General features: G+C 38.7%; 1 protein-coding gene and 1 pseudogene across 2 annotated transcripts; both read left to right on the plus strand.

Moving 5' to 3' along the window:
• Positions 1–1,431: 1,431 nt before the first annotated feature.
• On the plus strand, positions 1,432–2,627 carry LOC117064412 (annotated as a pseudogene).
• Positions 2,628–43,978: 41,351 nt separating this feature from the next.
• On the plus strand, positions 43,979–118,621 carry PJA2 (praja ring finger ubiquitin ligase 2). 2 transcript variants are annotated; one of them, XM_033178961.1, is made up of 10 exons: positions 44,097–44,276; positions 72,417–72,534; positions 74,213–74,413; positions 76,597–77,647; positions 86,413–86,598; positions 92,171–92,353; positions 98,662–98,773; positions 112,144–112,258; positions 112,651–112,772; positions 115,968–118,621. In XM_033178961.1, the coding sequence occupies exons 2-10, from the start codon at positions 72,504–72,506 to the stop codon at positions 116,091–116,093; spliced, it is 2,127 nt and encodes a 708-aa protein (XP_033034852.1). In that variant the 5' UTR covers positions 44,097–44,276; positions 72,417–72,503; the 3' UTR covers positions 116,094–118,621. The 2 variants fall into 2 exon arrangements, with proteins under 2 accessions (XP_033034851.1, XP_033034852.1); XM_033178960.1 differs by lacking the exon at positions 72,417–72,534 and having other exon boundaries at positions 43,979–44,276.
• The last annotated feature ends 25,558 nt before the right edge of the window (positions 118,622–144,179 follow it).

Below are 144,179 nucleotides of genomic sequence, written 5' to 3' on the forward strand. Positions count from 1 at the left end.
AGACAGAACAGCAGCGTTACGCAAATCATACCTATTCTGACAGCTGGGTTCTGGCACCCAGAGGTAAGAAGGTAGAAGAGAGGTAGGAAGGTAGGAAGAGAGAAGAGAATTCCTTTGGAGGAACTACTGTGGGGGCAAACGAGAACTGAAGGGGCAAAAAAGAGAAAGAATGAAAAGTTTGTTTCTTAAAGGCAGAGCTTTTGCTTTCCCTTCCATAAGTAGCAAAGGTTTAGGCTGTCTGCTTTCTTGTTCTGCTCTAGATTTACCCACGTATTTAGGACCCTTCACAAAAGAGGAAGAAAGAAAAGCAGAAAGAGGTGAAAGAACAGAATGTTGATGGCTCTACTAAGAGGCATTTCTGAGAAGGATGTGGCACCACCTCACACTGCTTCATATGCCTGTGAGTGTGTATATATATGTATAATATAATATATATATACATCATGATGTTCAATCTTATTTCTTCTTACACACTAAAATGTAAGTGAGATAGCAAGTGATAGCAGATGAACTGTTTTTAAGCTCACATTATAATAAACATTTAAAAAATTGCACATTGAAAAACCCAGCTAAAAATATGAGAAAGAAAAAAACACAATCAGCATTATTTACATGTTAGAATACTTCTAACATATACCAACAATTTAAAACTGAGGAATTGGCTTCTCTTGCTTAACTTCAAGAAGTGTTCCCATGTTATTATTCTGCAATTTTAGTTTATTTTTCCTTTGAAAAATCTGCAATTTTTTCTTTTGACCCAATAGTTGTTTAATGAAGTATAATTATTACAAATTTGAATGTTGAAGAGCCTTTTAAAAGTTTGTTGTTGGTTGGGCATGGCCGCTCAGCCTGTAATCCCAACACTTTGGGAGGCCAAGGCAGGAGGATCACTTGAGCCCAGGAGTTCAAGACCAGCCTGGGCAACATAGGGAGACCCTGTCTCTACAAAAATTAAAAATAGCCAGGCGGCAGCTAGCATCTGTGGTCTCAGCACCTTGGGAGGTGGAGGTGGGAAGACCACTTGTCCCTGCGAGGTCAAGGCTGCAGTGAGCCATGGCACCACTGTTCTCCAGCCTAGCTTAGGCTGGCCATGTAATCCTAACACTTTGGTAAGCCAAGGCAGGCAGATTGTTTGAGCCCAGGAGTTTGAGACCAGCCTGGGCCACATGATGAATCCCCATTTCTACCAAAAAAATCCAAACATTTGCCAGGCATGGTGGGGCACACCTGAAATCCCAGCTACTCAGGAGGCTGAGGTGGGAAGATGGCTTGAGCCTGGAAGGTGGAAGCTGCAGTGAAATCATGCCACTGCACTCCAGCCTGGGTGACAGAGTAAAAAAAAAAAGTTTATTGTCTTGAAAAAAAAAAGTTTATTATTAATTTCTAATTTTATTGCCTTATGTTCAGAAAGTGCTATTGATATTATTTCAATTCTTTGGACTTTACTGAGATGTATGTGTGTGTGCGTACATTTGTGTGGCCTAAGATATGGTAAATTTTCATGAATGTTCCCTGCATACCTGAAAATAAGACACCATTTGATATAAGTTCTGTCTTATTTGTAATTTTGGACCTGATCCAGCAATCTGTTAAAGCATGATGTGTCACTATGAAGTTCTAGGCATGCAGAGACAGGCCTCACCCAAGGATATTAAAAAGGCATATTGGGCTGGGTGCGGTGGCTCACACCTATAATCCCAGAACTTTGGGAGGCCTAGACAGGTAGATCATTTGAGGTCAGGAGTTCAAGATTAGCCTGGCCAACATGGTGAAACCCCATGTCTACTAAAAAAAATAAAATACAAAAATTTAGCCAGGCATGGTGCTGTGCACCTGTAATCCCAGCTACTCGGGAGGCTGAGGCAGGAGAATCGCTTGAACCTGGGAGGCAGAGGTTGCAGTGAGCCAAGATCATGCCATTGCACTCCAGCCTGGGCAACAGAGACTCCATCTCAAAAAAAAAAAAAAAAAGCACATTGGAAACTGGCACTGAAGTGGCACTCAGATAAAAATATTGAGAATAAAGAAGAAGCAGAGAGAAAATGCAAACAAGTAGCTGAGGTATATGAAGTGCTGTCAGATGCTAAAAAACTGGACGTCTATGAAAAATATGGCAAAGAAGGATTAAATGGTGGAGGAGAAGGCAGAAGTCATTTTGACAGTACATTTGAGTTTGGCTTCACATGCCAACGCAAATGATGTCTTCAGGGAATTTTTTGGTGGAAGGGACTCATTTTCATCTTCTTTGACAACCCATTTGAAGACTTTTTTGGGAATCCAAGGGGTCCCTAAGGAAGCAAAAGCCAAAGAATGGGGACATTTTTCTCTGCTTTCAGTGGATTTCCAACTTTTGAAAGTTAATTTTCTTCTTTTGGTACAGGATTTACTTCATTCGAGTCAGCAGGTCAAAGGGCCTCAATTTATTCTGTTTCACATCATTTGGTGGTAATGGTATGGACAACTTCAAATCTATATCAACTTCTACTAAAATAGTTAATGGCAGAAAGATCACTGTGAAGAGAGTTGTCAAGAATGGTCAAGAAGGAGTAGAAGCTGAAAAAAGATGGCCAGTTAATGTCCTCACAAAAGATAGTAAGGAACAACTGCTGTGCTTGAATAACAAGTAATTCAATGCTCTCATTTAATGTTAAACTATAACAAGCACTATTTGAGGATTAACAGAAACAGTTTTTGAAGATTTCAAATGAACTCAGCTTTCAGTATAATCGCACCTAAAGTGCTTATAAACAGCTATCAGAGCCCCTATTTGTCGTAGACTTTTGAATTTATTGTTTGGACCACATATTAGGTTGGTGCAAAAGTAATTGCAGCTTTTGCCATTACTTGTAATAATAGGACCATTTATTCGATCTTTAAAATTGCTGTGAATCTCTGCATGCGCTTTGCTTTAAAAACAAATACTCAAAAGTGAGCCATGATCTTTAGTAGTGGTTGGACAAGACTGTACACTAACACCAGCATGGATCTGTTTTTCCATTGTGTCTGAAACCTGAGCCAAGTAATGTCAGCCTACTGTGAAGTTAACATTGCTAGGACACATCTTCTACAGAAATAATTTCAAATTTTTTCAGTATTTAGTAGTGAAAAATACTAATGCATTAGTGGTAATATATTTCTGGTTTAATATAAATTAAGGATGTTTTCCAGTTGTGCATGAATGTTGGCAAATTAGTAAGTTCTGACAATTGTTTAATTATGTAATGTTAAGCTTAGATTTAAAAAAACAAGGCTGGTAAATTGGGTCTTTGTCATTTTCTTAAAAAAAAGAAATGTAAATATGTTTGGTACATTAAAAAAATAACATGACAATGAGTTGATGATATTTCATACATTTAAACTTCACCTAATTAAAAAATAATTGAGATTCATCACTACCTCTTACATGGGAAGTTCAAGGAAAGAAAAATAATGTGCAGACACCAGCATATGAACAGTTCTTAGTTGATAATATAATTTCTTTGGTATTGTTAACATTATGTTTATATCTTTCACTCCAATATAGGCTGCAGTCTTCCCAAAAAAGTTTTAGAACATTAGTTATGCATTCTAAAAGCAAATTTATCCTTATCTGATGCTGATCACTGTAATTATTAAGATTAAAATTGATCAAATGTTAAAAATTAATTAAGTCACAGAAAACACAATGAGTGATCCTAAAGTATTGCTCCCCATATAGGCTAAGAACAACTTTCTCATTTGATTATTTTATAGATATGTCTTTTATAGTTAATTTAATTTGGCATCTCAACATTTTTTACCTGTCTATTACATTTTATAATATAAAGAAAAATTTCTGAGGCTATCATCTATCCGTTTCTTACAAGTTTTTCTCCATATAGCAACAAACTGAAAATGTTGTGCTTGTGAGAAGCTAGATGTGGTGTGTACTGAGAATTGTATATAACAGTGGCCCTCAAGAACTCAAAAATGATGACGATAGAGTTCTTTATTAGACTTCAACTGCAAAATGAGCACAATTACTAGATATTTTGTGTCCACAATCTCCTACAAAAATATCTAGTAATTGTGGACACAATCTCCTACAAAAGGGACAACTTCCTAAACTTTCAGAATCACAATATAAAGGTGATACCTGTCAGGCACATACCTGTCATATCAGCCAAAGAAATCCAGAAAGGAAAAGTCATGGAAAACAGTTTGGTACCCTTCCCAGCACACAAAAATGAGAGATGTAGAGAAAAATGTTGGCACCATCCATCTCAGTGGATTCTTGAGTAAAGGGAATCTTGGGTATCATATTTTGAGTACCCTGATCCCTATAGCAAGACCATGTCCATGAAGATATGGACCTATCAGTCTTGACAGTAACAAACATTTAATTTATCTAATGCCTGTTGTTAAGATTTCTACATCTACCACATTACCTTCTAATCACATGTACCTTAAAGGCGAGAATAAGCTCTTCACTGCAATTATGAGTTTTCTTATTCCCATGATATTTTTCATTTTAAGTTAATAAATTCACATTCCAATGTTTCTTGCCGTCTCCTGGGTAGTTCAGGTTTAATCAGTGACACAGCACTCCTAGAAATTGACAATTGTTAGCAGACTCTGCCTAAGCCCACTTATAAATCCTGGGGATTTATATACTGAGATCAGAAACTAAGCAACCAGGGCTACAATATTAGAAATCAGAAAAGATCTGTAAACAAAGTGAGAATCTACAGTTTAGTAAGAGTAAAGTAATCAGGAAATGGCTGGTATCACAAGCTGGATTTCACCATCCACCACTGTACAGAGGACCCAATCATCTAAAATCTACACATGAACATCTTCTCAGAGCCGGGGACAGAGGTGAATGTGGCCCAAATAGACTCTGATGTAAGATATTCTTCCCCACACACTTTCAATTTTATGATGAACAAGTAGTGTGTGTCAGACAGAGGGACTCTCTTAATGGTTTTTCTTGATGATTAGCTTAGAAATCAAACTAATAGCAGCCCAAACATGTCACTGCAGTAGCTGATATGATAGATATTGACCATGCAAGTAGGAAAGAGGGAGTAGAGTCAGGAGAACTTTCAATCTAACTACATAGCATATATCTTGGGCCTGAGCCAGTAAAGAACTTGTATGTCCTAATTCACATATAAATTCTTCTAGCAGCATGGCTGTTTCCACTGTGCCTACCATACTGACTATTAACCTCTTTTCAATCTTCCAGACCTATAAGGGGACTATGTTTCAATTTCTGGATAAACTATGGACTTAGTTAATAATGATGTGTCAATATTGGCTCATTAACTGTAAACTATGTACCATACTAATGTAAGAGATGCATGAATAGAAATTTTCTCAAGTGTAGATTTTGCCACAGCCAGATAACAAGTTACTAGCTAACAATAACTGAGTGATTAGTATGTGTCAAATGGTTATGACTGATAGTTTCATTTAATTTTTTAGAGACAGAGTCTCACTCTGTCGCCCAGGCTGGAGCACATGGCTCACTGTAGCCTCAGACTCCTGGCCCCAAGTGATCCTCCCACCTCAGACTGCCAAAGTGGTAGGATTACAGGCATGAGCCACTGTGTCTGGTGCAACTGATAGTTCTAGCTAGAACCAGAGGGATAAAGTGGGGTGAAAGAGCACCTTTTCAACAAAAGAGGGTGCTGTTTCCAAAATAGAAAAGGTTTTGCAAAGAGAAAATAAATGTTTTAATTTGCATTTCTCTAATTGTGAGTGAAATTGAACATCTTTTCAGATATTTAAGGGCAATCTTTATATCCTCTTTCTGAGTTGTCTATTTCTGTCTTTTTCACATTTTTCTAATGATTAGTTATCCTCTTCCCCCTATTTTTTATTTTATTTAATTTTCAAAATAGAATTAGAAATAGATGTTTTGGAACAATTTTAGGTTTGTGGAAATCTTGAGAAGATAGTACAGAGAGTTACCATATACCCTACATCTAGTTTTCCCTATTATTAACATTTTACATTAGCATGGCACATAGTTTACAATTAAGGAGCCAATATTGATACATTATTATTAATATGATATATTAATGTTATAAAGTCCATAGTTTATCCCAATTTCCTTAGTTTTTACCTAATTTTTTTCTGTTCTAGGATCACATCTAGAATATAATATAGCATTTAGTTGTGTATCTACTTAAGCCCCTCTTGGCTGTGCAGTTTCTCAGACTTTGCTTCTTTTTGATTATCTTGACAGTTTGGAGGAACTGGTCAGGTATTTTGTAGGATGCTGCACTATTAGAATTTGTCTGTTGTTTTTCTTATTATAAGACTGAGGTTATTGGTTCTGTTGGGGAAGACCTCACAGGTAGAGTGCCACTCTCATCACATCATAGGGTACACTCTACCAAGAAGTGATTTATGAATATTGATGTTGACCTCAATAACCTGGCTTAGGTAATGTTTGTCAGTAGAGAACTACTGTAAAATTTCTTCTTCCCACTTCTTTTATACTGTACTCTTTGAAATGAGGTCACTAGGCACAGCCCACACTTTCAGGATGGGGAATTATGTTCCATCTCCTTGAGGGTGAAGTAGCTACATAAATTGTTTGAAATTCTTCTGCACAGATTTGTTCCTTCTCATCCATTTATTACTTTATTCAATCATTTATTTATATCTCTATTGACTCATGAATATGTATTTTGTACTAGACTATACTGCAAATCCAATACCCTTTTATTTATTTTGTTGCTCAAATTGATTCAGCTTCAGCCAGTAAGAACTCTCTCAGGTTGGCTCCTATGCACCTTTGACACACCCTCGTCAATATGGTTTTCAGATTTTTTGCTTGGGGTGTGTGTGTGTGTGTGTGTGTGTGTGTGTGTGTAGCATTTCCTTACTTTCTGGTATTACAAGATGCTCCCGGCTCATCTTGTATAGTACTTGCCCAAGTGGTAGAGTCAGCCGTTTCTCCAAGGAGCCCTGGTTTCTTTCATTGGAGAATGGTATTAGAAACCCTGATCTGGGTATTAAGTGTGCTTTTTGAAACTGGTGTGTTTTCCCTTCTATTTTAAATAGTTATTTTTATATTTGAGAGATAAGTCCTTTATCTCTGCTATACGTTTTATCTAGTGTGTCAGTTGTCTTTTAAAGTTATTTGTGATGTTTCTGATATGTAAACATTTTATATTCACATAATAAAATATATCAATATTTCCTGTTACTGCATTTTGACTCACAGAAGCCTTTTGTAAATACTGATGCTAAAAAGTAATTCACACATGTTTTCTTCCAGTATTTGTATAGTTTCATTTCTTATGTATAAATCCATATGAGTTTTTTAATCGACTTTTCATTTTCTTCAAAAATAAAAAGCCAGTTAGAATTATGATTGGGATGAAACTGAAGATATAGATCACCTGGGGAAGGTTATCATCTTAACAATATTGGGGCTTACACTCTGTAAACATAGTTAGAGTTCTCCGTTTATTTAGGTCTTTTTAAGTTCCCTTTGCAATGTTCTATAGTTTTCAATGTACAAGTCTTACATGGCTTTCATTAACTTTATTCCACAGTATTTTAAATTCTATTGTAAATGGAGTTTAAAAATTTTTTGTTCATTGCTTATTGTTTGCTATTATATATAAATCCAATTTACAAATATTGATTTTGTATTCTGCAAATCTTAAATTCCTGTAATAATTCTAGTACCTTGTTTGTTAACTCCTAAGGGTTTTTTACATATACAATCAGGTCATCTGCAAATGAGGACAGTTTAACTTCTTCCATTTCAATTTCTACAGTTTTTTTTTTTTTTTTTTTGAGACGGAGTCTTGCTCTGTCGCCGGGCTGGAGTGCAGTGGCCGGATCTCAGCTCACTGCAAGCTCCACCTCCCGGGTTCACGCCATTCTCCTGCCTCAGCCTCCCGAGTAGCTGGGACTACAGACGCCCGCCACCTCGCCCGGCTAGTTTTTTGTATTTTTTAGTAGAGACGGGGTTTCACAGTGTTCGCCAGGATGGTCTCGATCTCCTGACCTCGTGATCCGCCCGTCTCGGCCTCCCAAAGTGCTGGGATTACAGGCTTGAGCCACCGCGCCCGGCCAATTTCTACAGTTTTTAACCCTGTTTTTATTTTTGTATTATATCAGCTAGGCCCTACAGTGCAATGTTAAAGTAGTAAGAATGGACATAACTTAGTTTGTTCCTAATCATAGATACAAAGAATTGGCCTGTTTTCCACTGATAACAATGTTAACTGTAGGGTTTTTTAATAAGTGACCTTAGTTAATGTGAGGAAAGCCTCCTCTATTCTTAGTTTTCTGCAAGTTTTTAATCATAAAGTAGTCTTGAATTTTAAAAAATGTTTTGGTGTCTGTTGAGATGATCATGTGGCTTTTTCCTTTTATTTTAATAACACAGTGAATTACATTGATTGATTTTCAGATGTTTAACCAACCATGCATTTTCCAAATAAACCTACTTGGTCATAATGCATTGTTCTTTTTATATGTTGTTAGATTTGATTTGATAATATTTTGCTGAGGATGTTTATTTCTGTTTACAAGATATTTTTCTCCATAGTTCTATTCTTTGTCTGGTTTTGGCATCAAAGTAATTTTGGCTTTATAAAATGGGTTGATAATTGTTCCTTCCTCTTTTCCTTTTAAAAGGAATTCGTGTGGAATTGGGATGAATTCTTCCCTAACTGTTTGATACAATTTACCAGTGAATAATCTGACATGAAGTTTTCTTTGGGGCAAAGTTTTAAATTATGAATTCAATTTATTTTACTGATATAGAGCTGTTTAAGTTTTCTATTCCTTTTTGGGAAAGTTTTATGTTTTAAGTAATTTGAATTTAATGACAGTGCTTCTTTTAAGATATTTGTACATTCCATCTAGATTGCCAAGTTTATTAAAGTATTATAACATTCTCCATAAGATCACCATAATATATATTAAATGTCTATGGGATCTATGATCTACAATAATAACTCTCTCTCATTGCTGTCAATAATTTATGTCTTTCTTTTTATCTTGATAATTCTGGCAAGAGCATTATCAATTGTATTTATTTTCTAAAGAAATCGTTTTTTATTTCATTGGGTTTCTCGTTTTACCATTTTCTTTGATTGATTTCAGTTCCCTTATTATTTCCTTTGTACTACTTGCTTTTTGTTCAATTTCCTCTTCCACTTTTTTTTGCTTTCTGAAGGTGGAAGTTTTTTCTTGATAATTGATTTGAGATGTTTCTTCTTTTTGAATATAAATATTTAATGGTATACATTTCCCTCTAAAAAACAGCTTTGGCTGAATATCACACTTTTTAATATATTCTATTTTTCTTATTAAGTTTAGAATACATCTCTAACTTTTTTGTACTTTAGAAGTATGGTGTTCAACTTCCAAAAGTTGGGATTTTCTTTGTCAACTTATTTTATTTTATTTTATTTTATTTTATATTATTTTATTTTTTGAGACAGAGTCTTGCTCTGTCACCCAGTCTGGAGTGCAGTGGTGCAATCTCTGCTCACTGCAACCTCCACCTCCTGGGTCAAGTGATTCTCTGGCTTCAGCCTCCCAAGTAGCTGTGATTACAGGCATGTACCACCATGCCTGGCTAATTTTTGTGTTTTTAGTAGAGATGGGGTTTCACCATGTTGACCAGGCTGGTCTCGAACTCCTGACCTCAGGTGATCCTCACACCTCGGCCTCCCAAAGTGCTGGGATTAAGGTGTGAGTCACTGTGCCTGGCCTGTCAACTTATTTTAAATTTAATCTAATTCCACTTTAATCAGAAAACATACTCTGTATGTGTGTAATGTTTTTAAATTCATTGAGACTACTTTTATAGCACAAAATATGATCTATTCCGGGAAACTTGCCACGTACACTTGAAAAGAGTGTATATTCTACTTTTAGTGGGTATAGAGTTCTCAAAATATCAAATAAGTTAGGATGGTTGATAGTGCTCAGGTGTTCTATGTCTCTGTTGATTTTTGTCAAGTTCTACAAATTTGAGAAGGGGGTGTTATAATTCATTAATTATCATTGTGGAATTATCTATTTCTCCTTTTAATTTTTGTATCTCTCACCTCATATATTTGAATTTCTATTATTGGGCCCTAATGCTTATGCTTTTTATACCTTCCTGATAAATTGACATTTTTGACTTTATGAAATATCCTTCCTTTTCTCCAATAATATATTCTGTTATCAAATCTGTGTAATCTGTCATCAACATAACCACTCCATTCTTATGCTTACTCTTTACGTGGTATATCTTTTCCACTCATTTACTTTCAACTTCTCTGTATCTTTCTGTTTAAAGTGCTTTTTTTTTTTTTTTTTTTTTTGAGGCAGAGTGTCACTCTTTTGCCCAGGCTTGAGAGCACTGGCACGATCTTGGCTCACTGTAACCTCCATCTCCCAGGTTCAAGCAATTCTCTTGCCTCAGCCTCCCAAGTAGCTAGGATTACAGGCACCTGCCACTATGCCTTGCTAATTTTTGTATTTTTAGTAGAGATGGGGTTTCACCATGTTGGCCAGGCTGGTCTCAAACTCCTGACCTTAGGTGATCCACCCTCCTCGGCCTTCCAAAGTGCTGAGATTACAGGCGTGAGCCACCGTGCCTGGCCTAAAGTGCATCTCTTGCAGACAGTTTATATTTGGAATCTGTTATTTTATTCATTATGACAAGTTCTGCCTTTTAAATAATGGGTTAGTCCATTAATGATTAATGTAATTATTAATATACATGGGTTTGGGTCTACTATTTTATTTTTTATTTTCTACTTATCTCTGTTGCTTTTTTCTTCTATTTTTCCTTTATTAATTTTAATATATTAGTTTTCTTTAGAATTCTGCTTTAATTTTTCAATTGACTTTTAAGATATACTTTTTTGAATTATTTCATAATTGATATTTTGTGGATTATAATATATACTCTTAACCTCTCACAGTTCACCCATAGTTAAAGAATGTATGATTTCCTGTAAAATCTTATTTTCTTGCAACTCTATTGATCTACCTTCACTCTCCATTTAGTAAGCTAGAGTTGTTATATACTAGATCTACATATATGATAAACCCTGAAATTATCTCTTTAAAGTTTAATAAAAACTTAAGGGAACAAAAGGCAAATGTGGTCTTCAGGTTTTATCCAAGCCTTTATCATTGCCAATTCTATTCATTCTTTTTCTGAAAATCTGAGTTTTCTGCATCTATTGAAAGGATCATGTGATTTCTGTGCTTTATTCTATTGACATGATATATTACCTTAATTAATTTTTAGGCTGGGCTTGGTGGTTCATGCCTGTAATCCCAGCACTTTGGGAGACCCAAGCTGGGTGGATCACCTGATATCAGGAGTTTGAGACCAGCCTGGCCAGCATGGCGAAAATCCATCTCCACTACAAATACAAAAATTAGCTGGGCATGGTGGTGCACACCTGTAATCCCAGCCATTCAGGAGGCTGAGGCAGGAGAATTCCTTGCACCTGGGAGGCAAAGGTTGCAGTAAGCTGAGATTGTGCCACTGCACTCCAGCCTGGGTGACAGAGTGAGACTCCATCTCAAAAAAGAAAAAACAAATTAATTAACGTTTGTTTTGTTTTGTTTTTTTGAAATGGAGCCTCGCTCTGTCACCCAGTCTGGAGTGCAGTGGTGTGATCGCAGCTTACTGCAAATTCTGCCTCCCGGGTCCAAGAGATTCTCATGCCTCAGCCTCCCGAATAGCTGGGATACAGGCATGCACCACCACGCCCTACTAATTTTTGTATTTTTAGTAGCAAGGGGGGTTTCACCCTATTGGGCAGGCTGGTCTCGAACTCCTGACCTCAAGTGATCCACCCACCTCAGCCTCCCAAAGTGCTGGGGTTACAGGCGTGAGCCACCACGCCAGTCTAATTAACTTTTAGGTGTTAAACCAACCCTGCATGCCTTTGATAAACCCCCCTTGGCTATGGTATACAGCCAAATATGCCATTTGTTATATGTTGCTGAATGTGGTTTGCTAGTATTTTGTTGACAATGTTTATGTCTACACCCATAGATAAAATTGACATGCAGTCTTCTTTTTTGTGATGTATTTGTCCGGTTCTGATATCTGAGTAATATTGGCTTCTTGAAATAAGTTGGGAAGTGTTCCCTACTATTCTATTTTTCTGGAAGAGATCATGTAGAATTAGTGTTGTTTCTTCTTTATGTGTTTGGGAGATTTTGCCTGTGAAAACATCTAAGCATAACGATTTTTGGAAGGTCTTTAACTATAAATTCAATTTATTTAGTAGTTATGGGACTACTCAGATTATATACTTCATCTTATGGTTTTCTAGGAATTTTTCCATTTTATCTAAGTTGTTGAATTTATGTATGTAGAGTTTTTTGTAGTGGATCTTTATTATCCTTTTAATTTCTACAGGGTCTGTAGTTATATTCCTTCTTGTATTCTTGAAATTGGTAATTGTTGCCTCCTCTGTTTTCTTTCTCAATCTTGCTAGAAGTTTATCAATTTAAAAAATCTTCTCAAACAACAGCTTTTATTTTAATTGATTTTATTTATTCTTTTTATGCTTTCAGTCTCATAATTACTGGCCTTAAATTTATTATTTACTTCCTCCTGATTGTCTTGGGTTACTTTGTTCTTTTGTTTCTTGAGGTGAGAGCTTGGATTATTTACTTGAAACTTTTCTTATGTAAGTATTTAATACTATAAATTTCCCTCTAGGCACTACTTTAGCTACATCTCACAGATTTTACTAGGTTGTGTTTTCATTTTTATTTATTTCAATATTTTTTATTCCCCTTGAGAATTATTTTTTGACTGATGGATTATTTAGCAGTGTTTGAAGATTTTTCTGTTTTTAAAATTAATTTCTAGTTTAATTCCATTATAATCAGAGAATACATTTTGCATGACTTCAATTATTTACATTTGTTAAAGTTATTTTATGACCCAGAATCAAGTCGATCTTAGTAAATGTTTGTGTATTTCAAAAGAATGTGTATTCTGTGGTTGTTGGGTGAAATGCATTATACATGTCAACCAGATTCAGTCGGTTGATAATATTCAGGTTTTCTCTGTTCTTGACGACTTTTTGACTACTAGGCCTATCTTACTGAAAAAGGAGTGTCAAAATTTTCCCTGCTTTCTTTAATAATAGAAATTTCAAATTATTTTTGGGCATTTTGCTGCCTTGCCAAAAGTCACATTCCATGCTCTAGCTTCCATACAGCTGGGTGTAATTTTGTGATTAAGTTCTGGCAATAAGATGTGACCTAAAGAGAGATATGTCACTTCCTCATCATGCTAAAAAAGAAAGAGACTCTTATTCTTATCCTTTCCCTCTTCATGCCAGGAAATGGGAAGAGCTAGAGCACCATCTTCATCCCTCAGGTGGAAACCATGTGTTGAGGATGGCAGAATGCACTGCGCTATCCACTGCCGCACTATTACATAAGAAAGAAAACTCTTATCTAGTTTAAACACTCTATTTTGAGGGATTTGGTTACTACTACTTAGCTTACACACCACTAGATACCAAAATTAGTGGAAATAAATTAGATTTACATATTTTATATGCATAAAATTTTAAAACAATTTTCAGTGAAAAGTTGCTGAATGATTTATATGAAACTATCATTTATATAAATTTGAAAATGTGAAAAATATAAATTCTTTATGTATGAATAACTAAATTATAAAATTATCATTGTAATTATAATAAATGTAAAATAAATTATAAAACTATGCACAGGAATGACAATTCAGGTTAGGAGTTAAATCTGGGGAAATTAGAAGGGAAATAAGATCAAGAAAACTGTACTCAAGAAACTATATTTGTTATGTTGTATTTACTTTTTAAAATACTAATATTACAAATTTCATAATTTGACAAAACTGGGTGGCAAACATATATTAATGATAAATTTATCTACATTTTCATAAGTTTCAGAATATTTCATAATTAAAAACAATAAAAAATAAAAGCCTTCATGGAGAAAGTGGTATTTGCTTTGAAGGAAATGTAGGATTTAAGCAGTCATATTTTGTGGATCTGTAGTAATTTCCTATTGCTGCTTTAACAAACTACCACAAACTTAGTGACTTAAAATAACACAAATTATTATCTTACAGTTTTGGAGTTCAGAAATGTAAAATAGATCTCACTGGATTAAAATCGAAGTGTTAGCAGGGATGCATTCTTTGCTTTTTTTTGTTCCTGAAACAGGGTCTTTCTCTGTCACCCAGACTGGAGTGCAGCGGCACGATCATGGCTTACTGCAGCCTTGAACTCACAGGTTCAATCAATCGTCCCACCTCAGCCTCCCCAGTAGCTAGGACTACAGGTACGCAAGACCACACCCGGATTTTTTTTTTTTTTTTTTTGTAGAAAGGGTTTTGTCCTGGTGCCCAGGCTGGCCTCAAATTCCTGGGCTCAAGCGATCTGTCCACCTCAGCCTCCCAAAGTGTTGGGATTACAGGCATGAGCCACCATGCCGGGCACCTTTTGCATTTCTAGTGGCTGCCCACATTCCTTGGTTCATTGTACCCCTTTCATCTTCGAAGTCAGCAATGGTTGGTAATGTCTTTATCACATGTCGTTCTCTACTTTTTACTCTTCTACTTCTCTCTTTCCTGTTTAAGTGCTGTGTGATTACATTGGGCCACCTAGATAATCCAGGATACATTATCGTAAAGTCATTTGATTAGCAAACTTAATTTTTGTTTTGTTTTATGTTTTTTGAGACGGAGTTTCGCTCTTGTTGCCCAGGCTGGAGTGCAATGGTGCAATCTCGGCTCACTGCAACCTCCGCCTCCCAGGTTCAAGCGATTCTCCTTCCTCAGCCTCCTGAGTAGCTGGGATTTCAGGAGCACACCACTAAGCCCAGCTAATTTTTGTGTTTTAGTAGAGACAGGATTTCACCATGATAGCCAGGCTGGTCTCAAACTCCTGACCTCAGGTGACCTGCCCACCTCAGCCTCCCAAAGTGCTGGGATTACAGGCGTGAGCCACCGCACCCTGCGGCAAACTAATTTTATCTGCAACTTTAATTCTCCCTTGCCATGTAGCATAACATATTCACAGGTTCTGGGGATTAGGACGTGTACTCTTTAGGGAGCTGTTATTCTCCCTACCATAGGGTCCATCAGTATTCTTTGTTTACAAGCAATAGAAAGTGTCTCTAACTGAAGCAGATGGGGAACTTATTAGATGTATAAAGGCTTAGCTCATTGAATTACAGAAAAGCTGAATAATTTTGTGTTGGAAAGGATGCGAAATCTGGATATCTAGAAAGTAGAAGATAGTTGGCAATCTCTTTTAATAAACACTACTATCTTGATGAATCAGCTGAAACCATTTGTATTATTATGCTGCTCAAGATTCAAATTCTAGGGAGAGAGAGAATTGGACTGGCTTATCTTGTGTAATGGATCCACTTTATATACCAGGCAGAGGTGGAATGAGCACCTTGACTGAGATACCAACCAAGATTGTTTGCAATGGGAGGAGGTTCATCCTCAGTGGAAAATCTAGACATTGTTACCAGAAGAAGAGAAAATTTATGTTAGGCAGGTACAAAACAGAAATTTCCACTATACTGCAGAAAGTCATTTTGGGTGACAGGAGCAGTGTCAGCAAGTTTGTAGTGGAATCCTGATAAATTATATATTCTATAGACAAGTTTAGTTTGGCTAGCATAGTACACATAAACAGCCCTCACAGGATAACAACAGGAAAGTAGGTCCTGCAGTGTAGAACTGTCCCAGAACACCCAGGGGAAAGATTTTTCCCAATGTTAGAGGGAATGGGCAGTTATAAAATATTTTAGGATAGAGGAATAATATGGTTGGAACTGTCATTTAGGAAATTCAGGCTGATGGCTTTATTAACAAATGGAATCAGAAGTTAGATTCAGAGGTACAGCTATGCCACTAATAGCTACAAACAAATCTTACCTGTTTGTTAATATTTCAAACTCTTTCTTGTATTAGAAACTGAACTTCTGGCTAGTGACAAACTCTAGTACTTTCCTAGAAATCAATGACTTCTTCAACGACTACATAGAACCAGCCCAAATGCCCATCAGTGATAGACTGGATAAAGAAAATGTGGCACATATACACCATGGAATACTATGCAGCCATAAAAAAGGAATGAGATCAGTTCCTTTGCAGGGTCATGGATGAAGGTGGAAGCCATCATCCTCAGCAAACTAATACAGGAACAGAAAACCAAAGACCACGTGTTCTCACTTATAAGTGGGAGCTGAACAATGAGAACACATGGACACAGGAAGGGAACAACACACATTGGGGCCTGTTCGGGGAGGGTAGTTGGGAGTGGAGAGCCTCAGGAAAAATAGCTAATGCATGCTAGGCTTAATACCTAGGTGATGGGTTGATAGGTGCAGCAAATCACCATGGCACACGTTTACCTATGTAACAAACCTGCACGTCCTGCACATGTACCCCAGATAAAATAAAACAAAATAATTTTTTTAGAAAAGAAAGAAGTACAAAACTATCTGTGACGGGAGGCCGAGACGGGTGGATCACGAGGTCAGGAGATCGAGACCATCCTGGCTAACACGGTGAAACCCCGTCTCTACTAAAAATACAAAAACTAGCCGGGCGAGGTGGCGGGCGCCTGTAGTCCCAGCTACTCAGGAGGCTGAGGCAGGAGAATGGCGTAAACCCGGGAGGCGGAGCTTGCAGTGAGCCGAGATCCAGCCACTGCACTCCAGTCCGGGCGACAGAGTGAGACTCCGCCTCAAAAAAAAAAAAAAAAAAAAAAAAACTATCTGTGACTACATACCTAAAAGCCCCTACACACAGACTTACCACAACCATAACCTCACCTAATGACAACCACCGAAAGAGACATACACAAAACTCTTCCTCCTACTGTTTATTTTTGTCTATCAGACCCCATAATTTTATATCTCATTGTTCTTTCTATCCAGTAGGCATTTTTCCGGTTATTCAGTGAAGGAACTATACATTAATCCTAGCCACATTTGTAAATAAGAATGTACTTCATATAAAATTGCTAGGTGATTTTCAAGGAAAGTAACAAACAAAGTCACATGTTTGAAGGGTAATCTTTCATCTTCACAAAGCGAAATTACCAAAACAAATCATTTGAAGGTCAAAAATGTTTACAGCTTACATACACGAGAAGGATAAAAAGAATTCTTGCTCAGAACTACTCTTGGGAATCTGGAAGCAATGTGAAACTCAAGCTGTGAACCTGGAAAGGAATATAAAGTATTAACAAGCACTATCAATGTACTACCATCATTGCCTAGAAATATTTTCCCCCTGCCTCTGAAACATCATCCATTTTTATCTGGATTATAACAGCTCCTCTTCTGTCTCCCTTGTTTTGCTAGCCAGTGGAAGAGATGAGTCATTTCACCATCTGGGCTAAAGGAAAGAGAGATGTATGGCTGAATAAAGCTGAATATTATCTGCATAATAATGGCCATACAGTCCAAAATATCTCTCATTCTCAGTGTCCTCATCTACACTTAGTCTCTTTCCAAAACATAATTAGGGGGTATTCTACAAAAGCAATTTCTGGCTACTTATTCCCATCTCTAAGTCAACATTTCCAAACGTTTGGCAATAGAAACATTAACTTTTTTTTTTTTTTTTTTTTTTTTAACAGAGTTTCAGTCTGTTGCCCAGACTGGAGTGCAGTGGCACAATCATAGCTCACTGCAGCCTCACACTCCTGGGCTCAAACAATCCTCCTGACTCAGTGTCCTGAGTAGTTGGGACCACAAGCATGCACCACCATGCTCAGTTACTTTTTTTTTTTTTTTAGAGACAGGGTGGCCCTATGTTGCCCAGGCAGGCCTTGAACTTCTGGCCTCAAGCAATCCTCCAGGCCTGGCCTCCCAAAGTGCTGGGATTGCAGGCATAAGCCACCATGCCTGGTCAGTGTTAATTTTCTGAGGTTTGGTAATGGCTGAGAAACCTGGATTAGATTAATTTAATAAAATATATAACACCATGTGGTTGGTTTGTTTGTTTTAAAGTCCCATTCAGAATTCTAAATAACACCACTTCCCAAAAGCAAGGTCAACATTTGAAATGGTAAAGCCAGTTTTTGCTTGTAGGTAAAAACTAAGGTTACCCAAATAATGCATTTTCCAAACTGTGTGTGTGTGTGTGTGTGTGTGTGTGTGTGCGCGCGCGCGCGCGCGCACACACGCATATGCACGTGTGTGCACGCAAGTAGACTCTACTACACAGCAAAATACAATTGTGAAGAAACAGACATATATCTTACCCTCATAGAGTTTATAGATGATTGGGATAAAAATATGAACTACATGTAAAAGGTACAGATATTTCTAGGAATGAGGCTTGTATTTAACATGTTATAATCAAGTCTTTCTTATCTAGGATTACTTTCTTTCGTAAAGAACTAGTGCAAGCTATATAGTTCATTGCTTTATATTGCTGTATTTTGTATTATAGCTTTATATTCTATTTTTAATTTTAAAAACATGGATAAGAATTTCAGTTATTTGAAGAAGCAAACCTAATAATGCAATGATAACCTGAATACTACATTCTAAAAGTGATACAAACATTGCTGAGGAAAGGTGACAAAGGTTATAATGAATCTGTAATCAAATTAGGTGATATTGTAATATAAATAGTATTTGTCTCAGTTTTTGTCACACAGGTCCTAAAACTTTTCTAATTTCCCAAGTGATAGGGGTTCTAGGAACTTCTTTTTTTCTAATATTTGGTCTTTTAATCCTGATTTCTGACACAGAACTCTTAAATCCCTTAAAATTTCCTCAGTGATAGGAACATCTTTTGTTCTAATGAGGCAACTCTTGGTGAGCTCCTGAGTAGCTTCAGGATAGGGAATGGTCACCAGAAAGACTAAGCCATGATTAGAAGCTTGGAACTTTTAGCCCCAGCCATTATTTAGGAAAGGGAGAGGAGAGAAGGGCAGGGTATTGAGTTGAGAATTAATTATGCCTGCTGAGCACAGTGGCTCATGCCTGTAATCCCAGCACTTTGGGAGGCTGACGTGGGTGGATCACCAGGTCAGGAGTTCGAGACCAGCCTGAACAACATGGTGAAACCTCATCACTAAAAAGAATATAAAAATTAGCTGGGAGCAGTGGTGCGCGCCTGTAGTCTCAGCTACTCAGGAGACTGAGGAAGGAGAGTTGCTTGAACCTGGGAAGCAGAGGTTGCAGTGAGCCAAGATTGCGCCATTGCACTCCAGCCTGAGTGACAGAGTGAGACTCCATCTCAAAAAAAGAATTATGCCTACATGATGAAGCCTCCATAAAAATCCTTACAGTACAGGGTTTGAAAGTTTCCAGGGTGGTGAATGCATTCATATGCCAGGAAAGTGATGCAGCCCAGCTCCAGAGGGATGGAAGTTCCTTAGCTCAGGACCCCTCTGAACCTTGCCCTATGCACTTCCTCATCTGACTGTTCATTTATGTTCCTCATCAAATCCTTTATATTTAACCTGCAAACATACTTCCCTGAGTTCTGTGAGCTATCGTAGCAAATTAATGAACATGAGGAGAGAGTTTCTGGAACCCTGATTTGCATCCAAATCTTGCATTCTGTAAGACAGAAGTGTGGGTGTCCTAGGGACCCACTAGTTGCAGTTGTCATCTGAATGTGGGAGCAGTCTTGTGGGATTGAACTCTTAACCCTGTGGGATCTGACATAACTCCAGGTAGATAGTGTCAAAATTGAAATGATGTGTAGGATACCAGCTGGTGCCTGAGAATTGATCAGTGTGGGAAAACCCCTGATACATCTGGTCACAGAAATGTTGGAAATGTTAATTGTATAGAAGAAACAGTTTCTTTCCCTTTTCAGTTTCCTATACAAGTTAGATAAGGTATACAGTAGGCCCTGTGATCCATGGTTTCACTTTCCACCATTTCAGTTACCTACAGTGAAAGGAGGTCTGAAAATATTAAATGTAAAATTCCAGATTTAAACAATTGATAAATTTTAAATTTTGCACTGTTCTGACTAGTGTGATTAAAATCTCATGCCCTCCTGCTCCGTCCATCCCAGGACATGAATCATCCTCTGTCCAGCAGACCCACACTGTATACACTGCCTGCTCTTCAGTATGCACAGCTTACCTCCGGGCCATTGAAGATTTCATTCCAGACCATGGCAATGAAGTGAATATTGCAATAAATTGAATGACACAATTTTTTTGGCTTTCCAGTGCATATAAAAATTAGGTTTACATTACACTGTAGTTTATTAAGTGTGCAATATCATTATGTCTAAAAAAATCCATGTACATATCTTAATTAAAAATACTTTAGTGCTTTAAAATGCCAACAATCATCTGGGCCTTCAGCTAGTCCTAATCTTTTTGCTGGTGGAGGGTGTTGCCTCAATGTTGATGGCTTCTGACCAAGGTGGTGATTGCTAAAGGTTGGAGTGGCTGTGGCAATTTCTTAAAATAAGACAAAAATGAAGCTTGCCACATCGATTGACTCTTCCTTACACAAAATATTTGTCCATAGCATGCCATGCCATTTGATAGCACTTTACCCAAAGTAGAACTTCTTTCAAAGTTTGAGTCAATCCTCTCAAACTCTGCCACTGCTTTTATTTTTTTTTAAGAAAAGATAGTCTTTAATATTACATTGGCTAAGGAAAAAGAAAAAAAGAATGTATTCAGTGCCTTTCAACTGCAAGGTTAAGTTCACAACATGGTTTTGAATACTTTATGTGCCAGTCTTTGTTTAGTTTTCTAATTTGTTTATTTTTAATTTTGTGGGTAGATAGTAGGTATATATATTTACGGGGTACATGAGATGTTTTGATACAGTCATGCAATGTGTAATAATCACATCATAAGAAATGTGGTATTCATCACCTCAAGTGTTTAGCCTTTGTATTACAATCTAATTATACTCTTAGTTATTTGAAAATGTACAGTTATATTATTATTGGCTATAGTCACCCTGTTGTGCTATCAAATACTAGGTCTTATTCATTCTTCCTAACTTTTTTTGGTAACATCCCCTCCCATTCCTCCTCCCCCAAGACCCTCCCCAGCCTCTGATAACCATCTTTCTACTTCCTATGCCCATAAGTTCAATTGTCTTGATTTTCAGATCACACAAATAAGCGAGAACAAGTGATGTTCTGTGCCTGGCTTATTTCACATAATATAATGATCTCCAGTCCAAACACGTTGTTGCAAATGACAAGAGCTCATTTCTTTTTATGGCTGAATAGTACTTTATTGTGCATACGTACCACATTTTCTTTATCTGTTCATCTGCTGATGGACACTTAGGTTGCTTCCAAATCTTGGCTATTGTGAATAGTACTGTAACAAACATGGGAGTGCAGATATCTCTTCAATATATTGATTTCCTTTCTTTGGGGTATATACCCAGCAGTAGGATTGCTGGGTCACATAATAGCTCTATTTTTAGCATTTTGAGGAACTTCCAAACTGTTCTCCATAGTAGTAGTGCAAATTTACATTCCCACCAACAGTGTACAAGGGTTCTCTTTTCTCCACATCCTCACCAGCATTTGTCATTGCCTGTCTTTTGGATAGAAACTATTTTAACTGAGGTGAGATAGTATCTAACTGTAGTTTTGATTTGCAATTCTCTGATGATCAATGATGTGGAGCACCTTTTTATATGCCTGTTTGCCATTTGTATGTCTTCTTTTGAGAAATGTCAATTCGAATATTTTGCCCTTTTTTGATTGGATTTTATTTATTTTATTTATTTATTTATTGAGACAGAGCCTTGCTGTGTCACTCAGGCTGGAGTGCAATGGCAGGATCTTGGATCACTGCAACCTCCACCTCCCAGGTTCAAGCGATTCTCCTGTCTCAGCCTCCCGAGTAGATGGGATTACAGGCATGCGCCACCAGGCCTAGCCACTTTTTGTATTTTTAGCAGAGACAGAGTTTCGTGATGTTGACCAGGCTGGACTCAAACTCCTGATCTCAGGTGATCCGCTCACCTCAGTCTCCCAAAGTGCTGAGATTACAGGCATGAGCCACTGTGCCCAGCCTGATTGGATTATTAGATTTTTTTCTATAGAGTTCTTTGAGCTCCTTCTATATTCTGGTTATTAACCAGTTCCTTGTCATATGGGTAGTTGGCAAATATTTTCTCCCATTCTGTGAGTTGTCTCTTCACTTTGTTGTTTGTTTCCTTGGCTGTGCAGAAGCTTTTTAACTTGATATGGTCCCATTTGTCCGTTTGGCTTTGGTTGCCTGTGTTTGTGGAGTATTACTCAAGAAATGTTTGCCCAAACCAATGTCCTGGAGAGTTTCCCCAATGTTGTCTTGTAGTAGTTGCATAGTTTGAGGTCTTAGGTTTAACTCTTTTATCCATTTTGATTTGATTTTTGATTTGATATATGGTGAAAGATAGGGGTTTAGTTTCATCCTTCTCCACACGGATATCCAGTTTTCCCAACACCATTTATTAAAGAGACTGTCTTTACCGCAATGTATGTTCTTGGCACCTTTGTCACAAACGAGTTCACTTTAGGTGTGTGGTTTTGTTTCTGGGTTCTCTATTCTATTCCATTGGTCTGTTTTTAAGCCAGGACCATGCTGTTTTGGTTTACGTTAGCACTGTAGTATAATGTACTACAGGTACATTATCAGGTAATTTGATTCCTCCAGTCTTGTTCTTTTTGGTTAGGATAGTTTTGGCTATTCTGGGTCTTTTGTGGGTCCATATAAATTGTCGGATTGTTACTTCTATTTATGTGAAGAATGTCATTTGATATTTTGAAAGGAATTACATTGAATCTGTAGATTGCTTTGAGCAGTATGGACATTTTAACAACATTGATTCTTCCAGTCCATGAACATAGAGTATTTTTCCATTTTTTGGTGTCCTCTCAATTTTTTGTCAGTGTTTCAGAGTATTCATAATAGAGATTTTTTACTCCTTTGGTTAATTCCTAGGTATTTAATTTTATTTGTGACTATTAAATAAGATTATTTATTTTTCACATTGTTCACTGTTGACATATAGAAATGTTACTGATTTTTGTACGTTGATTTTGTATCCTGCCACTTGACTGTGTTTTGCTTATCAGTTCTAGTATTTTTTAGTGAAGTCTTTAGGTTTTTCTGAATATAAGACTATCATCTGCAAACAAGGATAATTTGATTTATTTCATTCCAATTTATATCTTCCTCTTGTCTGATGGCTCTAGCTAGGACTTCCAGTACCACATTGAACAACAGTATTGAAAGTGGGCATCCTTGCTGTATTCCAGATCTTAGAGGAAAGGCTTTCTGCATTTCTCCATTCAGTATCATACTAGCTGTGGTCTGCCATATATGACCATTATGTTGAGATAAATTCCTTCTGTACTCAGTTTTTTGAGGGTGTTTTTTTTATCATGAAGGGATGTTGAATTTTATCAAATGTTTTCTCAGCAACAATTGAAATAATCATATGTTTTTTTCCTGTATTCTGTTGATATGATGTATCACATTGATTGATTTGCATATGTTGAACCATCCTTGCATCCCAGGGATAAATCCCACTAGGTCATGGTGAACGACTTCTTCAGGAGTTTGAGACCAGCCTGGTCAGCATGGTGAAACCGTCTCTACTAATAATACAAAAATTAGCTGGGTGTGGTGGCAGGCACCTATAATCCCAGCTACTTGGGAGGCTGAGGCAGGAGAATCACTTGAACCTGGGAGGGGAAGGTTGCAGTGAGTGGAGATCACGCCCCTGTACTCCAGCCTGGGCAACAAGAGTGAAACTCCTTCTCCAAAAAAAAAAAAAAGTGAGTCTAAGACTTTTCTAGCATCAATAAGACTTTGCACCGGTTTTTGCTAAGGCTCTTTCAAGGGAGGCAGGAAGTCCCCACAGTGTGATTTCATGGTAAGTAAAACCCTCTCCAGGGGCAAGAGTTGTGATAGTTTCCACAACTCCAACCATAGTAAGTCCTAGGGCTTTTTTTTTCTTCTAGAATGAAATTCTGGATTGGAAATTATGTTCAAGACAGTGATTTGGGTGGGAGGTGTTGTTCCCAGAGTACAATCACAATAATGAAGAGAATTGTCAAGAATGGGATAGGGCCAAAGCTTGAAAAGGGTTTAAATAATTATTATGAATAGCAATGCCAAAAAACTATAAGAGCCCAAGAGGGGAAGACAATATATTTTTGAGGCTTCCTGGACTAAGATAGTCACTGCTGCTAAGGCTTTTAAGTAGGGAGGGGGGCATCCCTGGGATACTAGGTTTAAAGTTTTGGAAAATATGGTGTAAGGCAAATTAGAGGACCCCCAGATCTTGAACGAAGACTCCAAAAGCTATTCCCTTTTATTTGTGTACAAACAAAAAGAAAGGCTTAGTCAGATCTGGTAGGGCTAAGGCTAGGGCTGAGATTAAAGCCTGTTTTAAAGTGTTTAGACATGTTCGGGTGCAGTGGTTCATGCCTATAATCCCAGCACTTTGGGAGGCCAAGGCAAGCAGATCACTTCAGGTCAGGGATTTGAGACCAGACTGGCTAACGTGGCAACACCCCATCTCTACTAAAAATACAAAAAATTAGCAAGGCACGGTGGCATGCACCTGTACTCCCAGATACTTGGGAGGCTGAGGTATGAGAATAGCTTAGACCTGGGAGGCAGAGGCTGCAGTGAGCCAAAATTGCACCACTGCACTCCAGCCTAGGTGACAAAGCAAGACTCAGTCTCAAAAAAACAAAAAGTGTTAGGCTTCCAGGGGTATCCAATCTTTTGGCTTCCCTGGGCCAAATTGGAAGAAGAATTATCTTGGGCCACACATAAAATACACTAAACCTAACAATAGCTGATGAGCTAAAAAAAAAAAAAAAAAAAAAGAAGAAGAAGAAGAAAAGTGAAAAAAATCTCATAATACTTTAAGAAAGTTTATGAATTTGCATTGGGCTGCATTTAAAGCCATCCTGGGCCGCATGCAGCCTGTGGACCACAGGTTAGACTAGCTGGGTTTAGAGCATGCTTCATATCATTAGTCCAGGATAGAGGTTGTTCCTCAGTTCTCTTGAGGGTTTCATATAAAGGGGTTTTGCTATTAATCCAAAGGAAGGAGTCCCATATTCTGCAACACCTGGCCATACTCAAAAAGGACAGCAGCTGTTGTTTAGTTACTGGTGTTGTTATGTTTACAATAAGATCTTTAAGAGTACTAGAGAGGCTTTTTGTACCAGAGGTTAAAATAGGAACCCAAAAATTGAACTATTTGTGTGGATATTTGTGTCTTCGAAGGAGATACTTTGCACCCATAATCAGCAAGTTTATTTGGTGCTAATACTGTATCTTGGTCTGAAATAGCCTTGTTAGGACTACAGATAGTAGGTCATCCACATACTGGAACAGATGGCTATCTGGAAAAAGCTCCCACGTGTACAGGTACTTAGCTAGGGCCTGTCCAAAACAGTGGAGACTATCTCTGAATCCCTGGGGCAGAACTGGTCAAGTTAACTATTGAGTCATTTGAGTATCTCAGTCTTGTCATTCAAATGCAAACAAAGATTGGCTATCTGGGTGTATAGGAATGCAGAAAAAGGCATCCTTAAGATCGAGCACAGTAAACTAATCTGTGGTGGAGGGAATCTGTCCAAAAATAATATACAGACTTGGGACAATAGAATAAATACATATAACAGCTTCATTAGTAATTCTAAGGTCCTGTACTAGTTAGTAAGAGTCATCTGGTTTCTTTATAGCTAAAATGGGAGTGTTGTAAGGTGAGTTGCATGGGTACAATAATCCATGGGTTAAAATTTTTGTTATTAGGGGATTTAACTCTTTTCATGCTTCTGGTTTCAAGGGTTTAGAGCATGCTTCATATCATTAGTCCAGGATAGAGGTTGTATTCAGGGGTTTATTGGGAATTCCTGTGATTTTTAAACTGAATAACCTCAGGAGTAGCTGATATTGAATGTCCAGGTAGAGAAATATTCCAGACCTCAAATGGCACTTGTTCTAGAATGTGAGGTTCTATAGACTGTAGTGACTCTTTTGGTGAAGTGTGTTAATACAGCTAGAAGGTGGGGGCCTCAGCTGTAAATTACCTTGTAATTTTGTGAGTAAGTCATGATCTAATGATAGGACAGTTTTGCAGGACTAAAAAGGAGTGAGTAAAGGAATAACTTTCCATTTTACAAGGGAGTGGAGGTGTGAAACAGCCTCATTGGGGTTTTCCATTGATACCCATGAGGAAAATGGAGCACTGGCACATTGGGCCATATTAAACGTTTAAAGCTGTATAACTGGCCCCTGTATCTAAGAGGAACATTATCTCTCATTCAGCCACAGTCAGGTTTACCTGAGGCTCATCCATAGAGATGGAAAAGATGGGGCCTGGATGGCCTCAAGACCCCATCAGTCATCTAGAGGATGACTTTCAGAGGCTTGATCATAATCCAGGAATAGAGTTAGAGGTGCTTCTCCTTGCCCTTGCCCTTGCCCTAGTCTTCATTCTGCAGGACCCCCTTTGTTGGGTAGGTTGCAAGGTTGTGGTTGTGACAGCCCAGAAGTAAGAGGTGCCCCCCCCCATGAGGGAGAGAGGAACACTCGCTCTTCAGATGATCCTCTTGTTTGCAATGAGGACAGGGTCCCAGAGGCAGCTTGTAACCCGAAGGTTTTGGACGTTCTCTACTTCACTGTTCTGGATTTATGGAGTGATGACAGGCCTCCATTCTGTTAGTATTATAGGGCCTAGCCTTGGGGTTATTAGCTAACAAAAAACAATGTGCCAATGCTGTTGCCATGTAATTAGCTGGTGACAGTATTTTTCCTCCTCCAATTGAGCCTTTTTTATTTTTGATGTTTCCTCCCAGTTATTGAAAACCTTAAAGGCTGTAATTCAATTAAGTAGGAAAGGGAGTTTGTGGGCCTTGCTCTAATGTTTTGGGTTTTGCTAATGTCTGAGGAGGCCTGACTTATAAAATGTATGGCCAGAGTGTATTGGCCCTCAGGGCTTTCAGGTTCTAAATTTGTATATTTATGCATGGCCTCCACCAGTCTAACTTAGAAAGGGGCAGGGTTCTCAGATGGCTCCTGAGTGATTTCTTGTAGTTTAGAAAAATTAACAGGTTTTATTACAGCCTTTTTTGTTCCTTCCAACAAGCAAGTTATCATATAATCTCGTCTGCCCCTGCCTCTGTTTGGGCCGGCATTGGCAGCCTGATATTGCCAGTTGGTTTCTGTGTCAGGAACAGCTTTTGCCCCAGTTCTATTTTCATTAGGATTACAAGCATGAACTTCATCTCCCTAAACTCTAGCTAAAGACCGTATGCATGACTTTTCTTCATGAGAACAGCAAGTAGTCAATACCATGAATATGTTTTGCCAGGTTAAATCAAAGGCAATAGTTAAAGCCTGAAATTATTGAATGAACTTAGAGGAATCCTGGCTAAATGAACCAGGATTGAATTTGTGAAAGATCAGACATTGGGAAGGGGACACGAACTCAAATTGTTCCTAAATCTCCATTTGCCACCTCGAAGACAGGCAAAACATTTCAGGGATTTTCTGAGGACTCCATACCAGTGGCATTCGTGACTCCCATGCCAGTGTGTAAGGGGGATAAAGTATCTGGATATGGGATAGGGGGTTTACTGGGGGATGGAGCAGATGGAGAAGGGGTAGGTGAAGTGGGAACAGGCTGAAAAGAGTGTGACAGTCAAAAGGAAGGATCATCTAAGACATCAAAAAATCAGGGACAGAGGAAGTTCCTTGGAAGCAGGCATGACAATTTTCACATAATTTTGGGTTTTGGAATAAAGCCAAAAAGACCTGAACATATGGAACCTCTGAATACAAAAGAAAATTATATGCTTCTTTCTGAGAGTTTGTGAGTCAAAATGGGATGAATTTTTAAGAATACGATCTAAGGGTAAGTAGGAATGAAAAAGGGAGTTCAAGAGCCCTAGGGCATCCTTTTGTCTCACTCTATTCAGAGATATCCCACCATGGATAGAGGGCCTGCCCCTGCCTAGGTGACCAGACCAGGCATGTCCTTGTTTCAGTGGTCAGCTCAAACCCAATGTGAAGGAGAACTCACCATAACTTATGATGTAGTGTCTGTGATGAAGTTGAATCCAAAATTGGGTGCACCACCAGTGGCACGTGTCTGCGCAGAGTTGAGATCGCTGCTGCTCATTTCCAAGGTCCCGGTTTACAGAACGTTAAAGTGAAAGTGGCCGGCGCGATGACTCAAGCCTGTAATCCCAGCACTTTGGGAGGCTGAGGTGGGCAGATCATGAGGTCAAGAGATCGAGACCATCCTAGCCAACACGGTGAAACCCTGTCTTTACTAAAAATACAAAAAAAAATAGCTGGGCGTGGTGGTGGATGCCTGTAATCCCAGCTACTAAGGAGGCTGAGGCAGGAGAATCGCTTGAACCCAGGAGGCGGAGATTGTGGTGAGTGGAGATCACGCCATTGCACTCCAGCCTGGGCAACAAGAGCAAAACTCATTCTCAAATAAATAAATAAAATACAAAAATAAAGTGAAAGTGGACTTGTTACCCTGACAGGGAATAGCGAATTCGTCCTTTTGTCATGGCCTTTGGGTAACACCAGGGAGTGACTTGGGGCAGAAACCCTCAATTCCCAAAGAGTACTCAAGCTGGCTCACTGGCCAGAAAAGAACCCTGGCCAGTCTCTCACCTCCAAGAACAGCAACAAACAGGTATCCCTTCTCTAGGCTTCAGGATCCCACCAAAGAGTGGCCTCAGCCAGGGACCATCAATTCCCATGAGTAAAGAACCAGGGCACCAAGGGAAGCAGGGAGGAAAAAGAGAAATCTCAGTAAAATCCCCTTACAGACCACCAAAACACTGGGCAAAGTGTCAGAGTCCCAGCATTGGAAAGTCATGAGTTGGTAAGAGTTTACCAACAACAGTATAGGTTTGAAAAGGAAAGTTTTATTAGCATAACCACCTGATGGGTTGACCTTGCCCGCTGCCTAGACAGAGCTAATTTATCAGGACAGGGGAACTGCAATAGAGAAAGAGTAATTCACACAGAGCTGGCTGTGCAGGAGATCGGAGTTTTATTATTACTCAAATCAGTCTCCCTGGGCATTTGGGGATCAGAGTTTTTAAGGATAATTTGGTGGGGGAAGGCCAGTGAGTCAAAAGTGCTGGTTGGTTGGGTCAAAGATGAAATCATAGGGAGTTGAAGCTGTCTTCTTGTGCTGAGTCAGTTCCTGGGTGGAGGTCATAAGATCAGATGAGCCATTTATGGATTTGGGTGGTGACAGCTCATCCATTAAGTGCAAGGTCTGCAAAATATCTCAAGCACTGATCTTAGGAATAGTCTTGGGAGGGTCAGAATCTTACTTATAGCCTCCAGCTGCATGACTCCTAAGCCATAATTTCTAATCTTGTGCTTAATTTGATAGTCCTACAAAGGCAGTCTCATCCCAGGCAAGAAGGAGGTTTGTTTTGGGAAAGAGCTGTGATCATCTTTGTTTTAAACTATAAAGTATAAACCAAGTTCTCCCAAAGTTAGTTCAGTTTACGCCCAGGAACGAACAAAGACGGCTTAGTGATTAGAAGCAAGATGGAGTTGGTTAGGTCAGATCTCTTTCACTGTCTCAGTTACAATTTTCCAATGGTGGTTTCATGACACAGAAAGAATGCTGCAGGAAAGTGCAGCAGGATACCTCAGCAAGGGAGGACTGAGCACACCACAGTGGATTTTTCCTTAGGGGTATTTATGGACATTAAAGTGGGAGCTTAAAAGTAATTTGAATCATTTATTAGCCATGTAGGTCATGACAAATGATTACATTTGTAGTCATTTTGGTGTTAGCAAGGGTTGCACAAGTCTCGACATGCATGCATTCTGGAGGTATATAGAAATTCTAGTAACTTAAAAATTTTTGGAAAAGAAGTCTGGAACCACATCCCTGCTTTAGGTAACAGGGAAGTCTAATTACTTCTTAATTCCTCAGTTAAGGAGTTTTGCCTCTGGATGGTCTGCTTGATGGCCACCAGGTGATCTTTGCTCTCCTCAGTTATCATCATCATAATTTAATTAGTGATCGTTGTCACTAATTATTGAACACTCACTATGTGCTGGATACTGACCTAACTGCTAATTATTGCACTATTCCTCATGTTAACTCTTTTTTTTTTTTTTTGAGAGGGAGTCTCGCTCTGTTGCCCAGGCTGGAGTGCAGTGGCCGGATCTCAGCTCACTGCAAGCTCCGCCTCCCGGGTTCACGCCATTCTCCTGCCTCAGCCTCCGGAGTAGCTGGGACTACAGGCGCCCACCACCTCGCCCGGCTAGTTTTTTTGTGTGTATTTTTTAGTAGAGACGGGGTTTCACGGTCTTAGCCAGGATTGTCTCGATCTCCTGACCTCGCGATCCGCCCGTCTGGGCCTCCCAAAGTGCTGGGATTACAGGCTTGAGCCACCGCGCCCGGCCCCTCATGTTTACTCTTTAGGGGTAGGTGCTGTTATACTCCTCATTTTCCATATGTAAAAAGCAAGAATTGCGTCATCTAGTTAGTAAGAAACAAATACGGACTGCAAACAAAACTGTTTTTTTTTTTTTTAGACAGATTCTCACTTTGTCTCCCAGGCTGGAGTGTAGTGGCACTACCTTGGCTCACTGCAACCTCCGCCTCCTGGGTTCAAGCGATTCTCCTGACTCAGCCTCCCCATTAGCTGGGACTACAGGCGTGTGCCATCATGCTTGGCTAGTTTTTGTATTTTTAGTAGAGACAGGTTTCACTATGTTGGCTAGGCTGGTCTCAAACTCCTGACCTCAGGTAATCCACCCACCTCGGCCTCCCAAAGTGCTGGGATTACAGGTGTGAGCCACTGTGTTCAGCCAGACAATATTTTAACTACTATATTCTATTCTGAATAACTAGAGCCATCAGATCTAAAACTCATGAGTGAATGTTATAAAGGAGGAAGATTGTGGCTGGGTGTGGTGGTGCACGCCTGTAATCCCAGGTGCTTGGGAGGCTGAGGCAGGAGAATCACTTGAACCTGGGAGGCAGAGGTTGCAGCGAACTGAGATTGCACCACTGTACTCCAGCCTGGGCGACAAGAGTGAAACTCCGTCTCAAAAAAATAAATAAATAAATAAACGAGGAAGATTTTATCTTACCTAAGTAAGAAATTTCTAACATTCTACTTCTAACAGTTCAGAGATGGAATAAAACCTTATCTCAATAAGCTCCCCAAATATTGTTGTGTTGAATAGACCTTGGGAAAGGATTTCTGTATTGACTAAAAAGCTGGACCAATCAATATCGATTCTTCCTTCAAATTCTTCAGAATTTGTCTTTTCACTAACAGCTGATATCATACTATGAATCTCCTAGCCTATTCGTCTTGGCATTTTGCAATTACTACAATTTTTAAAAAGCATATATATATGGTTTGTTTTTGGTTTTGTGTTTTTGTTTTTGTTTTTGTTTTTGTTTTGAGATGGAGTCTCGCTCTGTCGCCAGGCTGGAGGGCAGTGGCACGATCTGGGCTCACTGCAAGCTCCACCTCCCGGGTTCAATCCTTTCTCCCACCTCAGCCCCCCAATAGCTGGGACTACTGGCGCATGCCACCACACCCAGCTAATTTTTGTATTTTTAGGAGAGACGGGGTTTCACCATGTTGTCCAGGATGGTCTCCATCTCTTTACCTCATGATCCAACCACCTCAGCCTCCCAAAGTGCTGGGATTACAGGCGTGTACCGCCACGCCCGGCCTAGAATATATATTTTAAAAGTACTAAACACTCATATTTTTAAGAGTTATGATGATTGTTTGTTCCGATATTGGCTACATGCCCTGCCATGGACATTTGTCATTCCTGTTGCTTCCTGGAATCTGAACTTCTTTCCTGTTTGAGGAATTCCCTACCATACAAACTTAAGGGGAAGCAGAACTTCCCATTACTGTATAGTAGCAGAAAACGTCAACTACATGCTCTCCTACCCTCTACTGGCACATGATTAGGCTCGAGTAATCAGATACCCCTTTGGGGACTTTTACTCAGAAGCTAGTGCTGTAAGGAAGCATGGTCAGGGAAAACTGTTTTGGCAGAAGCAACAGCCAGTTTTGAGTGGCAGAGTTGTCAGCGGAAGCAGCATCCTGCATTGGTGCAGGCTGTGTCAGCCGTGCTCAGTGGAATGGCAGCAGTGTCCTCACCAGCCTCATTAGGCAGCTTGCCTCAAGCTAGGAGTCTATGTATCTAGCCTCCCTCTGTTCCTGTAAGTCTCCCAAATCTGATTTTTCAGTCTTCTGGAAGCTACCTAATATTTTTTCAATAATTTCCTTTTCTTATTTAATCAGTTGGTTTTGTTTAATTACAACCCTAAAGGATACTGTTCCCATCATAAGCAAATAGAATTCATCACTGTCAATTTGATTTTACAGTCTCTTTCTCATACAAGTGTGAGATTCATAAGAAGTTAAATGAATCTGTTCTGTTCACACAGTCCTCTGTGCTAGGTAGTACTAATGACATACCTGGACATACAGCCTAGAGAAAGTCCTCTAGGCTTAAATAATCTACAAATCAAAGAGTATGTTCAAGACAGCATGTTATCTCTTCTTCCTCCTGAATCTACATTAAAATAATGTTTCAAAAATTTAAAAGCATAAACCCTAAATAACAAACATAATGGGAAGGAGAATATCAGCACATGAGAGACTTCAAGAAATTTTAAGAAAACAACTCAAATGGAGGACTATAATTGATAGGGCCAGGCAGAAAATCTTAAAAACTCAAGGATTCTTAGTAAAACTTATAGCTGAGATGGGAAACTGGCAAACGTAAAGAAGCACTAGAGATAGTCAGGATTTCAGAATGCTAGGTATTAGCACTACAAAAGGCAGAAGCAAGACACAGAACTCTACACAGAGATCATTGAAAGATTTAATCAAACTGAGCAACAGATACTGTAAGTCACATATATAAGTTTAAATTTTCTAGTAGCCCAGTTTTAAAAAGTAAAAAGAAACAGGTGAAATAATTTTAATATATTTTATTTAACTAACATATAAGACACAAATATTTCAATATGTAATCAATATAAAATTGTCAATGAGATATTATACATACATATATATATAGAGAGAGAGCACACTAAATCTTCAAAATATGGTGTGTATTTTATTTAATTGCAATTAAGATTAGCCATGTTTCAAGTGCTCAGTAGCCATATGTGGCTAGTGGCTACTATATTGGAAAATAGCTCTATATGAAATTCCACATAGAAAAATACAACAGCCAAGTGTCTGTTCTCCCATACAGAGAAGTTAAAGGTGTTTTTCTTCTCTAAAGAAATGTAACAGTCCTAGGCCAGGCGCAGTGACTCACGCCTATAATCCCAGCACTTTGGGAGGCTGAGGCGGGCAGATCACCTGAGGTCAGGAGTTCAAGACCAGCCTGGCCAACATGGTGAAACCCCGCCTCTATTAAAAATACAAAAGTTAGCCAGGCATGGTGGTGTGTGCCTGTAATCCCAGCTAATCGGGAGGCTGAGGCAGGAGAATCGCTTGAACCCAGGAGGTGGAGGTTGCAGTGAGTCGAGACTGTGCCACCACACTCCAGCCTGGGCAACAGAGCAAGGCTCCATCAAAAAAAAAACGAAACAAACAAACAAAAAAGACAAAAAGAAATCTAACAGCCCTGAAGCAAAGTTTTGGCATTCTAGTATTTACGGTTTTCCCAGCAAAACAGTTAGCTCCCCTTGAAGTAAAGCCTGACAATCAGCAAGTCCCACACATATTCATGGACCTTCCAATTAATTTACTATTCAAATAAGAACACAAATGAAGGATTATCATATACTTGAAGAAAGCTTGCAATAAGAAAGAGAAATATTAAAAATTAAAAATGCTGTAAATGACACCAAAAGAAACCAACATAGTTCAAGGAACAGAAGGAATCTTTGCAAAGGAAAAAAAAATATCTAATTAGAATCTGTGCTGCATTCCAGCCTGGGTGACAGAGTGAGACTGTGTCTCAAAAAAAAAAAAAAAAAGGGATTTTTGGAGAAATTCAAGAAAAGATTATATCCATAATATAAGAGGAATATGGCATGAAAAAGAAATCATAGGAATTAAAAAAACGATGGTTGAAAAATTCTGGCCAGGTGCAGTAGCTCATGCCTGTAATCCTGGCACTTTGGGAAGCCGAAGTTGACAGATTGCCTGAGCTCAGGAGTTCGAGACCACCCTGGGCAACATGGTGAAACCCCCGTCTCTACTAAAATACAAAATATTAGCTGGGCGTGGTGGTGTGTGCCTGTAATCCCAGCTATTCAGGAGGCTGAGGCATGAGAATCACTTGAGCCCTGAAAGCAGAGGTTGCAGTGAGCCGAGATCACACCACTGCACTCCAGTTTGGGCAAGAGTGAGACTCCATCTCAAAAAAAAAAAAAGAAAGAAAAATTCAATACAAGTAATAAAATATAAAGTTTAAGAATTATCCAAGAAATTTGAACAAAAAGAAGATGAAAGAGTGAGAGAAAACAATTGGAAGATATCTAGAGAGGAAAGAAAAGAGAATGGAGGAAATTATCAATATAACAATACAAGAAAATTTCCCTGGGCTCAAAGATTTAAGTATTTATACAGAATAGGATTTACCCAATGCTTAGCACTTGAGTCAAAAAAAAAAAAGAAAGAAAGAAAAGAAAAAAAGAAAAACATTTAGAACAAATTGTTGCAAAATTTTAGAACACAAAGAGGAAATGTACTAAAACTTTTCTGAGAGAAAAAAATCAGGTTACCTATTGTTCTATTTAGAAATAGTTTTAGAGAATTTAATCCACTCTAACAAGTTTGGTCAGACAAAAAGTGTATTATTTGTTATAAAATGTCTCACTCTACTGTTGGGAAGGCTGATGAAATAGGCTCTAATTGGAGCTTCCATGAACTATCCCTAAAGTCACACTGCAAAACTGGGCCAAAAGAACTTGTGCCCTTACCATAAGCACCAAGAGCTGCTTGGCAGTTCAAGGAAAACTTCACTGTCACTCCCAGCTCCAGTACCACACAATCTGTATCACAATTCATACCAACAAGATGATGTCCAAACCTGACTCTGGACTGCCACAGAACTCAATATCAGATACTAGATCTTTGCCACAGAACTCAATATCAGACGCTAGATCTTTGCCACAGCTGCTAGAGATAATTCCAATTCCTCCACACTGGGTCTGCAGCAGAAACAGCCAAAACAGCAGAACAGTAGCTTTGACTTATGAAATTCACTTCACCTTCCAAATCTCATGTGGGTGCATGTAATTGGCAGAACCTAAATGATATCTGGCAGCCTAACAGCTAAGGAATCCAAGAAATGGAGTCCTAAGAAGTGCTGTCTCCCATACTTAAAGGCATGTTAAAAATTTGTAATGAAGGTTGAAGAAGCCAGTTCTGATTGTCTATCACTGTGATACTTGTGCCTACAGTCTGTAACTCCAGGGCAAAAGGTTTGAAAACTACAGAATATTAGAGGTGTGTATTATTGTTACTGACTGCTTAGCAAACTATAAGATGAAGGAAATAAGCTCAGGTGAGAAATGGCTATTTACAAATAGAAATGAAACAGAAATTCCAGAAGTTTGGGGCTGCAAAAGACTGGGAAAGTGAACTTCCACTACTAGACCCTAAACTGTAAGCTAAAAAAAACAAGAAAGGTTTTGATCAACAAAAACCAATTAAGACCAATCTTTATGAGAAAATTCAATTTAAGAGCATGGCTTTCCCACCCAAGCCTGATGGCATCAAGGTATAATCACCATTAAATGGAACGAGAGAGACATGGAAATGAGGAAGCAAAGAATTAAACCAGACTTGAGAATTAAATCTAGAAAGAACTTTGAATATGGCCAATGACTCATAGAACTACCAAAAAGGAAAAATATCAGAAATTTATTAAGAATTGGAAGGAATTATACTACTAAAGAACCATGAGTCTAGACTTTAAAAATGCATTTTCCTATTAAAACTTTAAAACAATTGTCTGGTGTGCTTCTGGTTGAATTCTGCTCCTAATTAATTCCTATCAGACTAACCTACCCACTGACAGCACAATAAACACTAGGAAAATATATACAACAAATGTTTGAAGGCATAAAAAATTAGCAGTGTTGGAAAGACTTGAGAGCTTATGATCCTTGAGAAAAGGGTAACTCAGGAAGTGAGTTTCACATTCATACTGACTTTTCCCTAAGAGCAAATTTACCAAATTGTGATACCAAGGAAGAGTTCAAACAGAAAGTGGATACACCAAGGACCCTTAGTACACAGAAGAGACAGAGGTAAGAGTTCAAGGTTGCCAAAATGGCTGAACTCAAGAGGAAATACCCACAAGAGGAGAGAACTGCAAAGAAGGAAACTAAAAACCTTTATACAAGTTTCCCTCAAGTTATTAGCTGACTCCTAAATGATTTATGCAAAGAGCAAGACCACAAGAAAACCAGCAGAAAATACCAACTGAGACAACAATAAAGAGCTAAGAAGGTTTCAGCAGTCATATGGCCCAGCAGACAAAGACAGGAATGTAAGTCCTGCCAAGAGAAAAAGAGACCTTGGTAAATATCCCAGGCTTTCAGTTGAGACCCCAGAAGGGTAACTCTGTGAGTCAGGACCATGACTTGGCAATAAGGGATATATCCTAACAATAAAAGCAAAGCTGAAATAGACTAACCCTATCATAGCCTAACAGCAAGCCTCCACAGATTCAAGGTGATCTGCTGGCAGATCATGATTGCTAATGACAATGACTTGCCTGCTAGATCAATAGAAATCTCAGAAATATTTCAAACTCACTTTCTCCATGCTTTCTCCATTCTGTTGGCTGGATATCGATACTCAGACTGATCATGAAAGACATATATCAAAGATGGTAGACCTCAGTTTCCTAAATGTGAAGTAGAACATCCTGCTGATTCTGCTAAACGGCTTTTTAATAATAAGCAATATTATGTTGTGCTACTAAGACTTGAGAAGTTGGTTTATTACAGTGACTAATATATAACTAATAAAACCTCTCTATAGTCACCACCTCATTTAAATGCTATGACACATGTATTATGTTATTATCTCTATTTTCTAGCTCAGGAAACTAAGGCTCAAGAAAAGTAGATAATCAACCCAAGGTCATAAATGAAAAGGCTAAGATTAGAATTCCTATTTCTTCTTGAGTCAGTTTTGGTAGTTTGTGTCTTTCCAGAGATTTGTCATTTTATCAAGGTTTTCTAGCCTGTCAGCATACAAATGTTCTCAGTATTTCCTTATGTTAACCTTTTATTTCTGTAAGGTCAGTAATAATGTCTCCTCTAACATTCCTGATTTTAGGAATTTGAGTCTTTTTTTCTTTTTCTCTTGTTCAGTCTAGTGAAAGGTTCATCGTTTAAAAATATATATATTTTTGAAGAACTGACTTCTGGTTCTGTTGAAAACCAGACATTTAAAAAATATGATATGGCAGCTCTGGAAAATGGAGTCTTTCTCCTTCCTGGACATTTTTGTTGTTGCTTCTGTTTATTGCTGCTTGTTTAGTCACTTTTCTGAACTACTATGAAGTCTATATTCTTTGTCCTGTGTGGCCACTCCCACTGCTTGGTTAGTTTAATGTTTCTGCTTGCTTAGCTTAGTGTTCTGCTAATGAGTAGACATATTTTCTTAAAGGCCTGGAAACAATATATCTCCCAGTGTTTACTGATGGTCTGTGTGTGTACTGGAGTACAGGAACATGGCTTCAACACTAAAGCAGGCAGTTAATAACTCTCCCTTAGCCTTCACTTCCTACTTATGTAGAGCCTCAAGATCAGCCTAAGGTGAATGCTTAGGTTCTTCACAGGTCTTTCTGAGTGTATGAACAGTTTCTCACAGCTGTAGGCATGTGCGTGAGCTTCTAGATCCCCAGGAATGTGTTGGAGTTTCTATTAGGCCATTTTCCCACTGCTGATAAAAGCATACCTGAGACTGGGCAATTTACAAACGAAGTGGTTTATCGGACTTACAGTTTCACGTGGTTGGGGAGGCTTCACAGTCATGGCAGAAGGTGAAAGGCATGTCTCACATGGTGGCAGACAAGAGAAGAGAGTTTGTGCGAGGAAACTCCCCTTTTTAAAACCATCAGATCTTGTGATACTTATTCACTATCATGAGAGCAGTACAGGAAAGACCTGCCGCCATGATTCAACCACCTCCCACCAGGTCCCTTCTACAACACATGGGAATCCAAGATGAGTTTTGGGTGAGGACACAGCCAAACTATATCATTCTGCCCCTGGCCCCTCCCAAATCTCGTTTCAAAACCAATCATGCCTTCCCAACAGTCCCCAAAAGTCTTAACTCATTTCAGCGTTAACTCAAAAGTCCACAGTCCAAAGTCTCATCTGAGACAAGGCAAGTCCCTTCTGCCTATCAGCCTGTAAAATCAAAAGCAAGTTAGTTACTTGCTAGATAAATGGGGGTACAGGCATTGGGTAAATATAGCCATTCCAAATGGGAGAAACTGGTTAAAACAAAGGGGCTACAGGCCCCAGGCAAGTCCAAAATCCAGCAGGGCAGTCAAATCTTAAAGCTCCAAAATGATTTCCTTCGAATCCATGTCTCGTATCCAGGTCACGCAGATACAAGAGGTGGGTTCCCATTTTGGGCAGCTCTCCCCTGTGACTTTGCAGGGTACAGCCTCCCTCTCAGCTGCTTTCATGGGCTGGCGTTGAGTGTCTGCAGTTTTTCCAGGCACATGGTGCAAGCTGTCAGGGGAGCTACCATTCTGGGGTCTGGAGGATGGTGACCCTCTTCTCACAGCTCCACTAGGCAGTGCCCTAGTAGGGACCCGTGTGGGGGCTACAACCCCACATTTCCCTTTCTCACTGCCCTAGCAGAGGTTTTCCATGAGGGTCTTGTCCCTGCAGCAAACTTCTGCCTAGGCATCCAAGTGTTTCCACATATCCTCTGAAATCTAGGTGGAGGTTCCCAAACCTCAATTCTTGACTTGTGTGCACTCACAGGTACAACACCTCAAGGAAGCTGCCAAGGCTTGGGGCTTGCACCCTCTGAAGCCATGGCCTGAGCTCTATGTTGGCCCCTTTCAGTCACAGCTGGAGTGGCTGGGACACAGTGTACCAAATCAGTAGACTGCACACAGCATAGGGACACTGGGCCTGGCCCAAGAAACTATTTTTTCCTCCTGGGCCTCCAGGCCTAAGATGCAAGGGGCTGCTGTGAAGACATCTGACATGCCCTGGAGACATTTTCCAGATTAACATTTGGCTCCTCCTTACTTATGCAAATTTCTGCAGCTGGTCAGAATTTCTCTTCAGGAAATGAGATTTTCTTTTCTATTGTATTGTCAGGCTGCAAATTTTCCAAACTTTTATGCTCTGCTTCCCTTATAAAACTGAATGCCTTTAACAGAACCAAAGTCACCTCTTGAATGCTTTGCTGCTTAGAAATTCCTTCTGCCAGATACCCTAAATCATCTCTTTCAAAAGGTTCAAAGTTCCACAAATCTCTAGGGCAGGAGCAAAATGCTGCCAGTCTCTTTGCCAAAACAAAACAAGAGTCACCCTTGCTCCAGTTCCCAACAAGTTCCTCATCTCCATCTGAGACCACCTCAGTATGGACTTCATTGTCCACATAATTATCAGCATTTTGGGCAAAGCCATTCGACAAGTCTCTAGGAAGTTCCACACTCTCCCACATTTTTCTGTCTTCTTCTGAGCCCTCCAAACTGTTCCATCCTCTGTCTGTCACCCAGTTCCAAAGTCACTTCCACATTTTCGGGTATCTTCTCAGCAATGCCCCACTCTACTGGTACCAATTCGCTGTATTAGTCCATTTTCACACTGCCATAAAAACATACCTGAGATTGGACAACTTACAAAAGAAAGAAGTTTATTGGACTTGAAGTTTCACTTGGCCGGGGAGGTCTCACAATCATGGCAGAAGGTAAAAGTAATGTCTCATGTGGTGGCTGACAAGAGAAGAGAGTTTGTGCAGGGAAACTCCCCTTTTTAAAACCATCAGACCTTGTTAGACTTACTCACTATCATGAAAATAACACAGGAAAGATCTGCCCCATGATTCAACCACCTCCCACCAGATCCCTCCTACAACACATGGGAATTCAAGATGAGATTTGGGTGGGGACATAGCCAAACCATATCAGAGTTTTTCAAAGTTCCTATGGACATCTCATTCTCTAGCTTTACCTTTTGAGGTAGGAGATTAGCAGGATTTGTTTTTTGAGCACTGGTCCTACCCATCACTACTGCTTTTACCAGAGCAGGATGTGGTAGAAACAGAGTGCAGTAAAGAATCCAGCTGAAACCAGCAAAGGGCAACAAAAGTGACCTCTAGCTGCCCACACTGTTCATTACTATAAAGACACTCCTGCTGGGACCATGACTGTTTACAAATGCCATGGCAACAAGCCATGGCAACGGCCTGAAAATTACCTTATATGGATCTAAAAACTCCTCACCTCTAGAAGGTTCTAATAATATACCTCTTAATTAGCATATAATTAAAAGTGGGTTTAAATACAGCTTCCAACAGCCCATATGCTGGTACTCTGGGCACACTGCCCATGGGTTACCACTGCTGTGCAACGAGCAGTATCTCTGCTGCTGCTGTACACTGCCACTTCAATAAAAATCACTGTCTAACACCAGCAGCTTGCCATCAAATTTTTCCCTGGGTGAAGCCAAGAACCTTCCTGGGCTAAGCCCCAATTTTGGGGCCCACTTGTCCTGCATCACTTTCAAGTGTTTGGTTAAGCTGTATTTGGCCCCAACTGTTTGCACTGCCTAACACAGTGGCAAAGTTAATCAATGTTTTTGTTTTTGACAAATGACCCCTGGGGAAAAGTCTTTGCACTGGGTGAGTCTGGAGTGAAATCAAATAAAGGCAGCCTTGTACAATCTGCAGAACCACCAGATAGGTCAAATAATGACAGTTCTCTGGAAATTAGGCTCTTTAAAGGAGCTCCAGCACCATTCTACTTCCCCTGCTGGCTACCAGCCTGCTCATTTTCACAATTGTGGGCTGTTGGTTTTCAAAGCTACAGTGGACCTGGACATGTGACTGTCAGAGTAGGGCAAGTCAAAATGACACAAAACTGGCTGTTCTTAGAAATTCAGCTGTTTGAATAAATACTCCCTGGATTGCTGCAAACGTTTGGTAAATTTTCAGAGTTCTAAAAAAGTTAGTTCTGACAATTTTGCCAGTGTTCTCATTGCTGAAGAGAATTTTCAGAGGTCCTTACACCTTCATTTTGGCTGACATCACTCTAAGGCTATGATTAGAACGTAGATCCTCTCACTCCTTGACTGAGCCTTCTTCTATTTAAATTAGTGGTCATCAAACTTTATGTATATCAGAATTACCTGGAAGGCTTGTAAAAATACAGCTGGGCAACATACCTAGAGTTTCTGATTCAAGTCTGAGGTTGACACCTGAGAATTTGCATTTTATGTATATATTTATTTTTTATTTTTATTTTTATTTTTTGAGGCAGTCTCACTCTGTCACGTAGGCCGGAGTGCAGTGTCACGATCTCGGCTCACTGCAGCCTCTGCCTCCTGGGTTCAAGGGATTCTCCTGCTTCAGCCTCCTGAGTAGCTGGGACTACAGGCATGTGCCACCATGCCCAGCTAATTTTTGTATTTTTGGGTACAGACAGGGTTTCACTATGTTGGCCAGGCTGGTCCTGAACTCCTGACCTCAAGTGATCTGCCCACCTCAGCCTCCGAAAGTGCTGGGATTACAGGAATGAGTCACCACGCCTTGCCAGAATTTGCATTTTTTAAAAGTTCCCAAGTAATGCTGATGCTGTAGGTGTACGGATTATAATACACTTTAGGAACCACTGCAGAATATCATGTAGTACCTTCAATCCATTGCCTTAGGTAGTGCTTCCCAACCCTGGAATCAACAATAATACATATAAGCAAATAATACATACTATTATCTCTATGTAGTAATACAATACATAAGCTATTATGTATTTAGTACTTCATTGTAGGCATGATATGCTTTACATTGATAGGGTTATTTAATCTATACAACTCATGAATTGGTATTATTACTTTCCCATATTTATAATAAATTGGAAACTGAGGTCAGAGAACAAAGTAGATTGCCCCAGAGGCACATGACTACAAATGCAGGAGCCAGTATGTGAATATGTCTGTTTGATTCTAGAGTACAGGCTTTTTCAGCCTCCATACCAGTGTTTCTCATAGTAAGAGTTCACTTATGATGCCTTGGTTAACTGTAGTTGGGACATGCATGCAGGATTAAAAACAATGACTCATGTAGTGAGAAAGTGATTGTTGTTCTAGCTCTATTTTTTCTATCCTTTGATGATATCATGATAAAAATACCATTTGAGTGCTGTATCTTTAATGTGTGTCTAATGCTTGATAGCTTGCCCTTTTAACAAAGAGAGTTGTCTTTAGACTTAGAGCCTTTAGTGGGCAACAATTTGTAGCCACAATTTAAAAACATTGTCTTGCATTCATTTTTCTTACAGTTACTTTCAACTTATAATAGGTGATGCTAGTTTTCCATTTATAGTACTTTTATAAAGTCTCCTTAAAGAAATTAAAGAAAACATACATTTAAAGAAAAAAGGATAGTGAGTAGTATACACAGATACAGTATGAAAAAGGTTGAAATTTGGGAATCCCTGCCTTCCAGAACAGGTTAATGTTCCAAGTGGGCCAATCTGGAACACCCTAAAGGGAAATTAGGGAAATGTAATTAAAATAAGAATTTTGTTTTTTTCAAAGAGGTACTTGGATGGTTAGAGTCAGAACTCCTACAGCAACACGTGTAAAGGCAGGGTAATATCAAGCGAGGAATGGTTTCTTGGTAAGAAATGTACTACAGGAGTGGGCTGGGATTCAGATGGGATTTCACAAAATGTCTGGCAAATCCTCATAAACCTAAATTTCTACAGTAAATTTTGGGTAATTTGTTTCCAACAACAGCGAAAAAATTTGTCTCAGTTCACAGGCAAGAGAGTTTGCAGTTGTTAAGGGGACAGCACAAGAAGTGGGGCTCTTAATTCGTGGGGGAGGGGTCGCGATGAATATATCCTGGGCACCGGGCGACGGCTCGGGGGTAGGGAATAAGAGAAGACAGCGGGACTGTAATCAGAGAAGCGGACACGTTTCAAGATGAATAAAAAGAACATGTGCGGAACGAAGACACAGTTTTGTATCACTGACATAATTAACTAAACTGTTACCCAGGTTTAAATTAAGCAAGGTGTCCGGGGACTACAGCTGTTGCATTTATTTTGGCTGCATGTCATGGGAGCTGTTACTTCCCGGCTTGACAAACAGCCTCAAGATGCAGGCTGGGAGGCTGTGGTCAGCCCAAGGCTATAGAGAAGAAAGGCAGGCCTCCTCTGAACCCCGCCCCAGCAGAATAAGAAGCCAGGGGCAAGGGTCAGCGCGGAAAGGGAGGGTGGAAAGCGCCATATAGTGCCCAGGGTCAGGGTGGGTAAACGAGCCTTTCCTCCTGTCATTTTATTTCTCCCACCGATATCTGAATTGTAACTGAACTTTATGCCAGACCTTAACCTTGTTAATCAGGTTTCCAGTCAAATCAGGATCGATTTTAATGCCTCCATTTTGGTTGTTGCTGTTAGAATTTCCGAAAAAGCCTAACTGCGCCAGTCCTCCTGTTAGTTCTCCACACCCACCTCCCTTTCCCTGAGACCCCGCCCTTTTCTCTCAGCCCAAACCACAAAAGGCCGCGCTGTTTTAGCTCCTACACGGTGCTCCGCCCCCTCCCCAAACGTCGCAGTACTGCAGGGAAACGAGGTGGGCCCGGCTGGGGGTGGGGGACGGAGTCGGCTTCGTCTTTCCGCTCTTCAGCCAATGGTGAACTCCCCCCTGAGGGAGATGGGGGAGCAGGCTGTAGAGAAGGTCCAAGTATTCTTCCCTTTTTCTGCCACGTCCCAACCATTGACGTAAGCCCACTCCTCAGGTTCTGATTGGGCGTATGCATTGTCCCCCCCCCCAGCAGAGATCCTGTAAGCCGATTGGTCATCTCTGCCATGAGGGCGGGGCTTGCGTACTCTCCTCCTTCGCCTCAACCGCGGCGCAAGGGGCGGGACTCGCCGCCACCGCCTCTGCTTCCGCCGCCGCCACCGCCGCCGCTGCCGCCGCCACAGCCGCCAGCCGCTGCGTGTTCGGCGGGGGAGGAGTTGGAGGCGGAGAAGAAGGCGGTGGTGGCGGGTGGAGGTTCGAGCGCTGTTCTCGCTCCGGAGCCGCTGCACATTTCGGTGAGGGTTTTTTTTTTTTTTTCAATCTGGCTTGTTCCGCTGTAGGGAGTGTGGGGGTCGGGGCGAGGAAATTGCTGCGTTCTGCTCCTCAGTTTCTCTATCTCTAGCCTCGGGAAGGAGCTGGGCCTGTCCCTGGCCTGCTGCGCCGGCCATGGTGGGTGGGGTTGATGGCTGTGGGAACCCTTCTTCGCCTCCTGGGCCCTGTCCAGCCCGGACCCGGGCCGCGCTCCTATCCGGGACGGTCGCGCCCGCCGCCCCCCGACGGATGACATCGGTTGGTATCGGGGTCTCCGCTGCCGCTCTTCCCTGCTGCCTCTTCTGCTGTCCTTGGTGACTTGGCCAAGGACCCCGCTGGCTTTCCCGTACACTCGCCACTGTCCAAGATGTGCCCCCCAACCAATACCTCACACCCCCCTTCTGCTGGTTTCCCGTCACCCCGCGTAGAGCGGAACCATCTTACGCCACAGGCCTGCAGTCCCCCTCCCCCGAGGAGCCTTCCGTTGCCGTCGCTCTGCTGGGCGTCTGCATTTTCCCCAATTGTCAGTGAGGCTCGGCACGCAGACACCCCGCTCGAGCCGCAGCAGCCGCTCTACTCCCGGGATCAGCACCCTTCCGCCAGGGCTGTTCTCTGTTAGCGATGTCAGGCCAGAGCTCCTCTTGCAGATGCACCTTTAATTTGGCCTCCCTCAGATGACTGTTAATCATTTTGCGCACATTCAAAATGGTGAGCTTGAAGACGCTCAGACGAAGTTGAAGCAAAGGGAGGTGGTAAATAGTCATTTTGCAGGGAGGAAGAGTAATCTGAGAGTTCCCTCTCCTGACATTAAAAAAAAAAATTTACATCCGCATAGGCACTTCTTTTGAGTCTGCTGGTTCTGTGAAGTTTAAAATTTTCATTACACGCTTAATGTATTCTGTTTTATCATGAAATATTTGGTCACATTTCTTTAAAATGGCAGTCACCTTTGCTGAAGGCTACAGGTTATGTGAAGTGTATGTGAATAAACCTGAGGATAACAGTAATAAACGTTTAAACTATATTTTTCAGTGTTGTAATTGTCTTTTGGGATTCATGTCAATGTTATATGAGATAACCACTTAATTTTAAAATTTCATTACAGACATGGCAAGTTTGATGTACGTTTCAACAATATAAATAACGGACTGTTAGGTAAAATTAGAATATTTCTTTTCATTCCCCAGTCCCACTCCAGTGTAAAGTTGACAGTTTAGTGTCCATTTTTCAAAATCCTCTTACAAATGCACTTCTAAACACATAAACGTACACGTAAAGTTTTTTTTTTTTTTTGAGGGAGGCTATACCATATACCAAACATGTTTGCATACCGCTTGCTTATTGATTTAATTACATATGTTGAACATCTTTACTTGTTACATAAAGGTCTCCCTAATACTTTTTTAAAGGCTAACTGGTATCAGTTTGAATGGCCTATAATTTATTCTATTCTCTTTTTGAAAGACATTTAATTGTAGTTTCTTTCTGGTATCACAAATAATGATTTGCAATGCAAATAACTTTCTAATTAATTGATCGATGTTTAATTACAAATTTTAACTCATCCTTGATTTAAAAAAATTAAGCAGTATGGAAGAATGTAAGATAAAAAGTACTGCTTCCACTTCTAGTCCTGCTTGCATCCTGATTGTCTGCCACTGTTTACAATTCAGTAAACTTCCTCTATGTGTGATTATTTCTGGAGCATGGGTTCCTAGAAGTGGAGTTGCTCAGTTAAAAGATTATGCATGTTTTAAATTTTGGTAACCCTTTCTCCCTCTTTATTACTCTTGTTGAAAATATTCTTGAATGTTTCTTACACACTTCTTCTTCTAGGTAAACTTTAGACTCAACTAAAAATCCTTAGCTATTTTGAATAAGGTTGTATTGAAATTTTAGATTAACTTGGAGACAACTGATCTTCATAGTATTGAGTCTCTGTCCTCAGAAGTGTGGCCTCTCCATTTTATTCACATCTTGTTTTATATTTTTAGGGAAATTTTTATAGTTTTTCTTTTTTTTCTTCATACGTATAACATTCCTTCCCAGTATTCCTAGCTATTTTATGGTTTGATTCGTGTGGTGGATGGAAACTTTCAATAACATTCCTCTCTCTTTTTCTCTGGTTATGCCAAACTTTTGAGTTTTCTATCATGTATCAAATTATTTTATTGAGTTGATTATCAGGAGATAGTCACAGTTTTGTGGTTTCCTTTTCAGTTTTTATAATTTACGTGTTTTTCTCATTGCTTTTGCAATTATACATCCTATAAAATGTTGAGCACTGATAGATTAAAAACTAATAGCACTGATAGCTAAAAACATGTCATTGTTTCTGACTTTAAGGGGGAATGCTTCTGATGTTTTAGCATTAATTATGATGTTTGCTGAAGCTTTCTGGTAAAGCCGCCTATATTAAAATATTTCCTTCTAGTCTTGGCTTTCCAAGATGATTATGTTGTTGTTTCTGACATTTTTAAAAACCATAAAAGAGTTTTCTTATATATATATTTTTGACATCTTTTGAGGTGGTATATGTGGTCATCACCAGTATTCCCTGGTTTATATTTTCCTGAGAGATCACCTTCTTAGAAAATCAACCTTATTGAGGATAATTTAGATACAATAAAATGTACTTATTTAAAATGTACAGTGTATTTTGTTTTTGACAAATGTGTATTCTGTGACCACCACCACAGTCAAGAGTGGAATATTTTCATGTCACGATTAAGGTATAGAATATTTTCATCTCCTCCAAAGTTGCCTTTTGCAATCAATCACAATTTCACCCTGAGGACTAGGAAAGCACTCATCCTTTTTTTCTTGCTATAAATTGGTATCATTTTCTCTAGAATTTCATGTAAGTGGAATTGTGTAATACATACTCTTTTGTATCTGACTTTTTCTCTTGGCATGTTTTTCAGGATTATCCATGTTTTTCTGTACTTAACTGGTTCATCTCATCTCATTGCTGAATAGAATTCCTTGGTATGACTTACTAGTTTGTTGACCATTCCACCTATTTACAGATACTTGGATTGTTTACAGTTTGGGGCTGTTATTAATAAATAACCTTCATTTATTGAACATTCATTTATTCAGTGAACATTCATTTATTTTGAATTTTTGTGAACATCTTTTTTTCTTGGTAAATTCCTAGAAATGGAACTTGTTGGGTTGTATGATACATGGATATTTAACTTTGTAAGAAACTGCCAAGCTGTTTTCCAGAGTGGTTGTCCTACTTTACATATCCGTCAGCAGTATATGACAGTTCCAGTTGCTCCACATCGTCCTCAGCACTTGGTTATTTCAGTCTTTTAAATTTTAGCTCTTTTAGTGGGTATGTAGTAGTATCATACTGGGATTTTAATATACATTTACCAGATGACTCATGGTGCTGAGAATTTGCTCAAGTGTATGTCTTAATGAGCAAAAGATCTGTTGACATCTTTTGCTCTTTGAAAAACAAAACAAAAAAAATGGGTGGTTTGTCTTACTGAATTGTAAGCATTTTTTAATGCAGTCTTAATACAACTCATTTGACACAGAGATTCATAAACACACACAGTGCAATCTGAAGCTTTTTTTTTTCATTTTCCTAACTTTAAAAGAAGAGCTTTTAATTTTGATAAATTCATCTTACCAACTTTTTCTTATGATTTGTGCTTCTGTGTTCTAAGAACTCTTTGCCTAATGCAAAGTTGTGCAGATTTACTCTTATGATTTTTCTATACGTTTTCTAGTTTTGGCTTTTATGTCAAGGCACATTATACATTTTGGGTTAGTTTTTGTATATGGTGTGTAGTAAGGGTCAAGGCTCATTTTCTTTTCAGGTGTATATACAGTTCTAGCACCATTTGTTGGGACTGCTTTCCTTTCCCCATTAAATTAACTTTGTCAAAAGTCAGTTGACCATATAGGTGAATCTGTTCCTGTACTTTTCTCTTGATCTTTGTGCCTGTAATTCTGCCAATACTAAGTTGTCATGGTTATTTTTACTTTATAATAAAGTGTTGAAATTAGGTAATATGAATCCTTGAACTTTATTCTTTTTCAAAATTGCCTTGACTATTCTAACTTTACCATAAAACTTTTAGAGGCAGCCTGTTGGTTTCTACAAAAAGTCCTGAAGGGATTTTAGTTTGGATTGTGTTGAATGCATAGATCAATTTAGGAAGAATCAACATCTTGAGTCTTCCAATTCATGAATACATGTTGTCTCCATTTATGTAGGTCTTCTTTCATTTCCTTTGTCAGCATTTTGTAGTTGCATCATAAAGATGTTGCTCATTTTGTTAGATTTATATCTAAGTAACAGTTGATACTATTATAAATAATTTTTTAAATTTTAGTTGCCAGTTATTCACTGCTATATGTAAAAATACAGTTGGTTTTTGCATATTCACCTTGATTCTTGCAACCTTGCTAAATTCATTTATTCGAGTAAATTTTTTGTAGATTCTTTGGAATTGTCCTATGTAGAGAATCATGTTATTGGCAAATATAGATCCGTTTTATTCGTTTTCAATTTGTATGTAATTCCCTCTACCTTTTCTTCTTATTAGACTGACTAAGACCTCCAGTATGATGTTGAATAGCAGTGGTGAAAGCAGATATCCTTCTCTGTTCCTGATCTTAAGAAGAAAGCTTTGAATCTTTCATTATTGAGTGTGATAGAGTGGTGCTATAGGTTGAATGCTTACGTCATTCCAACATTCATAGTGTTGAAACATAATCCCCATTGTGAGGGTATTTGGAGATGGGGTCTCAGGGAGGTGATTAGGTCATGAGGCTTCTGCCTTCATTAATGGATTTGTGTGCTTATAAAAGAGGTCCCAGAGAGCTCCTATCCCCTTATGCCATATGAGAACACAGTGAAAAAACTACAGTCTGTGAACCAGGAAGTAACCCTCACCAAACATTGAATCTACCAGCACCTTGATTTTGGACTTCCCAGCTTCCAGAACTGTGAGAAGTAAATTTCTTTCTCTTTTTTCTTTTTTAGACAGAGTCTTGCTCTGTTGGCTAGGCTGGAGTGCAGTGGCGCAATCTCAGCTCGCTGCAACCTCGGTCTTCCAGGCTCAAGCAATTCTCCTGCCTCAGCCTCCTGAGTAGCTGGGATTACAGGCGTGTGCCGCCATGCCCGGCTAATTTTTGTATTTTTATTAGAAACGGGGTTTCACCATGTTGGCCAAGCTGGTCTCAAACTCCTTACCTCAGGTAATCCGCCTGCCTTGGCCTCCAAAAGTGCTGGAATTGCAGGTGTGAGCCACCGAGCCCAGCCGAGAAATAAATTTCTGTTGTTTATAAGCCACTTCAGTCTATGGGAGCTTGTTATAGCAGTCCTAATGGACTAAGACAAGTGGCCTTTTATCATATTGAGAATGTTCCCATTCTGTTCTTGGATTGTTGAGAGTTTTTTGTTGTTGTTGTTTTTGAGACGGAGTCTTGCTCTGTTGCCCAGGCTGGAGTGCAGTGGCCCCATCTCGGCTCACTACAACCTCCACCTCCTCGTGGGTTCAAGCGATTCTTCCGCCTCAGCCCCCTGAGTAGCTGGGATTACAGGTACACGCCACCTGGCTAAATTTTTTGTATTTTTGTAGAGATGGGGTTTTACCATGTTGGCCAGGCTGGTCTTGAACTCCTGACCTCATGATCCTCCTGCCTTGGCCCCCCAAAGTGCTGGGATTATAGGCATGAGCCACTGTGCCTGGCCAAGAGTTTTTTTTGTTTTGTTTTGTTTTTTTTGTTTTGTTTTTGTTTTTAATCGTGAGTGGATGTTGAGTTTAGTCAGGTATTTTTACTGTATTTATTGAGATAATAATATGGTTTGTTTCTGTGTTAATGTGATGAATTACATTAACTTATTTGCGAATGTAGAATCATCTTCCATTCTGTGGCTAAACCTCACTTGGTGATGGTGTATTATCTAGTATCATTTTTATAAATTGGTGAAATATTTTTTTTTTTTTGTTTTGCATCTATGTTCATGAAAGATACTTTTTCACGTAATGCTGGCTTCGTAGAGTTGCAAAGTGTTTCTTCTTATATTTTTGAAAAAATTTTTATTAGGATTAGTATTATTTGTTTTATAATTTTTTTTTTAGAGTTTGCACGTGAACTCTTCTGGTCCTAGAATTTTCTTTGTTGGAAGGCTTCAAAGGATACGTCCAATCATCCTTTAATAGATACAGGATTATTAGGGTCATCTGTTTCTTCTTGAAAGCTTTCAGTCTTTGTATGAGTCACTCACTAAGTGCGGTTTAGTAGTTTTTGTCTTTCAAGGCATTTGTCTTATTTCATTTATTCATTGTCATACAATTATTTCTTAATTATTTTGATGCCCATAACATCTGTAGTGATGTCTTTCCTTTCATTCTTGTTATTAGCAGTGTGACCTCTCATGTTTTTATTTGGTTCCAGGTTTATTTTATTAATCTTTTCAAAGTCAACTTTTTATTTGATTGCTTTTTGATTTTTTTATTTTCAGTTTTATTGATTCTACTCCTTACTATTTCTTCTATATGCTTTGGGTTTAAATTCCTCTGTGTTGATTTATTAAGGTGTAAGCTTAGGTCATTGATTTGAGACCTTTTTTCTTTGCCTTCCAAGCACTGCCCAAGGTGCTCACACAAATTTGATGAACTGATTATTTTTAAAGTTCTTACATCACGTCCACTTTGACCCATGGAGGCTGCTGTTTAATTTCCAAATATTTGGTGATTTTGCATGTCTCTTTCTTTGTATAATTTGTTTTAAATTCTTTCATGGTTGTTGTATGACCAGAATATGGTTACTCTCAGTAAATGTTCCATGTCCACTTCAAAATAATGTGTATTCTGCTGTTTAGCGATGGAGTATTCTATGTCAAGTTGATTGATGGTGCTTGTTAGGCCTTCTGTTTCCTTACTGAGTTTTTGTTTGTTTCATTGATCATTGAGAGAAGAGTGAAGTCTCCGAGTATAATGGTGAGTTTATTTATTTCTCCTTTTCAGTTTTTGCATCATGTGTATTGAACCTCCTGTTAGGTGTATGTAAATTTAGGATTGTTAAAACTTTTTGGTGAACGAACCCCTTTATCATTATGTAATGCCCTCTTTATCTGTGATAGTATTCCTCATTCCAAAGTCTACTTTATCTAATATTAATATTGCCTCTCCAGCCTTCTTTTAGTGTTTGTGTATTATTTTCCATCCATTTAATCTGTCTTTTGTTTAAAATGGGTTTGCTCTGTTGTGCACATGTCCCCTAGAACTTAAAGTATAATTGAAAAAAGAAAAATGAGTTTGTTCTAGACAGCCTTTTTAAATTCATCTTGAAAAATCTGTTTTTAAATTGAAGTGTTTAGACTGTTTACATTTAATGTAATTGTTGATGTAGTTGGATTTAAATATACAATCAATTGTTTTCTACCTACTCTGATCCCTGTTTTTGAGTCCATTTTATCTTGACCATTGGCTCACTACTTAAACTTAACTTTTTCTCTTTTAAAAAGTTATTGGCTTCTCTGTGATTTATATTATACATCTTTAATAATATACTATATTGAAGCAATATTATGCCACATTTTTCATAGTGTCAGAGCTCTACAACAGTACATTTACAATGTATATTTACAATTTCTCCTTTTGCGCTATTACTGTTTTACCTTTTACAAATGCCATAAATGCATAATACCTTGTAATGTTTGTTTTATTCCTGTGCTGTCTAGTATAGTAGTCTTTAGCCAGTGTAGCTATTTAAATTTGAATTTAAAGTAGTATAAGTTAAATTAAAATTATTTTCTTTGTTATAATGGCCTCTTTTCCAGTGCTTACTCCTGCATGAAGAACTTCCTTTCACATTTCTTGCACTTCAGGTCTACTGATAACAAAGTCCGAAGATTGTCTCACAAATACTTTGTTTCACTTTTTCTTTTGAAAGATTTTGCTGGATATACATTTATTGTTCACAGTGTTTCTAATATTAAGGATGCTGTATATTATCTTTTGACTTGCACAGTTTCAAATAAGAAGTTGGCTGTGATTCTTATTTAGTTGCTTTTTCTACTGTCAGTATCAGATATGTTTTATCAGTGGTTTTTAAATTTTATTTTATGTGTTTGTTTTTTGAGACAAGGTCTCGCTCTATTGCCCAAGCTGTAGTGCAGTAGTACAAGCTTGTCTCCCTGTAGCCTCCAACTTCTAGACTCAAGCAATTCTCCCACCTTATCCTCTAGAAATGCTGGGATTGCAGGCCTGAGCCACTGTGCCCAGGCTGTTGGTGATGGTGGTAGTGGTTGTTTTTGAGACAGAGTCTCACTCTGTTGCCCAGGCTGGAGTGCAGTGGCGCCGTCTCAGCTCACTGCAACCTCCACCTCCTGAGTTCAAGTGATTCTCAAGCCTCAGCCTCCCAAGTAGCTGGGATCACACAGGCTCTCGCCGCCACACCTGGCTAATTTTTGTATTTAACAGAGTTCTACCACGTTGGCCAGGCTAGTCTCACAACTCCTGGCCTCAAGTGATCTGCCTTCCTTGGGCTCCCAGAGTGCTGGGATTGCAGGCATGTATCATTCGTTTTTTGTTTTGTTTTGTTTTTTGTTTTTTTGTTTTTGAGATGGAGTCTTGCTCTGTCTCCCAGACAGGAGTGCAGTGGCACGGTCTTGGCTCACTGCAAGCTCAGCCTCCCAGGTTCGCTCCATTCTCTTGCCTCAGCCTCTCGAGTAGCTGGGACTACAGGCACCCGCCACCACGCCTGGCTAATTTTTTTTGTATTTTTTTTAGTAGAGACAGGGTTTCACCATGTTAGCCAGGATGGTCTCGATCTCCTGGTCTTGTGATCCACCCACCTCTGCCTCCCAAAGTGCTGGGATTACAGGTGTGAGCCACCGTGCCGGGCCATATCATTCATTTTTTATAGCAGGTTAGAGATGTTACATCATGGGATATGTGCACATTTTTGTTTGTTTTATATTTATACTGCTTTTGTAGGGGGGAAATCACTGAGCTTCTTGGGATTTATGATCTTTTAAATAATGTTTGAAAAATTCACAGCATCTTCGAATGTTTCCACTGTCCTCCCTCCCACCGCCAATTTGTGGGATTCCAGTTAAATTCATGGTGGTTCATTTAATGGAGTCTACAGCTCTTGGAGGCTCTGTTCTGGTTTTTGTTGCTGTTGTTTTTTAATGTGTTTCTTTTCACTTAAATCGCTTTTGATGTAGGCTTGGGTCATTTCTTTTGACTTATCTTTTTTTTTTTTTTTTTTTTTTTGAGACAGTCTCAGTCCATCACCCAGGCTGGAGTGCAGTGGTGTGATCTTGGCTCACTGCAACCTCTGCTTCCTGAGTTCAAGTGATTCTCCGTATCTCAGCCTCCTGAGTAGCTGGAATTATGAGCGTGCACCACCATGTCTCACTAATTTTTTGTATTTTCATTAGAGACGAGTTTCACTATGTTGATCAGGCTGATCTTGAACTCTTGACCTGAAGTGATCCGCCCATCTTGGCCTCCCAAAATGCCGGGATTACAGGCGTGAACCACTGAGCCTGACCTGACTTATCTTGAGCTCACTAAAAGTTTCCTCCCCTAGTTTTTTAATGAGCCCATAGAATGCATTCTTCATTTCTGTTACTGTGTTTTTTATTTTTTGCATTTCCATTTTCATCTCTCCTGAAATTTCTCATGAGTTGATGCATGTTCCTACCTTTGTGCCGAGTCTTTAAAAGGGTAATCATAGTTATTTTAATTTTCTTCTCTGATAATTCTGTTATTTGCCTTATCTGGTTCTGTTCATTGCTGTCTCTTGATAAAGAGGGTTTTTTCCTCCTTAGCTTTTTTGTCTTGTAATTTTTGACTGAATGGAAGACTTCATATGCAGAACAGTAGAGATTGCGGCAAATAATTCTTATGTCTGGATGTGAGTCTGCTTCTGCATCTGCTAGGCTTTTAGTGTGGTGTGGCGTTGATTCAGTCTAATTCATGATTGAGATGGGTTTGGATTTTGTTTCTGCGGTTGCATTGTGTTTCGTGTTACCTTGAGCTTAGTGTGGCAGCTGAAGTGCCTGATTTTTCTAAGTGTTCCTATTTCACTGTCAACTTTCAGCTTTCTCATGTGTGCCCATACCTCAGTGGAGAAGTTTCTCCACATGCTGTCATTATTCCCAGCAGTAGACTATTGTTTCTTGATGCTGACTAGCCTGGGGATGGATGCAGAGTTTTCTTTGTCTTCCTTATCTGTACTCAGTGTTACGCAAGCCTTGTGTCTCTTGTTTTTGGGTATGGGCCAGTGATGCTGTACCTTCTCTCCATGGTAGCCAAACTCTGCCTCATATCTTTTTTTTTGAGACGGAGTTGCACTCTTGTCACCCAGGCTGGAGTGCATTAGTGTGATCTCGGCTCACTGCAAACTCCGCCACCCAGGTTCAAGCGATTCTCGTGCCTCAGCCTCCCAAGTAGCTGGGATTACAGCGATGTGCCACCACGCCCAGCTAATTTTGTACTTTTAGTAGAGATGGGGTTTCCCCATGTTGGCCAGGCTGGTCTCGAACTCCTGACCCCAGCTGATTCTCCCACCTCGGCCTCCCAAAGTGCGACCTCAGGTGATCCTCCCACCTTGGCCTCTTAAAGTGCTGGGATTACAAGCCTGAGTTCTGCACCTGGCCCATATCTTTGATAGGTTTTGTGCAGGAGAGATTTTCTGCTCCTTCCCCAGTGGTAGCAAATCTTTAATGTACCGGTATAGGAGCCAGGACTAAGTTTCCTAACTCTGCTCTAGGAGTAAAGGTCTTTTTCTTTTACTCATACTCAAACCACAATGGAGGACAGAGATTGCTGCCCTTCCCTAGTGGTTTAAAGTTGTTGTTGGCCGTTCACTGTGGCTCACACCTGTAATTTCAGCATTTTGAGAGGCCAAGATGGGCGGATCATTTGAGGTCAGGAGTTCAAGACCAGCCTGGCCAACATAGTGAAACCCTGTCTCTACTAAAAAGAAAACAAAAACCAAAAAAATAGCTGGGCGTGATGGCAGGCACCTGTGATCCCAGCTGCTTGGGAGACTGAGGCAGGAGAATTGCTTGAACCTGAGAGGCAGAGGTTGCAGTAAGCCGAGATGCCGCCACTGCCTTCCAGCCTGGGCAAGAGAATGAGACTCCGTCTCAAAAAATAAAATAAAAATAAACTTGTTGCTTTTTTTTTTCCTACTAGGGAGAAGTGTTGAGGAAGGGTTTCATTCCTTTCCCTTGTTGGCAGTCACTCCCTTTCACAACTGAAGTGGGAGTGACACTCCAGCTTTCTATACCCTGCAGAAGTGGAACTCCTACAAATGGTGTATTTCTAAAATTACTTTTTATAGCTGTTTACTGTACTGACTTTTGTATCTTGATGTTATAGCTGTCTGTCTTAATCTGTTCCTGCTGCTATGACAAAATACCTAAGACTGGGTAATTTATAAAGAAAATAATTTATTTCGCCGGGCGCGGTGGCTCAAGCCTGTAATCTCAGCACTTTGGGAGGCTGAGACGGGCAGATCACGAGGTCAGGAGATCGAGACTATCCTGGCTAACGTGGTGAAACCCTGTCTACTAAAAAATACAAAAAACTAGCCGGGCGAGGTGGCGGGCGCCTGTAGTCCCAGCTACTCGGGAGGCTGGGACAGGAGAATGGCATGAACCTGGGAGGCGGAGCTTGCAATGAGCTGAGATCCAGCCACTGCATTCCAGCGCGGGCGACAGAGCGAGACTCCGTTTCAAAAAAAAAAAAAAAAGAAAAGAAAAGAAAAGAATTTATTTCTCTCAATTCTAGAGCCTAGATGTTTAAAATCAAGGTGCCAGTGGGTTTAGTGTTTGATGAGGGCTGCTCTCTGCTTCTGAGATGGCACCTGGTGCTTGTCTTCACACAGCAGAAAATGAAAGAGCGTGAAGGGCTAAGTAGTTCCCCCTCAGCCTTTTTATAAGGTACTAGTCCATTTATGAGGGCAGAGCCCTTACGACTTAATCACTTTTCTTTTTTTTTTTTTTTTTTTTTTTTTTTTTTTTTGAGACGGAGTCTCGCTCTGCCGCCCAGGCTGGAGTGCAGTGGCCGGGTCTCAGCTCACTGCAAGCTCCGCCTCCTGGGTTTACGCCATTCTCCTGCCTCAGCCTCCCAAGCAGCTGGGACTACAGGCGCCCGCCATGTCGCCCGGCTAGTTATTTGTATTTTTTAGTAGAGACGGGGTTTCACCATGTTAGCCAGGATGGTCTCGATCTCCTGACCTCGTGATCCGCCCGTCTCGGCCTCCCAAAGTGCTGGAATCACTTTTCAAAAGACCCCACTTTTTATTTCCATTACAGTGTGGATTAAGAATTTTGGAAGATGGCACAAACATTCAAACCATAGCACTGACACTATCACTGAATTTTTTTGTATGTCTCAATTTTTTCTTTTAGATTTCTTTTCACTTTAATAGAGTTTTATTTTTACTTTTTACAAATTTTATTTCTACATTCCTAGTTTTGTTGGTATCTCTTGTTTTCCTCTTTCTCCCCCTTCCCCCCCCACCTTTTTTTTTTGGTTTTACGATGGTTAGAACTTTACATGTTAGGCCGGGTGTGGCGGCTCACCCCTGTAATCTCAGCATTTTGGGAGGTTGAGGGGGGTGGATCATGAGGTCAGGAGTTCAAGACTAGCCTGACCAACATGGTGAAACCCCATCTCTACTAAAAATACAAAAATTAGCCGGATGTGATGCATGCCTGTAATCCCAGCTACTCAGGAGGCTGAGGCAGGAGAATTGCTTGAACCCAGGAGATGGAAGTTGCAGTGCCCTGAGATCGTGTCACTGCACTCCAGCCTGGGCCATAGAGAGAGACTCTGTCTCAAAAAAAAAAAAAAAGAAAGAAAAAAGAACTTTACATGTTAAGTAGAAGTAATGATTGGCATTTTAAGAAGGAAATGATATTAACACTTCACTGTTCAATATAATTTTGCCGTAGGTTTTGGACTGATTAGTTTTATAAGGCTTAGTAAGTTCTTTTCCATTTTTAGTTTCTTGAGAGTTCTTCTAAACTTTAATAAATGTTGCATTTCATTGAATGCTTTTTCTCCATCCACTGAAATATTTATTAATGAAAATAGAGGCAATCATATCTAATGATGAGTCTGTTTTGGAATAGACTTAGTATATACTGTTTTCAAATATATTGCTGTAATGGCTTGCTAATATCTCAGAATTTTTATTTTTTTATCACTGGAATTGACATCTAATTTTTTATTTTTGTGACTTGTCTGCTTGTCTGACCATTTCTTTTTTTTTTTTTTGAGATAGAGTTTAGCTCTTCTTGCCCAAGCTGGAGTGCAGTGGCGCGATCTTGGCTCACTGCAATCTCTGCCTCCCGGGTTCAAGCGTGTCTCCTGCCTCAGCCTCCCGAATAGTTGGAATTACAGGCATGTGCCTCCACACCCAGCTAATTTTTTGTATTTTTAATAGAAATGGGGTTTCACCATGTTAGTCAGGCTGGTCTTGAACTCCTGACCTCATGTGATCTACCAGCCTCTTGGCCTCCCAAAGTGCTGGGATTACAGGCGTGAGCCACTGCGCCCAGCCTTGTGTGGCTAGTTGATGAAGATTTTACTCTGCTCTTCAAATGAACTTTAAAACAAGCTTATGAAATCCTTTTCTATTCTCTGAACAAACAGGTTTAGCACTGGAAATCTATTTGTATATTTGGATAGAAATTTCTATTAAGACCTGTGGGCCTATTGTTTTGCTTGTGGGAAGATTTTTATTCCTTCCCCCGAAGTCAGGGCCTTACTCTGTCGCCCAGGCTAGAGGGCAGTGGCACAATCATGGCTTACTTCAGCCTCCACCTCCCAGGTTCACGTGACCTCCCACCTCAGCTTCGCATGTAGCTGGGACTACAGGCACACACCACCATTCCCATCTAATTTTTATTTTATTTTATTTTATTTTTTTTTTTTTTGAGACGGAGTTTCGCTCTGTCGCCCAGGCTGGAGTGCAGTGACGCGATCTCAGCTCAATGCAAGCTCCGCCTCCCGGGTTTACGCCATTCTCCTGCCTCAGCCTCCCGAGTAGCTGGGACTACAGGCGCCCGCCACCTCGCCCGGCTAGTTTTTTGTATTTTTTAGTAGAGACGGGGTTTCACCGTGTTAGCCAGGATGGTCTCGATCTTCTGACCTTGTGATCCGCCCGTCTCGGCCTCCCAAAGTGCTGGGATTACAGGCTTGAGCCACCGGGCCCGGCCTAATTTTTATATTTTTTATAGAGATGGGTTTTCACCATGTTGCTCATCTGGTCTTGAGCTCCTAGGCTCAAACTGCCCACCTGCTTCAGTCTCCCAAAGTGCAGGAATTGCAGGCATGAGCCACTGGGCCCAGCCTAGTGTTGTCCTTTTAAGTTATACTTTTAGTGACCCTTATTTTTATGATTTACACATTAAAGAAACATTCATCTGATAACCTTAATATCTGAAGTCTTCATAGGCATTTTCCGTTTCCTTTCATTTTGTTAATTCTTGTCAACATTATTTCTCATGTATGTTGTACTCTTTATTGTGAGTTCATATTCTTTGAAATTTTACATGTGAGAATTCTGACCTGGGTTGAAAGTGAGGCGACTTTCAACTGAGAGGAAAGTCTCAGTTGCTTCTCTCGGGTACTTGGAACACTGCTCCCTAAGACTTAACAATATTCTTACTTTGTGGCTTGTTGACTCATACAGGTTGTATGAATTGCAGCCACAAATCTAATGAGATTGAGCTGTTAGGCTTTGAATTGTTAGGCGTGATATTCCTTCTCTTTTCCACCATTCACCCCCTACCCAGAGTTAAGACATTTTTATTTGCTTTGAGTTGTGAGGTTTAAAAAAAATGTTTTATCTGTCATACTGTTAGAAACAGAAATTGAGAAGTTGAATTTTCATGAGATCTTGTTTTATACATGTGTTTCTTATTCTCTAATGTTTGTGTGGTTAGAAGAAGGATCCCATGTCCTAGGTTTCCCAGGATAATTCCACTTCACACCTTCTATTTTTGTCTGATAATTAATTGTGTGTTTTTGCATTCTGAAGTGTCTTAGCCTAATTTTCAGTGGTCCGTAAAAACCTGTTGCTAACAAAGTGATTAAACATTTTTCTGCCAATTATAAAAGGAGCACAAGTGTGAAAGAAAAGTTGGGAAACAAAAAAATGCCTTCCAAAGGTGTAAAAATCACTCATAGACCCAAACTGAAATACAACTCTAACACTTGAATATGTTTTCTTCCAGTGACTATTTAAAACTTTTTATTGCACTGTGCTTATAAAAATGTGTGTAACTTCAGTAAATTAGCACAGACTGAAGTCAATATAAACACCAACCAAGTCAAGAATTAGCATGTGGCCGGGTGCGGCAGCTCATACCTGTAATCCCAGCACTTTGGGAGGCCGAGGCGGGTGGATCACTTGAGGTCAGGAGTTCGAGATCAGCCTGGCCAACATGGTGAAACCCCATCTCTACTAAAAATACAAAAATTATCCAGGTGTGGTGGCAGGTGCCTATGATCCCAGCTACTCGGGAGGCTGGGGCAGGAGAATTACTTGAACCCAGAAGGCAGATGTTGCAGTGAGCCAAGATTGCACCACTGCACTCCAACCTGGGCAACAGAGTGAGATTCTGTCTCAAAAAAAAAAAAAAAAGAATTAGAATGTTACTAGCACAGCCTTCTGCTGTAATACCTTTCAGGATTTTGTCTTCCTCCTCTCTGGAAAAGGTGATTATTCTCTCTTGGTATGTAACACCATAGATTAATTTTGCTTGTTTTTGAACTTTTATAAAAATGGAACATACAGCATGAATTTTTTATATTTGGCTGTTTTTCATTTCATTCATTTTTTTTGAGATCCATTTGTGTTTGTAGTGTTCCTGTTGTGGGTAGCTGTAGTTTGTTTTTGTTGTATAGTATTTTGCCTACAAATATATTCTGTTATATTCACCCATTTTGCTGTTGAACATTTGGGTTGTTGACAGTTTGAAATTATTATGGACATTGCTTCTATGAACATTTTTTAAAATTTATTTTTTTAGAGATGGGGTCTTGCTCTGTTGCCCAGGCTGGAATGCAGTGCCGAGATTATAGCTCACTGCAGCCTGGAACTCTTGGGCTCCAGCAGTCACCCTCCACAGACTGCCATATAAGTGGGACTGTAGGTGAACATTTTTATATGTCTTGGTATGCATTTAGAAGATGGACTGCTTGACCGTATCATATGCGTATGTTCAGGTTTAGTAGGTGCTTCCAAAAAGTTTTCCAAGATGAATGCAGAGATGTATATTTGCAGCTGTAATGTGAAAGTTGCTTAAAATCCACACCAACATTTGATATGGTTAATATTTTAATTTTCATCTCCAGTGTATAATAGTAACTTGTTCTAATTTATGATTTCAGCCAGTTTATGAAATTGATACCTTTTCATATGTTTCTTAGCCATTTGTGTATCCTTTTCTGGAATGTGTCTCATCATGTTATCACATTTCTTTTGGATTATCTTATTCTTTTTTATATTTAGGAGTATGTTATATATGCTGTATGTGAGCACTTTGATACTTATATATAATGTACATTTCTTTTCTCATTTGTGGCTTTCCTTTTCAGTCTCTGAATGGTATCTTTTTATGAATGGAAATTTTAAATTCCATTGTGCAGTTCATTGGCCCTTTATTTCTTTAGGAAATTTTACTTTTTGTTCTCTTTTTAAAAAAATTTTTCTTTACTCCAACATTTTAAAGATTTATCCTTTTTTTGGATTTATTGTTTTGCCTTTTACATTTAGATCTACAGTCCTTTTGGAATTGAGTTTTGCATTTTGTGGGAAACAGGCCAAATTTTGTTTCTGCATCAGTATCCAATTAATCTAGTGTGTTCAATGAAAAAACATATCTTGTCCCTAGAGCTCTGTAATGTGTCATTGTCATAAGTCAATTGTATGTAATGTGTATCTGTTTTGGGACTCTGTTCCTGTGTTGGTCCTATATGATACTAACCACATGTGGCTGTTTAAGATTAAAATTAATATAGGCATGAACACTGCAGAATTTTATCATCACAGAAAGCTCTATTGTTTGACACTTTTCTTTTCTTTTCTTTTTTTTTTTGAGATGGAGTCTTGCTCAGTTGCCCAGGCTAGAGTGCAATGGGGCAATCTCGGCTCACTGCAACCTCCACCTCCCGGGTTCAAGTGATTGTCCTGCCTCAGCCTCCCAAGTACTGGGACTGTTGGCATGTACCACCATGTGCGGCAAATTTTTGTATTTTTAGTAGAGACAGGGTTTCACCATGTTGGCCAGGCCTGGTCTCCAGCTCCTGGCCTCAAGTGATCCACCCACCTCAGCTTCCAAAACTGCTGAGATTTCAGGCATGAGCCACCACGCCCAGTCTGTTGGACACTTTTCTATCCTATTCCATTGATATATTTGTCTGCCTATTCCCTAACAAGCCTCTTATTTATTATCATAGGTTTTTAAGATTTGTCTTCTGAAAGAGTTATCTCTTTGTACCTTGTTCTTTTTAATGATAACTTTGGTTATTCTTGGCCATTTACAGTCCTATTTACATTTTAGAATCACCTTGTCAATTTTCCCCAAAAAAATGCCTGCTGGGATTTTATTAGGATTACATTTAACCCATATATTATTTAAGGAGAATTGAAATTCGTGAAACTGAACCAAGCCAATGAGTATGGGATTTTTCTCCGTTTAGTTATGTCTTCTAAAATGTCTGTGAGTAATATTCTGCATCTTTCATTGAGTTTATTTCTAGGGACTTGATGTTTGTGGTTGCTGTTTTAAACGATAACCTTTTTAGGTAATGTTAGTAATAAATTTAGTTTTCTAGCTGCATGTGATAATACATTATTATATCGACTTTGTATCTGTCAACCATCTAAAACTTAGCACTGTAAAACTTTACTTGTAGGTAGTTTCTTCCATTTTTTTTTCATATGTAACCATGTTGTCTGTGAATAATGAGATTTTTCCTTCCTTTCCAATCCTTAAACTTTTTATTTTCTCTCATTTTTAATTCACTGGCAAGCACACTCACTTGATAGGTGTTTGAGTATATGTATTCAGCTCAGATAGCATGGACTTCTTAATGGAAACTGTGGAAGCCAGCAAACAATAGGAATACATCTTTATAGTGCTCCAAAAAAGAAAAAAAAGGCATCTAATGTAGAATACTATTTTCATTTGAATATCCTTCAAAAACAAAGACAGTCTGAGACATACAGAAGCAGAGAGGGAAGTTGTCACCAGCAGACTCATAACAAACATTAAAAGATGTTATTCAGGCTAAAGGAACATCAGACAGATGGAGGCATGGAAATGGAATAAGACGTTTTCTGAAAGGGATATTGAAGGTGTTTGAAACAGTCTTGATAATGTTTGGTGAGGCTTATATGTAGGGTGAGCTATATGAAAATAACAACCATGGACATGAAGGAGTTAAACTGTTATATGAGTTTCTTGCATCTTTTGGGACCTGGTAAAAGAACTACAGACAGTGCTCAACTGGTTTCGTTTATGATTTTTCAACTTTATAATGGGTTTAGTAGGGTCTTAATAACATTTTCAAGTTAATGATATTTTCATTTTACAGTAGATATGTCAGGACATAATCCCATTGTAAGTCAAGGAGCATCTGTAGTTTGAAGTAGACAGTAAGAGTGTAGGTCACACTTTGATATAAGGACAAGCTGAAATGGACTTGTCCAAACATAAACCACAACCAGACTTCTATGATGTTAAGACAATCTACATGCAATAATTGCCTGTCGGAAGAAAACTTAAAATGCTCATTAGAGAAAGATAAGTTATTTAGAGCTTCTAGGAAATATTATCCAGCATACATCAAGGATATATTTTGTAATTTCTAGGAAAACCACTAAGATAATGGTATTTTAAAGGATATATCAAAAAAGCTAGTAGATGAAATGAAATGGAAGAACAAAAAAATTATCATTACCAAGGAATTCAAGAAAGGAGGAATAAAGGAACAAAGGACAGGTGAGATGATTGAAAATAATAACAAGATGGTAGATTTAAACCAGACTACATTGGTAATTATGTTAAATGCGAATGGATTAAATATTCCAACAAAAAGAGAAAGATTATCCGATATTTTTATAGAAGTGAGTAAGACCTACCTATATTCTGTTTATAATAAAAGCACTTTACAAGTAAAGGCACAGGTAAAATGAAAAGATGGAATCAGTATTGTTGCAAATACCAAAAGAAAGCTGATGTGGCTATATTAATACCAGACAAAATGGACTTAAGGAGAGAAGTATTCTGAGAGATAAGAAAAAATTGGCCCATGATAAGTGGGCCAATTTATCAAGAAGACATAATTCTAAATATGTTTTCACATAGTAACACAGCTTCTAAATATGTAAGACAGAAGCTAAAATAGCTAAAAGAAAGGTAGATCCGTATTCCTAGCTGGAGATTTTAAGTACATTCAAAGTAACTGGTAGAACAATAAGATAAAAAAAGTATTAGTAAAGAAATAGGAAATTTGAATGGTATGATTAATCAACTTGACCTAATTGACATTTATAGACATTATATTCAACAACTGAAGGCTTTACATTATTTTTAAGTGCATATGGGACATTTGCAGAAATATTCTTGGTCATGAAGTAGTATCATTAATCTTCAAAGAATTTAAATTATACAATGCATGTTCTCTGATCACTATAGAATTATATGACAACCCAATAACAAAAAAAATAGGCTGCAAATGTTTGGAAATTAACCAAGACACTTCTGAGTTAGCCTATGAATGAAAAACAAAGTCACTGTGGAAATTCAAAAACATTTTAATCTGAAAAATAATAAAAATAATACATATCAGAACTTTTGGAATACAGCTGAAGCAGTGCTTAGAGGTAACTTTATGCTTTAGATGTATAAATTAGTAAGGAACAAAGGTTAACGGTCAGTAGTCTAAGCTCTTATCTCAAAGGAGCAATGAATTAAACCCAAGGAAGTAGAAAAAAGGAAATAGTATAAAAGTAGAAATCAATGAAGCAGGAAAGTTTTACAGTCAATTAGTTAAGAAAACTTCTTAAAAATGAAAACCTGTAATGACCTGATTAAGAAAAATGAAAGAAAACACAAATCACTAGTATCAGGGATGAAAAAAAGAGACATCACTACTGATCTTCTGTATATTAAATTGTTAATGAAAGGGGATTATTTACAACTTGATAATACATTTGACAGCTTGAATGAAAGGTCATAATCCCTGAAAAACACAGTTTACTCAGCTTACATATAAAGAAATAGAAAATCTGAGTTGTTCTGTGTCTATTAAGGTAGTTGAATTTGTCAAAAACCTTTCCACAAAGAAAATCCTAGACCTGATGACTTCACTGACAAATCTGCCTTATATGTAAGTAAGATATAATCCTGGATTTACACAGACTCTTCTAGAGAACAAGAAGAACATAGATTTATTTGCGTATTGTATGACTTTAATATAATCTTGATAAGAAAACTGGACAAAAGCATGAGGAGACCATTTTAAGCCAATATTTCTCATAAACATAGGTAAAAGAATAATCCTGTGAGATATAAAAGGATTAATGTATTGTGACCAACATGGATTTGTTTGGGGAATGTGAAATTAAGTTGGTTAAATGTTTTAAAATTAATAATTTGGCTGGATGCAGTGGCTCATGCCTGTAATCCCACCACTTTGGAAGGTCGAGGCAGAAGGATCATTTGAGCCCAGGAGTTCAAGACCAGCCTAGGCAACATGGTGGGACCCTGTGTCTACAAAAAATTTTAAAAATTAACTGGGTGTGGTTCATGCCTGTGGTCCCAGCTACTCAGTAGGCTGAGGTGGGAGGATCTCTTAAGCCAAGGTTGAGTCAGCAGTGAGCCTTGATCTGGCCACTGCACTTTAGCCTGGGCAACAGAGCAAGACCCTGTCTCAAAAATAAAAAATAAAATTAATCAGTGTTATCTATCACTTTTACAGAATAATGTAGTGAGTTCATAGGTCCATAGAGAAAAAAATTGTAAATTTTGTAGAATTTACAAAAAAATTATTTGACAAAATTCAGCATGTGTTTATGTTTAGAAAACCTCATCAATTTATGAATAGAAGGAAGCATTCTTAATTTGCCAACAAAAAACGTACAGCTAACATCATATTCAGTGAAAAACCACTGATTCGTGTGTAATACATCTGTCCCTCTATTCAACATTGCATTTAACTGCTTTTCTTTTTCTTTTTTTTTTTTTTTGAGACAGAGTTTTGCTCGTTGCCCAGGCTGGAGTGCAATGGCGCAATCTTGGCTCACTGCAACCTCCGCCTCCCAGGTTCAAGCGATTCTTCTGCCTCAGCCTCCTGAGTAGCTGATATTACAGGCATGCGCCACCACGCCCGGCTAATTTTGTATTTTTAGTAGAGATGGGGTTTCTTCATGTTGATCAGGTTGGTCTTGAACTCCCAACCTCACATGATCCTCCTGCCCAAAGTGCTGGGATTACAGGCGTGAGCCACCACGCCCGGCCGCATCGGACTTCTAACCAGTATGCTCGGCCAAAAATTAATATAAAAATTAGAAAACATAAACCCCAAATACATTGCCAGCAAACTATTAAAATAGGTGAAGTTAGCAAGGTGATTGGATACAAGGCCAATTATTATAATATATGTACTAGCAACCACAAAGTGTAAAAGTTTTTAAAATGTGTGTAGAATAGCATTGAAGTATGTAAGATGGCTAAGAATAAATTCAATTAACTTGAACAAGACTTCTATACTGAAAATTAAAAGTGCCAACAGACATTTCTAAATACTTACATGGAGAAATTATTCCATGTTTATGTAGGAAATTCATGTTATTATTTACAGTGAAATATAGTAATGACTTCATCTCATTCCTTATTTATTGTGTATCTACTAGTTAGAAAATAAGATCTACTGGACGATTTTGCAGTTGTATGTATGTATAGGTGGTCATTTGCTGGCGGATAGAAGTTAGGAGAAATCTAGAGATAGTTTAAAAAGAATATACAAGTATGAGAAATAATTTAAGTGTAGGCTTTGATTGTTATTCAAAATAAATACCTTGTTAACTCTTGGGATAGTTATTTTGCCTTAGCAGTTAATAAAAATACGAGATAATGTTAGTAAACTAAGTTAAAATATAGTTGATTTTGACATGTATATATAAAATAGCTTTCTAATAACATTTGTCATAGTTTGTCATAAATGCATTTTGTCATAAAGTTTGTAATCTAAATTTATATCTCAGTTGTGATAATAGGTGTAAATTATCAAAATTCTGTGTGTCTAAGGAATTCATTTACTAAAAGGAAATGCAGGGTAGATAATTATAGAAGACTGATTTAAGAGAAATTCTAAGTGTTTTTAGGGCATTTTGGAGGCATATATGTAATTATAAATATGAGAGAATATAAAATAAATACTCTAATGGACTTGGAAGAGTAACCAAGACTTCTTCAAGTAAGGATCAAATTGTATTTGATTCTCAACTTTGTTTTTTAGAAAAGATACTTTAAAAGTGAGTTATTTCTGGCTCCTAGCAGATGCGTCATAAGCATGTAGATCCATGCTATCGGTTGAAACTCTTCTTCTGAAAGTTTAGCTGATTTTTCTCTCCGTGTGCCTAAATCTTCATTTTAATTTACATTATTTGTATCTGTTACCTGTTGCAGGATAAGAGGGTAACTTGTTATCCTGCAGTAGACATAGCAACTCAGACATTTATCATCTGACTGTCCCAGTGGGTTGGAAATTCAGGAGCTGCCTGGTTGCTGATTTTGGTTCAAGTCTCTCAAGAGGTTGCAGTCAAATGTAGGCTGGGACTGCAGTCGTTTGAAGGCTTGACTGGGGCTGAGATAACTGCTTTCCAGGTTGCTCATCCTTGTGGCTGTTGCTGGAAGACCTTAGTTTCTTGTGGATTTTGTCAGGAACAGTCAGTGTTTCACCATGTGGGCTTTCCATGGGTCTGCTTGAATGATCTCATGATGTGGCAGCTGGTTTCTTCTAGAAAGAGTGAACAGAGAGATTAAGGGAGCCACAATTCCTTTTATTACCCTATTTTTATACATCACACACAGTCACATCCATCACACTGTCTTCATTAGAAACAAGTCACAAGAGAGGGCTCTAATAATGACAGCAGTTTATTAACTTGCCTAAATGAAGTTTGAATCCATGTGTGCCCACGTACTTAGCCCTCTCTTTCCATTATGTGACCACATTTCCATCAGAGAAAGGAGCACAGAATTATCTCATTCATTCATTCATTTGTTCAGTAACTTTAAATATACTGCCAGACAATGTACTAGACAAAGTGTATGCAAATAAAAAATAAACAAGGTCTTTGTCTTTAAATTCACTAGTTTACTGTGAGAAGTGTATCTTGCAGGTCCATGTTCTTCCTTGTAATCCTTGAAGATTATTCCTGTTGTCTGTCCAGAGCTGCTGGCATAATACTGTAGTTAAAATGATAACGTGATGACTTCTAAATTAATAATTGAGAGACCTAGAAATTAATACGTCCCTGATTGACTCCTTTAATTCTTAGCAACATGTTTATATATTTGTTTCAGTACTAGTAAGAAGTATGTAAAAACCCCAAATTGTTTGAAGTGACTAATTGTCACAGGAGTCTGTTATGAACATGTTAGGTGAATAGTACATGGCGCGAATAACTAATCAGCAAAGGAAGTGTCTATTTAGAGAAAAACTAAGTGTTCCCAATTTACCTTAGCTACAAATTTGGACTGATTAATCATTTTAATCTTGACCCTAGCTGTGGTCTTTATTCCCTACTTATCTCCTCCCTGTTTTGCTTTTTTTCTTGCTTTTTATACTTAGAGATAGAAATGAGAACACTGTGGTAGATAGAATATAGAGGTTCGGATTAAATAGAAATAATTAGTATCTACAGAGAGATTTTAGTCCATATTCATAAAACAAGAACCACTATTAAATAATAAAGAATTACAGAATAAGAAAGTATGAGAAATTAAAAAGATTGTTACAGAGAATAATGAAAGGCTAAGAGAATAAGGAAAGGCTAAGTGAAAGAAGTAAAAGTGAGTGAAATCTCCCAGTCTGTAGAGTGAAAATATGAAAGAAAAGTTTAGAGACAAATGATTAACCCATTTGGACCAAATAAAGAAAAAGTAGTAAGGAAAAGGATATATTTCAGACCTGTACAAGAGTCTCTTAAATTAAAATAGCTCTTCCAGTGCTGTGTAGGAAAAATTTAAACATGGCCTGCCCCAAACAAGTCTTTGTGAAATTGTAGAATACCAGCTATTGAGACAAGATCCTAAATATCCAGACAGAAAAATTTGGTGTTTCTACAAAAGTAGGATAAATCAATAGACAGGTAGGACACAGTGCCTTTCAGAGTTTAGAAAAAGTGATTTTGTCTTGAACTGTACTAAAGTGTGAGACAGATAGTATATTCAGATGTCCAAGGACTCAGTGTTTGCCTCCAACATATAGTTGTTGAAACCATTATTTGAGGATCTTCCAGTAAAGGAAAAAAAATGATAAAAACATGGAATTCAAAGTAGGGGACTTACCTGAACGGGGTAGTACAATCAAAAGATTTCCACAGAAGTAGCTGAGTAATAGACCTTGAAAACAGGTAGACTAAATTTGGATCAGGATGTTAAACAGCTCGGAAAAGAGTATCTTTAAGAAAAAAAGTGGAATCACATTAAAGAAAAGTTTAAGAAACAGGGTGATTTCCATGATTTCTGCATTCTTCCCAATGCCTTTCCTCTCTTTAGCAGTATTCCTATCAGGTATTTGCACCAACCATGCTACCAAAGGTGCCGCCGTTCGCCATTATCCTCCACGTTGCTAAGTGGTCAGTGATAGGCTTTCATCATACTTTAACTTTTGGCACGGTCAGTTCTGCCTGAAACACTGTCTTCACTTGGCGTTCACACTTCAGGACTTCTCTTTTCTCTCACTGGCCTCTTGTTATTTTTTCTGGTATAGGTTAAGCATCCCTAATTCAAAAATTTAACATTTAAAAAATGCTCCAAAATCTGAAACTTTTTTTTTTTTTTTTGAGATGTAGTCTCACTGACCTCAGGTGATTGCTTGTCTTGGCCTTCCAAAGTACTGGGATTACAGGCATGAGCAACTGCACCTGGCCCGAAAATCTGAAACGTTTTTACTGCCAATATGACACCGTAAGTGTAACATTCCACACATCAGTACTTAACAGAAACTTGGTTTCACGCACACACTTATTAAAAGTATTGTATAAAATTACTTTCAGACTGTGTGTAAGATGTATAGGAAACAAGTGAATTTTGTGTTTAGACTTGGATGTCATCCTCAAGATATCTTATCTTTGAATATGCAAATATTCAAAGATTTGAAAAAATCCCAAATCCGAAACACTCCTGGTTCCAAGCGTTTCAGAAAAGCGATACCCAGTCTGCTTCTTTTTCCCTGGACCCTTCATATTTGATTGTCTCAGGGCTTAACTTTACTTCTCCATGTACACTAGAGATCTCATCCAAGTTCATACGTGTTTTATGCACTGACAACTCTCAAATTATACTAACAGCTCATAATTTTTCAGTCAACTCCAGACTCCTATTTAACATTTCCTCTTGAATGTCTAACAGATATCTCAAACTTAATTCATCCAAAACTGAACTGAATTTCTTCAAATCTGCCTCTTCTACAATTTTTCCTACATTAGTTGAAATTAACTGCATTTTTCCCATTGTCCAGCCTTTAAAACCTGGAGTCAACCTTGACCTTCTTTCATATCCTATATTAGTAAATTTTGATTCTATTTTTACCATATGTCCAGAATCTTGTCATTTCTTACCCCCTTTATTTTAACCCTGGTCCAAACCACTGTGATCTCTTGCCAGTATTATTTTGATAGCTTTGTAACAGTGCTCCCTGCTTTTGACCTCATTCCCCTTCATGCTATTCAATACAGTAGCCAGAGCGTTCTTCTTAAAACAGAAGTCAGGGCCGGGCGCGGTGGCTCAAGCCTGTAATCCCAGCCTTTGGGAGGCCGAGACGGGCGGATCACAAGGTCAGAAGATCGAGACCATCCTGGCTAACACGGTGAAACCCCGTCTCTACTAAAAAAAAATACAAAAATCTAGCCGGGCGAGGTGGCGGGCGCCTGTAGTCCCAGCTCCTGCAGAGGCTGAGGCAGGAGAATGGCGTAAACCCGGGAGGCAGAGCTGGCAGTGAGCTGAGATCCGGCCACTGCACTCCAGCCCGGCGACAGAGCGAGACTCCGTCTCAAAAAAAAAAAAAAAAAAAAAAAAAAAAAAAAAAAAAACAGAAGTCAGATGTCTCTTCTGTGCTCAGAACTTCGATGGTTTTCCATCTCAGAATAAAACCCACATTTCAGCCAGGCACTGTGGCTCATGCCTGTAATCTCAGCACTTTGGGAGGCCAAGGAGGGTGGATCACTCGGTCAGGAGTTTGAGAGCAGCCTGGCCAATATGGTGAAACCGTGTCTCTACTAAAAATACAAAAATTAGCCAGTCATGGTGGCGCGCGCCTGTAGTCCCAGCTACCGGGAGGCTGAGGCAGGAGAATTACTTGAACCCGGGAGGCGGAGGTTGCAGTGAGCCAAGATCAAGCTACTGCACTCCAGCCTGGGCGACAGAGCGAGACTCGGTCTCAAAAAAAAAAAAAACAAAAAATTAAAACATTGTTAATTTGCTCCTTTGTTTTTGCCAGTATGTTAAGATTATTTTTTTTATATTCCTTTTCTCTTTAGCTGTTGCTAACAGCCTCTTTTGATTCAGATACTCTAAAGGATCATAACTTGTTACTGAATTTGTAATTTATATGGGTGAATGTGGGTGTGTACTTTTACATATGTTAATATATATCTGTCTGTGATTAGACAGGTAACATGTACAATTAAACTCATTTGCAGAGATATTGTCTAATAAATTTGCATTAATGATGAGCAATTAGCAATAGTTCAAGTGTTTAAATAATTAAGGTGTTTAAATAAAAAACTTAACCAAACTTTCAAAAATACCACAGGTTGCAACTTCTCAAATAGTACTTTTCAAATAGTAAATAAATGCATTAATTTCAAAACAGACGTTCTTTTTGTATTTGTTCCATGATAAATTGTAGTTTTTCCTGATTGAAAATAGGTTCTTATTTGGGATTAAATTATCTGATCAATTGACTGTTGCAAAGATTAAATACATCATTATTTACACACATTATTAATTGTTATAAGCCATTACGCATTTTTCAAAAATGAAGTTTGTATTCTTACAGTTACCTTTTAGCAATTCCAGGGCTAAAGGAACTTTACTGCTTGACAGAGAAGCAATGATAGCACAGTGTAGTAGACTCCCAAATAATTTGGGAGTCAGTACTTTTAATATTACAAAAGTTTATTATTTAAACTTTTTTATTATTTAAAAAAGTTTATTATTTAAAATATTGTGAGTTTAATATTTAAAAAGTACCCGAGTCAGTACTTTTAGTATTTTTGTTTGTTTACTTATAAATTATGTATGTATTGTTGTCATTGACAGTCTTAAGGATGATACATACTTAGGTGAGTTTTGTCAAGAGCAGATGTAAATCTGTATTTCAGATAGCCATTTTGGTATTTCTAAGAGTTTTTGATTAGCTTGTCAAATCATGTTGTATTTTGCTTGTTTTTGTTTATTTATTTTTGGGACGGGATCTCACTCTGTCACCCAGAGCTGGAGTGCAGTGACATGATCTCGGCTCACTGCAGCCTCTACCTCCTGGACTCAAGCAATCCTCCCACCTCAGCCTCCCGAGGGACTACAGTTGTGCACCACCACACCTGGCTAATTTTTTTATTTCTTGCAGAGACAGGCTTTCACCATGTTGGCCAGGTTGGTCTCGAATTCCTGAGCTCAAACTGATTTGCCTGCCTTGGCCTGCTAAAGTGCTATAATCTAAGGTGGATTACAGGCATTTGCCACCGTGCCTGGCTACATCACATTGTATTTTTCTAAGTTTTATTATAAGGCTTCCCTAGGAGGAGCGAAAGTATCATTTTTGCTGTTTTTGTGCTTTTATTATTAATCTATTGTTCAATTCATTGTTTCTTTGTAGGAATCTTCTGTGGCTTATCCATAGTGTGAATAAAAACTAAATCACGTCTATAATTCTACTGAACTAGTCACACAGACACTGCCATATATGTCACAGTACACTGAAAAGGAGCCAGCAGGTAAGGAAAGTCAGTTCTTCTACATTGAGCACTTCTTGTTTTTCCCTCTGGGTACCTTGAGTACCAGTAAGTGACATGTGATCATCTGACATATGATCTTACTAAAGCCTGGTTTTGATCCATATATTGAATGTTTGTAAAGCTTAGTTTCTAATTTTTGATAGGCAAAAATAGAAATTCTGTTATTTTCTTCCCATACCCATTTAGCTTGGAAAGCTTTATGCTTTCCAGTTTGGAGACTATTCTTTTGGTAGAATTGTTAAGGGCATTGGTTCTGGAGTCATACTATTAGATTATTAGACAAGTTATCCAACACTTAATTTTAACTTTAATTTTTCAGTTTTTAAAATAGAATACAGTATCCACCTCAAGATTACTGATGGGGTTAAGTAAGTGTAACACTTGATATAATTATACTTGATATGTGCGTGTATTATAAATACATGTTTCTGTTTCCTTCTTGGAAGTGATTATATTTCTTATTTTAATGCAACTAAAAAATTATGTAACTGTTTCATTCATTCATTCATTTATTCATTTTTTTTGAGATGTAGTCTCAAACTGTCACCCAAGCTGGAGTGCAGTGGTGCAATCTTGGCTCACTGCCACCTCCGCCTCCTGGGTTCAGGTGATTATCATGCCTCAGCCTCCTGAGTAGCTGGAATTACAGGCATGTGCCACCACGCCCAGCTAATTTTTGTATCTTTAGTAGAGACAGGGTTTTGCCTTGTTGGCTAGGCTGATCTCGAACCCCTGGCCCCAAGTGATCCGACTGCCTCAGCCTCCCAAAGAACTGGGATTACAGGCATGAGCCACTACACCCAGCAACTGTTGCATTTATTAACTATACCATATGCTGTGAGAAAATATTTTGTTTAGTTGCTGTGTAGTACATGTAATATATAATTGACTAAACTTACACTTAATAATATATGTGTGTGTATAATAATGAACTACTTAGTGAAAGTTGCTGCTGTTTACTGCTATATACCCCTCAGTCATCAAAACTTAATAGTCAAGTCATTTAAATGTTGATGGCTTTTCTTACCGTAACATATACCATTCATTGGTAGTTTTGAAGGCAGGGTAGTGTGTGTTTGACCTGGATCATTGCTGTTTTCTTTTGGATAGTTTTATCTGACGTTAATTTTTGGAACATATTTTTTGTGGTCTGGTTGATTCTTCAGGGTACAGATACCATTTAAAGAGGTTACTTGTTATCTTTGACATAAATGTTTTCATTCTTAAAGTAATTGAAAACATCATATCATATGCTAGTAATTGACTAATCAAATATGTATTGAGCACTTATATTAATATATAAGGTACTTAATTTGGAAGATCTCCAGTCCATAAAGAGCTTTGGCAATATAGTAATTTGGCATATGGAAAACATTTTTTGGTAGGTTTCATTATAAAAATCTGAAATATCTTGAACCAAATTTTAAAACATGTTTTTTGAAGGGAAGAGGCCACTAATTCTTATTATATAGTACTTCATGTTTAATTTTCTAGTGTGTGAAGAATAATGTTTTATAGTACTAGTAAGATACACTTCATGTTCAGAAGCATATGATTTGATAAGTAATAAAATATAAACTGAAGTAGTTTTCCCCGACAGGTTGCCAGAATAAAGCTCATTGCTGTTCCTGTTTTAATTTTTTAACTTTTTTTTCAGCAATGGACCAAGAATCTGGTAAGGCTGCCTGGCCCAAACCAGCAGGAGGATATCAGACAATTACAGGCAGGAGATATGGAAGAAGACATGCTTATGTCAGTTTTAAACCATGTATGACCAGGCATGAAAGAAGCTTAGGTCGGGCTGGTGATGACTATGAAGTGTTGGAACTAGATGATGTTCCAAAGGAAAATTCCTCAGGTGTGTAACATATAATTATTTAAAGGTTATTAATAGTTATATAGGAATTGATCTTATAATTAAGTTTTTGGGTGGGTATTATGCATGTCTGTGAGTGTAAATGCAGCATACTTCCTATCAAGAAATTCTATTTTGAAATTATTATTGAATGTAACATTAATGGTATATATATTTAAACATAGAAGAAAATAGTATATAGCCAGTCATTAAAATATAACTACACTGTCATAGTAGTGATTACAATGTCATAACCTTGAGCCAAAGGAAATCATCTTTGCATCAAAAAGAAATGTTTTGAAATTTTTAAAAATGTGGATCAAGTAGAGATATTTTTTCCCTGCATATGATATTTAAATAACTTTTCTTCTTCTCTTCTTTTTTTTTTTCTTGAGATGGAGTCACGTTCTGTTGGCCAGGATGGAGTGCAGTGGTGCAATCTTGGCTCACTGCAACCTCCGTCTCCCAGGTTCAGGTGATTCTTGTGCCTCAGCCTCCCTAGTAGCTGGAACTACAGGTGTTTGTGACCACACCCAGCTAATTTTTGTATTTTTAGTAGAGACAGGGTTTCACCACGTTGGCCAGGCTGATCTCAAACTCCTGACCTCTCAAGTGATCCACCTGCCTTGGCTTCTCAAAGTGCTGGGATTACAGGTTTGAGTCACTGTGCTGGCTTTTTTTTTTTTTTTAAGATGGAGGCTTGCTTTGTCAGCCAGGCTGGCGTGCGGTGGCACGATCTTGGCTCCCTGCAACCTCTGCCTCCTAGGTTCAAGTGGTTCTCCTGCCTCAGCCTTCCAAGTAGCTGGGACTACAGGCATGCGCCTCCACACCTGACTAATTTTTGTATTTTTTGGTAAAGATGGGGTTTTGCCATGTTGCCCAGGCTGGTCTCGAACTCCTGACCTCAAGTGGTCCATCCAGCTCAGCCTCCCGAAGTGCTGGGATTAGAGGCATGGACCATTGTACCTGGCCAACTTTTCTTTAAATTTATCTCTAAATTTAACTTGACTTGTTTATTTTTTCATCATCTTACAAAATCCAAAGGACAAGGAAGGCTTATTCAATTGAAATTTCTTAGTTATTTGGTGGTTTTGAAAAAGTATTTTGCAGCTATCCATGTACCATAATTGCACATTTTTGGACTGGATTTGTCTTCTTCCTCTTGTTCTAAGCAAACTTGACGTTTCTAGATTATTTTTGCTGTCATATGTAAGAACCTGAATTACTAACTAAGGTCATCCCATTAAAGAACTCTTTGTTCCCAGCTACTCAGGAGGCTGAGGCAGGAGAATTGCATGAACCTGGGAGGCGGAGCTTGCAGTGAGCTGAGATTGCGCCACTGCACTCCAGCCTGGGTGACAGAGCGAGACTCTGTCTCAAAAAAAAAATAGAATAAAAAAACCCTTCGTACAATATGTCATGGCCAAACTTCAGTTATTTTACAATTCATGAATTTTTATTCCAGCAAATCTCTAATGTCCTCATTTTTTATTGTTACTGGTGATGCAAGATACTTATGCTTAAAGTAATTTATAGATACGATTTTACTCGTGTTTCTGAATTCTCACAGTTGAACTATGACAAGAATCAACATATTGATCTGTTATTTTCAGTCATAACTATAACATATCTAAAGTTAACTTATTACAAACGTATTCAACAATCCAATTTATAATCTAATATGTCTAGATACTGAGATATAATTTTGTGAATTGCCAACAAAACACAATAGGTTCTAATTTCTCTTAGATCTGTAACTATAGTTATTATATCTGTCATAAGTACTTTTGAAGGTTTTTTTGTTTTTTTGTTTTTTTGCCTGCATGTAATAAAGAAGGTGAGTTTGGAAATCACTGGGAGGGCAGATTGGTTACCCTAGACTCCACTTACAAGAGGCTTCACCTTTATATGTCTTGCAGAATGCATAAGATATTAGGATTTAGATAGAAAACCGCCAAAGACATGTGAGGGAGATGATAGTGAAAGGCTATACATTGACATAAATGAACTCATAGAGTAACCAGTCTGTATCCCCAGTTAAGGAGCATAGAAGTGCTTGGTAAATAAATTTACTCATATGTTCAAGTAGGCAATAATTGGTACGATTTCCACTTAAGTGATAGTTATTACATAAAATTTTATCTAAGTTAATCCTTCAAAATATGTTTTCTTTGTTTTCTATGAAGGTTCCAGTCCTTTGGATCAAGTTGATTCTTCTTTGCCCAGCGAACCTATATTTGAAAAAAGTGAAAAAGAAATTCCCACTTGTGGTTCAGCATTGAATCAAACCACTGAAAGCGGTCAATCCTTTGCTGCAGTACATCATAGTGAGGAAGGCAGGGATACCTTAGGAAGCAGTACAAATATTCATAATCACTCTGAGGAAGAGTATACTCCAGGAGCTTGTAATGCTTCAAGTGTCCAAAATGGAATTGCTTTGGTTCATACAGACTCTTATGATCCAGATGGCAAACATGGAGAAGATAATGACCGTCTTCAACTTTCTGCAGAAGTCGTGGAAGGTAGCAGATACCAAGAGTCATTAGGCAATACAATATTTGAGTTGGAAAACAGAGAGGCAGAGGCATACTCTGGTCTTTCACCACCAGTTCCCTCATTTAACTGTGAAGTAAGAGATGCATTTGAAGAGTTAGATTCTGTACCGTTTGCAAAAAGTTCTGCTGGTGATACTGAGTTTGTCCATCAGAATAGCCAGGAAATTCAGAGGTCTTCTCAAGATGAAATGGTTAGAAAGAAACAACAAAACAATACTAGCCAGGAAAGACAGACAGAAAATTCAACTGAAGATGCAGCCTACAGTCCAGGGCATATTTGTAGTGAACAAAATACCAATGATATGGAAAAGAACCATGGAAGTTCTCCTGAACAGGTAGTGAGGCCAAAAGTTAGAAAACTGATAAGTTCAAGCCAGGTGGACCAAGAAACAGGTTTTAATAGGCATGAGGCGAAACAAAGAAGTGTTCAAAGATGGAGGGAGGCTTTGGAAGTTGAGGAAAGTGGCTCAGATGACCTCTTAATAAAATGTGAAGAATATGATGGAGAGCATGACTGTATGTTCTTGGATCCACCATACTCAAGAGTTATTACACAAAGGGAAACAGAAAATAACCAAATAACATCAGAAAGTGGAGCCACAGCAGGAAGGCAAGAAGTGGGTAACACCTTTTGGAATGGCTGTGGAGATTATTACCAACTCTATGACAAAGATGAAGACAGGTAAGGTCACATCCAGTACTTTTTCAGATTGTGTAGTAAATGAAGTGGTTTCTTTCTAGAACCATGTTTGATCGTTAGGCTATTGGATAAGATCAGGCAATTAGACATTTTGACTTATCAAATATTCTTATTTACTGAATGCTAACCATACATGCAAACTACTCATTAGAATTTTTCACAAAAAAATGTTTTTGAGATTTTGGTAGTTTACAGAAATAAGTTCAGATAATGATTATTTATTATTATAAAGGGATAGAGATGCTAGTTAGCTCATAGTGTTTCAATTAATAAAATGTAATTATTGTATTTTTAAAAAACCTACATTAAGCCAGTCTGGGTTTAAAAAGTGATTAATATCACAAATTATTGGTTGGTAATACTTCATTAACATTGCCAGTAGTTACTAATACCACTTGTTTCCCTCTTTATCTGTTCTTCTTGTGGTCTTCCTATCACTAAGTTTATTTTTTACTTATTTTTTTCTTAGCATTCAGTTCTCATTAACAACTCTGTGTGGTAGGTTCCATTATTTCCCACTTTTGTAAATAAGGAAACTGAGGCACAGAGCGTTAAATAACTTCCTAAGGTCACAGAGCAACTGAATGGTAGAACTGGACTTTGAGTGCCTAGTTAGGTATTCCAGAGACTGTTCACCACTATTCTTTGCTATTTTCAAGAGAACATAAAACTTATAATAAACATTCTGATTGCTCTTACAAACCTATATCTTTTTTTTCCAAACCATAAGACAATAGAAACAAGAAAAAAAATGGAGAATTTCTTTGTTTAGTTGTTGAATTTCCATTACCTCAGTGTCCAGATTTTCATGAGTCCTTGTAAGCTAGTTGCACCCCTGACGGTGCTCAATTACAGTGCAATTGCAATATTTTATTTGCTAGTAGAAATAATTGTGTGGTTTTTTTTAGCTATAAAGTACTATAAAGGAAGAAATATACCATTTTGAATATGAATGCATTTTAATTCATGTCATAAAACAATTCATTTGGTTTTCTTTGGACATATGAATTAAGTTACTATAATACAGAATGTGTAATTTATTATAAAAAAATATTTAAAATGTAATTTCTGCTACTCTGTCAAAGTTTGTAAACTTTTAAGGGTTAGTAAGTAATTTTTGTATGATATACTGTTTTTAAGCTGAGGGTAAAGTTTTTTTCAGTTCAAGCCCACAGTCTTTTATTCAGTATCCACACTTCTAAAAACAGAAATTGGACACAAAGCCTGACCTGATGTTAACTTCCTGGATAAGCACATCTGGTTCTGAATTGAAATGAGAGTATTTTTTCAAATATTTGTATATTTTACTGCAGAAATATGATTATATTTGATTACTGTGTGCTGGCCTGGACCACGTTGGGGATTGTTAAGTAGTATTTCTAAATCTGGGAAATATATATCAAAATTTCGAAACACATTCAGCCCTAAGATTTTGAATTAGATTGCAAGTCTCTAATATTATACCTCTAGATTATATTTTTTAAAAAAAGACAAAACTTACAGTCTTTGATAATTTATTTTTTTTGAAAGTGTAAGGTACTTGTATTTTTTCCCCTAGTTACACTTTTTCTTCTTTAAGGAGAATCATTTAATTTGGCTGTACCTTTGTCATTTTGGACAAAATAAATACCTCTCTTCTGCTTGCTTTTTATAGTCGGTTATAATGTCTTATGATGAAGTTGATGAAATTGTTACATTGTTTGCCAACCCCTAGAGAAAGGGTAGTCTTCCTGGCTCCTGGATTTCAAACTGATTTTCTTTGTTTTGTGGGTGGTCAGTGGTAGAAGTGTATTCTTTGCCTTGAAGGACCCTGGACTTTTGATAGTTATAAGGGATTTTGTTAGTTATTTGTAGTTCTTGTTGTTCTTATTTATTTTTAATTATTTTCTTAAATGATGTCAGTATTCTGAACCATGATATATATAAATCACATATATATATATATATTTTTTACAAGCACAATGTGTAGATGGGAAAAAACATTTACAGTTAATAGAAACTTTGTCCTTTTAAATTGCTAGTAATATATTAACTACAGAGCCTGTGGTTAGGGTATGCCAAAATGATGGAACTACTTGAGGATCATTCTTTAAGACACACTGAAATGCTGAAAACACTTAAAAGGTTTTTGTTTTGTTTTGTTTTAAAGAATCATAGAATAAATTCTAAAGGATAATGGTTCTGCCTAGGACTGTACTTGTTTTTTTATCCATAGCCTTAAGATATGTTTTAGGATCTCAAACTATCTGTACAGTTTTTTGTACAGACTGTTCTATTTCTGTCTAGAAACTCCATTTCTATGCTGGTGTTTCCTGTTCCTCTACCCTAATTCCCTGCAAAGGATTATAGTTGCCAGGGTGCCTTTTTAATATGGTGCCAGCTAAAGGTTGGAATTTAATAGCTGTACACTCCTATTTAGTTTCATTTTGCCCTTGTTCATCTCCCTGATGTTTCATTGTCATCCTCCCTATTTCTTGTATTAGTAGATTGGAGAAATGGTGATGCTAGTCTTCTCAGGTTTTGGATGGAAAGTATAAGAACTGCTGCTTAATTTGAGTCTGAACTTTGAGTTTTCTTTGTAAAGCTTAAAAAGTTGATAAACTTGAAAAGTTTTTTTGTCATGTTTATAATAGCCAAAGTAGAACTCATCAAGAATATAACTAAAGTTCATTGTGGCATTTTAATTTTTTTATTATTTATTTATTCATTTTGAGACCGAGTTTCTCTCTGTTGCCCAGGCTGGAGTGCGGTGGTGTGATCTCAGCTCACTACAACCTCTGCCTCCTAGGTTCAAGCGATTCTTCTGCCTCAGCCTCCTGAGTAACTGGGACCACAGGCGTGCCATCACGCCCAGCTAATTTTTGTATTTTTAGTAGAGATGTGGTTTCACCATGTTGGTCAGGCTGGTCTTGAACCCCTGACCTCAAGTGATCCACCTGCCTCAGCCTTCCAGAGTGTTAGGATTACAGGCGTGAGCCGCTGCACCCGGCCAGCATTTTCAGATATAGGAACTTTGGCTACTTTTAAAAAATACGGAATATATATTCTTTATAAGTAGAGAAGTATTTTAATGAATTCATGATTGCCTTCTTCCGTGAAAAATTCTAAATGATCACTTAATCACATCTGAAATGTTACACTCTATGGGATAAGCATTGCAGCCAGTAGCATTGCTCTGAGCTGTTTGACAGGAATTGAGCCCCACCTTATTAAATTAGGACTCCAAGGGGAATTTTAATAGGCAGCATATAATTACCAGACTTAGAATTAGACCAAAGAGCTAAGGTTAGTACCCTGCTCTTTTGAAATACACCCTGAGAAGTTTAGTAGCTGTTTGAAGACAAGATCTTGAGTTTAAAAAAACCTTTCAGCAATACTAGCACATCTTAACCTTGGGCCTAACTGCTTTGAAGAGAGGCATGCTGTCTACTGACCATTCCTTATAGCACTTGGGGTTTCTTGCAGAATTTTTGTGTTCTTAGGACTTAACTTTGCTTAAAATTAAAAAACCTTACTTAAGGTACAATGTCGGGACAACTTATTTTGTTGAAGTTGTTGGGAAATAAAATGATTATTAGCCATTTAGTTGACTTTGATATGATACATTAAAAGATTTGTTGAAATCTTCTTAAGTGCCAGACTTTGTTCCAGGTGCCCTGTTAATGCAAATCGTAATGGTCCCTGTTCCCACAACGTTCACTAGCTTTATGAAGAAGACAAAATATACATATTTGTATTGTGAGGCTGAATTAAGTACCTTTCCTGTTCTATGTAGGTTACCTGAAAGCCACAAAGAAAGAGTTTCTCTGAGAACTTGGTACTACCCACAGCAAATAAAACATCTATATGCAGCTAAGGCACAGATCTTAAAGCACATGTGCTGACATTTTAGCAAACCTTTTTATCTTGTTTTCAAGTTCATAGAAGTTTGGAAGGAGCACATTAGGTGTAAATGTGTTTGTTCTGCAGGTATGCTAGGGAGTTCATGGGATTACAATATCCTGATATTAAGGAAAAAGACCAGAAAGTGACAAAAGGCAGGCACAAGTCAAAAATCATAGTCTTCTTGGCCTTATTAATGAAATTAAGCAGACAATTATATTTGGACATAATCCATTCGTATCACTGTATGACATTACAGTTCAGTGTTAATAGTGGTAAAAGTTCCAAAATATTTAGATTATGTCAGATAACAAAATATTTAAAATTTCACTTTTTCCTAGGCTCCATATAGTTGAGTTTCTTATGGCTATGATAAATGACAGGAAGAACAAACTAACAAGTACCTTGGGGAATTATGGAATGAGAGATTGCTTTTGGTTGGTTTTATGTTTCCATAGCTTATTTCTGCCTAGGATTTGTATATAAATTTTGTCTATAATTTCATTCTGTATATGAAGTTTCTTTAGCTCACAATTGAGTGTGTACAGTGTAACATTTGAGTAACAATGGCATGATCTTGGCTCACTGCAACCTCCGCCTCCTGAGTTCAAGTGATTCTCCTGCCTCAACCTCCTGAGTAGCTGGGACTACAGGTGTGCACCACCATGCCTGGCTAATTTTATTTCTCTTTCTTTTTTATTTATTTATTTATTTCAAAGTCTTGCTCTAGTTGCCAAGGCTGGAGTGCAATGGCACCATCTCAGCTCACCGCAACCTCCGCCTCCCAGGTTCAAGCGATTCTCCTGCCTCAGCCTCCTGAGTAGCTGGGATTACAGGCGCCCGCCACCACGCCCAGCTAATTTTGTATTTTTAGTGGAGACGAGATTTCTCCATGTTGCTTAGGCTGGTCTCAAACTCCCAACCTCAGGTGATCCACCTGCCTCAGCCTCCCAAAGTGCTGGGATTACAGGCGTGAGCTACCGCACCCGGCCCTATATTCTTTAATGTCAGTGGTGACCTCCTGATTTCCACATCCGTTTGTCTTTTCTCAGTACCCATTTCCTTTGATTTCTCTGCACTATTATGAAAAATAATTGCAATGTTAAAGAAGCAGCTGTGTTGTAGTGAGCTGCACTGAGTAAACAAGAAGTCTAGTTCATTAAATAATTGAAAATCAAGATAAGTGATTTTATACAGGAAGGTCTTGAAAGAAATAGAGTCTGATCTGAGCCTGGAAGTGGAGAAAAGGTGAAGTGATTGTAAAGATGTTCCTGATGGCAAGACGAATGGTTGTAGTGAAAGTTCACACTGTTTGAAATAGAGCATTCATGAGTTGGATGCAAGAAAGTACTGGGATCAGATAGCAGTAAATTATAAGTGCTATTCAATGACATTTAACTTTTTATTCTATAGGCCACTATTTCCAAAGTGGGTGAAATATATTAAGTGGTACACAGGCAATGTTTTTCATTTTAATCATTATGTATTCATGTTAATGGAAAGTAAAATATAGGTAGCACATCAAATCCAGGACTTAATGGCTGTTGCTTATCCTAACTAAATGTATTTGAGTTTAAAAAAAAAATGTTAAAAAAAGATTTGCTAACAGTTATTGGTGGCTCATTATTTATCAGGCATTGTTAAAATGTTTTATATATATTAACTCATATACCCTTTACATGAACCCAGCGAACTATTAAATACTGTTGAGGCTATAAAGGCATAGAGAGGTTTTCATAGCTAATAAGTGGTGGATTCAAATCCAGGCAAACTGACTTCAGGACCTGTATTCTGAACTATCATACCTTAAGACAGAGGGTAAATGTGCAACTGCTGCAAAAATTGTGAGAGTGATAGGCAAATGGCTTGTTTGTGAAACTAAAGCAGTAGCATTAGGGAAAAAGAGCTGTTGAAGGTTTTTTGGAGTAATACTGTAAACATACTGTTTGATATGTAAATTGAAGTGATGGTAGTATTCGGAATGCATTTTGAGGGAGTGGAATTAAATTTAGGAGCACCAATTAATAATTGACTATATAGGTCTAATTTGGAGAAAAGCATTTGAACCAGGGTTTTACATTTTAGGAGAAACGGAGAAAAAGGAGCTAGACTGTAAGAGCCATTGTGCAGAGAAAGAATGGAAAGTAAGAAAGGATTTGAATGTGGGGAGTTTGTGAAAAGTCAAAAAATAAGTGTTTCCAGAATGAGAGCATGGTGATAACATTAAAAGATAACAAATCAAGAGAGGGATTCATCTGACAGATGAATTTTATAATAGAATTTTTGACAAGGAAGGTGAAAAATCTTAAAATGCTTAGAGGGTAGTAAGTGATAGGAAAAGCTTAGTGTAGTGGTTGGGTCTGACTGGGGATATACATTTAAAAGTTGTCTCCTTAGCATTGAGGGTTAGGTATCATGAGTAATACTGATGGGCCTGGGGTCTGGAAACTTTTTCTTAAAGGAGCAGATGGTAAATATTTTAGGCTTTGGTGACTAAGAGACAGAATTAAAGATAAACATGTAAAAACCATTTTTAGCTCACAAACCATTAAAAAACAGACAGCAGAGCCAGGTCTGAACCCAAGCCTGTAGTAGTTTGCCAATCTATAACATAGGCTTATTGATTATTGATCATAGACTTTCCTCTTGTATTGAAGTTTAGAGATATTCCATGAGTTATTTGATTAATATGGAAAAGTGGGGACTTTTTTACATTACCTCTTTGGACAGGATCATATTCTGAGTGAAAATTTTTTTTTTTTAAATGAGCTTCTCTTTTATATATGTTAGGAATTGCCACAAATTTATGTAGAAATCTTACCCTAATTGTTAAAGACATATTACAATAGGAGTTGGTAATGTAGCTTTGAATTTTATAAGGTTCTTAGTCAAGGAAACTTAGCTGAATAAGCTCCTTTAAAACTAATTTCTGTGTTGGATTTTTACACTTACGTAAGTCTAGAAATTGTTTATATTAGATTATTCTTTGATTCACAGAAAATTGTACAGAATACAAGGAACTTTGGCTTAGACCCAGCTGAAAGAACACCTTTTAGTTGCTATGCCTAGGTTTTATAGCTTTCCTTCTCTTGGATGTTAGTGCCCTGCCATCCATTGTTTACTGGAAATTGGCAATTGATTTTATATTTTTGCTTCTATTAAACTTCTCAGAGCTTAGATTAGTGCTGCTGTTTGTTGATAGCATCTTGATCTTTGAGTATATCTGTTAATAAAAGAAATCACTAACTGCATATTAATGACATAATCATCATCATTTTAAAATATAATTTCCTACCAATTATCACTTCCTTTCAAAAATGTAAACTAAAATTGTTGTTTTTGATTTTCCAAGTCAAGTGAACATAGAGAAATCTTTGAGGAGATTCTTAACCAGAATGGTTGGTATGGTTGGAGGGGGCATTTAAGACTTATTTTCAACACTGATAAGTAATATTTTAGCCTTTGGTAGTTATAAGATGACTAATCCTTTAAAAACTAAGAGTAGTTAAATGTAACCAAGTTAACTAAAGCTAAGTGTAAAAAAGTAATTTTCTGTGCTTTTTTTTTTTTTTTTTTTTTGAGAGGGAGTTTCACTCCTATTGCCCAGGCTGGAGTACGATGACGCAATCTCGGCTTACCACAACCTCTACCTCCCAAGTTCAAGTGGTTCTTCTGCCTCAGCTTCCTGAGTAGCTGGGATTACAGGCATGCACCACCACGCCCGGCTAATTTTGTATTGTTAGTAGAGACGGGGTTTCTCTATGTTGGTCAGGCTGCTCTCGAACTCCCGACCTCAGGTGATCCGCCCTCCTCAGCCTCCCAAAGTGCTGGGATTATAGGCATGAGCCACCATGCCCGGCCTGAACTGAAACTTACTTCGTATTCACAGTCCTACCTAAGGACAGTAAAGCTTTGCCAGTACTGCTTTTTATGCATTTGAATGTCACTTCTTTAAAAGTTCTTTGGGGAAAAAGGAAGGAAAAAGACAGTTAACTTTTTATTACATGGTAATAGTAGAAATTTATTCATAGAAAATATGTCATTAGTTGTCACTATATAATTTGAAAGTTGTTATAATCATATTAGATATGCAGTAAGTCTACTTACATTTATTCCAGGTAGCATTTAAGATTACCAAATTGTACCTAAAAGTTTATTTAGAAATATGTCTAAAATATGACAAGCCCCTATCTAGGTACCATGGATGTAGTGAAAGAAAAAGTAAAGTGATATGTTCCATAACTTGCCATGTGCCATATTCTTTTCAGAGAGTCACACTGCTGCATGCATTTATTGTTTAATAGTCTAAAGATTGAATTAACACCTAACGAAGCATGTGTGGCATCAGCACTCCACTCTATACCATGATGTCTGGTGTGTTAGTTCATCCGTGCATTGCTATAAACAAACACCTGAGACTGGGTAATTTATAAAGAAAAGAGGTTTAATTGGCTCACAGTTCAGCAACTGTACAGGAAGCATAGTGGCTTCTGCTTCTAGGGGGGCCTCAGGAATCTTCCAATCATGGTGGAAGGCAGAGGAGGAACAAGACTTCTCACTTGGCAGGAGCAGGTGCAAGAAAGAGTGAGGGGGGAGGTGCCACACACTTTTAAACAACCAGATCTGGTGAAAACTCAGTCACTATCACAAGAACAGTACCAAGGGGATAATGCTAAACTCTTCATGAAGGATCCACCCCCATGATCCAGTAACCTCCCACCAGGCCCCATCTCCAACATTTCAGATTACAGTTCAACATGAGATTTGGTGGGAACACAGATCCAAACTGTATCATCTAGTTAATACCCCAAATGATAAAAATAACTGAACACATAATGATAGTTTATTTCTCTTCTGATTTGCAGTTCTGAATGCAGTGATGGGGAATGGTCTGCTTCTTTGCCTCATCGATTTTCTGGTACAGAAAAAGATCAGTCCTCAAGTGATGAAAGCTGGGAGACTCTGCCAGGAAAAGATGAGAATGAACCTGAGCTACAGAGTGATAGCAGTGGCCCTGAAGAAGAAAACCAAGAATTATCTCTTCAGGAAGGGTATGCTGAGAACAGTGAGATTTATTTTTCTGTATATTGTACAAGAGTGGTATATATCACATTCAAATGTTGGATATGCCGTTAATTGTATTTATAAGCCTTATGTAGAACCAATAGGACCCCCTGATTTTTTTCATTATGCTTTTGGTATTTTAAAAAGAACAATTAAGTTGAAAACACTGATAATTTCAGTATCCTCTATTAAGACACAATGTATGTCTCCACTTTGCTTTAATAAGAGAAGTTGGGCACCTAAAATGTCATTTTGGTTAAGTTAGGAATGGGTAAATTAGTACTGTCATTGCTTAAGGGAGAAAGGACAGCCTCAAGAGGGAAATCAGTGATTCATTCACAGAAATGGAGAAAGTTAGTTGCAAAAACTAGTGTTCATAATCTTGTCTAATTGCATTGTATGATCTCTCCAAAATATCAGTGATTGATGGTTAACATTTTTGTTCTTTACTCATTTTAATGGGAAAGCTCTAGTACTATAAGGGTTGTCAGACATACCATGAAGGACTAGATAATAAATATTCATGGCTTTGTGTCCAGTCTGTGTTGCAGCTACTCACCTCTACTCTTGCAGTATAAAAGTAGCCATAGACAAGATGTAAATGAATGGGTGTAGCTGTCTTCCAACCTTTTATTATTTTATGGGTTTCTAGCAAGAATGTTTGTTGAATTTTATTAAAGTCTTTTTAGCATCAATGAAAATTATCATGATGATTTTTCACTTTTGCCCTGATCATGAGGAATTATTCTATAATTAGATTTGCTAATATTCAACTTCCCTTGCTCCTTGAAATAAACCAAATCTGATCACAGTCATGGTTTATTGTTATTTTAATGAGCTGCTGGATTCTAATATTTTACATGGGATTTTTATATTGAGATTCCTAGATGCAAATTGTCTTTTAGTTTTTTGTTTCAATATCAGTTTGGTACTTGCTTTGCTAAAAGAATGTTTATGCTTTTCTTTTTCTTTTTCTGTCCTTTGCATCTGTTGCTTAGTTTACTTATTCCTTTAAAGTTTGTTGAACTTGTGAAACCATGTTTTATTGTAGGAGAATATCTTTTTGATGATAATTTTTTCTATGATAATTGATCCTAATTCTTAGTCTCTCATGGGAACTATTTTGGTAAATTATGTTTTTTTGTTTTTTTTTTTTTAGGAAAAGAACTTTTTCAGTCTAGACTAATAGTAAAACTTGTACTTCTCGAAGCATATACATTTTCAGCTTGAGATTAATCCTATAAGAAAATCTAGAAATAAAATATATAGAAAAATCTATAAAGAAAGAAATTCACAAACATAATTGGTTTTGACAGTGTTAGGTTGAGGTGGCACTTTTTTCTTCTTCATGAGATGTACACACACACACACACACACATATATATATATATAGAGAGAGAGAGAGAGAGAGAGAGAGAGAGTCTTGCTCTCTGTTGCCCAGGCCGTAGTGCAGTGGTAACGATCTCGGCTCACTGCAACCTCCATCTCCCAGGTTCGGGTGATTCTCCTGCCTCAGCCTGCTGAGTAGCTGGGACTACAGGTACCCACCATCATGCCTGGCTAATTTTTGTATTTTTAGTAGAGACGGGGTTTCACCATGTTGGCCAGGCTGGTCTTGAACTCCTGACCTCAGGTGATCTGCCTGCCTTGGCCTCCCAAAGGGCTGGGATTACAGGCGTGAGCCACCACGCGTGGCCTCATGATTTTATATTTGATTGCCTTTAATCACTGTTAGTTTAGTTTACTAAGTATAAATTATTCATATGTCATTTGCGTTAGTAGTTATTCACTCAGCAAATATTTATTGAGCATTTACTTTGTGCCAGGCATTGTTTTGGATATTAGAGTTGTATCAGTAAACAAGACAAATAACATTCCTTCATGAAGCTTACATTGTCGTAGGAAAGGCAGATGATCACCAAGATACAAACCCAGTACATTACACACTGTGATGATTACTGTGAAAGGAATAAAACGGTAATGTGAAAGAAGGTAAATAATGAAGATATTAATTAGAGTGGTCAGGGACGACGTCTCTTTGGAATTGACTTTTGAGCTGAGTTCTTAAAGATGAGAATTAGGGTTCAGAAAGAACTTTCTATGCAAAAGAAAAAGCAAGAGCAGAGATATTGAATGTTGGTAATTTAAGAAGCCCAGTTTTTTAAAATTAGTCTTTTACGTTATTATAGTGCCAAATTATGGTTTTACTTACACATTTTTCATCCTTAGACTTGCTCTTAGAGCTAGCAGCCTTGTTTTGATGAATCTATGATTACATATTTACTTTTTCTAACCTAGATTTTATTTAAAGCCATTATAACCAGCTTCCTTTTTGAACTTCTAAAGATCTTCTATACACATAAAAGCATATATGTGTACATATTCCATTTCATTTTTTTATACGGCCGGTAGCACATTGTGTAGACATGTGTGTACACCTTGCTTTTGTTATTTGTTTTGTTTATAGATCTGTATATTAGATTGTTTAATATTCATGCATGTAGATTTCCTTTATTCTTTTTAAAAATGTGCATAAATGTCTTCTTTTGAGAAATGTCTGTTCATATCCTTTGCCCACTTTTTGATGGGGTTGTTTTTTTCTTGTATATTTGTTTGAGTTCTTTGTAGATTCTGGATATTAGCCGTTTGTCGGATGAGTAGATTGCAAAAATTTTCTCCCATTCTGTAGGTTGCCTGTTCACTCTGATGGTAGTTTCTTTTGCTGTGCAGAAGCTCTTTAGTTTAACATGAAAAAATGCTCATCATCACTCGCCATCAGAGAAATGCAAATCAAAACCACAATGAGCTACCATCTCACACCAGTTAGAATGGCAATCATTCAAAAGTCAGGAAACAACAGGTGTTGGAGAGGATGTGGAGAAATAGGAACACTTTTACACTGTTGGTGGGATTGTAAACTAGTTCAACCATTATGGAAAACTAGATCCTCAAGGATCTAGAACTAGATGTACCATATGACCCAGCCATCCCACTACTGGGTATATACCCAAAGGATTATAAATCATGCTGCTGTAAAGACACATGCACACGTATGTTTATTGCGGCACTATTCACAATAGCAAAGACTTGGAATCAACCCAAATGTCCATCTGTGACAGACTGGATTAAGAAAATGTGGCACATATACACCATGGAATACTATGCAGCCATAAAAAAAGGATAAGTTTGCATCCTTTGTAGGGACATGGATGCAGCTGGAAACCATCATTCTTAGCAAACTATCACAAGAACAGAAAACCAAACACCGCATGTTCTCACTCATAGGTGGGAACTGAACAATGAGATGACTTGGACTCGGGAAGGGGAACATCACACATCGGGGCCTATCATGGGGAGGGGGGAGGGGGGAGGGATTGCATTGGGAGTTATACCTGATATAAATGATGAATTGATGGGTGCTGACGAGTTGATGGGTGCAGCACGCCAACATGGCACAAGTATACATATGTAACAAACCTGCACGTTATGCACATGTACCCTAGAACTTAAAGTGTAATAAAAAAAAAAAAAATCTGCATAGAACTACCTTGTTTTGCTTAAAGTCACAGTTTCTAAGAAGCTGTCTATAAAGTTAAGTGAGGACTTACTGTATAATGCTACATGGGTATACCAGTTTCATTTGGTGGACAGTTTTGGTTATTGTAAGTAATGCTGAAGAAAAAAAAAACACATTGCACATACTTGTTTAGGAGAAATAACTGGAAGCCAAACCACTAGGTCAGTGAGTATGCATAAACCTAATCTATAGCTATTGCCAGGTTTCCCTACAAAGAACTTAAATTTGTCACTTTCTTACCAACACTATATGGGTTGCCTTTCTTCAAAGTTTCACCAACACACAGGATATTATCAGAATTTTTTATTTTTGCTATTAGTTGAAACCTAGTTGTTTTAATTTGCATTTTGCTTATTATAAATGAGGCAGAGCGTCTCTTTATATATTTAAGGGCTATTTGAATTTCCTTTTCTGCCAACCAAATATAACCTTTGCCTCCTTTCTGTTGATATATATTGATGTTTTTCTTATGGTTTGTTTTTACATTTTAAGCTTCTATTTATTAAGGAAAAGCCCTTTATCTCTCTTGTATTATAGTTCACTTTTCTCAATTTGAGTTTTGTGTCCAAATTTTTGGTGTTTTGACTTTCCATGAGTGTTTTCTTTAATGTGAATGTTGTAGAATTTATCATTCTGTTTGTGACTTCAGGGTTTTATATCATGCTTAGAACGACACTGAAATTTTTGTAAAATTTTCTCTCAAGACTCTCTGGTACTCATTGTTTAAGTGAGGGTGGGGGTGCATATACACATGTACTTCAAAAAAGTATAGCTAAAGTTTATTTAAGGGATTTAACCTCCCTCCCTGCAGGCTAATACGCAGTTGTTCCAATATATTTTGTTGTTGAGTCCTTTTTTGTTTTTTGAGACAGAGTCTCTCTCTGTTGCCCAGGCTGGAGTGCAGTGGTGTGATCTTAGCTCACTGCAACTTCTGCCTTCTGAGTTCAAGTGATTCTCATGCCTCAGCTTCCTGAGTAGCTGAAATTAGGCATTCACCCAGCTAATTTTTTGTACTTTTAGTAGAGACAGCGTTTCACTATGTTGTCCAAGCTGGTCTCAAACTCCTGGCCTCAAGTGATCTGCCTGCCTCGGACTCCCAAAGTGCTGGGATTATAGGGGTGAGCCACTGCACCTAGCCTATGGAGTCCTTTTTTTTCTTCCTGTTTTGAAATGCTTCCTTTATCTCCTCCTTATTTTCTTGATGTGTACCATTGATTTGTGTGTCTCTGTTCCTGTTTAGTTAGTTTCTATTAGGAGTAGACTGACAGTAAACAAATAAGAAAATGTTAAGCAAAAATAAATTTTATAATTTAAATACGCAGAGTTATGTGGTAGTCAGTAACTGGAGAGCTGTTTAAACTGAATATTCAAGACAGGCCTCCCTGAGTAGGTGACTTATAATCTGACATGAATATCAGAAAGAAAGTAGCAAGGTAAACATTCAGTGCAAGAACATTTTAGGTAGAGGAAATGGCCCCAAGGTAGAAATGATCTCCATGTGTTGCAAAAGTAGAAAGAACAGTAGGAGCCTAGTAGCTGGGGGAAGAGTGATGAGAGATGCTGTTGGAGAAGTGGGCTGAGCAGAAAGAATGTATTATGTAAGGATTTGAAGGCCAGGTTAAGGAATTCAGATTTTAACTGTGAAGGGAAAGTACTCAAGAGCAGTGTTTTAAAATTCAAATAGTCAGGGATGGATTTTTCTTATGTTTCTGCTACAGAAGGAGAAAACAGAGCATAGATAATTTGTAAAATAAATATGTTCCTATGTAATTAGGAACTATTTCTGTATACATATGACCCTATAACTAATTTCTTTCCTTTTTTACATAATTCTGCAGTTAAGGAAGACAGTTTTTTAGATTTATAAAAGTACCAAGAGCTTAGAACTCAACATAATCCACTTGCATGGAATAGAATTAAAGACAATGTTATGGTATGTTTTAAAATAATATTTTTTTCTTCCTTTAAAATGTTTGTACTAGGGAACAGACATCCTTGGAAGAGGGAGAAATTCCTTGGTTACAGTACAATGAAGTCAATGAAAGCAGCAGTGATGAGGGAAATGAACCTGCCAATGAATTTGCACAGCCAGCTTTCATGTTGGATGGTAACAATAACCTGGAGGATGACTCCAGTGTGAGTGAAGACTTAGATGTGGATTGGAGGTATGTAGCATGATTTTATTAGGATGCTTAATTAGACTCTTTGAGTTGAATGAGTTCATGATTCTATATTATGAAAATTAAATCTCTGCTAGCTAAGAAATATTCTAATTTTTCCCATCTGTTAGTTCTCCTCTTCTTCAAAGCTCATTTCAAATGTTCCTTCCTACTTGGACCCTTTCCTACTTCCTCCAGTGAGTGACCTCTTCCTTTGACCTTTAGCTCTCTTGAAGCTCACCTTATATCCTAGTTACTTATACACATTTTTTGAGTTTTAGATTTCTGACTTTTAAAATTTTGCTTTGTATGCCCTGTAGCACTTAGCATAATTCTTTCAAAAATAGCTTCTTAATGAATACCACTTGAATTTTAAAACCTGTGGTTGAATCAGAAAACTGTAAGAATAGTTTTCCTTCCCTGTTCTTCCTTTTCCTTCTCTGTATGTAAAATATGGAAGATAAAATATTACTTTCCAGGAGATGTTGAAAGCATTTAATTTACTTTATGCTTGACAAAGAATAGTCAGCTTCAAATGAAAGTAACATATAAGTGAATTGTGTTGTGGAATTGTTACTACTTATGATACAATGCTCAGAATTTAACTGTTTTGGTTTGTAGTGTCTTTAAAGTGTGTAATAGTCCACTGAAAGCAGGTAGCTATTGAGATGTAGAAAGGGTGTCCTAACTGATCCCCTTTTTTTTACTTTTTCTAGGGCAAAAAAGATATCTTGATGTACTCACCCTTGTTTCTTTCTCTGTACAAATATATTTTTAAGAATTTGTGTTTTTCCAGTTAAAATTCCTTCACAGAAAATTCAGAAAAATAAATAAGAAAAAACTCAGGTATATCTCCTGAATCTCTTCAGGTTTCCGGAACATATGTTTTAAGCCCTCTTTTGTGTCTTTAATTTCTCTTTCTGTGTGTGCTAGCTACTTCTCTGTACTTCTCCAGATTGTTCCAGATGGGAAACTGAACATCTTGAGATCTTCCTTGCCCTTTCCTATTCTTACTTCCCAAGGGGGGAAAAATGTGTGGAGAACAGACTTTTATCACCATTTTGGGGAAGTAGAAATGGTATTTCATTACAGCCATGCAATTTGTAATTCTACCTTAAACATTCTCATACTTTAAAACACATTTTCTGGCTTCCCATACGTTATGGAGAATAAGCCGCTTTACCTAGTCCCAATCTTGCTGATCTTGATGCTTCTCTCTTTTCCTTCCTCTCTGTCTCCCCATTGCCTTTTTACTGCACTCCTTATTAATTCGGAAGTCTTCTGTCTCCATTATGCAAAGTAATTCCTCAAAGTGTTCAGCAGTTGAAAGAATCATCTGTTTAGCATCATCTATGCATGTTGGGAGACAATTATGGTTTCATATGAAGGAATTTTTTCTGTTGCACATTTTCAAGACTCTAAAAATAATTCTTTACAGCTCTGTTATGAAGATGCTCTTTCCTATAGGGGCACTAAGATTTAACGGATTATTGACTCATTGAAATAGTGCAGTGAGCTTTTTCTTCCCCATCCTGCATAAAAGTTTTTCTATACTTCTGGTTTTTCCGTTAGGACAAATAATTGAAAGTGACATTACTGAGATACGTAGTATTTTTTAAGGTATGGATACATATTTCCAAATAACTTTCAAAAAGGTTGTTTTACCTAAAAATTTGAAAGAACAATGGAAGTTTTTGCTGAATATAATTTGTTTGTTTGAGATGGAGTCTCGTTCTGTTGCCCAGGCTGGAATGCAGTGGTGTGATCTCGGCTCACTGCAACCTCCGCCTCTCAGGTTCAAGTGATTTTCTTGCCCCAGCCTCCCAAGTAGCTGGAATTACAGGCGCCTGCCACCACAGCCAGCTAATTTTTATATTTTCAGTACAGACAGGGTTTCACATTGTTGCCCAGGCTGGTCTCAAACTCCTGACCTCAAGTAATCTGCCCTCCTTGGCCTCCCAAAGTGCTGGGATTACAGGTGTGAGCCACCATGCCCAGCCTCTGAATATAATTTGAACTTAAATTTGAGAAACTATTACTTTAGGTTCTAGTTCACTGATGATCTTTCTAGACATGGCTGTTGTGTTAAGGTTTTAGAAACCTTACTAATGGTCCAAAAATGTACAGAGCTTCAAAGTAGTTTTTTTTTTTTTTTTTTTTAATTATAGAAACATTTTAGCATTAATTTTAAGACACAAATTTTGAAGGTTGCTCTGTGTGCATACCTCATTATTTGCTTATATGATACTACATTAATGTATGTGGCAATGTCTAAAGGTTGGTAAGGTGAAAATGTGGTTTCATTTCCATATTAAAATAGCATGCTATGGGTAAAGCCATGGCAAAGAGCAGCAGTTCTTGTCTCTAAAGTCAAACTTTGGCACACGTGTTTTCATTTCACCACTGCTTAGGAAAAAAGTGAAGCCTTTTGGTTCGTTAATTTAGTTTAAAGGAAAATGGAAAAACTCCTCTATCAAGTTTGTTTACTTGTTTTCATTGAAGTTGCATTAGTGTTCAGAATACTCAAGAGTACCTGATAGCTTGGTGTGGTAGGAAGTGACACAGAGAAATCATTGTTTCAGATACCGACACATCCCAACTCTACCATTTGTTTATTCTTTGATAACTCCTTAACTTCTCTGTCTTCCTGTAAGAAATTGAGTTCTTATTAACCTAATAAGATTGTGAGAAGTTAATTCTGTGTGGATATAACTGTGGTTTAATAGAATTTTTAAATATTTTGATATAATTTTAGACTTACAGAAAAGTGGCAAAAATAGTACAAAAATCCTCATATATCCTTCACTAAGATTTCCTAAATGCTAACATTTTAAAACCACGTTTGTGTTACCATTCTCTTTCCTTTGTTTATACTTATAGTAAGGTTTTTTTCTGACCCACTTATGAGTAAGTTGCAGGCGTGGTGTCTTTTTCTTTACTTGTAAATAATCTAGAATGAATTTCCAAATCCAAGACCATTTTCTTACATAACACAGTAAAATTGTCAAAGTCAGCAAATTAATGCTGATACAATATCATCTAATCTACAGACCTTATTTAGATGTTCGTAGTTGTTCCACCAGTGCCATTAGAGAAATTTTTTTCTGGTCTAATCTTTGTATTAGATTTTTCGTTGTATTTAGTTAACGAGTTTCTTTAGTCTCTTTTAATGTGGACATTTCCTTTGTCTTTGTTTTTCGTTGCCCTGAGATTTTTAAAAAGTACAGGTCATTTATTTTTTAGAATATCCCTTAGGGTGTATTTGTCTGTCATGAATAGATTTGAGTTGTGAATTTTTAGCAGAAACACCCTAGAAGTGATGTTTTGTCCTTTGCAGTACATATCAGAAAATACATGGTGTCAAATCAACCCATTACTGGTGATACAAAATCTGATTTGGTTATGGTGTTATCTGTCAGATTTCTTTGCAGTTGTCATTTATCCTTTTATACAGCTGACCCTTGAACAACACAGGGGTTAGGGGTGCTGATCCCTGTGCACTAGAAAATCCAAGCATAACTTTTGACTCTTCAGAAGGTTAATTACTGATAGTCCACTGTTGACCAGAAGCCTTATGATAAAGTAAACAGTTGATTGCCACATGTTTTGTATGTGATACATATTACATACTGTATTCTTACATAAAGCAAGCTAGAGAAAAGAAAATGTTAAGAAAATCATAAAAAGAGAAAATATATTCTTCATTAAGTGGAAGTAGGTCATCATAAAGGTCTTCATCCTTGCTGTCTTCATGTTGAGTAGTAAGCTGAAGAGGAAGAGGAGGGATTGGTCTTGTTATCTCAGAGGTGGCAGAGGTGTAAAAAAAAACTGAGGTTAAGGGTACCCACCTATACCCACCTCAAGCCCCTGTTGTTTAGGGGTCAACTGTAGTCAGTAGGCTTCTAGCGTGAAGATACTTTGAGACTGTAAATAACATGTTTCTTCTTAAACTGTCAAATTTCCATCCACTAGTTTTAGCACCTATTAGTGGTTCTTTCTGAAACAATTTTTTGTTTTTTTGTTTTCTGTTTTATGTTTTTTTTTTTTTTTTGAGACAGGGTCCCATTCTGTCACCCAGGGCTGTAGTGCAGTGGTGCAAACTTGACTCACTGCAACCTCTGCTTCCCAGGCTTAAGTGATTCTCCAGCCTCAGCCTCGCGTGTAGCTGGGACTACAGGCATGAGCTACCAATGCCTGGCTAATATTTGTATTTTTTGTAGATGTAGGCTTTCGCCATGTTGCCCAGGCTGGTCTTGAACTCCTGAGCTCAAAGTGATTCGCCCACCTTGACCTCCCAAAGTGCTGGGATTACAGCCACCACACCCGGCCTGAAACAGTTACTACCATGGTGACTGCCAAGTACATGATCTTAGAATTTTTAACTGATTATTTGTAGTGGGCCAAATTACAACTGGATATTATGCTTTGAATGTCTAGATTTGCTTAGCCTGGAGAAGAAAAGAATTATTGGGAGATAGTTGTCTTCAGTCGTTTGAAGGGTTGTTTTGCAAAGAGAAGGAAGACACAATTTATGTTGTTTCAGCAGGCAGAATTACAGCAACAGAGCAAAAGTTGCAAGTAGGAACCCTTAATATGTTTTAAATTCGTAGTAGTGCTATCCCGCCCTGGTACATACCACCTTAGAAAGCAGTGTATTTTCTGTGTGGAAGGAATGTTTCTTCTGTTTCTTGAATGTCTACTATGGTGCCATCCCTGTGCCAGGCACCTTTGCACACCTACTATGTCTTACGGACTTCAGGGCTCTCTCTTTGTACTACATGTTACTGCTAGATGAGGGAGTTTCAGTATTTCAAGGGTGGATGGATTCAGTAATTCTTAATATTAATTCCAAAATCTGTGATTATATGAGCATGTCTGTTGCTTTGTATCACGTGATACTTGATTTCCAGATACTGCTAAACTATAACATATTCTTTTTAAGAACCATTTCTGTGTCTCTCAGCAATAGATGGGTAATTTTAATTATGGCACATGGGTTGACATCAAAATGATTTTTGAGCTGGTTGTTTGTGGATGTTTAGGACTATGATATTCAAATATGATAGGATATGGAAGTCAACAAGTTTGTCTTTAGACAAAATAAGCTCAGTTTTGGATCTCTTGGACTTAAGAGGTGGTAGGAATACATCTACTCAAAGTGCCCCACAGACAACTAGAAATGTAGGTCAGGAGCTTCAGGGGAGTATAGGAATTAGGTAGAGATTTAGGAATTACCTGCAGAGAGGATAATTGAAAATGGGCTTGAATATATTAATAATTTCCAAGGGAGCCAGATTAGAGAGAAGAGGACCAAGGACATGCTTACGGTTTTCAAATTTTGAAATACTTAGTATTTCCAAGACTAGAGGAAAGGGAGGAATCTCGATGTGTTCAGGGGTAGAGGAAGGAGAATAGGACCAAAGTGAGACATGTTTTCCTTCTAGGAGCTTAACGGTTTTTTAGAGAAAATTATAATAAAAATGAGCAGTTAGGAGCTAGATATTTTTCAAGCTGTATAATAATGGAGGTGGCCTAATCTTAGAAGAGGAGATGATAGATTAATGAGAAAGGCTTGAAATAATAAAATATTTTAAAATCCAGAATTATTCAGCATTACAAAATGAGAAAAGGAAAAAGAGGCCATGAGTAATGATAGAATTAAAATAAATATAGTTATTTTCTTTGTCATACTCTCACCTACATGCAGATTGGAAACTGAAAAACAGAAGGAGAAATATGTGGGAAATAATCGGGTGGGGAAATGTACTATATCCCTCAACTGAAATGCTTGGTACCAGAAGTGTTTGGGATTTGGGATTTTTTTCCTACATTTTGGAATATTTGCATATACTTCCGGTTGAGCATCCCAAATTTGAAAATTCAAAATCTAAAATGGTTCAAAATCTGAAACTTTTTGAGTGCCAGTATGACATACAAAGGAAATACTCATGGGCACATTTTGGATTTCAGATTTTCAGATTTGGGATGCTCAACCTGTACCTTTAAGCAGTCTCTGGAGTTAGAGCCAGAAACACAAAAGAGAATTTTTCTATAAACTTTGTGCATTGAGTTTGGCAGCCTGTTGGATGAGGTCATGGTATCTTAACTACTTATCTTTAGCACCTTACTTTTCTATTGGGTTCCTCCTGCCCCTAACCCTACAAGTTGGTATTAAAATATTTTAAGGTTTTCTGTGCACAGCATGCTTATTGGCTTGTCAGTATGCTAATACAATTATGTCCTTAGCATAAGATTTCCCAAATCATAGTGGTGAGTTTTGTTTTTCTGGTTTTTTTTTCTTTCTTTTTTTCCAGCCTATTTGATGGCTTTGCAGATGGACTAGGAGTTGCCGAAGCTATTTCATATGTGGATCCTCAGTTCCTTACCTACATGGCACTAGAAGAACGCTTAGCCCAGGCTATGGAGGTATGTTCATAATGCTAATGTCCATATATAAGTTGATGGGATACAAAATGATAAAGGTTTAAAGGGATTTTGAGACTATTCTTAAGAAAAGGTGAATCTTTTTCCCATCAGTTTAGTAACAGTTATTGAATGATAATTGTCACCAGTATGTGTATACAAATTATACTTGGTGTCCTGCTAGTTTGCCTTAAATTTCAGTATTTCTCAGTTTTTATTGCAGAATGGAAAATGTTTTGCTTACATTTAGAAAATATACCTTTTTCTCTATTGAATTATACAAGTACGAGAGTGAATATCTTATATACACATGCACAGGTGTATTTGTGAAATGCAGTTGAAGCTAAGGATATATTACAAATCTCTTTTTTTCTCATGGCTTCTAAATACTATCTGGCTGCCTAATGCAGTTAGGAAATTTGCTCCTCCTAATCCCAACAAACATATACACACTTCAATAAATGGGGCATATTTGCTGCCTAAGTTTCTTTTGCCTTCTTTTCATTATTTAACTAAAACAGAAAAACCTGTTCTTAAATGTTATTTGCCTAAGTTCAAAGCCCAAGTATTTTCATGTTTGGGAACTACTACTGTACCAGTGGATTTCATTAAAAGAAGTCTTTCTTTAAATCACTATTTCCAAAATATAGGTACAGAAATGACTGGTGAATGAGCCACAGGTGAGAGAACAAAAAAGTTGGTAAGAACTTTTAGGAGCATTATAATATATTTTGTCTTTAAATTTTCTGAGATTAGAAAGTCCAGTTTATGTATTTATTTATTTTCGAGACAAGATCTCTGTCGTCCAAGCTGGAGTGCAGTGGTATAGTCATAGCTTACTACAGCCCTGAACTCCTGGGCTCAAGCGATCAGCTCACCTTAGCCTGTCCCAAGTAGCGGGGACTATAGATATGGGCCATCAGAACTGGTTGGGTTTTTTCTGTTTTTTTTTGGTAGAGATAGGGTCTCACTATGTTACCCAGGCTGATCTCAAACTCCTGCCCTGAAGCAGTCCTCCCACTTTGGCCTCCCATAGCACTGGGATTATAGACATGAGTCACCGTGCCCAGCCAGAAAGTCTGCTTTAGATTGACAAATTAGGTAGCAGGTACCTATCTAATATTGATATATTTAATAATATATTTATATATCTAATATATTATCTCTAATATATAATGTATATTAGATATATCTCCATTAGATATATTTTGTCTTTAAATTATCTCTAATTTGTAATATATAGTGCGTACTATATACTATATATTACATATACTATATATTACATATATAGTATATACTATATATTGCTATATATTACATATATAGTATATACTATATATTGCTATATATTACATATCTAGTGTATCTAGTAATACTATATAGTATATATAAGCTATATATAACATATCTACTGTATCTAATATCTATAGATATATAATATAGATATATATCTATATAATATATATCTAGATATATATTATATAGATATATATCTATATAGATATATATAATATCTATAGATATTAGATACAGATATCTATAGATATTAGATACCTATCCATTTGCACACACACACGCATGCATGTACATGTTCACATACATTTATGCTAGCTCTGCTTTGTCATCACTTTTTTTACATATGTAATTGTCCATGGAGATTGCTTTCAGTTATGCTTTACGATGAATGTTTTTCTCAAAGTAACCATAGCAGAAATGCTCTATACTAGGAAAAAAGTCAGAAAGAACATCATGAGATAGGATACACTTAGGATTTTTGCCAAATTATTTAACCTGCCTTGTCAAATTCTGTGACACATAAATAATGGTATAGCATGGTAACTTGCATCAGAAATATATAAAGATTAAGAATCACTCATTTCCTTGTGCTAGGTCTGTTCTAGGGTCTGATTTCACAACATTTAGTCTTTCATTTTATGCTAATGGTTTATGATTTCCTATAATACGGAGATAACTTTAAAAAGAAGTGTTGAGAATGAAATGTTTTATTATGTATTACTACTGGGGAATGTGACATTTGGCATCTGGAAAGAAGAGCCAGAGAGACTGGTCTTGAGAGGTCATGCTAGGTAAAGACACTAGCAGTAAACTAAGACAAGAGGCAAGTAAGAGCTTACAGTCTCAAACGTTGTTGGCTTCTACCAGTAGTGAACCCAGTGGCATTATTCCTACCAGTCTATACTTCTGCCTCTGTTTAATGGCTTTAAGCATCTCTCTTCTCTCTTTTTTTTTTTTTTGAGACGGAGTCTCGCTCTGTCGCCCAGGCTAGAGTGCTGTGGCCGAATCTCAGCTCACTGCAAGCTCCGCCTCCCGGGTTCACGCCATTCTCCTGCCTCAGCCTCCCGAGTAGCTGGGACTACAGGCGCCCGCCACCTCGCCCGGCTAATTTTTTATATTTTTTAGTAGAGACGGGGTTTCACCGTGTTAGCCAGGATGGTCTCGATCTCCTGACCTCGTGATCCGCCCGTCTCGGCCTCCCAAAGTGCTGGGATTACAGGCTTGAGCCACCGCGCCCGGCCGCATCTCTCTTCTCTAAGGCTTATCAGTTTCTTCACAGTTTAGTGCTCCGATTTAATTTATTTAAATTTGATTGAAATGTTTCACTCCTAGAAAATCAATACAGTTGTCTTCCTGTCACTCTCTAGAAATCTTATTTTTCTGTGTTCAGTATGCATTTATTTAATCTTTTTTTAAATGAAACAAAAATAATCTATGATTATTTATTTTATATTTAACACTAACACTCTTTAAGTGAAACAAAAACAAAACTACTTATTTTTGTTTGTTTCTCAAGCAGCCCTATAAGTTTTTGGAAGTAGTTGCTTTCATTTCTGGTATTTTTCCAATACTAGATTGATCATTCTATTCAGGTAGTGGCTTTTGGTGAAAATACTGGCAAAATATGTCTTTGTCTCCTTATATCTGTGTCTCTAATTTGAGTGAGGAGAGGATAAAACATTAAACATCTTTAACTTTTTGAAATTTTTCTACTTCTGAAAATGGATTTTGAAAAAATCCCCTTGCACGTTTATGTTGACATCTAAAATTTTTCAGCATAAATCTAGGTAGTATTATTTACTTTATCATACTTCGCTAGAAAAATGTTTAAAATTTTTAATGTAAAAAGTGGCTAAATTGAGTTACAATTAATAGTATCCAAATGATCAAAAATAAATTATGAATTTTGGTAAGTATTTTGTAGGAAATGCATCTAATGAGATGGAGGCATTTTCCTTTCCCAGTTATGAGTGAATTTTATTTATTACTGAAATGAGAAACATTTTAGCATAAGTTTTACTTCTGATTTTCATCTTATGAATGTAAGGTTGAAAAATGTTGTCCACCTAAATAAATTAACAGGAATGGAAGGAGTTTATTATGGCATTTTCACTGAATTCTTTTGAGATATTTGCCCAGAATCACATCAACTTAAGTTGTTTAGATATTCCGTAGATTCCTTCAGTTTTGTTTTGTTTTGTTTTTTAAGCAAGGGATTGGAAGCCACCCAAAAGATTTGTTACTTAGTCATTAGAGTTCAGTTCTACCTCAGTACTTCAGATTGTCCCCCTGAATGAGTAAGAAGTGTGCTTTTATTTATAAAGTGGAAGAAAGGTAAGTATAAACAGAATGTTAGAACAGAGAACCAGCATGATATACTGCAGGTGCATTCTTATGTGGATCATTTTGAAGAAAGATTACCTATGAAAGCTTGTTGAAACTGATTATCTTAAGACTGTCCATACCCACGGGCCCTTTGTAAAGTCTTTACATACAATAGCACCTGTATATACCCAGGCGTAGGCACTCGGAAGGCAGTAATGTGGAGATTAAGAAGATGGACTTTTGTGTTAAAGAATTAGGCTGTGTGACCTTGGACAATTCACTTAACCTTTCTAAGCTTCAGCTTCCTCATTTACAAAATGGGAATAATAAAATCTACCTGATGGGTTGTTGTGAGATTGTGTTAAAGCCTTTAACAAAATAGCTGCTTGTATTGGGAAGCTCTCAGTAAAAGGTATATTCATATAGGTTTATTCAAATCAACAGTCAACTAAGTGATGTAATCAGTGAACAAATCTGGATTCAGTGATGGTCATTCAGAATCAGTATTGCTATCTTCATTCTTTAAAAACTGAATTGTATTTTATTCTTCAGAACAAAATTTTGTGCTGATAAAGGATTATGCTACTTTAAACCTACATGTATTCTAGATTGGGTGATTTAGGCTATTTAGTTGTCTTTCTGACTCTTGGACTAACTATTGTAAATACATTGTACTGCCTAAAGGTGTAGATAGTTTTTTGTGTTTTTTTTTTTTTTAATTTTTATAGATTTTCATAGCAGTGGCTGTAAAATGCTGTCTTTTGCTTGTGTTGCTTATAAGTGATCCTGGATTATCTTAAATATATGACAGTACCAGGGCAATAAGTTATTTTTACATATATGAAATTTGAGGTGTTATTAGCACTGCAGATGTGCAGATAATCATTAGAAAGAGATAACCCATTAAGACAAACATATATCAAAGCATAATTAGCCTGGAATAACCTCCCCAAATGAAAGTTACTATAAATAATATCCTTTATTTCTGTTTATGTGTAGCACAGATGAGTTCTTACAAGCAGGTTTTATCTTCAGTAGTACATATGGGGAATTGGAGGAGATTTGTAATTATAGCTATGTGTGAAGGAAAGGGACAGATAACAGGATCTTACCTCCCATTTCCTGTCTCGCAATGGGAAAGTTCAATATAAAGAATTCTAAACTAGAAAAAAGAAGTAGAATAACAAGGGATTGGCTAGGAGGAAATAAAAATAATTCTAAAGAATATGTGAAAAGCACGTATAAGGAGCAGCCACCACCTGTCAGGCAAAGCTAGGACAATCCAAGGAAGAGTGCCTAGTCTACCTCAGGGCTGAGATCCAGACCTTGATGGAAATGGCACCACTGTGGCTTGCTTTATGAGAGAGAAGTCACTGTGGTATGTGCTGGTATAACTTGCTGGAAGTCAGCTCTCTTAGAGTGCTGAGGAGAGCTATTCATAGGAAGGTGTCTGAGTGGAAGCACTGTGCTGCAGAACTGTCCAACATGCGTGCTGGGGGAGGCTGCTCCCTGCTAAGTGCATTACAGGAACTGGCTGCTAGAGAAGCTGTGTGCACTGTTAAGAGTCTAGTGCTAGAGAAAGCTATGAACATCACACTAGTCCTGGTGTGCTCTGTCAAGCAAGCACACTGGGACAGAAGGAAAGCCCTTTCCTCCAGCAGTGTTCTTCAGCATCCTCTGTGAACAAAGCTTAGCATCATGCCAGCTGTTAGGAGGGAAAGTATTTAAACAGCCCAGATTTTCATAGAACTGACACAATAGTTAATTTGGATTTGTGGAGCAATAATTCCATAAATGGAACATTCCAGCACGTTGACAACTTGGCTTCCATACATACCTTTCAATGCACGTTTAAATTTCCATCCATCAATAGAATTGTATTTTCACCCCACAAAATACAGCTATTACTACAATTGAAGTTTCACCCTTTCCCCAGAATGAGCAGATGGCTAGTTCCAAGAGTCATTGTATCTATTACTAGCTATGCATTACTCCATAAATTCATAGTCACACTGAATGGTCTCTTATATAAAGACTAAATTGCAAATTTAACTTCCAACAACTGGTACATGAAATAGAAATGGGAAAGAGAAAAAGTAAACTGTTAATATATACAAATAAGCACATACATAAAACAAGCACATAAAATAAGCAAAATTACTAATCCTTGTTCTGTATTTGGTCGTGAGACTGTAAATGATAGCTATAACTTCCTTCTTCCATGACCCAGTCATATTTTTCCCTACCCTCAGCCAGAAGCTCACTTAGCTGGTTAGAATTCTTTAGTTGTTAGAGTAACCCAAACCTACATTATATCTTCAGTTGTTCTTTCTTTTTTGTCTGCTGTAGTTTTCTGGTAACTTTACTGTTGGGCATGAAAGCACTAAGAGATTCACACTCCAGGGTTTATTATCACAGGGTTTTCAAGCAGAGGAAGCCTAGTCTGTGGAGGGCAGACTATTTCTACTGGTAACAGGAGGCGCAGAGTGACTTGGGGATTCAAGATTATCAGTTTCCTCAGAGTTCAACCAGATGTCCTCATTCCAGGTTTCAGAATCTTATTCCTTAACCAGTCAATGGTAAAACTTTTGAGAAATTTGATGAGACTGAGAAGTCAACTCTAATTTTCACTTAGCAATCCACACAGTTACATTTTGTGTTTGATTTTTAGGCGCAAGAGCTGCTTTTAGGGCTGTCATGGATGCTTTCTGGCTCTCATACCCTATTGTGAGGGCTAAGGGACCTGAGTTTGTAATTTTTTTCTGTAAGTGCACAAGGGCACTTATTAATAATCCATCTCACATCACAATTTTTATAGTTAGATCACTGTTGCTGTAAGGTCAGGTATAGCAGCTCTCTGGGCTCTCAAGACACTTGCCTCAGTTGGACCTTCATCACTGTCAACCACAGTGATACCTTGGTTAATTGTGATGCCACTACAGACTGTGGATTAATAGCATCCCATTCTCATTGGCAAGGAGCTCAGCAGTGAACTCAATCTCATGGGCCTAACCAAACCAATCCCCAAATCCTTTTCTTGCAGTTCTGTGTCCTGCAAGACACAGAAGTCTTTTTTTTTTTTTTTACTCTTTTTTTTTTTTTTTTTTGCATGCTCTTCCCATGAATTTTTTTTTTAATACCATATGTTCTAGGGTACAGGTGCACAACGTGCAGGTTTGTTACATATGTACACATGTGCCATGTTGGTGTGCTGCACCCATTAACTCGTCATTTACATTAGGTATATCTCCTAATGCTATCCCTCCCCCCTCCCCAACCCCACGACAGGCCCCGGTGTGTGATGTTCCCTATCCTGTGTCCACGTGTTCTCATTGTTCAGTTCCCACTTACGAGTGAGAACATGCGATGTTTGGTTTTCTCTCCTTGGGATAGTTTGCTCAGAATGATGGTTTCCAGCTGCATCCATGTCCCTACAAAGAACATGAACTCATCCTTTTTTATGGCTGCATAGTATTCCATGGTGTATATGTGCCACATTTTCTTAATCCAGTCTATTATTGATGGACATTTGGGTTGGTTCCAAGTCTTTGCTATTGTGAATAGTGCCGCAATAAACATACATGTGCATGTGTCTTTATAGCAGCATGATTTATAATCCTTTGAGTATATACCCAGTAATGGGATGGCTGGGTCAAACAGTATTTCTAGTTCTAGATCCTTGAGGGATTCACCACACTGTCTTCCACAATGGTTGAACTAGTTTACAGTCCCACCAACAGTGTAAAAGTGTTCCTGTTTCTCCACATCCTCTGCAGCACCTGTTGTTTTCTGACTTTTTAGTGATTGCCATTCTAACTGGTGTGAGATGGTATCTCATTGTGGTTTTGATTTGCATTTCTCTGATGGCCAGTGATGATGAGCATTTTTTCATGTATCTGTTGGCTGCATAAATGTCTTCTTTTGAGAAGTGTCTGTTCATATCCTCCACCCACTTTTTTTTTTTTTTTTTTTTGAGACGGAGTCTTGCTCTGTCTCTCAGGCCGGAGTGCAGTGGCATGATCTTGGCTCACTGCAACCTCTGTCTCCTGGGTTCACGCCATTCTCCTGCCTCAGCCTCCAGAGTAGCTGGGACAACAGGCGCCTGCCACCACACCTGGCTAATTTTTTTTTTTTTTTTTGGTATTTTTAGTAGAGACGGGGTTTCACTGTGTTGGCCAGGATGGTCTCGATCTCCTGACCTCGTGATCCACCCGCCTCAGCCTCCCAAAGTGCTGGGATTACAGGCGTGATCCACCATTCCCGACCCCTTTGCCCACTTTTTGATGGAGTTGTTTGATTTTTTCTTGTAAATTTGTTCAAGTTCTTTGTAGATTCTGGATATTAGCCCTTTGTCAGATGGGCAGATTGCAAAAATTTTCTCCCATTCTGTAGGTTGCCTGTTCACTCTGATGGTAGTTTCTTTTGCTGTGCAGAAGCTCTTTAGTTTAATTAGATCCCATTTGTCAATTTTGGCTTTTGTTGCCATTGCTTTTGGTGTTTTAGACATGAAGTTCTTGCCCATGCCTATGTCCTGAATGGTATTGCCTAGATTTTCTTCTAGGGTTTTTATGGTATTAGGTCTAACATTTAAGTCTTTAGTCCATCTTAAATTAATTTTTGTATAAAGTGTTAGGAAGGGATCCAGTTTCAGCTTTCTACATATGGCTAGCCAGTTTTCCCAGCACCATTTATTAAATAGGGAATCCTTTCCCCATTTCTTGTTTTTGTCAGGTTTGTCAAAGATCAGATGGTTGGAGATGTGTGGTATTATTTCTGAGGGCTCTGTTCTGTTCCACTGGTCTGTATCTCTGTTTTGGTACCAGTACCATGCCGTTTTGGTTACTGTAGCCTTGTAGTATAGTTTGAAGTCAGCATGATGCCTCCATCTTTGTTCTTTGTGCTTAGGATTGTCTTGGCAATGTGGGCTCTTTTTTGGTTCCATATGAACTTTAAAGTAGTTTTTTCCAATTCTGTGAAGAAAGTCATTGATAACTTAACGGGGATGGCATTGAATCTGTAAATTACCTTGGGTGGTATGGCCATTTTCACAATATTGATTTTTCCTATCCATGAGCATGGAATGTTCTTCCATTTGTTTGTGTCCTCTTATATTTCACTGAGCAGTGGTTTGTTGTTCTCGTTGAAGAGGTCCTTCACATCCCTTGTAAGTTGGATTCCTAGGTATTTTATTCTCTTTGAAGCAGTTGTGAATGGGAGTTCACTCATGACTTGGCTCTCTGTTTGTCTATTACTGATGTACAGGAATGCTTGTGATTTTTGCACATTGATTTTGTATCCTGACACTGCTGAAGTTGCTTATCAGCTTAAGGAGATTTTGGGCTGAGATTACGGGGTTTTCTAAATATACTATCATGTCGTCTGCAAACAGGAACAATTTGACTTCTTCTTTTCCTAATTGAATACCCTTGATTTCTTTCTCCTGCCTGATTGCCCTGGCCAGAACTTCCAGCACTATATAGGAGTGGTGAGAGAGGGCATCCCTGTCTTGTGCCAGTTTTCAAAGAGAATGCCAGTTTTTGCTCATTCAGTATGATATTATCTGTGGGTTTGTCATGAATAGCTCTTATTATTTTGAGATACGTCCCATCAATACCTAATTTATTGAGAGCTTTTAGCATGAAGTGCTGTTGAATTTTGTCAAAGGCCTTTTCTGCATCTATTGAGATAATCGTGGTTTTTGTCTTTGGTTCTGTTTATATGGTGGATTACGTTTATTGATTTGCGAATGTTGAACCAGCCTTGCATCCCAGGGATGAAGCCCACTTGATCATGGTGGATAAGCTTTTTGATGTGCTGCTGGATTCGGTTTGCCAGTATTTTATTGAGGATTTTTGTATTGATGTTCATCAGGGATATTAGTCTAAATTCTCTTTTTTTGTTGTGTCTCTGCCAGGCTTTGGTATCAGGATGATGTTGGCCTCATAAAATGAGTTAGGGAGGATTCCCTCTTTTTCTATTGATTGGAATAGTTTCAGAAGGAATGGTACCAGCTCCTCTTTGTATCTCTGGTAGAATTTGGCTGTGAATCCATCTGGTCCTGGACTTTTTTTGGTTGGTAGGCTATTAATTACTGCCTCAATTTCAGAGCCTGCTATTGGTCTATTCAGGGATTCAACTTCTTCCTGGTTTAGTCTTGGGAGGGTGTATGTGTCCAGGAATTTATCCATTTCTTCTAGATTTTCTAGTTTATTTGCATAGAGGTGTTTATAGTATTCTCTGATGGTAGTTTGTATTTCTGTGGGATCGGTGGTAATATCCCCTTTATGATTTTTTATTGTGTCTATTTTATTCTTCTCTCTTTTCTTCTTTATTAGTCTTGCTAGTGGTCTATCAATTTTGTTGATCCTTTCAAAAAACCAGCTTCTGGATTCGTTGATTTTTTGAAGGATTTTTTGTGTCTCTCTCTCCCTCAGTTCTGCTCTGATCTTGTTATTTCTTGCCTTCTACTAGCTTTCGAATGTGTTTGCTCTTGCTTTTCTAGTTATTTTAATTGTGATGTTAGGGTGTCAAATTTAGATCTTTCCTGCTTTCTCTTGTGGGCATTTAGTACTATAAATTTCCCTCTACACACTGCTTTAAATGTGTCCTGGGACCACTCTTAATATGAATTCTATACCAGTCTGAGTTCAGTCCCAAGAAAGAGAAATACAGTAATTTGAACAGGGAAAATTTACTGTAAATATTAACTACAACAGAAGTTTAGAATACCAAGAGATTGGCTAGTAGGAAATAAAGCAAACTCTAAAGAATATAGGATTAGCAGATTTAAGGAACAGCTTTAGGGCTGAGATAGAGCACTCTACTTCCCTCCCCTCTAAGGCTGAAAGCCAGACCTTATTGGGAAGGACACAGCCGTGGCTTACGGAGGAGTATTTATGGTACTGTGCTGGCAGAACTTGCTGGAAATTTGCCTTCTGGAACTTGGCAAGAATCTGCCCTCTGGGGCACCAGAGAAACTTCACAGTGATGTGACCAAGCTCCTAGGTACTCTGCTGCAGAACCACCCAAGATGAGTACCAGGAGAAGCTACTGGCCACCTTGTCCTGCAATTACGTTACTGGATAAGCAGCATGTGCTTCAGGAGCCAGGCACTGGAGAAGCCACCCACACTGGAGGAGCCTGATGCTGGAGAAGCCATCTGTGCACAGGGAAGCCTGGCACACTGCAGAGGCAAGCCCAAGGGAACCATGAAGCAAAGTCCTTTCCGTGTGCAGTGTCTCTCCAGCACCCTCTACTGACAAAACTTAAAATCATGTCGGCTAACAAAAGGAAAAATATTTAAAATGCCCAAATCTGTTTTCAGAGAGCAGAAATGAAAGGTGTATTTGGAGCTGAGAAGCAATAATTCAATTACTGGAGCAGCGTTTCTTATTTTCTGCAATGTTTCTCTGCATATCCAGAGTCAAATTTGGTGTTCAATAATATTAACTGTGTTTATTAACTCTTGGTGAACCCTTTTGCTTTTTCCTTTTTTAGTCCTGATTTTGCTTTGGGCTTGCCCCATAGCAAGTTGTAATCCTCTATTATAAGTTATCTTAATTTCTTTTTGGGAATATCTGTGGTAGAACCTTAGGCATGTATAAAATACTAAGTTTGCCATCCATAAGAATAGAGTGTTAGCTAAGCTGTCAGGCAGAATTCTTCTTCTATATGGGAAACCTGGCTTGTTCGTTTTTTTTTTTTCATTATGGTAAAATAAACATAGCATAAAATTTACTATTGCTACAGTTTTTTAAAGTGTACAGTTCAGTGTAATTAAGTGTATTCACATTGCTGTAAACAGTAACTCCACATTTCCCCATCTCTCCAGCCCCTGGCAGCCACCATTCTGTTTTCTGTCTCAATGAATTTGACTACTTTAGGTATCTCATGTACGAATCATACAGTATTTATCCTTCTGTGACTGGCTTATTTCACTTAGCATAATGTCTTCAGGGTTCATCCATGTTGTGACATGTGTTAGAATTTTCTTCCTTTTCAAGGCTGAGTAATATTCCTCTGTATGTGTACATCATATTTTGCATATTCGTCCATCCATCAATGAACAGTTGATCTGCTTCCACCTTTTGACTCTTGTGAATAATGCTGCAGTGAACGTGGGTGTACAGATATTTGTTTTAGTCCCTGCTTTCAGTTCTTTTGGGGTATGTACCCAGAACTAGAATTGCTGGATTATGTGATAATTCTGTTTTTAATTTTGAGGAATTGTTGGGCTGTTTTCTGTAGCATCTGCAATATTCTGCACTCCAACCAGGATGGGAGGCCCAGTTTTGATAGTTGTCAAATTTCCTTCAAGTTTTTCATCTCTACAAAGAAGCCAAGGTCTTTTATAGCCCCATGATCTTATGATGCTGTAATTATAAGTTAGGATATAATACTAACATGTAATAATTAAACTGTAATACCAATTCTTTGAATACAGTAGCAGTTCAGAAGGATACTAGTGCAGTCTAGGACCACTGACAGGCTTCATGGAAGAGACAGGACTTATGCAGTCCCTGAGGGAGTGATAGAACTTAAAAGATGGACAGAAAGCACCAGGCAGGCGAAGCAGCATGTGCACTAAGAGCAAGTAGTTGTACAGGTTGCAGACAAAAAGACGAAAGTCTCAACTGCTGTTCTAGTCTAATTGGAGCCAGAAAGGATGAGGATGACGCATACCAGATGATCACATGATCTGATGTTCTTTCCATCCTTGTTAGAACAGTAATTTGACATAGATATTTGAACCTGTAAATGAAATTCACAACCCAGATAACCTAGTAATACTTGTGAGCTGGTAATGTGGGTGCGCCAAATCCATGCCAGTAGTAGATATAGCCATTCGGGAGTGCATTATTTGCTTCCATACTTGGAGCATCTAGTAGCCTCAGCCACATTTTATCTTTCATGAAGTGAACCTTTCTAAAATGTTTATTACTTTCTTTCATGTTATTGATCTCACATAGGAACCAATAGTTGGAAAAAGTAACCACTCCTTCAGAATATAAATACGGAAAAGTAGATGATTATTGAGACACGGTAGATTTTTATTTATTTATTTATTTTGAGACACAGTCTTGCTCTGTCATCAAGGCTGGAGTGCGTGGTGGTCTCAGCTCACTGCAACCTCCGCCTCCCGGGATCAAGCAGTTCTCCTGCCTGTCTCCCGAGTAGCTGGGATTATAGCACACACTACCGTGCCCGGCTTTTTTTTTTTTTTTGAGATGGAGTTTCGCTCTTGTTGTTCAGGCTGGAGTGCAATGGCGTGATCTCGGCTCACTGCAACCTCTACATCCTGGGTTCAAGCAGTTCTCCTGCCTCAGCCTCACAAGTAGCTGGGATTACAGCCATGCGCCACTACGCCCTGCTAATTTTGTATTTTTTTAACTAGAGACAGGATTTCACCACGTTGGTCAGGCTGGTCTTGAACTCCTGACCTCAAGTGACCCACCCGCCTCGGCCTCCCAGAGTGCTGGGATTACAGGCATGAGCCATCGCTCCCAGCCAAGACAAGGTATATTTTTATTTCACATGTAGAAAGTTGGGCTCTGCATGTATATTTAATGTTTTGGTTTGTTGATGATGGTGGTAGTTCCTTCTGAAGAGGCAAAAGGAGCAAAGGACTAAAGCAAAAGAAACTAACAAGAAGAGAATAATGGTGATATAATTTTGAAGATACCCTAAAAAATAGTTTTCTGTTACTGTTTTAAAGTATTTCCTAACAAAGAACTGTACCTTTTGTTTTTCAGACTGCTCTGGCACATTTAGAGTCTCTTGCAGTGGATGTTGAGGTGGCCAATCCGCCAGCCAGTAAGGAAAGCATCGATGGTCTTCCAGAGACCCTTGTTCTTGAAGATCACACTGGTAAGGGCAGAGTTGATCTCAAATGTTGAGGAACACATTGCACATTTAAGTATATTATCAGTGTACGTAGATGATTAAATACTTGTTTATTAGAAATTTTCACTAGATGTTTTTTATAGAAACCAGATGCTTACAAACTCACCTAGTATAAGAATATTTTTAATTTTCAAGTGATAGACTGCGACAAATGTTCCTGTGTCAGCATTTTTACAAAAGCAGTATTTATTAGATTCCAAATTGCTAAGTATTTGACAGAAATGCTTGCCAATTAACTGATCAAAGATTGGCTCTTTCGTCTTTCAGAGGTATCTTCTCTGAGTGTAATATATTGCTTTTCAGTTTTATTAAAATTGAACTATATGTGATTGATCTAAATTATTTGTTGTTTTCAGCTATTGGTCAGGAACAATGCTGTCCAATCTGTTGCAGTGAGTATATTAAGGATGATATAGCAACAGAGTTGCCCTGTCACCATTTCTTTCACAAACCTTGTGTCTCAATTTGGCTACAAAAGGTGAGTGATAGAATAATTAATTTAAACTTTTAAAATTTAATACTTTAATAGTGTCTTCTGCAAGTGAATAATAACAGTATCTCTTTTTTTTTTGAGACAGTTTCTCTCTTGTCACCTAGGCTGGATTGCGGTGGCTCGATCTCGACTCACTGCAGCCTCTGCCTCTGTGGTTCAAGCTATTCTCCTGCCTCAGCCTCCCAAGTAGCTGGTATTACAGGCACCCACCACCATGCCTGGCTAATTTTTTTGTATTTTTAGTAGAGACGGGGTTTCGCCATGTTGGTCAGGCTGGTCTCGAACTCCTGACCTCAGGTGATTTGCCTGCCTCAGTTTCCCAAAGTGCTGGGATTACAGGTGTGAGCCACCATGCCCAGCCAATGGTAGTATCTTTTAAACCTGTTTAGCTACACATTTTTAGTACTTTTTAATTCATTGTTAAAAACCGGTTGCCTTTAATGATTACAAATCAGGGATAATATTTGGCACATAGTAAACATATAGTGTAGGAAAAGTAATGGTAAACTTATTACTAATGAAAATTAGAATTCAGTAGAAAATGACTTTTTCAGTGTCTATACATGATGGTGGTAGTAGTGAAAGTAGGTGTTATTAAAATTAGTGGGGAAGCAGAAAATGCAGAGCCACCAACTCTTAACAATTTTGAGTGTGGCTGAGTCTGTGAGGTCCATTGCCTCATTTCTTTCCACTCCCATACATTAGACCTTCAACCCTTGTTGTCTTAACTATTATTGTAGTTACCTACTTTATTTCGTTACTTCTTTTAGAGGTACTTTCTTTTCATTTCTTTTTTATTTGCAGAAATCTGTGGGGTACATGTGCAACTTTGTCACATGCATAGGTTACTTAGTGGTCCAGTCAGGGCATTTAGGATATCTATCACCTGGATAACATACATTATACCCATTAACTAATTTCTCATTATCTTCCCCCCTTCCTACCCCCTCACTCTTCCAAATCTTCATTATCTATCATTCCATCATTAAAGGCTTTTTATGAAATATAGTTCTGATCATGTACTTCCCTTCTCATAAAAGAAAGAGAGAGATTTCCAGTCACCTGTGGAATAATCTGAAGCTTTAATCTTGACATTCAAGGCCTTTTGTGATTTAGACCTCAACCTGTTTCTTCAGATTTACTTTCTGTACATTTGCTTACGTTTCTATGCATTTGCTCCTGAGGTCTGGCATGATTTTTCCCTATACCATCTGTAAGATTAGATATATAGATAGGTGCAGTTTAAATTTCACCTTTTCTGTCCTTAATAAATGCTGTCTTTAAACTCCCACGATAGTTTCAGAGACTTCAGAGGCAGTGTTTTGTGTGCCTGCTGTGTTTCAGTCACTGTCAGATGATTCCTCTTTAATGATTCATGATTTCTCCTTTAATCCTCACAGTACTTTAGGACTTACTGGTATCTTTATTCCTATTTTCTTTTTTTTTTTTTTTTTTGAGACGGAGTCTTGCTCTGTCGCCCGGGCTGGAGTGCAGTGGCCGGATCTCAGCTCACTGCAAGCTCCGCCTCCCGGGTTCACACCATTCTCCTGCCTCAGCCTCCCGAGTAGCTGGGACTACAGGCGCCCGCCACCTCGCCCGGCTAGCTTTTTGTATTTTTTTAGTAGAGACGGGGTTTCACCGTGTTAGCCAGGATGGTCTCAAACTCCTGACCTCGTGATCCGCCCGTCTCGGCCTCCCAAAGTGCTGGGATTACAGGCTTGAGCCACCGCGCCCGGCCTATTCCTATTTTCTAATGATTGTTACTTGTCTAAGTTTAATAGCTAGTACATAGTTCACCAAGACCACGCTCATCTATTTGACTCTAAAATGTTACTGTTGGGTCCAATCTATATGGCAAGTACACAATAAATGTTTGCTGAAATGAATTTTTTTTTTTTGAAACGGAGTCTCGCTCTGTCGCCCAGGCTGGAGTGCAATGGCGCTGTCTCGGCTCACTGCAACCTCCGCCTCCCGGGTTCAAGCAATTCTCCTTTCTCAGCCTCCTGTGTAACTGGGGCTACAGGCGCACGCTGCCACACTCAGCTAATTTTTTGTATTTTAGTGGAGACGGGGTTTCACCATGTTGCCCAGTCTGTTTGCGAACTCCTGAGCTCAGGCAGTCCGCCCACCTCGGCCTCCCAAAGTGCTGGGATTACAGGCATGAGCCACCACGCCCGGCCTAAAATGAGTTCTTCAACGGTAAACATAATATATATTGTACAGCCTTGAATTATACTTGAAACTTTGCTATTACTCAAGGTAACAGTCTCTTCAGTCTTTCTCCTGTCAGGAAATATCTTAGTGTGAAGCCTTTCCTGCTTTTTTTCTGGGGAGAATGTTCCCAAGATACAGTTCTTTGTCGCCTTCAACAGCATGATCTCTTCAGCCTCCCTTCCAGCAGGGAATTCTCTTTGGGAAAAAGACCAGATTTGCAAGAGGATAATCTTTTATCAGATAATGTAGCTGTACAATCATCCATTGGTCCTAGAATGTTGTACTCCTAGTATAACTGCTTTCCCCTTCCCACCTTCCCTCCAAGGTCTATGGCATTGTTTTGTCATTTAGAAGGCACCTAACACTCTTATCTCTTTTTGGAAAGAAATGTCATGGCTTAGAAAGTCTGAAGTCCATCTGCTTTGACATATCTGTGCTACCCTAAAATGAGGCTTTAATTTGCCATAGATCTACATTAATTTAGCGTAGACCTTCTTTAATTCACACCAAATCATAAATGATTTGATGTGAATTAAAGTAGGTCTGTGGTTTCTCTAATAAATGCATAATAGACTAAATAATGATAATTCCGTTCAGATTATTGTCAAGCTAAACTCTGACCTCCATGCGGACGTGTGCCGTGATTCTTTGTTCACCCTCTGCCATTGCATCACTGCTGAATTTAGCAGCTCTTAATTAAAACTCACTAAATGAAGGAGGATGAATGACCTTAAAGATATGAACATTAATAAGAGACATTGTTTACCCTCAAAGAAATTAGAGTCTGATTGGGCACAGAGGGAATAGTATGAAAATAATGTCTTTCTGCATTATATGGATTTGAAGTTTATTTTTTGTTGTTAAGATACTTATTATTAGGATAATGATACTGTTTTTTCTTTATTAAGTTATTTATGTGGCAGTTAAGATGATTCTGGTGGCTCTTAACGTTTTTTTTTTCTCCAGTCGGGAACATGCCCTGTGTGCCGCCGTCATTTCCCACCTGCAGTTATTGAAGCATCTGCAGCTCCTTCCTCTGAGCCTGATCCTGATGCCCCACCTGCAAATGACAGTACTGCAGAAGCGCCCTAAACCTTAACAGTTGAAATGAGATCAGTGTATCGAAGTAAATCTACAAATTCCTTCTAAATCTCATGTGCAAATAATTATATATAAATATATTTAAAAAAGCTATATATAGTATATGCCATAGTTTAGAAAGAGTATTAACCTTTCTAAACTAAATTTAGGTTTGCAGAAAGTATTAAACATTTTCAAGCTGAATGTTGAGACAGTGCATCCATTTTCTTTAGTTAAATATGTTTGTATTAATTGTAAAGCCAAGCTTATCAGTTGACTTTCTCCAGAAGAAATAATCATCTGTGTGGCATACGTTACTGGCTTTGTCTATAATACTGCCACTAAGTGATTATAATTAAGCTCTCCTGTTTGCATCAAATGTTAAGACTGTGTTCACAACAGTAGTAAAATTTGGTTTCATTGGAAATGAAACAAATTGTAAAGTATGCTTTTTCACTAGTCCCTTTGGTTTTGCTATACCATAACCTCTTGGTTCATATGCTGAGAAAATTTTTCAGAAAGTCCATTTTTGTTTAAAATTAGGACTTTTCAGAATGCCAAATGAAGGCTAAAATTTTGGCCAGAACATTACAAAAGTTTTAAATCTTAGAAGTAACTCCCCCTGAAATAAAGTTAGGTAGTAAAATCCTTAATGAAACCAGTGGATGTGCTTAACATAAGGTTAGTAAAGCATACAAAGAATCTAGTGTGCTCAGGGCTTGGTACAATGAGCTGAATTAGATGGCCTTATGAAACCCTTTCTGACCTCTTACCCATCCTGTTTCTCCTTGGTAAAAATTATACTTGAAGGCCCAGAACACTCATGGCATATTTGTTTAATATTGGATATAGTTAGTTTAAGGTAATTTTGCTTCTACAGTATTTTGGAAGGTCTGAAAACTTGCACAGGGTCATCTTTGTAATTATATAACCCCAAACTAAGATGCACAGTGTCTCCTTTAGGTAATCACACACAGTAGACGAGTATGTGCAAACATGGACGTAATAGTTCACTTACAAATGTGATTTGATGTTAACGCTAGAGAATGATGACTGTTAGAATATCACATTTGAGCAAGTAAAACAGTAAAGCACATAGTGAGTGTACGTCCATCTAATCGGTCCATTGATAATTTAGTTTGGGCACATGAAAGGAATATTTATATGGCTTCCCAAATGCAGAGTTACATCTTATTTGTGTAATTCCTCTGAGTATTTATATCCCGTCTCTTTTTTTCATTTTTAAAAATAAATGAATTTTCACTGTTGGCACATTTGAGGCTTAAATATAAGGAACATAACACTTGCATTCTAATTTTTGCATATATTGTAAATGTGTCGTATTTACAGCAAAATACTGTGTATCCTTTTATGGGTAAAACAAAAGTGAACATTGCATGCATGTAATGTGATGAATTTGTAATTTAGGAGTTCTTTGGGGCTTCTGTGACTTTGGAAATGCTTACATTCAGGCCTTAATGTTGCATTAGCTAGCATGTTTTCCCTCTGATGTATATAGTCATTGTTGTATAAACTAATTTTTGCTTGTTTTCTACTCTGTGATCTTTCCATACCATATTTCATTAATGATCAGTTAGTGTCAAGGAGTCAAATCAGATTAAAATTAATTTCATATGTATATTGTGGAAATTTGTGGCTAGTGTGATTTTTGTTTTTCCTTTTTAAGTACTGTTGATCAGTTGTGACACTTACTGGTTAAACTTACGTTGCTAAAGATTTCTCTATAATAAGCCACACATTATATTTAGACTATATTAAGGGACCTTGGTTTTCTTCTAGATAGCAGCTGTCCCAAAGAAAATATTTCTTCTTTGCCTGTTAAGATTTAGCTATTATCTGCCAGTTGTTACGAGGTTTTGGTTCCAAACTCAACCAGCAATGTTGAGAGCAGAACTTAAGATAGCTGTTGTACTTTTTGCTTTCCATCTGTTACTGTCCTTCATTCTTGGCTCCCTACTATCTATAAACAGCTGCTGTGAAGGAGAAAAGTTGAGTAAGAGTTGGCTTAAATTTTAAAAAGGAGAAAGAAAATTGAGGTTTTAGGACTTTCATAGTAACAAGTTCTGGTATAAGCTAAGGCTGGCAAGTTCAGATACTAAAATATTATTTGGTCATATCTTGGATCCTTTTGAAAAAGTTAAGACTATATAAAGGTAAATTAGAAATAAGTATGAATATTAATAAAATAGCATTTATCTTATTTCTCTATTTTATGTTGTGACTTAACCTAATTTTATTTTTTTAACATTTTCTTATTTCTTGTAATATGAATGCTGATATTTAAAGGTAGATCTATGTGGTTTTCTTTTGTGTTTCTTGTTTATCTCTAACTCTTAAGATTATTTGTGATCTGGATTTATGTACTTGTTAGATACATATGAATTGTTAAAATGGAATGCAAGTTTTTCAAAAGCCCAAGTCTAAATGTAATGGTTGGTTTATTGTTCTACAACCCCAGCCCATCATTCTCTGTGTAAATCATAAACAATAAACAGAATATACTCAGTGGTCATTTCTAATATTTAATTGTGTAATTGTATCACTTCTATAATGTAACCCCGAAGGATTTAGAGTTAATGACAACACTACTGAGCATGTGATGTTAAAAGTCCTTGAACTATAATATAAGAAAGCCCTAGGAAGAGCTAGACAGAAGTAGTTGAGGGACTTCCTACTGCTGGAGGGTCTCTGAATCCTTGCCCTCTCCTGCCTGACATCCTTAGCTATCCTGTAGGTTTCAGCAGAACCTGATTTCCACACTGACTCTGGACTACAGAAACCGTTAATAAGAAGGGAGCCTACCTCACGTCAGTGGTTTTTTGCAAATCAGGCATGGAAATATTATTAAATCTACCTGTTTAGCAAGATTCCTCGTGGTTCTCAAACAGTTCAGAGAACTCACTCATTTCAGAAGGGTCAGTTGGGTGCTGATAAGTTACACCATTCAATTAGACAAAGACTAGCCAGGCTTGGTGGTGTGCACCTATAATCCCAGCTATTCAGGAGGCTTGAGGTAGGAGGATTGCTTGAGCCCAGGAGCTTAAGAGCATCTTGGGCAACATAGTGAGACCCTGTCTCAAAAAAATTTATAAAGTTAGACAGAAACTAATCATTTTGTTCAGATGCTTAGAAAGTTTAGAATTCCAATTCTTCTCTAATAGATTAAATATGTACTAGAAAAATAGTGTCTGAGCTAGAAACAGTGGTATACCTCTACTGTTGATGTTTTTATCATTTCATCATCATTTTCATTCAGCCACTGCTGGATGGAGCCATTCGTCACCCCTGCAAAGGATGAATTTCATTGTTGGAAGATTGTCACCAAATTTCTCTATAAACAGCACATGTGAAATTAGATAGAAAGTCCTGTTTCTTCTGTGTGGTCACCTCTTCATATGCTTCAGGCTTCACACGTTCTGAAATCTTACGTGTATCTATTCCAGACCAGCCTAGGGTTGGCTTTTTCACTCCTCTTAAAGTATATTGCTCAGAATTAAACACAATTCTGTGATCGAACTAGGGCAGGGTTCAGAAGCACTGTTGCCAAATTCAGAGTGATTCTCCTATGGCTGTTATGGTTGATGTATGTTGTTATTACCACCATCATTATTAGCCAGGCTCTCATCCTGTTTGCTGTCTCTTGCTGAGCTTCACAGGTATTGCTGGTAAGCCAAGTCCACGCCTAGTCTTTACTTAAACAGTCTCTTATTAACCTAATTGAAGGACAGCATTCATCCTTACTCAATTTAGTTTATGAAGGTTCTTGTGAATTCAGGTTTTTCCTCTTAGCCTTGCATCAGTTCCAGTTTTGATAAAGCACACCTTTGGTATTTAGTGGCTTTGTCTAAGTTGTTGATACATGTTGAATTGAATGTGATGCAATACAGACCTTCAGAATGCCACTATACACTGCACTTCAGGTGGGTGATCCATTAATTAGTACTTTGGTTACAGTTGTTGGCAGTAACTACCAATCACTTCATATGCCCGTTTCTTCATCTTTCCTAAAAAGGACACTAAGAATTTTGTCATGTTTGGCAAACAGATGCACTATGCACTGTCTTTGGAAGTAGCCTAATGTGCTAGTATATTAAAGAAAGGAAATGAAGTCAGCTGGTAATGCCTCATTCTTAGTGAAACCATACTACCTCTTTTTCTAACTCCTTACATGCCATCTGTTTAATAATCTGCCTTAGAATTTGTTAAGTGATCAATGTCAAGCTCATTTTAATAATTTTTGGAGTCCACCTTTTCCCATCTCAAAATTGTGTTTGAAATAACATGACCTGACAAAGTCACGTAATCACCCTGCTTCTGTTTTCTCTATAAAGTAATTAATCTAAATTATAGGTTCAGTACTACCACTATTTGTGCATGAATAAGGGTTTGAAAAAACATATTTTTCATTGATGTGCAAAGTCATAGGGAAATATACTTTGTTTCCATCATTGTTTATAGCACCACTTTTTGGAGATTGATGAACATTTCAGATAAAACACTCTTAAAAACATATTAATTACCTTTCAAGAGTTGAGAATTTGACGGGGGAACTTTATTAAGTCAAAATAAAATGTAATTTTCATAATACTAATTTTGCTAAAAGGCAACAAACCTAACACACTAATAAAGATAGTTGGCAATTTATTGCATCTTACAGTATTAGTATATAATCAATATACAGTTTTTATAGTGAACATTGACAGGAGGTCTTTATCTTATCTTTTTAGAAAGATACTACTTACTGTCAGTAAGAAAAATTCTGCCAGTCACTGTGATTTCCTTAGATTATATCAATGTTTCTTCTTACGAAGATTTATTTTTTAAATGCATTTTTACATTATAATAGTAGTTCCTGTTTATGAAGCACTAAATATTAGGCATAGTGTTAGGCTCTCTATCTTAGCTCATCTTCATAAAGGTCTGCAGGGTTTATTTATCGTCTCAGCTTTACAAATTAAAAAAAAAAAATTGAGCCCCAGACGTGGTCAAAGCGCCCTGGTTCTTAAACGAGATGCTGTCGGTTCTGTCCACTTCATGCTGCCTTCCTGAGTAGGAACAGCTTACCTGATCAGTGTTATCAGTGTTATTATTTAAGTACATTGAGATGCAGTCTGTTTTGTTTTATCAGAAAAATATTAGGATCTGTTCAGAATTTTGAGAAATATTTTTTCCTTGCTATATTATTTTGCTAACATGTTAAGATATTTGTGTACTGATGACTAAGATTCTAATGTGGCCCTGATTAGTGAAGTTTCTTAATCACCAGTAAGATCTAATGAGAACTTCTTCCCTTTACCTGGTAACCTGGTTTTCTTAAATTGTTCTGCAGAGACTGTCCCAGGCCTGAAATGTTTATAGCATCCCGTTATGTCTTAGCCAGCGAGAGCTAACTATGCAGACATCTTTCTACAAGCAATTTGTGCTACCCTTTCCAAAGGTCTGGATTTCAGTTCCTCTAGAAGCCATGGACATTTGTTCTCCACAATTGCAAATACTCCAGAGTACAGAACCTACTCCCAAGTTGTTTCATTCGTAGGAAGAGACACTTGACAGGGGCTTTTCTTTTGATATCAATCCTTAAATGCCATTTTTAAATTCTTTTTTAAATAATTCTTTTTAAAATCCAGCCGTTTACATTGTGCCCTAGTTCTATTAGTCTAGTCCCAATGACTTGTGAAGAGAACCCAAGTGTTACAGACAGCTGTTACAAGGGGCTTCTCTACATGCCATCATGCCGACTGGCTTTTGGCCCCAGCAAATAATTCTTCCTCTTTACCTGCACCAAGGATCCCCCAACCCTGGTATTGCAGTATTCTAGGTCTGGTGCCATTCTAGAATATTAGACTTTTTATTTCCGTTTAAATTGATCTTTAAAGCAGATGAAGATAGGGATGAGGAGCTTACCAGATCAACCTTGTCTGGAAAGCAAGCTCTAGCCTCAGTTGGATGATGATGAATCTATTCACAAGTGAGCACCTTGGTTACAACCCACATCTAAATGAGTAAATACTACTTCAAAGAAAATGTTTAAAAATATCCAAATTAGGGAGCTTATGAAAATAGTATATTAGGACATACAAAATGGGAATCCTTTCTCAATCCACTGAAAAACACCTTCATTAAACCCAACAAATTAAATATTTGCATAACCTGAGCTGCTTTCCATTTAGTATTTACGAAGTGCCTATTCTCACAAACCTGTGAACAAGACAGACAAGATCCCTGGCGTCCTGAAGTGTCCATTGTAATGAAGAGACTGTTAACACGTGCCCACCCCTAGCACAGCTGGATTCACTCAGTAGAAAGGATTTCATCTTAGCTTGGGTAATGCCTGACACACAGGACCTTAGTGTCTCTTCTGTGATTACCTAAGCTAGAAACAAAAGCAGGGAAAGAATAAGCCCACTAAGGTGACTTTAGCCACCAGCACGTACTCTCAAGCCCAAAGGATTATAGCTATATTGAGATATTTATAGGTTGAAGGATTGAACCCATCTCCTAAGAGGTCGTATGCCCTATGGTCCACAGCAGGCCATGATGTCTTACAACCAGGGAAATTTGGAAAGAATTTCTTTTCTTTTTTTTTTTTTTTGAGATGCAGTCTTGCCCAGGCTGGAGTGCCATGGTGCGATCTCGGCTCACTGCAACCTCTGCCTCCCCGGATCAAGCGATTCTCCTGCCTCAGCCTCCTGAGTAGATGGGATTACAGACATGTGCCACCACGCCCAGCTAATTTTTGTATTTTTAGTAAAGACAGGGTTTCACCATGTTGGCCAGGCTGGTCTCAAACCCCTGACCTCAGGTGAACCACCTGCCTCAGCCTCCCAAAGTGCTGGGATTACAGGCATGAGCCACCAGCGCCAGCCAAGAGTTTATTTTCTAGAGATGGGGTGAGTTGAATAGAAGAACCAAAACTCCAGTGTTTGACCTTATATCCTGTGCCTTATTTTTGCTTGTTTTCTCTTCTTCCTGTGCTACAGCATTCACACATATGCATCCAGTGTGGTTTTATCTAGAAAATAGAACATAAAGCAGGCAATTCTGAAGCCTTGCTTTTCTGCTGGCCATGTAGGCTCTGTTACAAAATATTGTATAATTTCTTTTGTAAGTATGCTGGCGTACCAGCACTAACACAATGAACCCTGCAAACTGTCTTACTAAGGGCTTAACAAGGAGTAAGCATCATTGTAAAATTGTCAGACTTGCCGTATTGTGACTCTCACAGAAGCTGAATGGGCCAAATGAAAGTACACTGGACATTAAGGGAAATAAATGCTATGCAGATGCACAGCCATGTTAAGATAGTCCCCACTCTCAACTTAGCAGCAGCACTATGTGATATAGCAGAGATGCCAAATCTGAGCATAACCGAGGTTCACTCAGGGAGGGCAGAAATGTTGCACAATCTTTTGGGTGGTTCTTTCCCCAACCCTCATTACTGTATAATGCATTTTCTCCCACAGCTAAGGCCCTGAAGAACTACCTAAAGCTTAATTTATATGTAGGTGAAACTCAGTAGAAGGGGAAGCAGAACAGAATGCTGCATTGGATGGATTTACCACAGTGCCTACAAGGACCATTCTACCTGAAGGAGAATATCCCTTCTCGTTGTCAAGGACTGCAAAGGATTCAGGGTTTTCCCCTGCTTGCAAGCTAACAAGTTTCCTAGGTCCCAGGAGTAGATACAAGACCCCTGGATCAGAGAAAAAGGACTTCATTTCTCATAGCACAGTAGAAAGCAGGAGTTTCATAATTACATCAGTTTGCCTTCCCCCCAGTCTCACTTTCGGGTGCTGTGCTCACACAGTGTGAGTCTGTGTCACAGCTAAGGAAATTTGAGCTTAGGAAACCCCAATCTTAGGGGGCTGCTAGAAACCTGCCCCAGGACAAGATGTTATCTTCCTTTTGCTCAGGAAACAAATCTGTCCTCTGACCTGGGAGGAGAGTAGGGGACAACATATCTGTCTCCTAAGAAGCTATTTGGTATCCAAACATCTTTGAAAACACAGGACAGGACAAAGCTGTTCATGCTTCTTGCTCAGAAGATGTGCAGAAATACAAGAAATTGAGGAAGAATTGTCTCTCAACACCATAGCCCCTGCTAAAGGGGTGGGACAACACAGGCCTCAAAACCCTACTCCCAGCCACAGGTGATTGGACTGTTGGGCACCTGACTCAAGGCTCCTGCATTCAGAGGTTGACCAGCGACCTGGTGCTGGAGATAAGGCAGGCCTATCAGCTTCTGTCACTAATTTATGTTGGGAAATAGGGAATTCCCAACAGGAAATGGGGAGGTGAAGCAAAAGGGTTGCAGGAGGAGGGATATTAAAGTAAGTAGTCATGACATGCTGAAGTGATGAGGAAGCAGAAACTAAGAACAGTTAATAACTGAATGGGAGAAAATACCTAAGAGTGGATTGAAGAAGAAGCCAACTGCAGTGGGAGAGAAGGAAGCTGAGCCTCATGACCAGTGGAACACCAGAATGAAGTAGTCGTAGCTCCTTTCTTTCCTCAGGCATCTTTTTACTTTCTATCCCAATCTGCCACCCACACCAAACATGAATATCCTTATAACATCACACACAAGCCAGTACTGGAGAGAATTTGAGTGAGCCTCTGTTTCAGTTAAGTAAGCTCTTTGGTTATAAAGAACGGAAGAGATACAAAATAATGTTGGAGCACAGTGATAGTAAACTAGTTAACATTTATTGAGTGCATACTATGTGCTGGGAACATTTTTGGGTCATTGTACCTGGAATAGCTTAGTTAATCCTTACATAATCCTAATAAAACTTAGAAGTAACCACTATTATAATTCCCTAAAGACATCAAAAGATTAAGTAGCTGCCAAGGCGCACATAGCGAGTAAGTAAGGAAGTCAGGATTCCAACCCAATGCCCTTAACTGCCTTGTTGTGTTGCTTACTGCATAGGTGAGTGAGTTAATACTCAAGGTAAGTACAAACAAAATAAATTTTAGTGACATCACCAATAGTTCTTGCATACTAACCTTGCAAGCTCCGTAACCCTTTAAACATTATTTCACTGGGGATGAAAACACTAAACATTTGGACCAAAAAACTTAGAAGTTGGTAATTATCTGTAATAACATTCACAGAGAATAAGCCCGAAGAGGTTAAGGAGAGGAGCCTGAACATTAAATTGATTTACTCTTACCTGGGAAAAAAAAACCTGATCTCAGCAGATGCAATTTATGTTACTTTTATATCCACTGCAGACAGAATTCTGCCTCCACCATTTTTTTTTTCTTGCCAGCCTCTATGGTGTCCACAGTGTCAGTGACCACTGTCCACACCTGCAAATAGGTAAGAACAATGATGTGGTCAAAGGAAGCCTGTTGTATTTCTGCAGACTAGTAAGGCCTGGGTAGGAAGCAAGTTGTGATTGACCAGGGGGAAATGTTGGGTCCCTGCTGTGTCTCACACTAAATCCACTCTACATGATCTTGTTCTGTCCTAATTGGTCTCTATCCCAGACCACTAATCCCTTTGGTTAATGAATACCCATAGCCTCATCATCTCTAGGAACAGGCGCCTAACTGGAGCCTGAGGGAATGTTGCCAAAGCAACTTGGCGAAAGATGCTTGTCTGTTCATCAACTGCTTTGTGCTGAGAATCAACAAAAAATTATCTAAATAACCACCATATTAGCTCCCTTAAGGAAGAAACAGTGACAGTGACTTGCCCAAGATCATACACAGCCAACCAGTGTCAGAGCTAGGACTTGAATTTAGTTCTTCTGACTACTAACAGTTTTTTCTACTATGCCAAATACTGTTCCTGCTTTCCTTTCACCTGTACTCACTGTCATTCTCTGGTGAGTCCAGGCAGCAGCTATGGTGAGATCAGAAGCAATGGCCTTCATTGAATAGGTAGCATTTGCCTACAACCTGCTTTGTCCCAGATACACTTCCACCAGCGAAGTGGGAAAATAATGACAAACAAGCAGAGCAAGTCTTCTGTTTTTGAGTTTCTGTTTCTCTGCCTCAGTTTTGGGTCAGTTTTAAGACCCAAAACTTGGCGTGGGGAAGCAGGGACATTTCTGAGAGCTTGCTCTGCAGCCAGCACTTTATGAAAATAGAAGTATAGGATGAAATTTTGAGCTCTTTAAGGATGACAACACTGATTGATTATCACTAGGAGCCGGTAATTGCCTCCTGGTCTTAAAGTAGGAAACCTGCTGGGTAAAAAAATAAAGACAATGAAGGGAACATTTTGTCTTATAAATTGAGCAACAGCATTCTCTGGCAACCTGTTAATGTCAGACATGGTCTCTACAAAAGTGAAGCTGAGCTTGACTGCACCCAAAAAGAATATTTTTTCCTATCAAATGGAAATACAAATTCAGGGTTCTGGGCAAATTTTCTTGAGTTTAAAAACAGGGAAGCTGAGGCAATATTTATTTACAGACTCCAAGTTGGAAGGAACTAAACAATCCTGCCAGTTGCTCTAGAGGTGACAGGCACTTGCCTTTTCTCACTTTTCTTTTCCCCTTCTACCCTCCCTCCTGTCTCTCCTTTTTCATTCCTTCTTTCCTTCATCAGCCAGGCTGAGTTTAAATCCTAGTCCTACCATGTTCTAGCTGTGAAGTCTTGAGCAGCTAACTCAACCTCCATGTACCTGTTGCCTTATCTATAAAACATGGACAGATGGTTTTCTATCTAGGGTTATTATGAGGGAGTTGACATACGTAAAGTACTTAGGATCTGCCACATAGTCAGTGTTGGGTAGGAATACGTCTTCCCTATTCCTGATGTTTGCTTCCACATGGAAGGACTTCTTCACTCATTATTTGATCTAAATTTTCATTGACAAATCACAGTATCACACATGGGCTCATGAATTTTGTAATATATTTTTCAGTCAAATTGTTTATATAGACAGGAACCCAACAAAAATATTTACCCAGGACCTTGTGCACTCTAGAAGTGGCCCTGGAGAAAAGCATTTGCCTAAAGAAATAAACTGTTTCCTTCCTCTGCCTGTATCAGTAACAAAGGTACAGCTTTGGCCACTATCTGCCACTCCTTTGTCTCCCTGTTTGTTTAGAGGTTGATCAGGAAAGAGGGACACCATTTCCTCAGATCCCTCAAAGTCCCAAAAAGCACTCAATAAGCATTAGCTGTTATCATTTTTCAAGCTTTCAGGTTGTGTTTTATTTTCCATTTTTTTCCTTTCCTTTCATTCCAAAAAGTCTCCTTTCTTTAATTCTATAAGCTCTTCTTTGGTCCCTGAGAGATTCCTGTTTGTTTATTTTTATTTGTTTTTTACAATTATTCCAGAGATCTGGACAGTCTCTAGCACAGAAAAAAAAAAAAAAAAAAAAAAATTCCCTGTCCTTGTTAGCATCCTTCAGTAGTTGAGCTCGGTGAAAATTCCACTGCCCCCAGCCCTTCACAGCACTGCTCTCAAGGCCAGTAGGCTGTACCTGGGCCCTGACTTGAGAGGAAGATCACAAGAGAGCATTCAGTGGGTTAAAAAAAAAAACAGATCCCAAGGATGAAGGGAATCTACCTTTGGATTGGATCCAGAAGGTCAAAGGGTTCTAGGAATGAAGGAATTCAACATGGCAACGCTGGAAGCAAAGTAAGCGTTCAACAGTTGGATGATAATAAAATAAGTGACCGTGAAACCAATAGGACAACATGGAGCTCATTACGATTATGATTAGGGTGACCAGGAGGAGACATGGAATAGGGCTTATGTGCAATAAAACAGAGAGGAAAGGAGGAGACAATTTATAAATGTATGTGATTGATAAATTGTCCTGTGATTATGTAAAATTAGGCATCTGTTAAAAAGATGAGAATGAGGTAATAATAGAGTTAACATGTTAGAGTAGTTGGATAATAGGATTAGTTGTTTATTTTCTCGAACTGAATGTAACATAGTTATATTACTTTTGTAATTTAGTAAATTCGTTCTTTTCAAAAGACGTACACCTATGCCTTTCTCCCGGCTATCTGCAGTTCAACAGTGAGGGACTTGGGCTCCCCAGGCCTGCATCACACTAAACAGTCCTGGCCGCCTATGATACCCTTTCTCTTTTCTCCCTGATTTGTTGTCTATTACAGTTTGCTCCGTGGACATGTGAAGCAATCTCTGGGGGTGGGGTCGAGGAATCTGCATTATAGACAGTTTCCTGGGAGATTCTTACACACACTAAAGTTTGGACAAAGATTGCTTAATTTTTCTGCCAAAAATCTTAACCATACAGGGACTTGCATGATCTCTGTTATTTCTTGAAGCAAAGTTAATCCACAGATATTATGCCTCATGAGTATGTGTTTTAAGTGTTCAGTGAACACTGTTCCATTTATCCTCAAAGATTTTTGTGTAGAAATTTTTTATTATAATTTATTCATAGTTTTTGCTTACAAAGCCACCTTATAAGCAAGCTATCCTGTCATAGGACCACTACTTTCTTTCCCTCTGTTTTGAGTCCTGCCATAATTAGGGCTGAGTGACCTTTCAGGACACTTTACTTTGGTTCTTTGATCACAATGGAACAGAGAACACAGGACTCTGGGGTCCTGAGGCTGGCTGAAGGGCTTCAGTTTTCCTTAATTCTCTATTTTTATAGGACCTGGAAATACCCACCCATGATGCCACTGCTTCCAGCCCTCAAACTAAGAGTGGAGTCTCTAGTCGTGCACATTCCTGGGTCTCAGGGCTCACGAGGGACTGAGGCTGAGGTGGGGCAGCCCGTCTGCGTCCGTGTCCCAGCAGAGCCTCACAGGTCCTCGCTGGCCCTGCAGGAAGGAGGCCCCTCTGAGGTAAGGAGTGTTCTGACCTACAAGGGTGTCCAGTCTTTTGGCTTCCCTGGGCAACATTGGAAGGAGAAAAATTGTCTTGGGCCACACATAAAATACACTAATGATAGCTGATGAGCTTTTAAAAAAAAATGCAAACAGAAATCTCATAATGTTTTAAGAAAGTTTATGACTTTGTGTTGGGCCACATTCAAAGCTATCCTGGGCTGCATGCAGCCTGTGGGCCATGGGTTGGAGAATCTTGCTTTATGATTTTACTCAAAACAGAAACTAAATGGTAACATTTCCCCCAGTCACAATTCTATTTTACCTTTTTAAAAACTCTAAAGGGCAAGAATTTTGCTAATCTTTTCTAGAAATATAAAAACAAGCAAATATGTTTTCTAAAACCAACCAAGGCTTTTCCCCTGGGGAATTTGGAGACATAGCACGAACTCCTTCCTCATTGCTGTTTCTTGAGGGGCTATTAGGCTGTGCTGTGCTCTGCCTGAGGAGAGGCCAGGTACACAGCCTGAGAGGCCAGTCATTGTGTCAGGAGTTCCCAGTGTCCATCTTGATAAGACTTTGCTAAAACATACTAATACAGACTTCATTACCTCCTGTGTATCTAAATAAACATACCAAGTTATTTTAAAAGACTCATGTTTTCCTTTATAATAATTTGAAATTTCTGCCTAGTGTAAAACAACCATCTAGATTCTCACAGAATTCATGAATAATATTTAAATCCACTCTCCTAAACAGCAGCGTTTCATGTAAGTAGTGCACTAAACACAATGCCCAAATTTATTTTTAAAGCTTTGAAGACAAATGATTAAGCCTCCTGTGAGATTATCTTTTATGTGGCAGAAGAAAAGAATCTTTGAGGGTCAAGTTGTTAGGGCAGCTACAGAAGCCACAGCCATGGGCCAGGAGGTCCTGAGGCCTCTCTGAAGGATGTGTGTGGTCATCCACTACGGATGCAGCTGGTGTTGAGAAACTAAGCTGATGCACTTCCTCTGTTGTTCCAAGGCTAGACCATCATGGGCATTCTCTAGACCTATTGTCTCCTTTACCCATTAGGGGGAAAAGCACTTCTACTCTGCTCCTTTAAACACATAAATACCACTTAATCCACTGCCCTCAACAGAGGAAAAGACCACTGGCCTGGAGGCCTCCAAAATTCCCTCTCTTTTTCTTTCTTTCAAATCAAAGATCATGGTTCATTTCGGGTTCCAAAGCTATTTTCTATAAATGTTTTAATCCAAATCATGACTTCTTTCTAATTCTCTTTCCTTCCTGAACAATTCAGTGCTAAAGCCATTAAGGCAGAGCGAAGACTGTATGGGTGCCAGGGTAAAGGGAACCACAATGGTACAGAGTAAAGTGCCTGCATCAGAAGAGGGTAAGGAGGCAGTCCTGCAGAGGGTCAGCTCAGCATGGTGTGTTCAAGTCCTACAGAGTTTTGGAGCCCAAGTAAGTATGGACAGTGTCCCCGACGAGAATGGCCCAGCACAAGGAATCAAACCCCAAGCTAAGGATGCCAGGCAGTGGGAGGGAGAGGGTGGAAGTCGGGGGGCTGCTGCACGGTGTCAGAGCCAAGCTGGGTGAGGAAGGCATCCCTGTAGGGGCAGCTCAGTTATAGAGAGCTAGAACCCACAAGAGGTGAGTCCAGGGGAGCACGTGGCAATGGGTCAGGTGGGAGGTTGGTTACATCAAGGGGATTTGATAAAATACAAAATATATTAATCATATGGAATCGAGATTTTTCACCATTGGTGAAGGGAGTTACAAATGTGGAGAGGAAGAAAATGAGAAGGAAGCCATGTGTTGAATGGGAATTCAGTGTATCAGTGTGAATCCATGGTTTCCGTATCCACAGATGTATAAATGTAGCTGTAAATGTGCGTGTGTACACAGATGTTAGTGGTGGCAGGTATCCAAGTTACCCCCAAGTTACCAGCGGCAAATCTCAATTCTTGCCTCCTTAGAAAAAAGAATTTGACTGAGGGGCATGAGGTAGAAGGAGAGACCAAGGTAAGTTTCAGAGCAGGAGTAAAAATTTATTAAAAAGCTTTAGAACAGGAAGGAAAGGAAAGTGCAGCTTAGAAGAGGGCCAAACAAGCAACTTGAGAATCCAAATGTGCAGCCTGACCTGTTGACCTGGGGTTTTATACACTGGCATACTTCCGGGATCTTGCCCTTACTTCATCCCACTCCTGAGATCTTACTGGGAAGCTGCAGACCAGTTTCAGATGTTTTCTATCTATTAGGAGACTACCTCTCCCTGGTGCTGGCTGTGACCAGTTATTTAGAGAAACAGTTAACAGCCGCCTGACCATCACCTGATGGTCGTCTGACACTCCTGGTGTGTGTTGAGGGGAAGCCCTCCGCTGCCCTGCTCATGCCTGCCTAGCTACCTACTGTAACACAGATCCAGTGCCTACCTCTGTCAGCTGAGATGCCTAGGAGTAGTGATAATCCTAATACCCAGATCTCGATCTCTAAAAATCACCTTCCGCTAAAAGAAACCAGGGCTTATTAGACAAATGGCTGATTTCAGGGTTGGGAAAAGAAAACATGAGCCTAGGACATCTTGAGCCAGAAAAGGAAGTGATCAAAGAACGATGGAAACATCACAAAGACTAGAAGTTGGCTGGAAAGGGCCCTCCCTGGCCAAATGGGACGATTTGTGCAACAAACTAAATAATAATGAAAGGCTACAACCTGTTGAACAAAATAGGAAATGTAAATCCACTCAGATATAAATAAATAAGTGAATAAAATATAGTTTGATAAATGGGATACTTACCTAATTTCAAACAATTTCTCCACCAACACCTGTTAATTACAGAGGAGAAAAGAGTAACTTTACAATGGGACCTTCTGGCAGACATCACCTGACTCAAGTGTCAAAGTGAAGAAACATCATCAATGATGTTTCCATCAAATGGAAATCCTGTACCACCTGACAGGAGGCATTTAGGACTTCTGTGATATTCCCTCTAAAGATGCATCATCTGAATCTGACTGTGAAGAAACATCAGAAAAACTCAAATTGATTAACACTCCACAAGGTAACTGACCTATAATCTCCCAGATTCAAGGTCAGAAAAGACGAAGAAAAACTGAGAAACTGTTTCAGGCTAAAGTTGACCTAAGGGACGTGACAATTGCAGTGCTTGATTCAGAACTGGAGCCTTTTGCCATAAAAGACACGTAGGAGACAATTGGCTAAAATGGAAGGAAGGCTGAGGTTTAGATGGCAACAATATATAAGGGTTTCTTTTCTGATTTTGATAGTTACATCATGTTTCTACAGGAGAATGCCCTTGTTTGTAGGAAATACGTACTAAAGTATTTAGAGGTAATAGGAATCAGGTTGGTGAATTACAAATGGATCCAGAAAAAAAGGAGTTATTTGTAACATACTTGTAATGTTTCTGTAAGTTTGTGATTATTTCTAAATAAAACAATTAACTTAGAAGCACATTACACTTATTCCCATCCTACATTTAGCCATTTTGAACCTGGGCCATATTGATAACTAGGAGAGGAAATGTTACCTGCTCATAGAAGTCATCTGCCAGCGTTTTCTTATTATTGACTTATGTAAAATTAGGTTGACAACATAATCTGGGAAAAAACATCACAGTCACCCTTTCTTGTCATGCTTTCCTGAGAGTGTTGGCTAAAATACGATGAAGTTAATACCACTTAGAAAAGCAAAACCCCCTTCAAGAAGGACTCGAGGGATAAATTTTCATCACGATGTTCAGCATGAGATTATCTTCCATAAGCGTGCATCCCTCCCCTAATTAGCTTCCTGACCTTCTTTCTAGTTCCCCCAAAACTCTGGCAATGGCAACTAAAAAGATGGCTTTTGTGAGAAGAGTGATTGGTGTCCACACCTGCTGATGCTGAGCACAAGACAATGCACATGTGTTCTCTTGAAGGAAGAAACTTTAGAAACGTCATCTTCACACCCAATTAGGTGTCAATCACTTGTCTACTATAGCTGCGGCCTCAGTGTCCACTTTCAGACCCGGCATCAGCTGTGTGAAACCCAGTCGCACCCTGCTGCCTTTGGTCTAGATGTGACTTCTCCTCCTTAGAGGGGCATGATAGAGCCCATGTGTTTCTTTTCTTTTTTTTTTCTTTTTGTTTTTGAGATGGAGTCTCACTCTGTCACCCAGGCTGGAGTGCAGTGGCACCATCTCGGCTCACTGCAACCTCCTCCTCCCAGTTCAAGCAATTCTCCTGCCTCAGCCTCCCAAGTAACTGGGACTACAGGCATGCACCACCACGCCTAGCTAATTTTTGTATTTTTAGCAGAGACGGGGTTTTATCATGTTGGCCAGGTTGGTCTCAAACTCCTGACCTCAAGTGATCCACCCACCTCAGCCTCCCAAAGTGCTGGGATTACAGGCGTGAGCCACTGCGCCTGGAGGAGCCCATGTGTTTCTCATCTCACCAACCCAAAGCCCAACTCACTCCACAGCTGCTGACCATGAGGAAACCTAAGGTCAACACCAGAGTTAGGTAAATAAGCCACCCCCCAACCCCCACCCCCATACACACTTGTTTTATTTAAACTGGCCAATCCACAGTTCCCAGAGGAAAGCCCTTGGGCCTTGGTAGAGGCCTAGTCTCAAGCCCTCGCTCTCCCTTCCCACCTGCCCGTTGAGCACTCTGCTGTCTCTGGACTTCCCATCGGCCTTCAGGGATGTGTAAGTAATAATAATGCTTCTCTCATTTCATATATCTTGTTTGTGGTCCCCTCTGTGTCTCACCTGACCAACATACCCCAATCTAATTCTCCTCCCGCTCAGGGCTCTCCTGGAGAGTGGCTATCCTGGTAGGAATAAACTGGCCCCGGGCCAGAAAAGAGCCACAAGAGCTTCTGCCAGTGTTTCCTGTGACAGGGACACCTGGTCATGGGTCATGCTTAGGCATTAGGCCGTCTACCAGGATAAAGAAGTATCCTGGCTGGGTACAACAGTGACTCGCCCCTATAATCCAGCACTTTGAGAGGCTGAGGCAGGTGGATTGCCTGAGCCCTGGAATTCGAGACTAGCCTGGACAACATGACAAAACTTCCTCACTACAAAAAATTAGCCAGGAGTGGTGGCGCATGCCTGTAGTCCCAGCTACTTGGAAGGCTGAGGTGGGGGGATTGCTTGAGCCCAGGAGGGGAAGGTTTCAGTAAGCCAAGATCATGCTACTGCATGACCACTTCCCCTGGAGCCTCCACAGGACAGGGCTAGAGTTTACAGACACTCTCCAGAGCAGCTTCAAGACCAAAGTGGAGGAAAATCACAATGTAAGGGTAGATAAGGTGCTGAAAACGATGACGGTGGTAATTAGCCCTGAGGACGAAGGTGGAAATAAAGAGCTTATTTTGGTAACTGCTCCTACATGCTGATGGCTTAACCTAAGGTAATCTGTGCCTTCCAGTTTTAGGATCTCATCCAGAGTCATTATAATATAGGTGGGGGTACACTGACTTTGGGTCGGGTCCAGGGTTCAAATCCTGGCTTTATTTGTTTTGCTATCTACATTTAGTATCCTACTTAATCTTTCATCAGCTGTGCTAGGTACTGCTAGTACCTCCACTCTCCATTCACCACTTCTTTCTTACTAATAGAACTTCAGTCTTCTTCAGGTCATGCTGTACCTAGCCTTCCTGCCTCTGTGCTGGTTACATGAGAAAATAAACACTTTTCTTGTAGAAAGCCACTGTAGTTATAGCTGTGAAACACAGATGTAACTGATGAGTTATCTGTAAAAATGGGGTTAATGCCAGAGGTGGAGGTTTCTGTGAGCCGAGATTGCGCCACTGCGCTTCAGTGTGGGCAACAAGAGCAAAACTCCATCTCCAAAAAAAACAAAAACCTCAAAGGGCTGAATGAAAGGTTAGATCAAACAACATGGAAGTGCCTCTAAATGGTAGAAGAGAAAGTTGAATACATGCTTTCTCGATTCCTTCCCTCAACCAATTTAATCCTGTCCAGAGAGGAACATGGTTTCCCTTGATATCCTATTCCCACTTTCCCCAGTTCCATGCTCAATTCAGCCAGCTGGCTAAAGTAACCACCTTCAGGTTTGACTGCTTAGTAACCTGCAGATGTTCAACAACACAAAGGGAACTCCAAGTGATGTCATTTTAGGGGATTATGGGGAGGATGTTTTGTGATAGTAGCTGGGGACTAGGAGAAAGCTGTTGAAGGTTCTGGGAGTCCCTCAGCCATCCATTTGAGCCACCAGTCATCCTGTAACTGTCGTGACGATGGGGAAGACCTTGCCACCCAGCTTTGTAGACTCTCCTAAAGAAGTCTGAGCTTCCAATGAGTTTTTTCAACTTACCAATTAGGATCAAATCTGTGAGATTTTTATGGGGAGGACTTATAGCTCTTAGAAATTCAGCCAGGTGTGGTGGCTTACACCTGTAATCCCAGCACTTTGGGAGGCCGACGGGGGTGGATCACTTGAGGTCAGGAGTTCAAGACCAGCCTGGCCAACATGATGAAACTCCATCTCTACAAAAAAAAAAAAAGCCGGTTGTGGTGGCGCTCACCTGGAATCCCAGCTACTGAAACTCCATCTCCACACACACACACACACACACACACACACACAAAACTGGTCATGGTAGCGTGCACCTGTAATCCCAGCTACTCCAGAGGCTGAGGCATGGTGATCACTTGAACCTGGCGGGACAGAGATTGCAGTGAGCTGAGATCATGCCTGGGTGGCGGAGCAAGATCCCGTCTCAAAAAAAAAAAAAAAAATCTGTCATCGCTATTGTCTACCTTCATTTTGTAAGGCAAAACTATCCATATTAAAGTAGTGGGCCAATGAGCTAAAATTCATATTTTTACTATGTAATAAAACAAGTCTCACAGTTCCATAAAAATACACTTATAGCTTTCATGTCGGTTGTTTAGTTTTGATTAAGTGAAAATAGTAATACTTAACTTACAAAATATTCTTGAACTGTAAAATCTTTTTCAGGCAGGATACACCTTGATACTAATTCCAGCTTTAGTTCACTGGTGGTTCTCCCATTTTACTTTAGTGGCTCTTTTGGAACATAGATTTCTCAGAGCCTCATTGCCCAGAATTAGATTCCAGAGAACTGGGGTTCATACCTTCTTGCACCTTCCTTGGGATTTGGGGAATCTGTTTGTTGGATAGTCTCTGAACAGCACCCCTGGAGTCATACAACACAAGCACCAGTTGTAGAGTTATTCTCAGCAGGTTTTGAAATTTGGTCAACTAAGAGACAGTGGCCTGATATATTCATCCTGACATATATTCAAATCTCAAGGGCAAGTACATTTAATCAGGATTATTTTGTTCTAAGTGGTAGAGATTGAGTCTAATCTGGAACTAAGCAGGGAATTTATTGCCTCACAGAGCTAAGAGTTGGGGGTCACCTGGCATTCAACATGGCTGGGTTCGGGGCTTAAATGGGGCCTCTAGGATTCAGTTTCTCTTCAATGTCTGACTGTATTCATTCTCAGGCTTCTCCTGTTTGCCTGCTGATGCCTGAAATCTCCCTGTTTTACTCTCAAGGTAGTAAAGCAGCTACATCCTCACACTCTCCTTGGTTTGTCTCTAGAAAGTCTCTTCAGTAGCCTCCCAGAAAATCCAGCGACTCACCATCCACTCTGGTCACACCCATTAGTCTTTGAGTCACTGTAACCAGAAGGAGATGGTGTCATGATTGCTGTGATTAAATACGGAGTCACGTGTTTGAGCAGAGTCCACCCCATGGAGCCTTGGATGGTGTCCCATAGGCTGATAGTGGGGAAGGATGGATTCCAATGAAAAATGGGAGCTACTACTAAAAAGGGAGAAATAAATGCCAGGGAAGCAAGTAACAAAAATATCCATCCTTACATAGCCATTAGAACCTGCAGATGTCTTCTGAGACTGTTAATTTACTTTTGTTTCAGTGTAATTTTTGAAAATCTGATTTTAATAAGCTCATAGTTCAACAGAAAGTAATTCCTATTGTCAGTTACTTTATGTTCAGTTTTAATCTAAATACTGGTATATACTTGAATTGGTAAACTATACCCCCAACCCCACCTTTTTTTTTTTTTTTTTTTTTTGAGACAGTCTCACTTAGTTGCCCAAGTTGGAGTGCACTGGCGTGATCTCAGCTCACTGCAACCTGTCTCCCAGGTTAAAGCAATTCTCATGCCTCAGTCTCCTGAGTAGCTGGGATTACAGGTGTGTGCCACCAAGCCTGGCTAATTTTTGTATTTTTAGTAGAGACAGGGTTTTACCATGTTGGCCAGGCTGGTCTCGAACTCCTGGCTTCAAGTGATCTGCCCTCCTTGGCCTCCCAAAGTGCTGGGATTACAGGCGTGAGCCACCGCGCCCGGCCTGCTCATTATTTTTCTATACAGTTTCAATCATTCACATGTCTCTTACTATCTGTTAAGAAGAAAGGTCTGCTCAGGAGCCCAACAAACTTGATCTCCTGGAGTCCTTTAAAATTCCAAAAATTTCTGAGAAATCAGCTCAGTAAATTGCTTTAACAAGTTCCATGTCCTAGCCTCTGATTCTATTTGAATTAACTCAGTCTCCATAACCTGCTTCAAGTTTTTACATAAAGTTCTCAAACCCCACACAGACAGGTTCTACTTGGCTAAGAGTGCTAAATAAAAAATATCAGCAACTTCCTAAAACCCTGGGCTCTAGCCCATCCACCAGTGAACCTTGTCACTCAAGCTTTCATGAGTTCAGCTGTACATTAATGTAGAACTATCATGCCAGATTTCCCTATTTTGAGTCCTTCCGTTCCTGATGAGCAGATGATGAATAAATGCGACTCAAATCTTGTAAGTCCATGGAAGGAGATTCTACAGAGCCTTGAAAGTGGAGCTGACCCATCAAAACAATTTATTTCTTGTATTTGCTATTACAAGAATATCACATTGAGGTCTTAGTTTATTTACTGTTTACTTTTTTTTTTTTTTTTGAGACGGAGTCTCGCTCTGTCGCCCAGGCTGGAGTGCAGAGTGCAGTGGCCGGATCTCAGCTCACTGCAAGCTCCGCCTCCCGGAGAAACCAGAGAATGTGAGTGCTGGGAGCAACTTTAGAAACCATGTGAGAAACCTCAGATTCGAGGTTTGGACTCTTAATTCAAGGAAATGTATGAGCACACACCCTCAGAACATGTACATTAAAGCGTTTATACAGAACCCCTTGGATCCCACAAAAATCTGGTTTTCTTGGGCTTAGAGGACAAAGTGACTTGTTCAAGACCAGAGTGCAAGTTGGAGTTAGGACTCAAGCCTGAAGCACAGGGTGTCCTCGATAAGTCCAGAGTTCATTACTTACAGCCTTGCTGCTGTTGCTTTTTTGGCATGAGGGTCTTGAAAGATATTATCTAATAGACAGAATAGTCATGAAATTATTCCCCGTTCAAATATTCTCCATTTAGTGTTGATTCCCACCAATCACATCAGTGTCTTTATTTAGGTTCCAGTGTGATTGGTGGTCTGGAATATTCAACAATGCGCTGTTAATACAATGTCAACTGATCTGCAAAATAAAAATGTAACTCTTGTGAAATATTCAGGATTGCATAGAAGTGATGCCTGATGGAAGTGATGTTATAGAACTGCTCAAAATTACTTATGCTGAGGCTTTGAAAAGTGAGGCTAAATCATTCTCTTAGTGGTCATGTTGTAAAAAATCAAGCATTAAGTAAAATATGGTATATGCTGAATTACAATTTTGTTGGAAAGTTATACCAAAATCTAAGTTTTTAATTCTATCAAACCTTTGTTTTCATCGCTAACTATGAAATTCTGGTTGCTACTGTAAGTGAATTCACCTTAAGTAGCTTTTGTTCTTTTACCCATTCTTAGATAATGAATATTTCCTGTATTTCATTCCAACTTCAAAAAGCAGATGCTTTTATGTGTTGATCTTTAGCTACATCTTTCTTACTCCAAATCACAAAGTTCCTTGAAAACTCATTTTACAAATCTCTGGGATTTTTTATCAGGTTCTTAGATATGGAGTGGTGATGATGACCCCTGGGAAATAAAATTGTTGTGCTACAAATTGAGTACATTTTGATTAACTCGGAACATTTCTGAAATTCCATGTGCAGCGTAACTCAGTATTCTGAAAAATGAGTGAATCCAAAGGGCATAGATGAGAAACAGATGAATTCTAGGTTACTTATTGAATGTGTCTTACAGATTTTTGTAAAGTCTTATGTATTTTGGATAATTTGTGACTATGCATGCTTCTGTTTCTAGATATTTTAATGATTAATTAATCTGCAGTATAAAACAAAGGCATTTATGCTGTTTGATAATCTAAGAACAGATAACAAAATTACCTTTATAACTAAATTATTTGGGTTTACCCAGCAGAATAGAATTTCCATTAATTTGAGCTAGGAAATAACTAGCAATTTCTCACTGGCTCTTCGCAATCAAATCCACAGACTTGTATTGAGGCATGTCAGGCATCTCTCCTGCTTAGCTGTTCAAGATTTCCAAGGTGTTTTTGCCCCAACACATTTAAGCCTGAGTGTCAGTGGTAACATAGGCCTAGTGGTAGGGTACATTGTAACTTAAACTGGTGCAGTTTTGAGAGGGGCACTGACTCTTAATTACACTGTGACAACAGCTATAAAGAAGGACTGTCCCAGCAAACAAGAACTTGTGGCTACTCTACCTTCTAATGACCTGTTGGTTGCTCAGCAACCAGAGAACCTGACTCGCACTATTGACAAAGCCCCCCATGTGCACTCAACCCCATCTGCCTGAGACCCAGGTGCTACCTTATTTGGGGATGCTGCCTTTGAAGGCAGCCTCTCCAGGAGCCCAGGACACACAGGAGGAGGCAAGCTATGCTGTCAAAGGGTCAGACAAGGTCCCAGCTCTCTGGGCTCTCACCTTTACTTACTTCCTTGTCCATTTTGATTAAAACACTTCTAAGAGTGTTTTAATCACTCTTAAACTTCTAAGAGGTCAAGGCTGAATGATTTAGCAAGGATTAAAATGGGCTAAATCACATCTGAGTACAGAACATGTGTCTGTGTGTGAAATGATGAAATGGGGAACTAAAATGGAATAGTACGATTTCTGCTCTTTCACTAATGGTGAAAACCATTTCATGAAGGCTGGCCAATGTTTCTCCCCTGTTTCTCCTATGTAACATGGAGGTGGTGATAACCTGTATCTGATAGGCTTGTGACAAGGTCTCAGACTGCTCATTGTCCCCTACATCTAGTCTCCTCTTCCTTCTTGTAACAAAACTCACCAAGTTTTAATTGGGCACACATTCCCCAAACTAGCTTCTCCTATCTCTCTCGTGAAGGCAGTGTATGCAACTTCCCATCATGTCTTCCTAAGGAAGTTTTGGGCTCTCCACTCCCTCTTTCCCCCTTTCAACTGGCTAGGAAATGCCAACAACTGGGACAGCCAGCTTGGATCCAGGGATGGACGTCACTTTCTGACAGACACTGAATTCTGTAATAACACGTGAGAGAAAAGTGTTTACTTAAGCTACTGTATTTGTGGGGGCTGGAGGCTTCCCAATCACAGCCATAAATCATATAAGCAGCAACAGTGGATTTGTAAAGCCAATGACTTAGCTTCAAGAGGTGTATGTTACAGTCCTGTTGCTTGCATATCCTTGGATATATTTTTTTAAGTTCTGGGATACAAGTGCAGAATGTGCAGGCTTGTTACAAAGGTATACATATGCCATGGTGGTTTGCCACACCTATCAACCCATCATCTAGGTTTTAAGTCCTGCATGCATTAGGTATTTGTCCTAATGCTCTCCCTCCCCTTTCCCCCCACTCTCCCGACAGGCCCCGGTGTGTGATGTTCCCTTCCCTGTGTCCACGTGTTTTCATTGTTCAACTCCCACTTGTAAGTGAGAACATGTGGTATTTAGTTTTCTGTTCCTGTGTTAGTTTGCTGAGAATGATGGTTTGCAGCTTCATGGTGATTCCTCAAGGATCCAGAACCAGAAATACCATTTGACCCAGCAATCCCATTACTGGGTATATACACAAAGGATTATAAATCATTCTATAAAGACACATCCACACATATGTTTATTGCAGCACTATTTACAATAGCAGAGACTTGGAATCAACACAAATACCCCTCCTTGGACATCTTTAAGCTTTGCTCATCTTGAAATATAAGTACAAATAACACTTGAAATATGGGCGAGTATAAAATATTGAATATACCCTACTGTTATTACTTTTCCGAGCCAGGTTTCAACTCCATGAATTCATTCATTTGGAAAACATTTAAGGAGCCAGGTACTACTTGAGGCACAGTTATCTAGCGTTGCATAGATAGCAAAAGTTTCCAACCTGATGTGGACAGAGTAAACCAATAACAAATACCAGACAGTGATGAATCTTACAGTGAAAATAAGACAAGGTGGTGATTCAGAGATTGAGTGGGGAGCCATGATGGACGTGATCAAAGGACTCAGACATTTCTGTTGAGTGAATAACAGAAGCCAGTTTGTGAAGATCTATAGGGAGAGGATTCCAGATGGAAGACCTAGGGCAAAGAACCTATGGGGGAAAGAATGTAACTTGTCAAAGAAAAAGCCAGTGTTTTTGGCTGGAGCTGAGTGAGAACATGGTGTATAGTCGAAAATCAAATCAGAGGTAGAAGGGGGCCATTGTCTGTCTACATAGTTCAAGGATTCCAGGCAAACGAGAAGTCATTAGGGGGCTTTTAACAGGGATAATACAGAGACAGCACCCCATGCAGACTTCCTCAGATGCGAATACTACACCTAAGTGCAGGCAGCTCATGTAGAAACCAATTTTACAAGTTGGACAGATTCTTCAAATGGGGACCAGATTCTAGCTGCCAGGCATCTGAGAGCACATGAGGATATCGGAAAATGTTTTAACCCAGGGCTGACACTGTTGCTAATTGTCCTTTATCCTCAAGGAGGTTAGTAGCTTGAAATTTGATGTCAGAAACTGGCTTTGAATCCAAGCTGCTGTACCACTAGATGTGACCTCAGATAAAACACCCTGCCTCTGAGAGTTCCACTTGTCCTCATCCATAAGATGTGGGAAATAATATCCATCAAGGCAGTGCTGTAAGGCCTTGACAAAAGATTATATGTAAATCGCCTGGCACATTATAAATACTCAGTAAAAAGGCATATGTATTTAAAATTTTTGTGCAGTCTTAGAACTCATTAAAAAATCATGAGGCCAGTCCCTCACTCCACAGAGGTGCTAAGACAGGAACTGAAGAGTTCAGGACTCTCCTGCCACCCTACCTGGGACCTGTTAAAATCCTCTTATGCTCCCACCTGCGCCCACCTTCCTTCGGAGCCCACACTGCCTTTTCCTGCCTCCCGACTTCAGCCCCACTGATGCGCCCTGCAGTGCTCTGCCTGGCAGCTTAGCGCTTATTTTGGCATTCTGTGTGGTGATGCCTTGTCTTCCCATTCAATTAAGAGCACCCTGGAAGAAGGGACCATTTACCATGCTTCACCTATGCCTTCCAAGGTGCTTTCACTTATAGAAAGTGTTTAGCAAGTAACATGTCTGAAGGAATGAACAAAGACGAATGGGAGCATTCAGTGGATCACCCTTGTCTCCCTCAGTCCTCGTCACTTGCTGCATATCTTCCATTTGCCTTGGGATCCTGTGGCCAGCCTGCTGTGTGCCCCTGGAGGCTACCTCAGCGGGCTCCCTTGCCTTCTGGCTTCTGATGGGGTTCAGCTGACAGGAGCTGCTGGCAGGAGACTGGAGAGTGGGCAGAGGGTGAGCTCTGGGCTAGGACAGCTCCACTTGCAGCTGTTCTTCCTGGGGTGCTGTAACTGCTCCATCCCCTCTCTGACCAAGAGTAGTGACTCCCTGCTGTTGCTAGCCCTGGGAATTTCCTTGCAGTTCGTAACAACCTGCCCACAACACTGTGAGTAGCTTTTAAAACTCTTCAAATTATCCAGCTTAGCTCTGCCATCCTTTCCCCCAAAGAAAATGATATATCCCACACATTATGTCAGGCAAATATACCACACCAGGTAGAACAAAATGTACTCTAGTCTAGAGGAGGATTTGGACTTTTTATTCTAGGAGAACAGATGCCATTGCTTCCCTTGGTAAACCAAGGGGCACCTACCAGGTGTCTGTGAGCCTGCTATGACCGAGACAAACACATTCAAATGAAGCTGTTCATTGTCTTTAACTGAGTTGTTGGTGGGAATTGCAGAACTTAGCAGACATGAACCATTGCTGACAATTAAATGTTTTTTACAAGAATAAAATAAGTTGCTTCATGGAAGAAACTAAAAATACTTTTGAAAGTGTATATTGTGCATGAGTTTTTCTACTCCATGTTGCCAGGCTGTGGGTGTTAAACACTTCAGAAGATTTGGTCTGTCATGGTTAGACAGTGGGTGGCAAAAAATTCTAGGTTTAAAAAAAAAGATGTCTACTCCATTGTCTCCTAAGTGTAAATTGTAAAAGCTTATTTCCAAAAACTTTTTTGCTGGGCATGGTCAAGACCAACTGACTGCTCCTAAGGGAGGACAGGTTATCTGTGAAATAGATCTTCAAGCCATCCCCATCCTAGCACTCAAGTCTCTACCTTGATCACTCTTGCAACTGATGGCCGTGAAGACAGGGCATTCTCCGTCAAATACAAGCTTAGAAAGGGTCAAGAAAGGTCCAGTGAATTTGGATTTCTATAGGGAAAAAGCTGTACTATATTTTTCATTTGTAACATTGATCTGTCCGAAGATGAGAGTGTTATTAAAGATCAATGAGAAGCAAAAGGAGGAAGAGAAGACAAGCAGGCTTTTGATCAATTAGCCCGGGAAGTCACATTGCACTGACACTGGCTTAATAAATGTCTCTTTGGTTCCCTGATTTGACAGCATGGAGCTCTGGACACTGCATGGAGCACCTGCTTGCAGCTTGCTGTGTAGTGAAGAGCCCTACCCCACTTGGCAATGGCCCACCATCTGTTTTTCCCTACCACCTTCCCAGCTTCCTGATATGGATGATACGCAGTGGCCTGTGACTCAGTTTGAGGCTGAACCAAGTGACCTCTCCCAAGATGAGCACAGCTCGCAGACCACCAACTCTTCTTGGTGCTCATTGCTCTGGTGGGGAGGGGATGTTAGACGTTATGCTGGGTCAGGTGCTGCATTCACTCCACATTCCAAGTCTCGTGAGAAGCAGCCACAGTCTAGTCACATATTTCCCTTTTCCCAGCTGTAAAGCCAGTTATTTTCTATTTATTTGATGAAAGTTCTAGGCAT

This window comes from Trachypithecus francoisi, unplaced genomic scaffold (genome assembly GCF_009764315.1).
Source record: "Trachypithecus francoisi isolate TF-2019V2 unplaced genomic scaffold, Tfra_2.0 Lachesis_group2, whole genome shotgun sequence".
NCBI lineage: Eukaryota > Metazoa > Chordata > Mammalia > Primates > Cercopithecidae > Trachypithecus > Trachypithecus francoisi.

Coding starts and splice junctions, on each gene's coding strand:
- PJA2 (XM_033178960.1), top strand. CDS start 43,994: ATGCATTGTCCCCCCCCCCAGCAGAGATCCTGTAAGCCGATTGGTCAT. Junction 74,414..76,596: donor TCCAAAGGAAAATTCCTCAG/GTGTGTAACATA, acceptor TTTTCTATGAAG/GTTCCAGTCCTTTGGATCAA. Junction 112,259..112,650: donor TGTTCTTGAAGATCACACTG/GTAAGGGCAGAG, acceptor TGTTGTTTTCAG/CTATTGGTCAGGAACAATGC.